General features: G+C 44.0%; 2 protein-coding genes across 3 annotated transcripts in view; one reads left to right on the top strand and one right to left on the bottom strand.

Moving 5' to 3' along the window:
* Positions 1 to 3,564: 3,564 nt before the first annotated feature.
* Positions 3,565 to 89,279, top strand: LOC120931631 (low affinity vacuolar monovalent cation/H(+) antiporter-like). The gene is made up of 20 exons (XM_040343259.1): positions 3,565 to 3,712; positions 20,332 to 20,484; positions 22,009 to 22,136; positions 24,985 to 25,093; positions 27,031 to 27,147; positions 29,912 to 29,973; positions 32,488 to 32,634; positions 45,627 to 45,812; positions 49,260 to 49,362; positions 51,390 to 51,531; positions 54,403 to 54,586; positions 57,804 to 57,903; positions 58,495 to 58,613; positions 68,641 to 68,678; positions 75,995 to 76,107; positions 76,542 to 76,690; positions 81,541 to 81,635; positions 84,228 to 84,306; positions 86,204 to 86,312; positions 88,203 to 89,279. Exons 1-20 carry the CDS (start codon positions 3,658 to 3,660, stop codon positions 88,274 to 88,276), a joined length of 2,262 nt encoding a protein of 753 aa, XP_040199193.1. The 5' UTR covers positions 3,565 to 3,657; the 3' UTR covers positions 88,277 to 89,279.
* A 16,345-nt stretch (positions 89,280 to 105,624) lies between these two features.
* Positions 105,625 to 123,185, bottom strand: part of KLHDC10 (kelch domain containing 10) — a 62,560-nt gene continuing 44,999 nt past the window's right edge. For both annotated transcript variants that reach the window (XM_040343257.1, XM_040343258.1), the window contains 8 exons: positions 121,758 to 121,979; positions 120,975 to 121,129; positions 113,398 to 113,546; positions 113,201 to 113,285; positions 111,579 to 111,645; positions 109,507 to 109,554; positions 106,690 to 106,829; positions 105,625 to 106,567 (listed from right to left, as the gene is read on the bottom strand). In XM_040343257.1, the coding sequence (XP_040199191.1) occupies positions 106,358 to 106,567; positions 106,690 to 106,829; positions 109,507 to 109,554; positions 111,579 to 111,645; positions 113,201 to 113,285; positions 113,398 to 113,546; positions 120,975 to 121,129; positions 121,758 to 121,979 (1,076 nt within the window). In that variant the 3' untranslated portion in view covers positions 105,625 to 106,357. The remainder of the gene's footprint in view (positions 106,568 to 106,689; positions 106,830 to 109,506; positions 109,555 to 111,578; positions 111,646 to 113,200; positions 113,286 to 113,397; positions 113,547 to 120,974; positions 121,130 to 121,757; positions 121,980 to 123,185) is intronic.

Here is a 123,185-nt window from a genome sequence, read left to right as displayed (position 1 = left end):
CCGAGCGGGCTGAATTCCAGCGGGCTGTTTTAAAACAAGTCCAGGAATATTTGTCTGCTGGGAAAAGGCCCGGCGGGCAAATGTTTGCTGGAATTCGGCCCGCTCGCGCCCACACACGACCAAACATGTCTGCTGAAACTGGCCTGCGGGCCAGTTTCAGCAGACATGTTTGCTCGTGAGTATGGGGCCTTAGAAGAATGTCCCTTACATTGGTGATCAGTGAGAAGAATGTCCCTTACATTGGTGATCAGTGGGAAGAATGTTCCTTACATTGGTGATCAGTGAGAAGAATGTCCCTTACATTGGTGATCAGTGGGAAGAATGTCCCTTACATTGGTGATCAGTGAGAAGAATGTTCCTTACATTGGTGATCAGTGGGAAGAATGTCCCTTACATTGGTGATCAGTGGGAAGAATGTCCCTTACATTGGTGATCAGTGAGAAGAATGTTCCTTACATTGGTGATCAGTGGGAAGAATGTTCCTTACATTGGTGGTCAGTGGGAAGAATGTCCCTTACATTGGTGATCAGTGAGAAGAATGTTCCTTACATTGGTGATCAGTGGGAAGAATGTCCCTTACATTGGTGATCAGTGGGAAGAATGTCCCTTACATTGGTGATCAGTGAGAAGAATGTCCCTTACATTGGTGATCAGTGAGAAGAATGTCCCTTACATTGGTGATCAGTGAGAAGAATGTTCCTTACATTGGTGATCAGTGGGAAGAATGTTCCTTACATTGGTGATCAGTGGGAAGAATGTCCCTTACATTGGTGATCAGTGAGAAGAATGTTCCTTACATTGGTGATCAGTGGGAAGAATGTCCCTTACATTGGTGATCAGTGGGAAGAATGCTCCTTACATTGGTGATCAGTGAGAAGAATGTCCCTTACATTGGTGATCAGTGGGAAGAATGTTCCTTACATTGGTGATCAGTGAGAAGAATGTTCCTTACATTGGTGATCAGTGGGAAGAATGTTCCTTACATTGGTGATCAGTGGGAAGAATGTTCCTTACATTGGTGATCAGTGGGAAGAATGTTCTTTACATTGGTAGTCAGTGAAAATGATTTAAAGTAAATACAATTATTTTAAAAAAATGTAAAACACACCCATAATCCCTTCACACACTCTATATAAAAAGGGTTATGTAGGATGAGCATATGTATGTAAACAATAATGGATACATGTATAGTATCCACCAGAACATCAGAGTGAGAGCAATTCTAGGGCCATAATTCATAGTTAAAGGGGTTGTATGGGTTCAGTTTTTTTTTTTTTTTTAATAACAAACATGTTATACTTACCTCCACTGTGCAGTTTGTTTTGCACAAAGTGGCCCCGATCGTCATCTTCTGGGGTCCCACGGAGGCTCTCACGGTTCCTCCCCGCAAGAGCTAACCCCCTCTGGGAAGCTCTCTCCCGAGTGGGTTACCTTGCAGGCGCACTCCTGTGTGATACACTTGGCGGCCATACCCGATAAGTGTATGACTCAGCCCCACCCCCTGGCGTGCAACAACATTAATTTGATTGACAGCAGTGAGAGCCAATGGCTGCGCTGCTATCAATCTAACCAATGAAGAGCCGATTGGAAAGCTATGCGGGAATATTGTGCTAATTTATGAAAACCTTAATTTCGAAAATGTACCATTGTTGCACTTTAATGTACATTTTATTTTTCTTTAATTCCTATAATAAACATTTATTTGGAACATAGCATCCAGAAATTCTTTGAATGCATGCAATATGGGCAGTGCAATATGTAGGTAGGATTTGTGTGGATGCAGCTTGAACGTGGGCAGGGACACATGGGCAGAGACACAGGGGGCCCCATGATCTCCTTTTGCCCGGGGGCCCCATGAGCTGTCAGTCCGCCCCTGGTGGGAATCCTTCTATATATTAGATATGTGCTAAGAGGGGTGCTACAGTGTGTAGCTAGCGGTGTTATTGCAGTCCTGACCTGTGAAATTCTCCAACTGGAATGGCAGCTGCAGTAGCCAGATACACACTGTGCATATGGATGATGTGTTTGTAAGGGATTGCGATCTCAGATATGTGCTGTGTGGGGTGTATCCAAGCTATTTTCAGTGTGGCGATGTGAGGAGGAGATCTGCTGAATGCTATCCCGGCAGTGACCCCCTGTGCTCTTCTCGACTGACCACTGACTTCTGCCATGCTGCCCATTTACACTGCCCTGCTGACCCCTATCCTCTGAACTGCTGACCCCTGTTCTCTGCTCTTCTGACCCCTGTCCTCTGCTCTGCTGACCCCCTGTACACTGCCCTATGGACTCTTGTACACTCCCCTGGTAACCTTCTGCATGTTGGCCTTTGTGGACTGCCCAAAAACTGCTCTGCCCTGCTGCCCCCCCCCCCCCCTACTGACCTCACATCCTCTGCCCCCCTGCCATTTTTTACTGCTCCCCCACATCAGACAGGCTACATACAGCCCTGGCAGAACTAAAAAAACATTTTTGGATTCGATTTGTTAAAGGGGCTGTAAGGGTACATGTCTTTTCACCTTAATGCTTTCTATGCATTAAGGTGAAAAAAACATTTGACGATTAGCGGCCCCCCTGCCCCCCCCCCCCATTTACTTACCTGAGCCCTCGAAAGTCCCGCGTCGTGAACACGCTGGCTTCTCCGCTCATTCATTGGATGATTGATTGGCAGCCATTGGCTCCCACTGCTGTCAATCAAATCAATGACGCAACGCGTCAGGGGATCACGGGAGCGCGCGCGCAAGCTAACCTCCTTAGGAGAACGCTTCCCAGAAGGGGGTTAGCTCTTGCAGGGAGGAGCCGAGCAAAACGAACTGCACAGTGGAGGTAAGTATGACATGTTTGTGATTTAAAAAAAAAAAAAATGGGAACCTTTACAACCCCTTTAAATAACAAATTTTGTTTAGATAAATTTGTTTTTGGAATTCCTTGTACACAGACTTGGTTTACACTTTCAATGACAGTCACACATTTTTAAAATACATGACACACCATCATTCTGTCACACACAGTCATAGTACTCCATGTGTGTTTTGCTTGAGCTGCCAAAATTCATTTTTTGAAAAATCATATAACATACCAGTCCAAAGTTTTACAGATAAATATTACTTCCCAAGATACATTTAATAAAATTAAAAACGTTTTTTATTATACTTTTTATATTATTATTATTATTATTTTTGTTACTATTTTATATTGTTGTATATAGGGGGGTCGGGTAATTTCCCCTTTTGCTCCCTTAAAAATCCACCCCTGGTTGGGGGGTGACCATTATGTGCAGATGAACGGGAGATTATTCTATAAGGACCATAAACTTTTTTTTTTTTTTTTTTTTCACATAAAGTGACCCTAAACTCTGGTTAAAATAGAAGAAAATGACATTGAAGTCATTTGACTAGGAGGAGAGGGCTCCATTTTGGATGTACACATTCACATAGGATTTTAGATTTCATATAGCAAGGGGATCTTCTATGGCTGGTGTAAGTAAAGACATCTATAGACATACCGATATTTTCCTCCATCCTTATCGGCTCCCCTATAACTGATCCACTTGCTGATCCCACCACCCATCGCAGCTACAAATACATGCGCATGCGCACTACAGCCAATTAGCACAGGAGAGCAGCGGCGTGTGTGTGCGGCTGGACGGTGAGCCGTGCAATGTCTACCGATGGGGATTACACCCGGCGGAGGAGGAATACTCATGACGCGTTCGGTAAGAGCACCCGGTTCATGTATGCCTGGAAAATACCGACATACTTCCATTTCTATAGAGGTAGCGGGGAGGGGGTAGAGCACACTCACCGGAGGACCTACCTACCTTCACCTTCTATGTGATCATAGCGGGTGTACTCCGCATCTCTTCTGGTGTATTTTACTATTCTAATGTCGGGTGTACTTTTAATTTATTTGTCAGGTGTACTTCTATATAATTTTATTTTTTTATTATTATAGTGTCATTTGTCTCATTTTGTTTAGTCTATACTGTATACTTCTAATCTAGAACAGTGTATCGAGTGTTATATTTATTATATTAATAAAATATATATTTGTTTTACCAATTTTTAAACAATACAAATCTTACAATAAATCCAACTGCTTTTATAATAATTCTCTCATTTGACTGGACCAGGGACATATTTACTGGACCAGGGACATATTTAAAACTTTAGGGATTAATATCCCTCCTTTTTTTATTTTTTTTATTTCTTCTTCTGTCCAGTTATAAGGATCCCTTTAAGACATTTTTTTTTACCTATTTGTCATTCATACTCCACTGCATTCATTCATAAAAAGAGACGTTTTTTCTTTCTCTCCCTTCCTTTTCGAGTGTGCTTCTAATAATAGTAATAATATTAGTAGTAGTAGTAGTAGTAAAAATAATATTATTCAGTGTACATTGGATTTATTAGTGTGTACTACTGATGTTGTGTAGCAGGTGTGAGTCTCATCTCAATGTACTTTTTATTTAATATTAATGTATTAGGTGTGCTTCTCATTTATTATAGTGTGTGTGTGTGTATGTATGTATGTATGTATGTATGTATGTATGTATAATTTTTTTTTTTTCTATGTATCTGGTGTACTATATACTGTTTTTGTAGTGATGTGCTCCTCCTGTAACTGGGGTGAACAGTACAATGCAGCCTCTTGGGGCTCATTTACACCGGCATATGCCTTTTTTTTTTTTTTTTTTCTTTGTCGGAGAAGATCCTGCTAAGGACGAGGACACCTCTAAGGCTGGCCACACATTATACCATTTTCGTCTATAGATTTCCTTTGGATTTGCCAAAACGATATAATATGAGGTCAAATCTCTAAACGCTTTCAATTTGTATGCAATCAGGCAGGCCCTTGTACTACACAGTTGAAGCTAAAGGAAATTGTATAAGAAAATTGTAGTGTGAAACGCCCCTTAAGCTGGCCATACACCATAAATTGTTCCATTATAGAGGAAGAAAAATGAATCGCTTTAATCCTATGTAACGCTTCACACTGGTTGCATTTATTATTAAAACGGGAGTTCACCCATTTGTGTTTTTTTTTCTTTTCCCCATAGCTGGATGCTCGTTTTGTCTAGGGGAATCGGCTATTTGTTTTAAAATATGATCCGTACTTACCCGTTTTCGAGATGCATCTTCTCCGTCGCTTCCGGGTATGGGTCTTCGGGAGCGGGCGTTCCTTCTTGATTGACAGTCTTCCGAGAGGCTTCCGACGGTCGCATCCATCGCGTCACTCGTAGCCGAAAGTCGGTGCGGCTCTATACTCCGCCTGCGCACCGACGTTCGGCTTCTTTCGGAAAATCGTGACGCGATGGATGCGACCGTCGGAAGCCTCTCGGAAGACTGTCAATCAAGAAGGAACGCCCAGTCCCGCAGCCCATACCCGGAAGCGACGGAGAAGATGCATCTCGTAAACGGGTAAGTACGGATCAAATTTTAAAACAAATAGCCGATTCCCCTAGAGAAAACGAGCATCCAGCGAAGGGGAAAATGTGTTCTCCATGGGTGAACCTCCGCTTTAAGTGGTCTTGCATAGCAAGATCACTTATTGTTCTCTCACATATATATTATTCTTATTATTTTATATCATTATTATTATAAAAACTGATCTGTGTGAAAGGACCCCAAAGTACTTGCATTTAGACATACAATTATTTTGTTCAATTCACTGTACTTGTATGCACGTCCTGTACATGAGCATTTAGGCACATTTTATGCACACACCTGCAAAAAAATCTGCAAATCTGTGTGCACTGCTGATGGATGCAGCTATGTCCTTTTTATTGTATTTTTTTATTTTTTTGGTGGCTGAATGCAGGACGTGTTTTTCACATGTAGACACATCTGTGTGTATTGGCTCTTTGATTACTATAGTATTTAGATACGCAGAAAACTGCATTTTTTGCCATTGTTCACAAGCTCTTAGGTTGGGTTCACACATGTGCGGCCGCGGTTTGCAGTCCGGAGTCCGGTGCAGTTTTGTTCATCGGTTCAGGTGCGAATTTTCGCTTGAATTCACACCTAGACTGGTTCTAAAATGGCACACATATACGCAGAGAGAAGGATGTGCACACCATGCTGTAGGAATTGGTCCAGATATGTATTTCTGTTTGTCACAATAAAGGGTCTGTCAATATGACAGCTGATGCCCCCTAAACACATTGGCTGGCAACTATTGATCGAACCTTTTTATTGTGTCAAATAAAAACAAAGCTCAAACAAAGGTCTTTTATTGAGCATGTATAAAAAAAATACAGTTTACATTCTCCAGAGCTTTTTAGAACATTGAACATTGCATGGGAGAGTACACATAAAAACCAAGCAGTGTATTACAGTCAAATCCCCAACACCTTGTAAGGATTCCAGGAGACAATTCCTTCCCTATCCCTTCCGAGGCCCGTAAGGGCGTCCCCTATTCAGCCGGCAGCGGCCTTAGAACAGTCTGTCATACACCAAGTCTATTGGGGCCAACCCAGGAACATCCAGCCATTTCGCCCATAATTTTTCATATTTACTGCTCGACCCTCGTTTCTGATATACCACCTTCTCTAATCTAAGAGTGACTCCCATTTGTGTAATCCATTCCTGCACTGTTGGGGGTTCAGTGTCCTTCCAGTGTCTTAGTATCATCAGGCGGGCCTGGAACAGAGCCCTGCCTATAGCCTGTCTAGGGATAGCCTCTGCCAGGATACCCTCCGTGATCCCAAGAAGACAGACCTTGGGATCCAAAGGGACTTGGGCCTGAAAGGCCTTATTAATCGAATCCACCACCCCCGACCAGTACAAGTGGAGCTTCGGGCATCGCCACAGAAGGTGAATGAGGTCACCATGGTCCCTGCAGCATCTAGTGCAGCAGGGGTCCACCTCCAGTCCCATCCGCGCCAGCCGGGCCGGCGTATAGTGTACCCGTAGAAGGATATAAAGTTGTGATAGTCTATGTGCCACGTTCAGGGAGCAGGCGGGGATCGCCTGCAAGGCCTCTTCCCACTGCTCATCCTCAAACGCACCCACATCCCGTTCCCACTGCGCCACCGCCTTATGCGGGGCACCCGGTAGGAAGAGGTTTAGCAACATAGCGTAGCAGTTGGATATAAAACCCTTATATGTGGACACGTCTAATAAGTAATTAAATACCGGGGCTACATTCAACGCCCATATGTCATCCTCCTGCTGTGCATCGAATGCATGTTTAAGTTGTAGGTAATAAAATTGCATGGACGCAGGGAGTTGAAAGTCCTCCCTGAGTTCTGCAAAAGGTCTCAGCTTGCCCGCCCTTACAATGTGTGACATTGCGGATATACCATGCCCTTTCCATCTCGATCCGTACGGTATCTTAGCTATCTCTCGGTAGTGTAGGTTGTCCCATATGGGGCTGTATTTTGTGAACCCTGTCACGCCTTGCATCATCCTGATCTTATTCCAGACCTTTTGCATGAGGACATATGTGGGAAACCGTCTGTTGGATTTCGCATACTGCAATGCTTCCAATCCCTCCGCCACCTCCGCCCCGGTCGTGAACCTGAGCAGGCGAACCGAAGAGTCCTTCAGGTTCAACTGGAGGTCCCCTTGGGGGGCAGACACTCTCGCAATATGCTGCGCCTGGGAGGCTAAATAGTAGAGCCAGGGGTTGGGCAATGCCAATCCGCCGGCCTCCTTTGGACATTGCAGTTGTTCCAATTTGACCCTGGGAGGTTTTGCTAACCAGATTAATGAGCGGAAGAGGGAATTAATAATTCTAAATTTTTTCAGAGGGATGACCATCGGGGAGTTATGTAATATGTATAGCAGTTGTGGCATAAGGATCATTTTTATTAGATTCACCCTCCCAACCAGTGACAGTTTAAGTTTGCTCCACACCTTGACCCGGTCCCTACAGCGATTAATCAGCGGGGTAAGGTTGAGTTTAATGTAGTCTAGTGGGCATGCCGTGACTTGGATACCCAGGTACCGAAAAGATTCAGATACCGGGATATCTTGTATATTATTCACGGGCGGGATAGATCGTCGATCAAGCAGTAGCAAGGAGGACTTGGTCCAGTTAATAGTCAGGCCCGAGTAAACGCCGAACCGTCGGACCACCGTCATGGCCTGCGTCAACGACCCGGCCGTGTCCCCTAGAAGCAGCATGGTATCGTCGGCATACATCATAATTTTCTCGTGCAGGTCTCCAAAATGGAATCCCTGAATCAAAGGATCTGCCCGAATCATGACCGCAAGAGGTTCAATGGCCAGGGCAAAGAGGAGAGGCGACAATGGGCACCCCTGCCTCGTGCCCCTGTGCAAGTCAAAAGTGCGCGACACCCTACCACCCTCCCTTATCGCCGCCACCGGGGAAGAGTATAGGAGTCGGACCCAGGAAATGAAGCCCTCTCCAAACCCAAATTTTCGCATCACCGCCCAAAGATACTCCCATTCAACACTATCAAACGCTTTGTGTGCGTCAAGAGATAGTAGGGCTCTGTCTCCCATGTTGTCCGCCTGAGATTGCATATTGAGAAAGAGTCTCCTCAAGTTTATCGCCGTCGATTTCTGCGGCATAAACCCCGACTGGTCAGAATGAATAATATTAGAAATGGCACCATTCAGCCTGACCGCCAGGACCTTGGCGAGAATCTTTACATCGTTCTGTAATAGGGAAATCGGTCTGTAGGATCCCGGGTCAAGCGGGTCTTTGTCGGGTTTGAGGATCAAGACAATGTTTGCCCTGGTCATCGACTTGGGGAGAGTGCCCACCTCCCTTGCGGCATTAAATACCCTCAAGAGGTGTGGGAGCATCAGTTCCCCGTATTGTTTGTATACCTCCGCAGGGAGGCCGTCATCTCCAGGGGCCTTGGAATTAGGGAAAAGGCTAGTCGCCATCTGCAGCTCACCCAAAGTCAGAGGTGCCTCCAGCATCTCCTTATCCGGGGTCGACAGTTGCGGTAACAGGACAGGTTCCAGATAATCCCCCAACGAGTCCAAGGAGTATGTACCCCTGGACTCATAGAGGGAGGAGTAAAACCCGACCAGCTCCCCCAGGACCTGGTCCGGGGAGTTCGTCACCCCCCCACCCGAGGCGCGTAGCGCTCCAATGGAGGGAGACATCTGCTGGGCGTGGGCAATGGTGGCCAGCATACGGCCTGTGTGTTCACCCTCCTCATAGTAAGCCGCCTTTTGGAAAAAGCGCTTCCTCTCTGCTCCCGAGGTCGTGACCCGGTACAGGGCATCCTGCGCCGACAACCACGCCTCCCTGTTTGAATCCGAAGGGTCTGCAATAAATTTGGCCTCAAGGTTTTCCGCCATTCGTTCTACCCCTTCCCTAAGTGCATTTGACCGCCCCTTAACGGCCTGGATCTCAGTGATAAACAAGCCCCTCAGGACAGCCTTGAAGGCCTCCCAAGTGACCACCACATCATTAGTGTCTGCATGTAAGCGCCAGTATTCCTCAATGCGGGCCTCAATGTGCTCGTGTGATGGGAAAAGGCTCAGCCAGAAGGCATTCAACTTCCACGGGGCCTTGGCCACCGTCGAAGGGGGACGCACCTCCAGGGACACTATCAACGGGGAGTGATCGGATACACTTCTCAAACCATACCTCATTTCTGAAATATATTTCTCTGCATTATGTGAGCACAGACATAAATCAATTCTAGACAGAGATGAATAAGTTTTAGAAAAGCATGAAAATTGTTTATCCGCTGGGTGTCTAGCTCTCCAGGGGTCTCCCCACCCCACCTCCTCCGCTAATTTCCTAAGAGCCGTCCGGCGGGTCCCCCTCCCGTCCCCGCCCGGTGGATGTTTATCCACCAGAGGGTCCATGTAACAGTTGAAATCCCCGAAGGCATACAGTGGCACCTCCGGGAATCCCACCTGGAACTGAACCAGAGCCCTCAGTACCTGGTTGTTATAAGGGGGGGGTACATACACAAAAGCAAGAATACATTTGAAATCAAACAACTTGCACATAATAAAGACATAGCGACCATCAGCATCAACCTCAGCCTGTAATTCCTCATAGTCCAATGAGCTGTGTATCAGCACACTCACCCCCCTAGAGTACGAGGTGTGAGTGGAGTGATACGCCCTCCCCACCCACCGGTATCCCATGCAGGACACAGAGTCAGGGGTCAGATGAGTCTCCTGAAGGGCACAAATAGCAGGCAACTGTTTTCTCATCAGGGACGAGACCATAGTTCTTTTCAACGGGTCTTGCAGTCCCCTAACATTCCATGACAATACCGTCACCTTCGCCATCAGGGGGGTCGTTGCATGTCACCGGACTGGGTAAAAACACCAACATTACCGCCTCCCACCGCCCCCCTATTAGAAAAAGATGGGTCGCCCCTCCGGGCTGGCAATTGAAACAGGCTGACATGCCAGGTGCAGAGGGAAAGGCTTGACCTCCCATGAGAAAAAAAAGAAAAGAAAGGTAAAAATAAGACAAAAAAAGCTCTGGAGTAATTTGAAGCAACGTAGAGAGCAAAGATAGACATCCGTGCATCCGAGCACATCGCTAATTTCTTCCGCTGCAGGCCAACCGCCTGGAAAGGGTGTGTGCCCCCCTGCTCCCAGGGCCTTTGCAAACTCAAACTGTGGGGTGCCAACGGGCAGCCCCTAAAACCGTGGGACAACAGGTCCCTGTAACCTTCCAGGTAAGCAGCACCAGTGGCCGCCGCCACTGCTCTCCTCAGTACTGGGTGCAACAATAACAGTGTTTCCGAACTCGCATTTCAGAGCAACAGAATAAAGGATGTTGTGTGTTTCCGGCATAACCCTCATCCAAGGGGCAACTTTGATAATTCGTGTGCTAATGTGAGCAAGTATCAGTCCTCTTCCGCATGGGGCCTCCTAACCTGTCGTAGTGCCCCTTCGTTAGCATCCAGCCAGTCCGAGGCATCAGCAGGGTGTTCAAAAAAGTGAGCCTGACCATTCAAAATGACTCTGAGTCTCGCAGGGTATAACATGGCATAAGGGGCCTGCACTTTCTGCAGGCGTTTCTTTATTTCTGTGAACCGGGCACGGCTTTTCTGTACCGCCGCAGAGAAGTCCGGATAGAATGAGACCCGGGTACCGTTAAACTGGACATTCTTCTTTTCCCTAGCCAGCCGCAGTATAATTTCTCTGTCCCTGTAATTCAGCAGGCGGGCCAGGATCGGGCGGGGGGGGTTGCCCGGCGGGAGAGGCCTAGTTGGGACCCTGTGGGCTCTCTCAACCGCATACAAGTGAGTAAAAGAGTCTTTGCCGAACACCTCGGCCATCCATTGCTCCACAAACTGCGTGGGGTCACGGCCCTCCACCTTTTCTGGCAGTCCGACTATGCGAACATTATTGCGTCTGAGACGGTTCTCAAAGTCCTCTGCGCGCATATCAACCGCTCTGGCCAGTCTCGAGGTGTTCTGGGTTTCCCTAATCAATGGGGGCATTCTGTCTTCCAGGTCACTGATCCTTCCCTCCACAGCCGTGGTCCTCTCCCTCATTTTCTGTATGTCATGTCTGATCAGGCCTACCTCCTCCTCCAAACTTCCAAATCTGAGCCGCAATCCATTTACAGAGGCTGTACATTTATTCACTGCCTTTAGTATAGCAGCAAGAGTGGGCTGGTCTCCCCCCTCCACTTCAGGCTCCTCAGTATCCCACTGCAGCCCTGCGCTGCTCTCAGTATGATTCAATATGGCCCCTGCTCCCTGTACATTCTCTTCCTCCTCCATCTCAGTGTCACTGTGTGGGGCACAATCATCCATGGGCTGCGCGCTCGTTTCCGGGGGTTTCCCTGTTAATTTCTGGGCATAGTACCTCATATCTTTGGGGGGGTCACCGGAGCCCTCCTTGTTCTTTTTTGGGGCTTTACTCACAGTTTCTTTCCCCCTGTCCCCTCCGCGCGCTCTCTGGGCTGATGGCGTGGCGGCGCCATCTTGGATTTCCAGCCTCGAACCGTCTTGCCTCTGTCCCCGGGTCATCATGCCCTCCAGGAGTGAGCCGAGCAATGCAGGGTGCTGGGGGGAGGTTCCCCTACCGTCCAGGGTGAAAAAATCCGGGTGTTTGAGGTGCCGGAAACCGGATGATTACAGGATCAGTGCGGAGCTCTGTGAACCAGCGTCTGTTCACATGCCGTGCTGGCCACGCCCCCCCAAATAAAAACAAAGCTGTTTAACATTTGACAAAAAGAGGTGTGCCATTATTTTGCTGGGCACAAGCAAATCTGAACAAATGGGTAAGGCTTCGTTCACATCTACGAGCTGCTAATTTTCAGGCGTTTTTGCAGCATTTTTTGTACAGACGTTTTGGAGTTGACAAGTCACCAATGTAAAGGCAGTAAAATGCCTGTAATCTGCCAAAATGTTACTTTTTTGAGCAACAGCGTTTTGCTTTAGGCAACAGAATGCTCAGATGTGAACAGGGGCTGTTGAAATAGAATTTGTCGTGTTGGGCATTTTTAGAGGAGCAGAAAAATGCCCAGATGTGAACCGAGCCGCATTGAAAATATTAAGCAGGTTGTTATAGAATGCTGTGTTCTTTCCCAATAACTCAAGACTTGAATTATTGGGATGGCCCCCCAACCCAAAGCACCTTGTCCCCATGTTCATGGGGACAAGGGCCTCTTCCCAACAACCCTGGCCATTGGTTGTCGGGGTCTGCGGGCGGGGGGCTTATCGGAATCTGGGAGCCCCCTTTAATAAGGGGGCCCCCAGATCCCGGCCCCCCACCCTATGTGAATGAGTATGGGGTACAACGTACCCCTACACATTCACCTGGTGGTAGGAAAAAAAAACCCACTACACAGGTTTTTAAAGTAGCTTATTAGGCAGCTCTGGGTGTCTTCTTCCGACTTCAGGGGGTCTTCTGCCGGGCAACACCGCTGTCTTCTTTCAGCTCTTTTACCAGCGGTGGCCCGGTCTTCTTCCGACTTCGGGGGGGGGGTCGTCTTCCGACTTCGGGGGGGGTCGTTTTTCCGACTTCTCCGCTCTCTTCTCCCGCTTTCCGGTTCTTTTTCTCTTCTACCGGGCACCACTGCGGTCTTCTTTCAGCTCTTTCACCAGCGGGGGGCCCGGTCTTCTGCGTCGCCTTCTTCTCTTCGATGTTGACTCAACGCTTCCTCCCGCTGTAATGGCCGGTGCGCGATGATTTATATAGGCCTCTGATGTCACAGTCCCAGCATGCTCCGGTAGTCACCACCACCCCGCCCGCAGACCCGACAACCAACGGCCAGGGTTGTCGGGAAGAGGCCCTTGTCCCCATCAACATGGGGACAAGGTGCTTTGGGGTGGGGGGCCCACAGGGCGCCCCCTGCCCCAAAGCACCCCCCCATGTTGAGGGCATGCCGCCTGGTACGGCTCATGAGGGGGGGCGCTCGCCCGTCCCCACCCCCTTTCCTGACTGGCCGTCTTGCTCGGATAACGGTCTGGTCTGGATTTGGGGGGAACCCCCACGCCGTTTTTTTGGTGTAGGGGGTTCCCCTTGAAGTCCATACCAGACCTAAGGGCCTAGGATGCCCCTAGAGGGAAACCCACGCCGGTTTTTATTTAAAATTTGGCGTGGAGTTCCCCTGTGGGAGGGAGGAGCTTGCCTTAGAACAGGTTCACACTGGGCCGACTTCCTGTAAAAGTTGCCTCACTGTGAACGGGGATCCGACTTGGAGGCGACTTCCATTGAAATCAATGGGTACAGGTCGCCTAGAAGTCGGATTGAAGTATTACAGTAACCTTTTCTGAAGTCGGAGCGACCTCAGTAGTGTACATTGACGGCTCCCATTCACTTTCTCGACCGGAGGCGTCTTGAAGTCGGATCCCAGGTCGCCCCAGTGTGAACTGGCTCTAAGGCCCCGTACACACGACCAAACATGTATGCTGAAACTGGTCCGCGGGCCAGTTTCAGCATACATGTTCGGTCGTGTGTAGGCGCGAGTGGGCCGAATTCCAGCAAACATTTGCCCGCCGGGCCTTTTTCCAGCAGACAAATATTCCTGGATGTGTTTTAAAACCGTCCGCTGGAATCCTGCCCGCTCGGACATGTACGGTCGTCAGTACAGACCTACCGTACATGTCCGAGCGCCCGCCGTCCCTCGCATGCGTCGAATGACTTTGACGCATGCGTGGAAGCCTTTAAATGGCAGGCCCGCCCACGTCGTCGCGGCGACGACGCGGACACGCCCCGCGTATTGTTTACGCGCGGACTTCTGTACGATGGTTAGTACAACCATCGTACAGAAGCCCTCTGGCAGGCATGTACGGTGAAAACGGTCCGACGGACCGGTTTCATCGTACATGTTTGCTCGTGTGTACCGGGCCTAACGGTAATCTTTTCAAAAGTCTTGTTCATTGTTGGTGTGTTCTGAAACTTGTTCTAGTAGCTAGAACTAGTTGACACTGTCAGTGCTTCAGCTGATTCTATCTCTCCCTGTTCTGCTACGTTTTGTTTACAAAACAATATTGTGTGTGTGTGTGTGTGTTGAACTTGGAAATGTAAGTGCAGGTTCACACAGGAGCAGCTTCAAAGTCGTCCGACTCTGAAGCCGCTCCATACAGCACAACTTGCAAAACTACTTTTCTATAGAAGTCAATGCAAGATGCTCTGAAGTCACCTCAAAGTAGTACAGGAACCTTTCTAAGTCGGAGTGACTTGAGTCGCTCCTATTAGAAAAGTTCCATTGCAATGCATGGAGTGTGACTTGTCAGGAGGCCCTTATGTGAACCGGCAGTAAGGCTCCATTCACATGCAGTGTTTTGGGATCTCTGGCTACTATTCTGCCCAGGATTCCAAAACGCACCACAATCGCCCTTGAGGGTTCAGGTGCTATTATTTTCAGTGACGCCTAAAATGTGGTGTGGATTTGATTTCAATCAAGTCAATTTAAATCTCTAGTAAAAAGGCTTGATTTAAATCATAATTTTTAAAGAGCAACTGTCATCTCCGTCCCGCAGTGGCTCAATCCTCAGTCCCATTCACTTTAACGGGACGGCTGGTGATGTGGCAGTGCCTCAACAAGGTGAGGGACGTGGCGGCAGCAGGTGAGTGGATGCCCGCTAACAGGCGCTGCCACGATGGATCTAAAATGACAGGTGCTCTTTATATGCAAGGACTTATTCTTGCTGGTAGCGAGAATCTCTAATATTTGCAAACAAAAAGGTTTCCTATTTAGAATAATAGGCTGTCAGTTTAGTAAAACAGCAATGTCAGAACAGATTTAATCATACAGTTTTTAGTGTACATAGATTTGCTAAATGGGATAAGGAATATTTCTGAACTTTGTTTTGTATCATGGTTACTGTGAATGCAATAATGCAGTGCATGTTATCTCAGCTTGGATTCATTGAAGTTTACAAAAAAATATTGCAGAATATACAGCCTCATGCTAAATAACTAAGCTCCATTTCATGCTGAATAAACTAAATTGTTAATGTATCTTGAATGGAAAACTATCTTTAGATGGATTTTGACTCCAAAAGCATTTTATTGAAATTTGATAAAAATCCAAAAATCTTAGCTTTTTTCTCAATCCTAGTTTTTCAGCACAATTTATCATGCCAAATTGCATTGTGTGAAGCTTGTCTTCCAAAAGAAGCTCCTGCTCCTTTTTGGGTGAAGCTTCCCGCGATGCGCTTAGCTGGGATTGCAGTGCAAATTATTGCTTGGCAAAACTGCATCGCTTTTATAGGTGCAATTAAAAGTCATGGCGCCTAAACCTGCGTTTTGCAATTGTAGTGCATTTTGAGATCCCGAATTGCTAAGTGTAAATGGAGCCTCAGGCTGGGTTCACACTGGTGTGGTTTTTCCACATCCAATTCACACAGCAGGAGCTTGTGACTGGCTCTCTATAGAACCGGTTCATATATCTCTGCAGTGGCTCTGGTTCAATTTGCATTGGAGCCCTGTGCGTCTTTTGGTTCCATTTCAGGTCCGAATTCACCAAAAAAATGCTCAGGCTGGCCCTTTCATATGCTTTTAGGGGTATCTAGCGTGGTGTGCTGCGTGTGTGTTTTTTTTCTTTCCCTATATGTTTCCCTATATGTTGGCCTATTTGTCCATGCACACAAGGCTTGGCCATACATGGATAGAAAATGGATAGAAAATCGTTCAAAAAATCATTGGCTAAACCTGATCGTTTGACTTTAGAAACGTTATTGGGTGCACTTTGATTTTTGAAATGCAAAGTTTTATGCCAAAAGATCCATCATGTTGTAATTTTGATGCAGAATCTAACAATTTTGTAAACCTAAGTAGGGAAATTGATCATAAATGGTTAAAAAAAAATGTAAAGCGCCTTTGCATTAACCATTGATCAGCAGAATGTTTTGTGTAATTTAATCGATAATATGTGGAAAACAATCGATACAATGATATAGTATTAACATAGGGCTCGACAAATCCCGGTCGCCAGGTCAACTAGAAATAGCATCCTGGCGACTTGGCTTGAGTTAAGTTAAGCATTACAAGTTTAACAGCAATTCTAATGTCATTTTTCACTAATTTCACTGCCATCTTCTTCCCTCTAATTGGAACCCCCAAACATTATATATATTTTTTTTATCCTAACACTCTAGAGAATAAAATGGCGATTGTTGCAATACTTTCTGTCACGCTGTATTTGTGCAGCGGTCTTACAATGCACTTTTTTTGGAAAAAATTGTGTTTTTTTTAATTAAAAAAGACGACAACAGTAGTGTTATCCCCATATTTTTTATTTTTTTTTTATATTATGAAAGATAATGTTATGCCGAGTAAATTCATACCCAACATGTCACGCTTCAAAATTGCGTCCGCTCGTGGAATGCCGACAAACTTTTACCCTTTAAAATCTTCATAGGCGACGTTTAAAAAATTCTACAGGTTGCATTTTTTGAGTTAGAGGAGGTCTAGGGCTAGAATTATTGCTCTCGCTGTACCAATCGCGGGGATACCTCACATGTGTGGTTTGAACACTGTTTACATATGCGAGCGCTGCTCACGTATGTGTTCGCTTCTGCGCGCAAGCTCGTCGGGACGGGGTGCGTTTTCTGGCTCTAACTTTTTTAGCTGGCTCCTACATTCCAAGCAAATTTGTCAAACCCTGCATTAACACAGTCGTTCGACAGATCTTTATCAAAAGCAACAGGTGTCTTTTTTTTATTTATTTTTTTATTTTTTTTCCTATCCATGTATGGCCAGCTTTAGAAGACAAAGTAGATGCTGGTTAATTGGGTGCGATCTGTTCTATGCTGTGTCCTTGACAGACATCGCACAGAGCAGTTCAGCTTGGAGCTGCATGCTCCTATCCCTCTACCTGTCCACTCAGCTGAGTGCTGGTAACTCTGCAGACTCTGCTCGGATGTTAGCTGTCTGCACAAAGCTCACATCCCACACATCAAGTACGACCTAGAGAGTATATGCAGCCATATTCTATACTGAATACTGCTGCATTCCCTTAGTTTAAATTATCCCACTCTGAAAAAGAAACTGAAGCAGGTAGTGCAGCTAGACTTGAAATGGGTCTTATTTGTGTCAAATTCCAAACTATTTTTTATTTGAAAATTGCATCATTCGTTTTTCAACCATTAGTGGGACTGCAGCAACGGACGATTTTTTTTGGGGAGAATTGTGCGAGAAATCGAAAAAGAAATGCGCATGACCTGGAAAGAAAAAAAGATTCCCGGACACTTATTTTCTGTTTCGTAACAAAATAAGGTGAAAGTGAAGGCTTTGCTGGTCAAATTTTGAAATCCATGGTGGCACCATCGAATTGCAAAAGGCATGCGATTTTCAATCGACATCATTTGGAGTTCAGCCCATGTATGGCCTGCATTAGTTAATGTGGCGTATGCCAGTTTAGAGCATGAATCTTGGTTACTTGCCCCCATTGGCTTTTCTTTTCATGGATAAAAGTATACATTTCTTAATTTAGAGCCCTTTCACACTGAGGGGCTGCAAAAACGCCTTTAGCGCTATAACCACTTTTTTTAGGGTGCTAGTGGTAAAATTAATGCAACGCCATGGGCGTTTTAACAGTTTTTCAAGCGTTATTGAAGCATGGGCAATTTCAGTCCTGCTGTTGTAGATGCTTTTGTTTTTTTCCTTGCATGTTTACATTTTTGGGAGATCATGTGACTTTTCTACAGCTCAGAGCGGATTATAGGTGCTATTCAGGTGTTTTTACAGTGCTTTCAATTAATTTCAATGGAAAGGGGCATTTTTGGATTTTTTTTTTTTTTGTGCCCAAAAGCTGATCCAAAGATGCTGCTTGCATGACTTTTCTCAGTGCCCTGCCAGCGCAACGCTTAAGTGTGAAAGGGTCCATTGAGATGCATGGAGAGCGTTTTAATAGCGCTATTAACGCTGAAACACTGTAAAAATGCTCCAGTGTGAAGAGGGTCCTAGAGGTACAGTTAAATTCATCTTATTGCAACCATCTTTTCAAATGATATTGTCTTTTATCTGTAATGCAAGGAAAGATTTTCATTGCATTTTCTACATCCTTCAGCTAATTAGACACATAAAGGCTGCCATGCAGGGCACAGATTTCAGCTGGTTCCCTTGCATGGGATCATTGACTCAGCTTCTTGAACCCTTTGAATTAGGACAGCTGGGAAAATTTCATTCCAAGGGCCCTTTCACACGTACGGACAAAGAGCAAAGAGGAAAGACAGGGCAGAGAGCACAGTGTGCGGGGACCGCCCTGTCCGCCGACAGCTCAGCGGGGATTTACGGATGATCCCCGCTGAGCCGACGGACACACACGGGGCGGATCAATACGGATCCCCTCCGTGTGAAAGGGCCCTTAGAAGGTGATTTCATTAAGGTCACCTTTCATCGGTACAGCTTTCTCTAATTGTATATCAGTTTAAAGTAAACTCATCTACTTCGTAAACCCGACATTCGTCTATTGGTAGTAACCTAGTTAGGTTTAAAAAAAAAAAAATACACCAATGTCCATCTAGTTCAACCAATAGAAAACCTCCTATACCCACAGTTGATCCAGAGGAAGGCAATAAACCCCAATAAAAAGTCCCATTTGCTTCAGCAGTAGGAGAGTAATGCCTTCCTGATTCCCCCCCAGAGATATTTGGGTATTCTCTGGAATAACATCCTCTGGTGGTGGTATCCATAAATGTTGTTATCCCATTATATTTTGTGCATTTCGTAATGCATCCAACTGAGCTGGGCAGATCTAGTTCCATAGGGAGGGAGACTGCATCTAATTTCCACAGCTCTTACTGTGAAGAAGCATTTCTGTATGTGTAAATCTTACAAACTGATAGCCTGGCAACTAGCTTTTTCAGAAATTGATAAACCATGGAAGCTCTCACCCCTTCATTGGATAGATTGATAGCAGCGCAGCCATTGGCTCTCGCTGCTCTCAATCAAATTCAGTGACGTGGCCACTGGGGGGCAGGGCCGAGTCATTCACTCGGCGGCTATTTACGCCGAGTGTATGACTCGGGAGCGTGCCTGCAAGGTAACCCCCTCGCGGGAGAGCTTTGCAGAGGGTGTTATCTATTGCAGGGAGGAGCTGCCAGGGGACCCCAGAAGAGGATGATTGGGGGCCACTCTGTGCAAAACTAACTGCACAGTGGAGGCAAGTATGACATGTATTTTTTTTTTTTAAATAACTGAACCTTTAGTATCACTTTAAAGTGGGGGTTCCACCCGCTTTTTTTTTTTTTTTATAAATAAGGACACTTGCCTGTCCTAGGCGCCCATGATGTCGGGGGCTGATCGCTCGATCCTGGCAGCTCCCGGCACCGCCTTGCGGCTTTAATGCCCGTTTCCTACTACGCATGCACGAGTCTTGCAGAGCTTTTGAGAATGGGCGGCTGCTTTCTGGTGTACACACAGTTCCCAGAAGGCAGCGCGCCCCATTCCCCAGAAGACAATGCGGGGAGGACGAGGAAGAAGACCTGCTGCGGTATGGGAAGAGGCAGATTAGGAACATCCACATAGCAACCGCCATTTCTGGTAAAGTAAAACGTTTTTTTTGCAGGATTTTGGTGCATTTTTTTGTTTTTAGGCTGGACCTTCACTTTTAGCATTTAAAGGCAAAGTTCACCTTTTTGAAAAAATGCATGAACATATTTATTTCAGGAAAAAATTTGCTTTTTTTTTTTTTTTTTCTCAGAGGAGCCTGCAGAGCATCGCACCCACAATGGGCTGTCCGTTTAAAAGCTGGAGGAAGTGTGAATGGACTATGGGGGGTCTCATCAGTGCGTTTGCACTTCATTGAGAACTGCAAGCAATCAGTCGCAGTGGCAGATTCCTGTGAATGAATTGCATGGCTGTGCGGGCTGTCATAATTCTAGCTAAAATATAAAAGTGTCATTTGTGCTTTATTTTTTTATTATATCAGATTGTTGGTAATGTTACTTTTACATATCTTCTTCGGCAGACTTCCCTCGTGAATTTGATCATCGTACTGAAGGGCAGCACAGACGGGGGTCCCTCTGTGACAGAAATTGCACTGTGAATATTCAGCATGATTTGGTGGAAACCCATTCTGGTTCTCATCAGCATAGTCTGCTTACACCAAGACTGTTGCCTGGTAAGCTGTTTGACATCCTTTCAACTTCTAACATTCCTATCCTACTGGTAGTTTAGGAAGAAATCTTGAATAATGTTTATACTTGGACTGACTTCACACCTATGTGATATTGCATTACACTGTGTGCAGTGTTATGAATTTAGAATGGCAATTCATTCACTGTACAGTAAATGCTGACTGACCACATTGTAGTGTGCTCTGTGTATAGGAAAAATGCAGGTCCCAGTTTTTGTTCCTTAATGGCACAGCGCAAAGGGGGTCAAAATATTTAATTTGTAGTAACGTTTTTATAAAATTTGCTTTTCTATAGTGCCTTTCCATTGATTGGGCAAATGAGACAGCGGTCTTGGGCGCACACAGTATAATATCATACAATTTTTTTTTTTTTTTCCCTCCCTTCTTCCAATGTCTTCCCTTCTCTCCTCACCCGCCAGGCTGCAGATAAAGGGACTGGGGAATCTCTGTCCTCAGTCCCTTTCTCTCTCTTTAGACCCTTGATATGTCACCAAAGCCCCACAGCTCCTACAAAAATGTATTTTTTTTTTTTTTTTTAATCAAATGGTATTGTAAAAAATATAAACTGCCACCAATCTTTGCTTTACTGACACTGTCCGCTGCTCTGCTGATTAACCACGCATGTTTTTGTGCTCTGGGGTGCACACCCTAATGCAAAGGCCCCTTTAGATGGTAGCCAATTAACCTACCAGCATTTCTTGTGGGAGGAAATCTGAGTACCTGGAGGAAACCAATGCAAGCACAGGAGAATATGCAACTCTATGCAGATGGTGTTCTGACAGGACTTGAACGGAGCACCTCAGTGTTGCAAAGCAGAAGTGCTAATCACCAGGCTGCTATGCTGCACTGATTGAATATATTAAAATATCACGGTTGATGTTTGTGAATAAATTTGTGCGCCTTGGTAACTGTCTGATACAGACTTGTTCTGCCACCTTCTGTTCTTCAACTCTTACACAGTTATTCCCTCTGTACTATACACATCTGAACCTGTTCTTTAAAACTAGAATTCTGAGATGACACTAATCTTAAATGCTCCCTCCCTTTCTGAACACCTATGCATGCTAACCTGTGTTAAGGAAGATGCATATGCTTTTAGCTAGTCATACCACACTGGTCCGGTCATTTGATCTACCCTGTTTTTAGCCAGTGGCGACTGCAGGGGAGAGGAGAGAGAGCCCTCGACAGCAGCGGCGTTCTCGGCTCTTCATTGCATATATTGATGGCAGTGCAGCCATTGGCTCCCGCTGCTAATCAAATCCAAAGACGCAGGGGCGACTCCTGGACTCGGAGTGCGCCTGCAAGGTAACCCCCTTGGGAGAGTGCTTTCCATAGGTGGTGATCTGAAGCGGGGAGGAGCCGAGGGAGCCGCTGGGGGACCTCGGAAAACTGTGTTCGGGCCACACTGTGCACAGTAAAGGCAAGTATGAAAATATTTTTTTTCATTTTTTTTTCTTTAATGAGCCTATAGTATCACTTTAATGAAATATAATCCTTGTATTTCTGTAGGATCCTCCACCCCATCCTCTTGTCCTCATCATACAGGGGAGGTTCTGCCTTGTGATGTCTGTCTTATTAAAACCACAATAACTGCTGAGAATGAGGTGGAAGCCCTTAAATTGTCTAATAACTATAAGGTGAGCCTTTCAACATACTGTTGCACTCAGTTATTTCTGCATAAGGGTCTATTCACATGGATCGCTTTACTGCGGGACCCGTGCAGGTCTGTGCCTTCCTGCCACAGGGATTCACAGTTGTTGCCTGTGACAGCGTCCCATTAAAGCGGGGGTTCACCCTAAAAAAATGTCTAACATTACAGTCAGCTCACTACCGTCATTGACAGTATGCAGATATTTTTCTTTTTTTTTTTTTGCTGTACATACCTCGTTTAGCTATTTTCTTAGCCGGCTTCCGGGTAGTGAATCCCGTGGGAGTGGGCGTTCCTATGCAGAGGCGCAGTGTCATGTGGGATTTCGCCCAGATGATTGACCTGATGACAAACTCCCCCACCCGTCGCATAAGGAGCGTCACGAGTTGCCGAAAGAAGCCAAACGTCGGTGCCGTATAGCGGCGACTCGACGTTCGGCTTCTTTCGGCAACTCGTGACTAGGGTTGCCAACTCATCCCTTTAAAACAGAACACATATTAATTACACAGGTTCTGTGGCTGATTAAGGAGGTAATTAAACTCACTTGGTGCCTTATTTGCATTAAATTAGCCTCAGAACCTGTGTAATTCATATGTGTTCTGTTTTAAAGGGATGAGTTGGCAACCCTACTCGTGACGCTCCTTATGCAACGGGGGGGATAGTTTTTGTCATCACGTCAATCACTAACTGCTGCATAGGAAGGCCCTCTCCTGCGGGATTCACTAGCCAGAAGCTGGCTAAGAAAATAGCTATATGAGGTATGTACAGCAAAAAAAAATATCTGCATACTGTCAGTCGGTAGTGAGCTGAATGTAGTGTAAACAATTTTTTTTTTTTTTTTTTTTTTTTTTTAGGGTGAACCCCCGCTTTAATTTCTATTGTGACACAAAGCTACACACAGTTATGTTCCTTAGTACGCAATGTGTGTGTGTTTTTATCTATATCTATATATCTCTTAAATGGATATACAAAGGCAAGGTAAAGAAGGGGGGGGGGGGAAAACAAAACGCACACACTTTATCACCATGGAGGGGGCTTAAGGTGGAAGGCTGAGTGTGCAGGACACAATATCCAGCAGCTTTTTTTTTTGTAGCTGCTGGATATTGTGTACTCAGCCTTCCACCTTAAGCCCACTCTGTGTGTGTGTGTGTGTGTGTGTGTGTGTGTGTGTGTGTGTGTGTGTGTGTGTTTACCACCTTTGTCTTGCCTTTGTATATCCATTTAAGTTTTTTTTTTTATTTTTTTTTTTTTTTTTATACATACATACATACATACATACATACATACAATTCCATATACCCAATTCTATACCCACAGTTGATCCAGAGGAAGGCGAAAAACCCCAGCAAAGTATGATCCGATTTTCTACAGCAGGGGAAAAAATTCCTTCCCGATTCCTCCCAGTCCTTCAGAAACCCAAAACCCTTCTTACTACACCAGCTCTTCAGCTACTTGTTTACGTCCCTAATCTCCCCTCTGCCTTTCTGGTGTGGCTCAATGTACCGGTAGTGTTCCTGAGAATACTACCTTGGAGGTCCTTTTCCTCAATTAAGCTCCCAAATTCCTAAAATCATTCTTTAGGACATTTCACCTTCTGTATCATCCTCTTTATGAGGAATTTCAGGTATAACTTTTTTTTTTTTATTGCATTGGTCCAGCTTGGACCAGTGTAACACTGCATTTACTATATCTGGTCAATGCAGGGGTGTATTTAGGTTTTGTGCCGCCCTAGGCCTGGTGAAACTCGTGCACCCCCTACTTTATATATGACACACCCCTTCCTTAAGACCCGCCCTGTCATTTTCATGGGATGGGGGACAGGGTGGGATGGGGACAGGGCATCTTTTAATTTTGGGGGGGGGGGGGGGGGTGGTATGGGGATATGTGCTGGGGAGTGATTTGAGAGGGAAGAAGATATGTGCTAGTGGGGGGGAATCAGACCCCCCAAGGCTTTTCTCCCCCCCCCCCCCCCCAAGTGCTGGTCTTGTCAGCCGAGGCCATAATACATCACTGGGCCAATGCCCCCGGAAGCTGGAAATCGCCAAGGTAGATACCACTACTCCCAGAAACATCTACTTGTTTCCAGATGGGGGGCTTAGTGGCTGGTCTGCTCCATTCTGAACAGAAGGAGGTCTGCCATTCTGCAGGTGCACCATTCAGAGAATGATTTGCATTTTCTGAATGAATGCAAAGCTTTCTTTTATTGGACGAGGTGGAGTGTGTGGCAACCCCTGACTTGCCTCTCCACCTCGCTAAGGCAAAACTATTTGCATTTATTCAGAATATATTCTCTAAAAGGCATCCATGCCAAGCAACCAACATCTGCAAGGCAGCAAATCGGCATGGGACCCAGAAGCAGGTGGAGCTAACTGAAATGGTTGTCTACTTTAGTGACTTGCAGTTTCCAGGGGCATGGTAAGTTATACATAAGCACAAGGTGGACCAATATCTGTATAAAATATAAATGCCTGGAATTCTTAAAGTCTTGGAGCAAACTTCACTACATGGCTACTGCTACCTTTTTGTAAACTGAAAAGTCTATTCTGTGGCCCTCTGCTACAGTGGCCTGACTTTATGGCTATGCCATGTCTCCTGCTATTCCGCTATGCAATGTGGCTTTTTACATTGGCCAGGTGAAGACGTTTAACAGGCATTTTGTGGTGTGATCTTCAGCAATACAGTATGTTAAAAACCAAAGCAAGGTTTCTTATATTCTGTCTTAATGGGCAGAGTAACCAGCTTTGTTTTACTGTGAGCCATTCCCACTGAATTATTTTAAAAGAAGTTTAACATAACATTTTTAATACATTTTTTTTTGTTTTTATCAAATGAATCAGTTTGGCTTTAAAAAATGGAAAAGCCACATAACGGAACGCCCTTGGGAAGATCGATCTGAAATAGTAAAAGAACTCTACTCTGACCTGAACGTGGTGAAAACTACAGTCAGTAAGTTGGTCTAGTTCTTTTTTTTTTTTCTTTAATTTTGGTTGGGTAATGTCTTGCATGTCAGGAAAGGAGGAGTGAATCAAAAGTAAGCGATTTATATTGCTGCAGTTTCCTATGGTTTAGGGCAGTGGTCTCCAAACTGTGGTCCAGGGACTGGATGCGGCCCTTTGCTTGCTTTTATCCAATTCTTGGGGCACTCTTCCTGCCACTGACACAAAGGGACATAATTTGTTTTATGACATCAACGGGGCACTATTCCTTCCACTAACGCCAATGATGGGGCGGGGATTCCTCCCCCTAATGCCAAAGATGCACTATGTGCTTAGGTCAGTCTGTCCAGTACAATTTCTACTCAGTCCACAGTCCAGCCCCCTGAAATCTGAAGGGTCCTAAACTGCCCCTTTTTCAAAAAAAAAAAAAAAAAGTGTGGAGACTACTAGTTTAGGGTAATAGTAGCTCCCAGATTCAGTGGTGTTTTACAAAGTTATGTGATAATAAGCCATTGCTAGACCTTGCAAACTTGTATGCAGTTATTGTCTTTTAATTTGGCACTGGAGTCAAAACAAAACCTATTTGCTGTTTTTCAAACCATGGAGAAGGGTTAGACCAGGGATCTCCAAACTACAGCCCTCCAGCTATTGCAGAACTACACGTCCCATGAGGCATTGTAAAACTAACACTTGCAGACATGACTGGGTTCCTGAACTGGAGGGTCATAGTTTGGAGAACCCTGTGTTAGAACCTCCTTAAAGAGGAGCTCCAGTCTGGGCAAAACAAAAATTAAGGCAACAGCTACAAATACTGTAGCTGCTGACTTTTAATATAAGGACATTTGTCTGTTCAGCGATGTCGGCACCCTAGCCGATTCTTCAATCAACTTTGGGTACAGGCGGCGGCATAGGCTTGGGTGAGGGAAACTGGCAGTGAAGCCCGACTGCTTCACAGCTAGTTTCCTACTGCACATGCGCCAGTCGCAATGCGCTTTGTGACTGGTCCTGCAGTCTTCTGGGATGTGTGTGTGTGTGTGTGTGTGTGTGTGTGTGTCCCATGCTCCTGAAGGGGAACCCATGCCAGTTTTTTATTTAAAATTTGGCGTGGAGTTCCCCCCTCATGGTTCATACCAAACACAGTGCCTGGAATTGGTGGGAATCTAAGTCTGATCCCCGTTTTTTCTCGCACTCGCTGTAATGTGTTTTTTCCATTGCAGCCAGCGCTACATGTACAGTACCCTGTCGTGGAGAACTAGCGCGATGCGATCGTGCTGGAAACACATTCTCGTGGGCAGTTACTGTAGTTTTAAAGGCCCAAGGCTTTTTCTGCTCATGCATTCTATGCATGAAGGTAACAAAAACTGTGCAGCAGCCCCCCCATCTCAATCCAGCAATGTGCATGAGAGCAGTTGTTTTCTCTGGGGGCCTCTGCCTCCTCATTGGCTGAGACTGGCATTGACTTTTTTCCAAAGAACTGTTAGGTACAAAATCCTTCTCCTATTCCTGCTTTTATAAAGCTATTCTGTGGTCTGTAACTTAACTGATGATTGGGACTGCTGAAACTCCTTATGACCAGTCGGTTAACTTTAGAAGTGTAAAATTGGTTCCTGGTTCATACCGCTTTACAGCAGAGTGAATTAAGTTTATCCCAAGCGCTATTTAAAGTAACCCTTTTTGTATGGGCATTGGTGCCATATAAAGTGTTTAGCCTATAAAATGCTCTCTGGTGTAGAATCTATGCAAAAAAAAAGCTCCAGTGTGCCTCCAAGACCCAGTTATTTTACCATAGGGCACATGCCAAAGGTTAGGTCAGGCTGTCAGTCACGGCTTGCTTTTTAAAATGTGTTTTATGTGTTCATGTTTGGGCAGTGAAAAATGTATTCAATAATAAAACAGTTCTGTTCCCTCCCCCCCCTTTTTTTTTTTTTTTTTTAAATTTCTCCACAGCCTCGCAAGTGAGCATTGGCAACATACTTTATGTGCTTCTCTTTGGATGGTGGATTGCTCTGTTTTACTTCCTGGTATCTGTCCTTATGTTTCTCTCTATACTAGGATACTCATATGGTAGGTTTCATTTAGTTACAATTGTCTGAATTTTAAATGTGGCTGCCTCCCCAATTCTAAGAGGTTTTAAAGAAAATACAGGCAGTCCCTGGGTTATAAACATCCGATTTACGAACGACTCCTACTTACAGAAGGTGACAACTGGAAGTGAGAAGAAATCTACCTCTAGGAAGGGAAATTCACTCCTGTAAGAGTTATCATGGGGGGGGGGGGGGGGGGGGGAGTGTCTCCACTGAAGCTTTATCAACAATCCTTGTTCCAACAAAAACCCCAAATTTTCACAGGGACAGAAAGTGAGGTGAAATCTTCTAAACGGAGGCGCAGACAGCAAAACAAATGTTACAGGGGTGTTAACCCTTCCCTATGATATCCAAAAAGCTTAAAACCGTTTTTGGGCTGGACTTTTTTGGCACTTAAAATGTACCTGTTTTCCGTGAGATTTGGACACCTTGGGCTGACTATGTTGGTATTCCTCTTACACCTTTACCTGATTAGGCCGGATTGTGATCTCAACTGGTTTTAGGCATTCAACTGCTCTCTTCCCCTTGACCCCCTTACCTCTATTTCCTTTTCCTCTGTCCTTTCTTCTTTACCTCTTTTGCTTTCCTTATTATACTTGGTATTATTCACTATTTGATTGCACAACTCTTTAAGGGTCATAGCCCTAGAGTTTCAATGCTCTTTTTGTTTGGTCTCTTCCGGGGGAATATTTGTTTGCTACTTTCCCTAGAGGTTTTTTTTTGTTCCTTCCCCATACTAGTGAGAGGTGTGGGTGGGGGATAAAGGCTCGGGGCCCTTCGCTTGACACAGTTGGTTCCCAGTTGGGGTGTCGAGGGTTGGGTCCCGGATCTTTCTTTATTAGGTCCGGCCCCTCGGGTGTCAAGTACTAACCATAGAGGCACTTAAGTCCTCTTCGGTACCCTAGCGAGTTAGCTAGGCAAGACTTCCCCAATTTCTGCCCGCTCCACCCGGAAGAGATGGTTATTTACTACATTTTATTGTAACCTCACTTTGGTTTCATTTGTCTCATGGGGCTTATGTTATGTTTACCGATTTGTCATGACTGTAACCCTTTTGATGAATATCAATAAAAATCTATTGAAATTAAAAAAAAAAAAAAAAAATGTACCTGTTCCGACTTGCATACAAATTCAACCATCTACACACCCTGTCTTGTATGTAACCCGGAGACTGCCTGTAATTGGTTAAAGATTAACTGTAGATTATAATGTGGGTGCTCAAATGAAGGTATATTACTCCAGTGACTAAAAATGTATGATAGGTTTATATTATCCTATAAATGCGTAGAGATTTGTGGTCATATCAGTTTTGGAGATGGCAGTTGCAGTAAAGCTTTGTGTGACAAAGGAGATTCATGCAAGGTCTGATTAACAAGAACTTAAAATTTTCTAAGGAAGATCTAAGGAATGAGAGAGAGGGGGAAGGGCAAGGAGAGGGGAGAAAAATCAATTTTTTTTTTTTTTTTTTTTAAACTATCCTAAGATTAAACCGACACTTTCGGTTTATTTCTATCTTGAGGGTAGTACGTAGCGGAAGGGCTAGAGAGATAGTAAAATCGCAAGGATAGAATTAAGTAGGGTTGTCCCGATACCACTTTTTTAGGACCGAGTACAAGTACCGATACTTTCATGTACTCGCCGATACCGAATACCGATACTTTTTTTTTAAATGCAGCCTTGTGTCCCCCAAATGCAGCCTTGTGTCCCCTAAATGCAGCGATGTCCCTAATGCAGCCTTGTGTCCCTAAATTCAGCCATGTCCCTAATGCAGCCTTGTGTCCCCTAAGACAAAGCCAAGTCAATCCCCCCCGCCGCTGCCGACATCTAGTTACTATGCGCTGGGGTTACACAACAGCTCTCATTTGCATAGCTGTGTGTTTCCCCGCCGCACTGTCATGTATAGCCCCTCCCCCTTGCCCAGAAACTTTAATGGACAGGTCACCCGTCGTATCAAAGTGCAAGGGGAAGGGGCTATACATGACGGCGCAGCGGGGAAACACACAGCTATTCAAATGCAAATGACAGCTGTTGTGTAACCCCAGCGCATAGTAACTAGATGTCGGGAGGGGGGGGGATTGACTTTGCTTTGTCTAAGGCGGCAGCAGCTCTCCTCTCCCCCATACGAGGACTGCTCTGCTCCCTTCTCCACCCCCTCTCCACCCGCACTCCACCCACACTCCACCCCTTTTCCACCCGCACTTGGGGGGGAGAGAAAGTGTTCTATCAGGCATCGGGAGTATTTGCGCGAGTACAAGTACTAGCGCAAATACTCGGTATCGATACCGATACTAGTATCGGTATCGGGACAACCCTAGAATTAAGGATAGAATTAAAATAACATAAGTTTAAAGGTAAAGTAGAAATAGGAGAAATTAAGTGTGTAAGAGCAAAATGAGTAGATTGCATGCATAAGATGGTTTATTTATAAAAATGTATTATCTTTGTGAAAAAAAAAACATTAAAATAAAGAATTGGAAAAAATTAAAAATTAACATTTCTTTCCCCTATTTAAGAAAGGGATGTGAGATAAATCCCATCTAATGGAAGGGTTTTTAAAATAAAATTCATACCCAGTATACTCTAGGGGCAGAATATGTAATTCAAGAAAGAGCATTACACCACACGGCCTACTAGATATCTTATTTCTAGCGGTACACTGTTACAGTAGAGAACATTTTCATCTGAAACCGTAAAGCATTTTATGGTTCTGCAGAGTTTGACAGTTCATTTTGCTTTGTATGCAGGTGTGCTTTGTTGGAGGCTTGCAGGATTCTTTATTTGGCCGTTTGGAAAAGTGATCCTGGCGGTAAGCCTGTACCATGGTCCCTGGGCAGTGTTGGACCTTGATGCCTATAATTGTGCCTGGCTACTTAGTGATACATTCAATCTTGATTTATTTTATGCTTTGTGATTGCCATATGCAAGTTGCATTTCCTAAATAATTGAAACAACTCATTGTAATTGAATGCTACGTACAAGGTTAAACTTGACTGCCTAATGTGAATGCACATCAGTCTTGAATCCAAATGTTTTAAATGTCCACCACTGATTTTTGATTTCCTAGATTTATACATTAAACGTATGTTTTAAATACGTATAATAGGAGTAAGACCCCCACTGTCACACTGGTCCGTTTGTGGTAAAGCGCTGCTCATTGCTAGCGGGGTGCTTTTAACCCCAAAAATTGTTAAAAACTCCTCGTTTTGCATCAATTTCAAATCGCTTTTCAGGCACTTTGAAAGTGCCGCCTATTCATTCCATTGCTGGGGCTTTTTGGGATCGCTAAATACAGCGCTCCCAACCCAGCCCAAAGATGCTGCTTACAGGACTTTTCGGAACGTCCCGCAGACTCGCTGCTTGAGTTTGAAAAGTCACACTGGAATGAATGGGAGGCGGGTGTCAGGTGCTTAGCAGAGGCTGTATCCCGCGCTAAAGCGCATGAAAACCACCCCAGTGTGAACAGGGTCCTTGGTAGTTTAACTAGACTCATCTAGTGGTGGTTTTGATTCTGGCAGAGATTCAGCTATATTGGCTTTTTCCAGAGCTTGCAGTTGGTATTAAACAGTAAATGGTTTACCCAGAACACTGGGCAGTAACTTCCTTTGTCTGTAACTGCCTCTAGGGAGGGCTTTTTACAAGACTTTGGAATGTGTCTGGGGGAATTTTATGCTCATTCAGCCCAAAGAATATATGGAAGGTCATGTACAGTAATGTTTAAACAAGACCTAGCTTGCCATCGGTGTGTCAAATCTGAAAAATATTCATTAGGCTTGAGGTCAGGTCTGTGCAGAAAGCTTGAATAGAAATGGGCCTTCCCCAGACTATTGGCAATAGGTTGAACCTACACGATTGTCTAAATAGTCAATGCGTTGGCAGTAAAGCCCCCTTTCACGTGTACGGATCTCGTGAGGATCCGTACATGTCTCATCTGCTTGCTCAGCAGGGAATGCTCCGTTGATCCCAGCTGAGCCAGCAGATGACAGGGTGGTCCCTGTGCAGGGACCGCCCTGTCAGATCTCTGCTCTCCCCTATGGGGGGGGATCGGATGAACACGAACGGTCTGTCCGTGTTCACCCAATCCGCTCTGCAGACGGATGGAAAAATAGGATTTTTCCTCTGTCTGCAGAATTGGACCATAGTGGGGACCGATGAGATCAAGTGTCAGCGGATTTTAATCCGCTGACACCCGCTATCCCTCAGGGATGCATGTATGTCCGTATTCATCTGTAAACGGATGGGGGAAATATGGACATATTGTCTGCTAATGTAAAAGGGGCCCCTACTGTGCCTTTCACTGGCAACGCCTCAACATAATTTTGAAGACAATATACATATTTATTAACACACCTTTTTGGTGTGCTGGCAGATATGTACATTGATATGTGAAGTGTTGCTGCACTATACCCACTATTCCTTGGCTTACACGCATGTAGTGGTAGGAATATTGATTCAATAATTTTGATGGGTTTCTGTATAACTTTTGTCTATATCAGGCATGTCCAAAGTCCGGCCCGGGGGCCAATTGCGGCCCCCCTGCTGATTTAATATGGCCCCCCTGGGGATTGGATATATAGCCATTGCAGCCTCACATGTGCCCTGGGGGCCACAAAAGATATATACCGTATTAATCGGAGCGGCCTCAGAGGGGACAGGACGTGCGCCGTCGGATTACATGAAGAGAATCTCCCATTTACTCTGCAGCGTCTGTAATAGGAAGTCCCATTTACTTGGATGCCATTGGATTACTGTTCTGTTTATCATAGGAGGCGGGACTTTGTATTAAAGAGGCCACGAGTAAACAAGAAATTCTCTTGTTTGTAATCTTACGGGCACTTGTCCCTCCCCCTTCCTGTCCCCTCCGAGGCTGCAGATGGGCATCGATCAGGCTGCATTCATGGCAATGGTGAGGCTGCATTCATGGTAATGGTAAGCCTGTGCGTGTTATACGCTGATAAATACGGTATATCCAAATAACACGCCCAAGCTCACCCTTAGTCCTGAGCAGCGCTCGGGATTTGTTGGGGCCACAAAAGAGAAATATACAGTATATCCAAATAAAACGCCCAAGCTCATCTCTTCACCACAAAGGCAAGATAATTCTTGTTGGGCAGTGTATTGGTGCGCGCACAAACACACTTGGATCAAATTTTAATGGTTCAAAGAATGTCAGAACAAATAGTCGGCCCTCAAGCATGTTCACTTCATCAAATGTGGCCCTCTTTGAAAAAAAATTGGACACCCCTGGTCTATATACTGTAATAAACTGCTCTTAAAAGTGTAGTTTGTGTATATAATTTTTTTTTTTCTTGAATCTTCCTAGAGTGGCATATCATCTAACAGAAAATGCTGTGTGAGATTCGAAAAGTGTGAAGCTATACCAGAGGTGGATGAGTTGGAGAAAACTCCCCTCTTAGAGAAATGTAAAAGGATCAATTCAGATGTACCGAGTCTTGAGGTCCGCTACTGGGTAAGTAAGCCTTTTAATTTGCCCCATTTCTACAAAGATCACCTTGAGCAAAGCATTGTCCTTCACCTCTGTACTTATATTTTAAATGCTTCCAGTTATATATTATACATACAATGTGGTTAGAATAAGGCCTCATTCATAGGGGGGCTTGTACCTGTACTGCATGAATAAGACATCTGTTTTTGTGCCTGCACTCTCCAATCAGGCTGCCTATGTAAGTGGATGCAGCAGCAGAATGGAGATTTTGACATGCAACACGTCCAGAAGATGCCTGCATGCAGCTCTGAGTGGATGCAGGTGCAAAAACAAATTCCTTACGTTAAGCAGTATGGATGCCAGTGCCTGTCTAAATGAGGCCTTATGGCAAAACAATTGAAGAAAAAGGCTTTTACCCACTGCATGAGCCCATTATAAAGTCAGCAACAGAAGATAAACAAAAGTAATCATAGTAGTAGAAATTGTTTGATTATTTTCCCACAGGCACATGAAGTAAAACTTCACTTTTGTTGAGAAAATATCCTTTTTAATCCTATTGTCCTTTCACAGAATTTATTACAGATCCTTAACTTGTTCAGGCAGAATACTAATATGGAGATTTTGTTTGAGATCATTGTACAGCCATTGCAGATGATATAATACAAAAAGGGAAGTCGCGCTAGTTAAAAAATAAAAAATAAAATATAAATGGTGAAAAACCAGTGACTAATTAAACCAAATAATTAAATATATGGTGATAAGCACCATTAATGAAGAAGTGCAATTTATATATAGCCACTAATTGACACAAATGTATCTAAATTAATAACACACGTTAACAGTCCAAGTGAGCCAAAAGGTTAAAGTAGTCCACAGGTGTGTGATGAAAAGGAATCTTCCGACTAACAGTGATATCAACCACGCTGTGTTTAGACCAACAGGAGACCTCCACCACAGATAATACTGACTCTTACCAGAATTCAGTAAAAATTAGGCATGAAATCAAATCCAGCAGCAACATACAGGATAATCTTCAACCAGCAGTATCCATGAATTGATTTTCACCAATAAAATCCAGGCTCCATAGATGTAAAGGAGACACCAAGAGAGGAATATAGTGTAATACTGCGCTGGTTTATTGTAGCATAAAAAAAGCCAAATGCTTACTTACATTTCCAAAGAAAGAATAGGCATCAAGCGGACATAAAATTGGATACAAGATAAAAAACAACACAGCCGGCCGGACTGTGTGTAGGCGTGCGTCCGGATATCCGGATCCTTACACCTGGTAAACGCAGCAACGTCAGAGCGTCTCCTCCCGACGTTTCGTCACAATGGGGACGTGTTCACGGGGTAAGGAGACGCCCCAACTTGCCGCACATATATCAGATACAGGGGAGGAGCCAACCAGGGAGCAGGTCTAATCACGATCGCTGATCCTCCATTTTGACTCCTGGAAACCCGCAGCTCCTGCTATTGCAGACCGCTGCCGAAGTAAGGGAAAAAATATATATACACAATAATACCTCCCTCCCAAAGGCAAAAAGGAAAAAGAATTACTTTTAAAACCTTCCATTAGGACTCACAGTCTTAGACACCGGAGGTCCAAGGGAAGTGAACCAATGTGAAAAAGGAAATGTGTAGTCCTCATATGACTGTAGTCAACGGACAATGCTGCTAGCATATTGATCCCTGTCATACCGGACTCCTATAACCAAATCAAAATTATGGAGATACGATCACCAGAGTCTGCCCCTGGTCGTCTATATCCCCTATACACATAAAACAACCTATAAAATTACATGTAAAATTACTGCAGTAAGTAATCCAGCTAAATAAAATCAGCAAAAATGTGTAACAAGAACAGAATTAGCTGTCTATGTTTAACTATATAAATGCCTTAAAAGTTTATAAATGACATAAAAATGTATCACATAAATTAATGGGACATACATAATTTACGATACCACATTGACACGGATATTTAAGAGTCTCTCGTTTACAGAAAAAAGAGGATTCATTATGCTATATCAATATTAAAGGACTAGTGAATATATCCGTAGAAAAAACACGACTTTCATATTTAGAAATCTCACCATAACGGAAATATACATGGACAAATCTCAATCTCATAAACTTGAAGACTATGAGTTATCCAAAAAACAATTCAAGTCTACCTCGATATTTAAGCCGTGAGGCGAATAACATTTGATCTTATGTATCCAGGACATCTCGGTCCTAGATATAGATCTAACCAAGTCACTCCCCCTCCAATGGGCGGTGAACTTGTCAATCCCCAAGAATATAGTGTCCTTGGGATTACGTGCATGGGCAGTGAGGTAATGCTTTGATACGGAATGTTCCGTGAACCCGCTCCTAATGTTCGCGATGTGCTCATTAAGTCGCACATGTAGCGGGCGTTTAGTCCTTCCCACATATTGTAAACCGCACGGACATATTAATAAGTAAATAACTCCAAAAGTAGAGCACGTGATGAAGGGCTTAATCGAAAATCTTCTGCCATTGCTACTGGAGCTAAATTCCACTGTCCTTTTCTTAGTGCGGTTATTTAAGCTACAGCTCTGACAACGGCCACATTTATAGAAACCTGTTAAACCTGCCAAGAACATCGAGGGTACTTTCGGGGGATTCATTATGTTGCCAGCCACCTTGTCTCTTAAGGAAGGCAGACCCCTAAAGACCATCTGCGGCCTATCTGGTAGTAGACCTCCTAAAATGTTATCACTTTTGAGGATGTGCCAATGTTTAGACATTATATGCTTAATCCCCCCGTGTTGACAGGAAAAATCTGTGATAAAAGGGCATTTAAATTTATCAGACTTGTTACGAGGCTTATCCTCGAGTAAAAGGCCCCTGTCTAATTGTGTCACATGTTCCAGAGCACTGGACAAATCGTCCGACTTGTACCCCTTTGCTAAAAAGCGATGTGTTAACACATCTGCCTGTTGGGCAAACGATGTCTGTTTGGTGCAGTTCCTCTTAATGCGTAAATATTGGCTCTTTGGAATGGAGTCAAGCCAGGGAGCATAATGGCAGCTATCCCTAGAAATATACGCATTTCTGTCTGTTGACTTGAAATGGGTTATTGTCTGAAAGTTCTCACCCTCCACCGAGATCACCAAATCCAGAAAGTTGACTTGCACCTGGCTAGCCTCATAGCTCAGCGAGATGCCCCGATCATTTGCATTTAGAGCAGTCATGAAATGGGTCAAGTCATCCTCAGTGCCATTCCACAGGAGGAGGATGTCGTCAATATACCTGGCCCACAATGATATCTGTGGCCTGGATGGGACACAGACGACATCCTCCTCCCATAGTGCCATGAAGAGATTGGCAAGACTCGGAGCGTATTTAGCCCCCATCGCTACACCGCGATTTTGTTTATAGAATTTGCCATCATGCCAGAAAAAATTATGCGTTGCCGCAAATTCCAGGAGTTCCATGATAAATGATATCTGTGTTTTCTCCAACTTACTATCCTTATTTAAATAGTGTGAAACTGCGTGTAAACCTAGGTCGTGTGGTATTATCGTATACAATGAAGCAACATCACATGTTACTAGCCACACGCCTGGAGGTGGTTTGATCCCCGATAAAATATTAATCACCTCTTTGGTGTCTTTGATAAATGATGGTATCATTTTCACCAAAGGTTGGAGAAAGAAGTCTATGTATTTGCCCACCCGGGACGTGACCGAATCTATCCCACTTATAATGGGACGTCCCGGGGGGCAAGTAAGACTCTTATGTACCTTCGGCAAGTAATATATGATCGGCGTTCTCGGAGCTTTAGGGACCAAAAAGTCTCTTTCTTTTTCATTAAGAATCTTGCTCCGGAAGCCTCTATTCACTAATCTTGTCAGAATTTTCTTATATTTGTTGCCCGGATCGAGGAGAAGTGGAACGTAAGTTTCCTCATCTCCTAGAATCCGCTGCATTTCCTGCATGTAGTCGGTTTTGTTAAGGACCACAATTCCACCACCCTTATCCGCCGGGCGAATAACCACATTTTTATTGTGGCACAGGGATTCTATCCCCTTTTGGATGTCCTGTTTGCATCGAACCTGCTTCACTTTCATATCATCAAGGTCTCTCAAGGTAAGATCTCTAAATACCTTGAGAGCAGCTGGAAGATGACCCGGAGGGTTCCAAACAGAAGCATTAGACAGTCCTGAATGTATTATATTCGAGGTGGACAATGCTGATTGATTAAAAGGATTAGAAGCACAATATCTTTGGATATTGAGCTTTCTAATGTATTTGTGTATATCCATATATACCTTAAATTTGTTAATATTGGCGGGGGGGACATATTTAAGTCCTTTGTCCAGAACTGTTATCTCTGAGGGACTTAGGGTATGGGAGCTCAGATTGAAGATGCCTTCCCCCTTCACAGTCTCGACCTCTTTGGGCTTCCTGTTCCTCCCCCCTCTGGTTCCTCTTTTCTTTCTGCAGTTCTTTTGGTACCTTGATTTGCCCGGGGAAAACCCCATTGTGGGCGATTAAGGCCATTGTTCACATTAGGAACATTAGACCCTCCATATCCGAGTTCATAAGTCCCAGATTGGATGGATCCATTCTGTCCCTGGGGAGGGCCATACGCACCTTCCCCCAAGTCCAGTGTATCTTCCAGGGGAAGAAAAGGGTTATGGGTTAGTATGTTAAACTCTGGTTGTAAGCTTTCAGCATAGTGAACTATCTCCTGAATTCCTGAAGTTGGAGGAGGGCCCAAATATTGTCCTCCATAGGCTTGACTACCTCTATGGCCTCCAAATTGATGCTGGTAGCCAGTATTATACTGGGGGGCAAAAGAGGGTGGTGGTCCCTGAGTGCCTCTTTCCCTTAATGTAGGGGTACCAGATGGATAGACAGAGCCCCACTGGTAAGTGGGTGGGCAAGTCGTGGGAATCGGGCGTGCTCTTTGAGAAAAAGCACCTCTACCCCTATTAGCAGCTAATGCAGCAGAGAACTTCTTAGGTTTCTTATGGCCCTTTGGGGTACCTCCCTTTACGGAATAATTTTGAGGTCCCTTGAGGGCATGGGATGGTGGAGGAAGAGAGTACATAACCTCAGTTTGACTTGAGGTAGGTTGTGATGATACCTCCATCTGGGGATTATTCAGGGCATTGGCTTCCGCTAGCAGTTTTTTTTGCCAGTCGAAAACCACATTGCCCTGATAGTCAACCAGATCTCTATTGAATTTTTTCTTTTTTTTAATTTTTTGTTCCCTCTCTTCTTTTTCCAGAATTTTTAGAAGGGTTTGAGACCTTTCACCATACTCTGAACTGGCCATAAAGGGAACCAATTTATCCTTTATAAGAATAATTTCTGCATCTAATCTCTTCAGTTTAGTAGCTTTACGTTCGCCTAAAAACTGCAAAAGACTAAGACCTGCTTCATTAAAATATTTGAACCACCCCACAAGGTCTGTATCACCTTTCTGGGGCTGTATCTCCCATCTGAGGCTCCTGGGAACCATCTGTTGTTTGATGTAAGTCTCCAAAAAGGCGATATCCCATTGGGTATGCAGTTCTGACACTGTGAGATTTTTGAGCCTCATAAAGAGGCCACCTAAATCCCCATCCCCCTCTTTGAAGACTTCAAATACACCATCAGTATTGACTACTCTTTTGGCACGAAGGTCAAAAAAGTCCATAACAAAAACTATTTAAAGTGTGAACACCAAAAAGGAAAGAAAAAATTCTAAAATAATTAGTGCTCACAGAATACCAAATATTCTAGGGTCGCTGCAACAAATGTATAAACAGCAAATGGAAAAAAGAAAAGATTGTTGCGCAGACCCAGCATATAGTGCAAAAGAAAAAAATAAATAAATACAAGCCGCGTCTTAAGTGTGCCATACAGCACAAACAAGCATAATACAAAAAGGGAAGTCGCGCTAGTTAAAAAATAAAAAATAAAATATAAATGGTGAAAAACCAGTGACTAATTAAACCAAATAATTAAATATATGGTGATAAGCACCATTAATGAAGAAGTGCAATTTATATATAGCCACTAATTGACACAAATGTATCTAAATTAATAACACACGTTAACAGTCCAAGTGAGCCAAAAGGTTAAAGTAGTCCACAGGTGTGTGATGAAAAGGAATCTTCCGACTAACAGTGATATCAACCACGCTGTGTTTAGACCAACAGGAGACCTCCACCACAGATAATACTGACTCTTACCAGAATTCAGTAAAAATTAGGCATGAAATCAAATCCAGCAGCAACATACAGGATAATCTTCAACCAGCAGTATCCATGAATTGATTTTCACCAATAAAATCCAGGCTCCATAGATGTAAAGGAGACACCAAGAGAGGAATATAGTGTAATACTGCGCTGGTTTATTGTAGCATAAAAAAAGCCAAATGCTTACTTACATTTCCAAAGAAAGAATAGGCATCAAGCGGACATAAAATTGGATACAAGATAAAAAACTGCTCTAAATGCAAATGATCGGGGCATCTCGCTGAGCTATGAGGCTAGCCAGGTGCAAGTCAACTTTCTGGATTTGGTGATCTCGGTGGAGGGTGAGAACTTTCAGACAATAACCCATTTCAAGTCAACAGACAGAAATGCGTATATTTCTAGGGATAGCTGCCATTATGCTCCCTGGCTTGACTCCATTCCAAAGAGCCAATATTTACGCATTAAGAGGAACTGCACCAAACAGACATCGTTTGCCCAACAGGCAGATGTGTTAACACATCGCTTTTTAGCAAAGGGGTACAAGTCGGACGATTTGTCCAGTGCTCTGGAACATGTGACACAATTAGACAGGGGCCTTTTACTCGAGGATAAGCCTCGTAACAAGTCTGATAAATTTAAATGCCCTTTTATCACAGATTTTTCCTGTCAACACGGGGGGATTAAGCATATAATGTCTAAACATTGGCACATCCTCAAAAGTGATAACATTTTAGGAGGTCTACTACCAGATAGGCCGCAGATGGTCTTTAGGGGTCTGCCTTCCTTAAGAGACAAGGTGGCTGGCAACATAATGAATCCCCCGAAAGTACCCTCGATGTTCTTGGCAGGTTTAACAGGTTTCTATAAATGTGGCCGTTGTCAGAGCTGTAGCTTAAATAACCGCACTAAGAAAAGGACAGTGGAATTTAGCTCCAGTAGCAATGGCAGAAGATTTTCGATTAAGCCCTTCATCACGTGCTCTACTTTTGGAGTTATTTACTTATTAATATGTCCGTGCGGTTTACAATATGTGGGAAGGACTAAACGCCCGCTACATGTGCGACTTAATGAGCACATCGCGAACATTAGGAGCGGGTTCACGGAACATTCCGTATCAAAGCATTACCTCCCTGCCCATGCACGTAATCCCAAGGACACTATATTCTTGGGGATTGACAAGTTCACCGCCCATTGGAGGGGGAGTGACTTGGTTAGATCTATATCTAGGACCGAGATGTCCTGGACACATAAGATCAAATGTTATTCGCCTCACGGCTTAAATATCGAGGTAGACTTGAATTGTTTTTTGGATAACTCATAGTCTTCAAGTTTATGAGATTGAGATTTGTCCATGTATATTTCCGTTATGGTGAGATTTCTAAATATGAAAGTCGTGTTTTTTCTACGGATATATTCACTAGTCCTTTAATATTGATATAGCATAATGAATCCTCTTTTTTCTGTAAACGAGAGACTCTTAAATATCCGTGTCAATGTGGTATCGTAAATTATGTATGTCCCATTAATTTATGTGATACATTTTTATGTCATTTATAAACTTTTAAGGCATTTATATAGTTAAACATAGACAGCTAATTCTGTTCTTGTTACACATTTTTGCTGATTTTATTTAGCTGGATTACTTACTGCAGTAATTTTACATGTAATTTTATAGGTTGTTTTATGTGTATAGGGGATATAGACGACCAGGGGCAGACTCTGGTGATCGTATCTCCATAATTTTGATTTGGTTATAGGAGTCCGGTATGACGGGGATCAATATGCTAGCAGCATTGTCCGTTGACTACAGTCATATGAGGACTACACATTTCCTTTTTCACATTGGTTCACTTCCCTTGGACCTCCGGTGTCTAAGACTGTGAGTCCTAATGGAAGGTTTTAAAAGTAATTCTTTTTCCTTTTTGCCTTTGGGAGGGAGGTATTATTGTGTATATATATTTTTTCCCTTACTTCGGCAGCGGTCTGCAATAGCAGGAGCTGCGGGTTTCCAGGAGTCAAAATGGAGGATCAGCGATCGTGATTAGACCTGCTCCCTGGTTGGCTTCTCCCCTGTATCTGATATATGTGCGGCAAGTTGGGGCGTCTCCTTACCCCGTGAACACGTCCCCATTGTGACGAAACGTCGGGAGGAGACGCTCTGACGTTGCCGCGTTTACCAGGTGTAAGGATCCGGATATCCGGACGCACGCCTACACACAGTCCGGCCGGCTGTGTTGTTTTTTATCTTGTATCCAATTTTATGTCCGCTTGATGCCTATTCTTTCTTTGGAAATGTAAGTAAGCATTTGGCTTTTTTTATGCTACAATAAACCAGCGCAGTATTACACTATATTCCTCTCTTGGTGTCTCCTTTACATCTATGGAGCCTGGATTTTATTGGTGAAAATCAATTCATGGATACTGCTGGTTGAAGATTATCCTGTATGTTGCTGCTGGATTTGATTTCATGCCTAATTTTTACTGAATTCTGGTAAGAGTCAGTATTATCTGTGGTGGAGGTCTCCTGTTGGTCTAAACACAGCGTGGTTGATATCACTGTTAGTCGGAAGATTCCTTTTCATCACACACCTGTGGACTACTTTAACCTTTTGGCTCACTTGGACTGTTAACGTGTGTTATTAATTTAGATACATTTGTGTCAATTAGTGGCTATATATAAATTGCACTTCTTCATTAATGGTGCTTATCACCATATATTTAATTATTTGGTTTAATTAGTCACTGGTTTTTCACCATTTATATTTTATTTTTTATTTTTTAACTAGCGCGACTTCCCTTTTTGTATTATGCTTGTTTGTGCTGTATGGCACACTTAAGACGCGGCTTGTATTTATTTATTTTTTTCTTTTGCACTATATGCTGGGTCTGCGCAACAATCTTTTCTTTTTTTCCATTGCAGATGATATGTTTAGCGCTACCCCCACAGGAGCCGCTGGTTAGATTGGGACAGCGTGTTAGGTTACCTCTGTGATGTGTCTAGGGGTGATGATAAGATGATGACAAGAGCAATGACGGAATGTCCAAACAGCAGGGTGTCTTTTATTCTTGCCCAACACGGCAAACAATCAACTGGAGGTAGATAGATAGGTTGGTGAAAGGATAACTTGCAGATTCAGGCCTATGGATGGTGGAAACAATCCTGCTTCCAATGGGACTCTAACCCTTCGTCGCCATTCCAGCCGGAAGTGGGTATAGTGTACCTGGACTGGCCTCTCACACCGACCTGGCAGCCAGAGTATCACTCGAACCTTGAGAAGGAACAAGTCTCTGCCACAGACTTGGCTCAAATAGAAATAGGAGTGGAACCTCTGCCACAGGCCCGTGCTCTGGAACGTAGATGATAGAGCGAATCCTTCTCAATAAATGCAAATTTGCCTGAATCTCCCTCAGGTAGCTTTTCTTAGTTTTGGGTCACTGACTGACAAGTTGCAACGTACAACTTCCCAGTGTCCAGTGACCCCGATGGATTGTCTAGGCCCTGTTGGATCGCCTGCCTCCGGGCTCACCTCAGACTGAGCACAACTCGCTTAAGATCTTCCTCTCAGAATGTGGGGACCCAGTCGATCACTGGGTCCCCTCCATAGCTTCAGTTGCTCCGGGCTATGAGGGCCGAGAACTCCGTGTAGCACGTGCACCCGGCCTGGTAGGCCATATCGCCGGGGCCCATGATGTGCGCACACCCTGAAGGTGGGTGCTGCACCCGGAACCAGGAACAGAACTCTCTACAAGAGGGCGTCTGCCCTAGAAGTACCCTCCCCCAGCATGCCCTGCGAGGGAGAAACTCCTCTGATTGGCTGCTGGCAAGAGGCGCTTCAGACTGAACTCCACTCAACTCCACTGCTGCCACCTGTCGCCCAGAGATGGAAAAGTATCTCTGGAACACAAAATGAACTGGCAGTATAGCCCAGCTAGAGTAGAGGCCTAATTTACATAAATTAGCTGGATGAGAGTAAACTAACTCTCTCAACCCCCTCTAATTTAAGATGGTACCTGGACTGAAAGTACACAGGCGCTACATAAGAGAACCTGCATCTTGACATTCCAGCAGCCTCGCATGGATGAGTACATATTAGGCATTGTGGGCAAAAAGCTGCCTCATGTACATTGCTGCTGGTAAACGGACGTGTAGGAGCAGTTGTGAGGTTTTTTTTTCAACTGCTTCTGAACTCTCCTCTGTTATCTTATCAGTACATGTACATGGGGTCGTTTACAGTAGTTTCTAGGCAGTTACATAGTTGGGTTGAGAAAAGTCCATTCAGTTCAACCATAAAATAAAAAAATCATACAATCCCATATACCCAATTCTATACCCACAGTTGAGTTTAGAGGCATTTTTTGGAATGCAAAAAAAGGGGTTCAGAAGCTGAGTTTACAGGCATTTCAAGCGCCAAACTCTTCTAACTCTCATTTAGCCTTGTTTCGTATACACGCGTTTTTCATTTTTGGCTATTAAAATGTTTGTTTGTTTTTTTTACGTGGCAAAATGGACATTTTAAACGTCAGTTGCCATCTGTCAAGTTACATTGTTCAGGAGAGGTTGTAAAAGCGTCCCGTTTACAGGAAGCCTTACGCAGTTGTATAAGGCTACATTTGCACCGCCACTTTGCCATCGTGCATAGGCAGGAATCTAGTGATTCCTGCCCCTGTTTTTGATGGGTGTAAGAGGATAGCTGCAGCTGCTTTTACAGCCGCAGACACTCATTTGTTCTCGCAGCTAGTGAATACCTGTGGTGATCACTGCTGGAAGCACTTTGTGTGGATCTACAGTGAAAAGGCAACATTTTCTCCCCTGCTGATTTTGTACATTTGCCCACTGACAAATGATCAGTCTATAATTTTAATGGTAGGTTTATTTTAACAGTAAGAGAATAACAAAAATATCCTGAAAAACACATTTAAAAAAAAAATGTATTTTAATGAGTGAAATAAGTATTTGATACCCTATTAATCGGCTAGATTTCTGGCTCCCAGGTCTCTTCTCTACATGTAACGAGCTGAGATTAGGAGCACGCAGTTAAAGCGTATGTTCCTAATCTCTGCTTGTTACCTGTATAGAAAACACCTGTCCACAAAAGAAATCCATCAGATTCCAATCTCTCCTCCATGGCAAAGAGCTGTCCAAGGATGTCAGGGACGAGATTGTAGACCTACACAAGGCTCAAATGGGCTTCAAGAATCTTGGTGAATTGGATAGAAGAAGATCCTGGACTGCCGCACTCCTTAAAACAATGTCTTTATTGTACAAATTAAATCCATTATTTGCAAATGGAACAAACACAAAATAACTGCCAATCTCCCTTGTCTGGGGCTCCATGCAAGATCTCACCTCGTGGAGTTTCGATGATCATGAGAACGGTGAGGAATCGGCCCAGAACTACATGGAAGAATCTTGTCCGTGATCTCCGGGCAGTTGGGACCATAGTCGCCAAGTAAACAATTGGTAACAATACAACTACGCTGTGGAGGACTGAAATCCTGCCGCACCCGCAAAGTTCCCCTGCTCAAGAAAGCACATGTGTGCGTTTGCTAATGAACATCTGAATGATTCAGAGGAGAACTGTGTGAAAGTGTTGTGGTCAGATGAGACAAATCAAGCTCTTTTGCCTCAACTCGCCATGTTTGGAAGAGGAGGAATGCTGCCTATGACCCCAAGAACACCATCATGGCCAACAAACATGGAGGTGGAAACGTTGTGCTTTGAAGGGTGGGGGTTCTGCTAAGGGGACAGGACAACTTCAATGCATCAAATGGATGGACAGGGCCATGTACCGTCAAATCTTGCGTAAGTATGTGTGCAAACCTGGTGGCCAACTACAAGAAACATCTGACCTCTGTGCTTGCTTTGCTACCAATACGAAGTCCTGTTTTGCGAAGGGGTCAAATACTAATTTCACTCATTAAAATGCAAATCGCTTTAACTGTGTGTGTGTGTGTGTGTGTGTGTGTGTGTGTGTGTGTTGGATATTTTTGTTCTGTCTGTTAAAATAAACCTACCATTAACATTAGACTTATTTCTTTGTCCGTGGGCAAACATGCAAAATCAGCAGGAGATCAAATACTTATTTTCCCTCCTCTGCAGCTACGATCACTGCAGGTAAATGCTAGCTGTGAGAATGGCCACCAACCTGTTATTGAAGCATACTGGCTTGGCTGTTGCAGGTAGCCGCTCGCACCTGTCAATTATGGTGGCAGGACTCTGTAGAAGACAAAAGCCCTGTGTGAATTTAGCCTAAAGCCTCGTACACACGTTCAGATTTTCCAGTGGGAATTGTGTGATGACAGGCTGTTGGCGGAAAATCCTACAGTTTTTGTATGCTCCATCTGAAAATTGTCGGATTTTCCACAGACAAATTTTGGATGGCAGGCTTCAAAATTTTCCGCAAACAACGGTCTGTTGGATTTTCCGATCGTGCGTACACAAGTCAGTCTAAAAAAAACGAACACATTAGCAGAAGGTGCCCAAAGAGTGGCGCTAAAAAGCTGAAAAACGCGTCGTTTCATGTTTGTTGGCCAAAAATTGCGTGCGGTTTGTAACACAAATTCCTGGCCAACGCCCTTCAGGCAAAAGTCCTATGCTTTGTCTGCGGAAAATCCGATCGTGTGTGTACGAGGCTTAAGAGTCTCGCAGGTATGAGTATCACCCATACAATCTAGAAATCGGTGGAAGCGGTCTAGGTCAAATATTCACGTAGGTAATAAGGGGCTTGTGATCAAATGTACATTGTTACGACTGTTTTAAAATTGAGTGTGTGAAATGTGTTTTGTTTTTTGTAGTGGCGAATCAGCACTTATGTGTGGCTCTTGGTAGGATTTCCATTGCTTGCAGTAGTCCATGGGTTGGCATGCTTAATCTCTTGGCTTCTAGTCATCTTCATCCCAATCTCCAAGATGAATGCCCGGATTCTATCTAAGGTTTTGTTAATGCCTCCAGAACACGTACACATCCGATGGACAAGAAAGGTACGAAGCCTAGTGGTGTGCTTGGCATATCTGGCACCTGGGGTCAGTTGTGTGTGTGTTTTTTTTTTTTTTTTCTTTTTCAAAACCCACATACACAAATAACTAAAATACAGTGGTTTTTCGCCGATTGAACCAACAGTGGAAGGGGCTTAAAGGGCCTTGGTTAAATGAAAAAAAACTGAGCCTATACATGGCACACACATACCAAAGTATCTGAACCTAATACACAAGGTGCAGGGCTCAGGAGTACGCAAAGTATAGGTCACTGCACAGAATACAATCAAAAATCATCATTGCTGCAAGATGAGAGGAAATAATGGAGCCTCGATATGCAGTAAAAACTTGGCAAGAATGCTAATCCTTCCCTACGCTATCTTAACCAGGAATGTTTTGGTGGCCATACAAAGGAATCCACCCCCCCCAGCTGTTCTTGGTGCTCTCTAAAGCCTCATACACACGATCCAATTATCCAACAGAATTTTGTGATGACAGGCGGTTGGTGGAAAATCCTACAGTTTTTGTATGCTCCTTAGGACAATTGTCGGATTTTCTGCAGACAAATGTTGGATGGCAGGCTTTAAAATTTTCCATGAACAGTCTGTTGTCGGATTTTCCGATCATGTGTGAACAAGTCCGTCCGGACAAAACTCCAAAGTACAAGCACGCATGCTCGGAAGCAATGCTCACCATAACGCAACATTAGCAGAAGTTGCCCAAAGGGTGTCGGCCTACAGTTTAGTCCACAGAAAATCCGATTTTGTGTGTCACTTAAGAGCCATTATATGGCACTATTGGAAATCTAATTGGGGTATAATTTTAGGAAATCTTTTGAACTTTCTCACTTATGATTTAGGAGTAATTCCTTGCAGAACTGGAAAACTAGACCTAAAATGATGCATACAAAAATGGATTGAATATTACATTTCCTGTTATAGTATTGGCAAGTACCACCCTTTCTGATGCACAGTATGTGTATATTCAAAGATCCATGCAAGACCTGTTTTGTAGTCTCCTGATCTCCTCAGGTTTCTATTAGAGCTGCACGATTAATCGCGATTTCGATTCGCCCCGCGGGATGACGCGCGATTCTTCTGTTTTTCACCGCTGGTTCCACATAAACCAGCGTGGAATGCAAATGCCGCCGATATCAAAACTGACGTCAGCAGCCTGCGCCGCTGGATAGATTCCTGAGCTTCAAGTCTCGGTTCTGTACAACAGTAGTTTGTATCCAATGCGCCACCCAATGGTTGCCGGCGGTACTGCTTCTGATGTATTAATCCTTCTCGCAGTTCTGTACAACTGTGTGTATCCATGTGCCACCAGGGCTGTCTTTTCCATTGGGCACGCTGGGAAGTTGCCCGGGGGCCCCACTTGCCTGGGGGGCCCCATTGGCTGCCCAGGGACCCCAGTAAAAAATGGTGGAGAGCGGCGGGTCAGAACTGTAGAACTGTATCGTGTCTACAGTCTCTGAGGAAGAGTCTGGAGAGGAGTCGAGTGGGAGCGCCGCCAGGATGGGGGTCATGGGAGAAGTCACACATGAGGAGACTGTAGGATAAAACCAGAGCAGCCAAGATGGAGCCATCTGACTGAGCCTTGCATGGTGCACCTGAGAGGAGGTCAGTGATAGCGCCACCAAGCCAGTCTAAGGGGCGGGTGGTTGCTGATGTAAGGGGGGAATGAATACAAAAATATTAGTGACACCCCCCCCCCCCCTTCACCTTAGTGTATTTACTCTACGGAAGGTGGTCTCTGGTCACCAGAGTGCCCCACACATCAGAGTTCCTGGTGTTCCCCTTTACATCAGAGTCTGCAGGATTCCCCCTTACAGTGCAAGGAGGAACCCAGTCTGAGGACCCTGATGTAAGTGGGAACTCTGATGTAAAGAGAAAGCAGTGGACTCTGATATAAGGTGGTCTCTGGTCACCAGAGCCCCCCTCCACATCAGAGTTCCCCCTTACATCATGATCTGCAGCGTTCCCCTTTACATAAGAGTTCCCTTTCACTGTAAGGGGGAATCTTGCAGACTCTGATGTAAGAGGAAACTCTGAGCAGGCTGGGTTATAGTAACCTAACCTTCATGTCAATGAGGAAATTTGTAAAACTGTAATTTTAGGTACCTTTTTGCAGTGCCGGTAAAAAAATGTGGTTCTGCCAGTAAATTTCATGATTTTTGTCAGTAAATTCTCGTGCGTGATTGTGTAGACAGGGCCCCAGTGCACTGTATTGCCCGGGGGCCTATAATGCTCTTAAGATGGCACTGTGTGCCACCCAATGGTTGCTGGCAGTACTGCTTCTGATGTATATAAAAAAGAGACCAGTGATATGTCTATAATATTAAAGACCATATAACTCCTATGAAAAAAGCAGAATTCTGCTTTTTTCATAGTTATATGATCTTTAACATTATAGACATATCACTGGTCTGTTTTTTTTTTTTTAATATTCATATTTTTCTTTGGGGGGGGGGGGGGGGGGGGGGGGTTCTGGCATAATTTTTTTGAGAATCTTGATCTTTAGTCTAAGCAAAAGAATCCTGATTCTCATTTTGACCAGAATCGTGCAGCCCTAGTTTCTATGCTATTCTAGAGCTTGTGGGTGGGTGCAGCGGTGATAACACACAGTCCAGGTGCAATTCATAGAACTTGGTTCACAACAAACCCAATGGGAAGAGGCTACAACCAGGAGCACTCGTACATTCCAACAGCATGTAGCAGAGCAGGTATCAGCCAAATTGACAGCATCGGTCTAGGGGGGGCAGAATGCGGTCTGACCATGCCGTACGCAAACGTGAAGATGTCTGTAGGATTGTGAGCCCTAAGCTTTTTCTCATCTGGAACCTTTCCCCGCTAATGCTGTCCCTGACTGATGGGTAACTTCTCCATACACTACCCACACGCAAATGCATGCCAAACCCATTGACCAGGGTCTTAAATAGATTCTGCCACACCCAAGATGACCACCACTCACATGGGCGGCCAAAATCAAATCACTTCTTCAGTGACTCTGGAAATGTTCCTCATTACTTTCTTTCCCTCTGCCTTTCCGTTTGAAGTTGCATGCCACCTGCAGTGCAAACAGCAGACTGCATCTGCCTACAAGCTGGAGTTCAAATTACAGCTGGCATGGTGTATAGCTGGGATATGCAATTAGCGGACCTCCAGCTGTTGCAGAACTACAAATCCCATGAGGCATAGCAAGGCTCTGACAGCCACTAGCATGACACCCAGAGGCATGATGGGATTTGTAGTTTTGCAACATCTGGAGGTCCGCTAATTGCATATCCCTGGTGTATAGCATGCCCAGGACAGTCTTGAGGTTAATGTCACTAGGACACCTCATTTGCACTTTTAGGTACCCATACACTTTTTTTTTTTTTTTTTTTTAACCATTGACTAGATTGTCACGGCTGCAACTGCTTTTGTGATGCATATCTTTTCTAATTTCTAGGTAGAAGATAGCCATCATGCCGAAGTCATTCTCTGTTGCTATCATGCCATTAATGTATATTACTACAAGTATACTGTGGATGGACTCAATGTATTTTCAGTTAGTATCCTTTTTTTCCTTGAAGAATCAACAAGGAGACCTGTGCTTGGAGAAATATTGGTGCTAATGTTGTGCCCATTTTTACAAATGCCATTTGCTTGGCTGTCCTGCAAATTATTTTGTTTCAGTACTGTAATTCTCTAATGCAGAACTGCAAGACTGCAATTGTTTTAGTCACAAACTTTATGGGGCTATAATTTAAATGTTTTGTGACGGCAAATGTTGGGCTTCTTTTTAATCAAAAGGCATCTTTTGAAGCCTTAATTAACATATTTGAACCCGTTGACCCCTAGGCTTTTTGTGGCACTTTGTTGCATGAGAAAAAAAATTAAATTTCTTTGCTACAAAATTTCTTGGAACTAAACAATGCCTTAATTTTTATATTGACCAACTTCTGGCAATACTATTTATGCTACAACATGAGGGTGTGTGTCCCACCTAAGCCAACTGGTGTTTAAAACCTAACTTTTAATAGATCACAAATTACAGTTTTGAAAGTGTGTGGAATGTATCATGTTCTAAAGGGGTCACCTCAAAAAAATGAAAGATGAGATTACCACGGTGGTCACTATCTAACCTGGGTCTTTAATAGTGCAAATATCTTCCCTGGCCTTATTATGAAGTGGACATATTTGCTAGCACCTGTTAAATTGAAAATAGTTTGCCGCAAAGCCAGCAGATCAGGTAGTTCTACTTTACAGCCGGAGATGTCCTGTTCAGATTAGAAGCAGGGAAGATATTTGCAGTATTAAAGCGGAGGTTCCACGGGTTCTGCATTTTTTTTTTTTTTTTTTTTTAAATCTGCAATGCTTTGTAATATAGCTAGCACGGTACTACTCACTTGATAGCCGCTCGTACGTTCGTCGGTTCCGTTTTCGTCCAAAAGGATAACTTATAAAAAATAGTCCTGGGCTTTTCCATCTTGCTTGTGGGCATTGTGAAGCCCACAAGCAAACACTTTCTGGATTCCGTGATGCGATGACCCCATCATGCACCGCAGGATCTCGCGCATGCACTGTGTTGACGGTGAGCAGCGTGAGCCTCGCTGTCAACACTTCCTGATTACAATCCTTACCATGACAACGGGTGACGTCAGTTAGAATACACGCCCCGTTGTACTCTACATGACACTCCCAGGAGACCTTGCGCACAGCTCCCATTACGCCTCGAGTCGTCGGGGGGGGGGGGGGGGAGGAGCGACACGCCCACTCACCGCAGGGAGGAAGTGAGGCTGAATACAGGTAAGGGTACAGATCTAGAAAAAAAAGGCATTTATTAAGGCTGCAGAATTGATAGATGGAAAGTTCAGTTTGAGGGTGAACCTCTGCTTTAAAGACCCAGGTTAGATAGTGACCACTGTGGTAATCCTCTTTTGAGGTGCCCCTTTAAGCAAAAACATGATACGTTCTTTCACACACTTCAATATTTTATCTTGAGACAGTTTTTCAGTTGCTTGTTTTTTAAATGAGTGTATGTATATATAAAATGTTTATTAGTACAGTCTTTAATAAAAGTACCCCTATCATTGTAATGAAAATGGCAGTTGTCTTTGACTGGTTTCAGTATGCTTTGAATCACTGACCAGAAGCAGGTATAGAGATTAATAATGGCAACAATTTGTATTTTAGTCACAATGTTTAGGAGGACCTGCTTGTGAGTTTATAATCCTAAAAGCAAGGGGGCAAATGATACAAAAGGGGTAATAAGTGTATGAGGATGGGTTGAGGGAGAAGGTAAAATTGGGTTGAAGATTCGTTTTATGGAGGTAGGTTTCTAGGGGTTAGCAAGGCAACTAGCTTTTTTTTTTTTTTTTAGGTGATTGTCGGTGGCATCCTACATATTTCTAACAGGTGCCTATATTAAAGATTTGGAATATTAAAATTTAGAGCTACCTTCCCTGTTAAAAATAAATAAATAGAGCTATGCGATACTTTATCAACGGGCAGATACCTGGAGATAAATGAATTGTGTGAATTCTAGTGCTTTGGTTTCCTGGATATAGAAAAACGTATTTCCTTAACTAGCTTACAGACTTGATTGTGTTGGTGATTGTGTCACTGGTTCTTGGATATGTTGACATCCACAATTATTACTCCAGTTCGCCTGTGAAATTTACTCTCTCGCTGCTATCCATAATGCCGCTTTCCTACTATATTGGAATGGCAATTGCAAGGTAATACATGAAACTGTTATGTATGCATCATGAAGCAACAATTGAGGCATTTGAGAAATTCCCGAAAAAAAAGTGAACAGACGTCACTGTCATGTTCATGTAACTGTATTCACATTTACGTGTGGGTTTGTTTTTTCTTTTAGCGGGGTTGTAGGCACAATTCAATCTACATGTTTTCATGTGAATATCTCAAATGTGTGGTGCTTAATGGTGAGGTTGTATATGACCAACGCTTATAAAATGTAATTGCATATTTGTTTTACATCTTAGGCTGGATTCACACTTGTGCGATGCGAATTTCAGCTCTCTTATCTCTGCAGAGAGATGAGAAGTGTTCAGCAGATCATCTCCATTTTTAGCTGCGAATTTGGAGACATGGGAGAGGGGAGGGGGCGGGGGCAAGTGTATTGAGGTGAATGAGAGAAATCCTGAAGAGAAATGAACACATCTGCGAATCTGATGAGTGCCCATAGAAGATAATGGCCTGAATTTGCACCTGAGCCGCACCGCAATGCCTAAAAAACGCACACGTTTTTTCGGCAATGCGCGGTACGAATCCATCGCACATATGTGAACCAACCTCATTGAAATCAATGTGTTTTATAATGTTATGCGAATTGGATGCGGTTTAAGCCGAAACCAATTCGCATAGGTGTGAACCCGGCCTTAGAGTGGGCTCTGGACCAAATGTAGATACTGTATTGCACTTTTTGTATTTTATTACCCATTTTAGTTCTGTTTTTTTAGAAAACATTTGAAACTAAAAAAAAATATTTTGATATTTTTAATAGCTCTGATAGACTGACGTATATACATTTTTCACAAATTCTGCTGCTTCAGTGTTTTAGATCTTTACGTCCGATGTTACTATGGTATACTGAAGTATAATTACAAGCATTTCATAAGTGTCAAAGGCTTTTATTGACAATTACATTAAGCTTTTGCAAAGAGTCAATATTTGCAGTGTTGATCCTTTTTCAAGAAACCTGCATCTTGCCCTGGCATGCTGTAAATCAATTTCTGGGCCACATCCTGACTGACAGCCCATTCTTGCATAATCAATTCTTGGCATTTGTCAGCTATTGTGTGTGTGTGTGTGTGTGTGTGTGTGTGTGTGTGTGTGTGGTTTTTTTTTTTCACACCTGTCTCTTGAGGATTGACCACAAGTTCTCAATGATATTAAGGTCTGGGGCGTTTCCTGGCCATGGGCCCAAACTTTCAAAGTGTTCCCCAATTTTTCCCTATGGCAAGGTGATCCATCATGCTGGAAAAGGCCTTGTTCATCACACAACTGTTCTTGGATGGTTGGGAGAAGTTGCTCTCGGAGGATGTTTTTGTAACATTCAAGGACTGATGGTAGCACTCGCCTTTTCTCCAAAAGTTTTTTTTCCGGATGCCCCAAAACATCAGAAAGGGGATTCATCGGAGAAAATGACTTTACCCCCAGTCCTCAGCAGTCCAATCCCTGTACCTTTTTCAGAATGTCTGTTCCCTGATGTTTTTCCTGAAGAGAAGTGGCTTCTTTGCTGCCCTTCTTGACACCAAGCCATCCTCCAATAGTCTTGGCCTACCTGTGCGTGCAGATGCACTCACACCTGTCTGCTTTTCCTGAGTAAGCTCTACACTGGTGGTGCCCTGATCCCGCAGCTGAATCAACTGTAGTAGACGGTCCTGGTGCTTGCTGGACTTTCTTGGGCACCCTAAAGCCTTCACAAATGCAGTGGAATTGTTTTTATGGGATTAAGTTCATATTCATGGCAAAGAGGGCCATTGCAATTCATCCGATCACTTCATAACATTCTGGAGTATATACTTACAAATTGCCATCATAAATACTGAGGCAGCAGACTTTGTGAAAATGAAATTTGTGTAATATTTAAATTTCTTTTACCACGGCTGTATTTTACCTGAACAGTGGGTACACATTTTTGCATCTGCCTGCATCTAGACATGCATGAAGCTTCTGATCAGGTCCTCTTGAAAAGCTAATGGACAGATTTAATCAGAAAGTGTGTGTGTGTGTCCCGTTAAGGATATCCCCCCCCCCCCTCTCATTTTTTTTGTTGTTATGATTGAAAGTAAAAATAAAAGCAAATCCCAAATTTTGTGTTGTCCCCAGGAAAGTGGGAAAATCTTCCAACGGGAACACTAGTTCTGGTGACCTGGCAGTCCCCAATTATCTCACTTTGCAGGGATTTCCTCTCACTTCCTGTTTGACTATGGAACAGGAAGTGAAGGAAAATCTGAGGCCCAGATTGTGAGGAAAAAAATCGAAGGTTATAAGCCTCCCTTTATCCAAAATGGGGAGGGAAAAAAAGTTTTGCATATAGTTCTACTTTAAGTTTTAGGGCTCAAGGAAGGTCACGTGTTGGTCAACTGAAATGTTTCTTATGCCCCAACTGTGAAAATTATTTTATTTTTGTTCTCCCCAACCTTCACATGTTTTACAGACCCCTGGTGTACAGTAGGTTTGATAATATATTTGCTTCAATGTAACTTGTATTGAGGGAAATGATCTCACTGCTGTCCTTCTAAAAATGCTAGCTGCTTGGCTGACTTTGGCCACAGCCAGAACAGAAATGCAGAGCAGATATTTTAACTTTGCTTGCTCCAGGTCAGTGTCTCCGGGTTTTGACAACAGCTACCAACATTTCAGGAGATCAATGGTGGCATCCTACATATTTGCCCTCAGTGTAGGTTCACTTATAAGTGTGTGTGTGTGTGTGTGTGTGTGTGTGTGTGTGTGTGTGTGTTTGTTTTTTTTTTTGTTTTTTTTATAATCGGAAATTAGAGGGTGACTTCTGCCAAATGTTATGCTTCATATATTCTCACGTTAAACCTGTATAACTTGTGTTTTATTTTATCATATAGTATATCTGCTCAGAGCAACTTTGCACTGGGAGCTGTGGTGAATGCTACATTTGGCTCAATCATTGAACTGACTTTCTACATTACTGCACTGATTAAGGGTACACGAGAAGATAACAAGTGCTATGAAGAGGTGGTAAAGTCTGCTCTGACTGGCACATTGCTGGGGTGTGTCCTCTTTGTTCCTGTGAGTCTGGCACGTATTGAATACAGTTTTTTTTAATATTGCAGAATTTGTCATCCTGCCCTTGGTGCATTGCTTTAATATTAGGGCTGTTACTGATTAAAATTTTCGTGTTCGATTAATCGATTTTTTTTTTAAATCGATTAATCGACTAATTTCGATGAATTATATTGCACATACAGATCTGACTACTTTTAGCTGATCTCCTTGCATTGCAACTCTGCATTAGTCAGTGGTAAATGTGGTATACACTATATACAATCACCCGACACTAGTTTCCATAATCCATGACTTAACTTCACAGTTCACACAAATACATTTTAAATTCAAACTGTAGCACTGACGTAAGTAATTTTTTCTTATTAAACTTTTAGAAAAACGTAGAAAGTTAGTTTAACTTTAATTATAAAACGTATCTAGTATATTGACTGTCAGTCACTTTTATAGTAGGCAAGTAGGCATCACTTTAGCCAGTCACACAGACATACCAGGGTGTTTAAATTTTCTGGACATGATCGCATTTTATTGACAATATACCCTGAAGAACTGAAGTCTTTCACATGGAACAGATGTTGCAGATACACAAAGAATTGTCTGCACAAAACTGCTTAGGACAAGAAAACGATGGTTATTTTTGCCCCCTTCCCCTGATGCATCCTCCTGCTCCACAGATGCAAAGGTACCTCAATCCAATGGGAGCAGTTTGTTCGCATCCAGCAGGGTAAGTCTCACTGTCCAGGCTGTCCGGTGACGTCAAGAATTTTGATAGATCAGAAGAATTTTGATAGATCAGAAGAATTTTGATAGATCAGAAGAATTTTGATAGATCAGAAGAATTTTGATAGATCAGAAGAATTTTGATAGATCAGAAGAATTTTGATAGATCAGAAGAATTTTGATAGATCAAAAAAAATAAAGATTAATCGAGGAATTATTCTTTAATTTCCCCAGCATTATTTAATATAAATTTTAAATGGCAGTGTTCAACCCAAATTTTTTTTTTTTTGCAGCCTACCAACCATTAGATGTGGTGGGCGAAATCCTTTTTTTTTCCTCCTATATTTTCCCCCTGTGATCTGGCCAGCAACACGCCTCCTGTATTATCACTTTCATGCATGCCTAAGCCCATTTCTGACATTTGGTGTTTACAAGTTAAAATTCCTATCTTATTTTTAAGAAAAATAAAATAAAAATTAAAACCCCCAAAAAGCCATTTCTGGCTCCTGTCAAGTCTGTTTCTAGGCGACGGAAGTGGGCTTAACAATGGTAAAAACTGATCATAACTACCCCTACCAGCATAGGCGTGCGCAAGGGGTGTGCCTGGGCACACACTAATCCTGGGGTTGGCAACCTGGCAATTCTTCCTTGCCGACCCTCAGAACACGGACAGGAAAGGTAGCGGGGGTGGAATTTAGTGGAACTGATCTGTATTTTCCTCCTGCAGCAGCTGAAAGTAGGCATCTCCTCCTCTCCCTTTTGTCAACATTCAGCTGCCACAGAAGGAAAATATAGGGGATCGGTACTAATATATGCCACCCTTTCTTTCCCTGTTCCTCTTCCTTTTGTTGCCCAGGTCCATCATGTGCTCCCTTGCTCCCCCTTCCTCCCATTGTTTCAGGATGGACAGCGGGGAAGAGGCCAGTAAATGTGTCAAACGCATATCTATTGGAGCTTTGCGGTGCACACCCTAATGCAATCGGCTGCGCACACCTATGCCTACCAGTGTTAAATGATTTGTCATCCCTGTAACTGCAAGAGCTTTTTTTTTTTTTTTTGAAAAACAGACTTGCTGACTGAATCACTAGATGAGAAATATAAGAGGGCGTAAAAAAAATGCAGACCGCCTGGCACTCTGCCTGTGTGCCTCCGCCTGGTCCGCCAAACCAACAGACCAATTTAATAATGCCAACCCTTTAGCCCAAGCATCGTACACAGACAAGATGTTGAAACCAAGGGAATCACTTTATTGAACAGAAATACAGATTTTTATACAATTCAAAACAGATGAACAAATATTACTCTGAGGTAAACATCCCATCGTGGTTGGCCAACAAGGCAAAGTTGACACCAGACTAATCGATTGAGGATTAGCAAACGGACAAACAATAAGTTACTCAGCTATTGGAGAAAGATACTTGACAGTAAACAAACCCCTTAAGCCTAGGTTCACACTGCTGCGAATTCAAAATCGCGGTAAAATGCGCGATTTTACCGCGATTTCGCGGCCGCGATTTCGGCTGCAATTTAATGTAAATCGCGGCCCAAAATCGCAAAAAGTAGTACAGGAACTACTTTTTGAAATCGCAGATGCGGCGTCGCACTGATTAGGACAGTGCCATTACCGACAATTGCCGCCGATTTGAGATGCGATTTGACATGTCAAATCGCATCTCAAATCGTTCCAAATCGTACCCAGTGTGAACCAGGGCTAAAGCAGAGTTCTGACAATTACTGCAGCTGCTGACTTTTTAATAAGACACTCAACTGTCCCAGGGTCCTTGGATGCCCGGGAATGAAGCCCTGCTCCTCTCCCCCTCTCCGCCGGCATTGTCACTGTGGGCGCCCGGCTGTGGCTTCACAGCTGGGCACTCACTGCGCATGAACGAGCCGCGCTGCGCACTGTGACTGGCAATCATCTGGGACCTGTGCCGTGTCCCAGATGATTGCCAAGAGGGAGGGGGGAAAGTTGAACTTCCTTCTGGTGCCGTGGGAGCTGGAACCTTCTAAAAAGAGGGTCTTCCGCTCCCCTCCAAAAAGCACATGCAAATGTGGCATGTTGGGGGTCAACTTCCCTTTAAAGCAGAAGTTCCATTTTTGGATGGAACTCCACTTAAACAATTACACCATAAACGCAGGAGACCTCAGCATCCGGTTATTTTGAGCTTATAAGTCTGTGTCTAGGAGGGGGTTAAAGCAGGCAATGCTGGTTTGGGCACAGAGGGCCCCAAATCTGTATCCGGGTCCTCTAATTCCCAGAGTCTGAGTGGATTTTGGGGAGACGGAAGAGGGTTTCACTGTGGTAGTTTTATTTTTTTTCGTTCTCACTGGAGCAGTTCATCCTCTATTTTACTATCCATTTGATCAGAATTTCTTAACATATGTTATGTTGTTTTAGTTACAATGGTGAAAAATCAAATACTTTGGAAAACTGCTCCCAAAAGTGTGTGCTATTGTGCGTTTCCTCTGTGCTTGGTCCATTCACTGTCTTCCATTTTTGCAGGGCTTGTGCATGATCATTGGGGGAATAAAGCACCAGGAACAGAGATTTAATAGTAGGTCAGCTGGAGTAGGCTCTGCATTGCTGTTCATTTCAGTAGGAGGTGAGCACTTTTTCCAATTGTTTAGTATCTCTTTAGCTACAGTATTGTTTTTATGTAAGACTGCTGTTGCAAATGTGTAAATATAGTTTTAATCTCCTACCAAATTGATGTCAGGTTTTTTAGAGGTGTGGCTGAATGGCCATGTGTTCCAACCAAGTTGGAAATTAAGATAATATTGGTGTATCCTCCATGGGTGCAGTATGTGTCACTACTGACCACTGAATTCTGCATCATTAATTCTGACCCCTGAACTGGTGCCCCAATATTTGGGCATTGGCCCCTCCAGTGTTCAGATACTGCGCTGCTCCCCTTTAAGCCATGCCCCTGAGTGTATCTGCCTTGCTTGATCGCTCTTGCACTATTTGAGCAATGGTAGTCTGAGGCCAAATAAAGATATATCTTGATCTCGTGTATGGGGAAAGATCGGTTTCATGTACTGTCACACTTTTTTTTTTTTAAGTGTGTGTGTTTTTTTTTTTTTTTTTTTATTATTATTTTTTTTTTTTTTTCAGTCCTTCTGTGCCCTGGATGATATGTTGGTGCTGCTGTATGTATAGTATTTTAAAATACGATTTTGTTGCTGATCTTCAGGTGTATTTGCTCCTACACTGTTCTCCAAAGTATATGGAAAGATGCTCTGTGGAGACTGTATAAACTTTGGACTAAATGCCACAAACAAGTTTATCTGTCAGAACTGCCACACGGAGTTGGTAAGTAGTAATAAAAAATAAAATAAAAAAATGAAAAAATTCTATATCCATTTCCCATGATGTGGCTAACATTAAAATAAATATACAGTTGTCTTTGTACAAAGATCTATTTTTAGGGCTTAATTGCTTATAAAAATTTACTTTATCGTGCAGGTCAGGAAATCTGAGTGTGGGTAGTTTGTGTGCCACTATGTTCAGGTATTAGAAATTGGCAAAGTTTGCTGGTAACACCCCCAGTACACACTTGTGTAACCCCCAACCTTTTTTTGCTAGTGTCACTAGATAATGGACCTCTTCTTTTTTTGGAAACGTTTTACAAACCATTTATTTTTTCTTTACTGCTTTAAATTACACTTGTCAAGATTATACTGCTTATTGCCTTAGAGTTCACTAGCAGTTTCCGGATCAGTTATCCTCAATGTACATCTTGAACTGTACTCGGGCCCTGTAGCAGCAGGGCTGGCCTGTAATATTTGTTTCAGCAGTGCATTCTGTGTTCAGTGCTCATCAGTGCAGTGAGTGTCGTTGGCCGCAGGGAACTATACAGGTCCAGGGCCATTGACCATTCCTACAGGATCCAGTACCATGAGCCCCCCCTCTGGAGTATGCTTTCGGTGACCGATGGATGTGTGGTCTGCTCAGGGAACCTGCAGAATTTTGTGGTGCCTCTGGCTTCTGCCCTGTCATCTTCGCTTTGTGGCTGGTAGGTTCCTGGAGGGGCAGGGTGCAGTGCCGGCGGCCTAGATGTGAGCTCCAAGCCTCCATCTGGAGCATGGTGCTTCCAACGAGGGAGCTTTGCAGTTTTCAGGGAATGGCGGTGTGTTGAAGACCCTGGCCAGGGCAATTGTATTCCTTTCCAAGAGGCAAGCAAGAGCAAAGCCTCGCTCTGGCATGTGAGGTCACTTCCCATGGCAGGTGGTGAAAGGTGTGTGCACTTTTGACCTTGTTCTGATGTCGGAAGTCACTTTTGGCAGGATGTGGTAAGGTATTTCTGGTCGTGCCTTTTGCCTACCCTCCTTCAGGAGGGACAGTGTGGGGATGAATGCCATTACCCTTCCAAGCATGGTGGATTTGGAGGAAGGGAAAATTGTCACCTGTGGCTAGAGGTAAGACTGCAAGCAGTGAGTGCTTACCAATGCTGGCTTTCACTTCAGCACGGTTGTGTGGGTGAAGTTGACCCCTTCTCAGGGCTGGGGTGTGCACTAATCCAGGCAGTATTCTTCTTTTGGAACCTTTTGCCTACAAACTAGTAGCAAAATCAGGGGCCGAACAACTTTCATCCATAGGATTTACTTGCCCTAGTAAGCATTTTTGATTATTGCGATGCAATATTGTAATTTTCTCGCTAGAAGACCCCTTTCACACGATCTGTCCGCTTTTCAAGCGGATCCGATCGGCCACCCATTGACTTCTATGGGGAGGCGGGTGTCGGCGCATGTGTGTGACACACGCCTGCTATCCGATCCCACAAGATCTGCTCAAAACAGACGTATGATGATGGTTTTCATACAATCTGTTGGACAAATGACAGGCGGTCTGTTTTCATCCGATATCGCCATAGAAGAGAGCGGGGCTCTGACAGGTTTGTCTCGGCACAGTGAGCAGAGCTGGACCTGTCGTCCACCTGCTCAGCAGGGATCTACGGAGCAATCCCCACTAAGCTAGCAGAGTCCATCAAAACGGATCTGCCCCGTGTGAAAGGGGCCTTGACCTTTCTGTTGTAAAACCCATCCAAGCTTTCAGGGAATGAGACTTATGAAATATATATCTATTCTTTCAGGGATGCTTTTAGTTTCATGCCTTCTACCCCTCAAGCAGGACCATCCTCGTTTGTCTGGGTGATCCTCCATTACAGGGTCTCAGTGTGGAGGGTTTTAACAAGAATTCTGAGGCTTTATATTTTAAGGAGGGCGTAGGGGAGGATGCAAAGTCTGCTAAACCTATTTCTCTAGTTTGCAAGGCTGAATGTTCTCGGGTTCCATCTTCAATTGCCCATTCCACTAGATCCTTAGCAGAAAGAGTGAGCGTATTGGTGGAACAGATCTACAGAACAGCCACATGCTCCAAGCAATATCACCTTGTCAGACATTAGAGTGGAGATGCTCTCACAGCAGGACTTTTGGCAGAAAGTTTTGCAAGCTGTGGCAGGCTTGGATTGCTTGTTTTCCTCTCAGGTTGCTGCCCTGAAAGATGATTGATGGGAAAATCTCAGACTTACCAGTAACAGTGTTTCTCTCAAGCATCTTCCAGGACAGCCCATGAGACCTAGGGCTCCTCCCACCAGGACAGGAAACACGTTAACCCCCACCAGATAAAAGGGCGGTCCTCCAGGCCCCATGTCAGTATTAGTTTTTCCTCCGGACGGGGGTCACATGTTTCCTGGAACCTGGTCCCCTAGGTCTCACGAGCAGGGGCTCTAATGGCTGTTTGAGGGGTATTTTTACTTTTTTTTACTAACCTCCTTGCCTGTAGCAGTTCTCCGTTGGGTAGGTTGGATGAAACTGCTGTCCCTCGTTCTCTGTGCCTGGGGAGGGCCAGGACCGGGATGGCATCGGGCCCATAGCGTTGGTCGCAGTGCGGCAGGTGGCATTCTTTTCCCGCACACAGCGTGGCTGGTTTGTGCAGGGAAGCTAGCAGGTCACAGGTGCTTGTAGGGGCGGAGCTTCTGCGCTCCAGGCTGGCCCACAGGAAGATCCGGCGGCGGTCACTTCTGGGTCGCGTGACGTCATCATCGGGCGCCGGAGACGCTGGTTCCTGTCTCCATAAACGGCGCGAACGGGGGGCTGGATGGCTTGCTGGTGATTTCTGGTGGTAACAGCACAGGCTGTAAACGACCAGACGGACAGCATGGATCCTCCTGCAGTACCTACTCAGGCAGCAGATGCAGTCTCGGGTAAGCCTGAAGTGTTTTTATGGTCACTTTCCTGCTATCCTCGTGAAGGTACCCCCCCTCCCAATCATAGGATTTGGTGTTAGGGGACACATTTTCTTTCCTCCTGCACGTGGTGTGATGGGAGTGTTTTGTGGTTGGAGTTTTTTTTTTTTTGGGTCATTTGTTTTGTCTTGCAGGCCAAGACCCAGGACAAATCCCAAGCGCAGCCACATAAAAGAAAATGTGCGGTTTGCGGAAACTAACTATACACCACTTGGTGCAAAACAGTTTGCCGCACATGTATAGATGGTTTAGTGAAGGATGACCCAGTAGCCTCCTGTCAAAAAATGCTGACTTCGTTCCGAGATGAGCTTACTTCTACTTTTAGCTCTTTTAAGGATCTAATTGTCAAAATTCAGGCTCCCCAGGGTACACCTTCAAAAAGAAAACCTTCAGTTGTTAGCGCTCCGCAGCTGAGTGTAGAGTGAAGACTCTGAGGCTGAAGCTAGATCTACCCGTTCTTCTCCAGAAGAATCGGGGTCAGATACAGGGCCCAGGGATGGAGAGTCCTCTAGGGGCTCAAGGTTTAAGTTGTCTTTGGAAGACGTAGATAACTTATTAAAGGCCATCTATACACCTCTTGAAATGGAGGAGGAGGTACAATTGTCTAAACATGAATGCACAAAAATAAATCTAAAGTCTTTCCAGTGCACAGTTCCCTCCTTGATACTATCAAGCTGGAGTGGGAGAATCCAGAGAAAAAAACTTTCCTTTCTGGTAACCTAAAAAGGTTTCCATTTGATGAGGATACAGCACTGCCATGGAATAAAAATCCCAAATTAGACGCACCTCTTTCAAAGGTTTCAAAAAATTCGGACCTGGCGTTTGATGATATGGGCACACTTAAAGATCCGATGGACAAGAAAGGAGATATCCTTCACAGAGCTTGGGATTCAGCTATAGGGAATCTTAAACCGGCTCTGGCCTCCACTTGTGTAGTCAGAAATTTGGAAGAATGGCTAACACAAATCCAAACTCATCTTTTGACAGGAATCTCTAGGGAGGAGATTTTAAAATCTTTCCCTCTCCTTTTTAGTGCTGTTTCTTGGCTGATTCTTCCGCAGAGTTGGTAAGAATGACAGCCAGGACTTCAGCTTTAGTGAACTCAGCCAGAAAAGCATTTGGCTTAAAACATGGTCAGGTGATGCAACCTCTAAATTGTGCCTATGTGGGCTTCCCCTAACAGGGATCATCTTTTTGGCCCAGGTCTGCAGGAGGCACTGGAACGTACGGCCGATAGAAAAAAAGCCTTTCCAGCAAACAAGAGGAAGCAGACTACCAGAAAAAAATTTTGTGGCTAAAGCAGGCAGCAAAGTCCTAGAGAAAAGGACAACAGGCCCAAGAAGCAGTGGGCCGGGCACAAGGGCAGAGCTAGAGGGGGTGTTTTGTTTAACACACCTCAACAGCCCGCCAAGCCACAGTGACAAGCATCTTTCAGTGGGAGGAAGATTGAGGGCCTTTTCTCCCACAGTGGGCAGCAGTCACCTCAAGTCCTTTCATACTGGATCTAGTGGCAAATGGGTACAGGCTGGAATTCTCCTGCCAACCTCCAGAGCAACTATTGATCACCTCTCCTCCCAAAGATCGGGAGAAAGCGAGGGCTCTGGGTCTCCAAATAGGGGACTTGTTCGACCAGAAAGTCCTGATTTCTGTTCCTCGTTCAGATCAGAACAAAGGGTTTTGTTATCAGAAAGCCGTCAGGAAAGTATCGGCTCATTCTGAATCTTCGGTCTCTAAACTGATCGATCAGGTACAAGCACTTCCGTATGGAGACAGTTTTCTCTATCAAAAACCTGCTTTACCCAAACTGCTTCATGGCCACTTTGGACTTAAGGGATGCTTACCTGTATGTCCCGATCTACCCAGCATTCCAGAGATTCCTGAGAATAGCGGTCAAGATGGGAGCAGGAATCCGGCACTTTCAGTTTCAAACCCTCCCCTTCGGTCTGTCCTCAGCCCCACGCCTCTTCACAAAAGTGTTGGGGGAGGTGTTGGCTCCACTAAGGTTAAAGGTGAGAACTATCATCCCTTACCTGGATGACCTATTGATAGTGGCAGAGTCTTATCAAAAATTACTAACTGATCCCCAGACTGTACAGGACTTCCTTCAATCCCTAGGCTGGCTGATAAACGGGGAGAAGTCTTCCCTAAATCCAGCCCAGAAGGTGAAGTACCTGGGCTACGACTTTTGCTCAATAGACCAAAAAGTTTTTCTCCCAGAGGAGAAGGTCTCAAAGATGGTGCAAGCAGTTTCAGCCTTACAGACCAATCAGTGGGTAGGGAAATTTCAAGGACAATAGGTCTTATGACCACGTGTTTCCCTGCAGTACCATGGGCAAGATTCCATCAAAGACCATTGCAGATGTTCCTTCTGAAACTGGGATGGAGACGCGAGGTCCCTGGAGGCGAGTTTTGTTACCTACCAAGGTAAAAAGAAGCTTGTGGTGGAGGATAAATCTTCACTTAACAAGAGGCCTGCCATGGTCCATTCGGTATCCAAGAGGATCACGACGGACGCAAGCTCCTGGGGATGGGGAGCCCACCTCAGCGACCAGGTCGCACAGGGAAAATGGTCCTTGAAAGAGACAAAATCTTCATCGAACCAGAGGGAGCTACTGGCGGTTCAGAGAGCCCTGCAAGCCTTTCAGTCGGAGATCAGGGGTCACAATCTCCAGATCCTATCCGACAACATTGCGACAGTGGCGTACCTCAACAAGCAGGGAGGCACGAGGAGTCGGATTCTTCATTGGATTGCCGTGGAGATTTTGTCATGGGCAGAAGTAAATCTAGTCCCAATTTCAGCAGTGCACCTGAAGGGGACGCAAAACTGTCTGGCAGACTATCTGTCGCCACAAGGTGGAGCGAGACAATTGGTCGCTTCATCCAGAGGTATTTGCAGAGATCGCCAACAAATGGGGGTCGTCCCGAAGCGGATCTGTTCGCAAATCAGGACAACCGCAAGACAGAGGACTTCTTTTCTCTAAACCCAGAAGATCAATCACTGGGGATCGATGCTCTGTTAAATTCGTGGCCATTCGACCTCTGCTACGCCTTTCCGCCGATCAGACTTATTCCGGAGGTGCTCCGGAAGTTTCTCCTAGAAGAAACAGACCTTATTCTGATTGCCCCCTTTTGGCCCAGGAGGCCATGGTTTTCCCTGCTACAGACTCTAGTCTCTGAGCCTCCACTAAGGCTTCAGAAGAGGGAGGACTTGCTACCGCAGGGTCCAGTCACACACCCACAGGTGGTTTCCTTAAACTTGATGGCCTGGTATCTGTGAGAAAATCCCTGAGCCTTCGGTATCTTTTCTTCAAAGTAATCAAGACTCTGGTGAATTGCAGAAAACCAGTCACTAGAGCCATATATTCCAAGGTTTGGAAAAAGTTTAATTCATGGTTGTCTGTCTGAAAATCAAAGATCAACGCATGATGTGCCTTCTATTTTGGAATTTTTTCAAGAGGGTGTCGACAAGGGTCATTCAGTTAGTACCTTGAAGGTAGCTATCCGGCAGCTATCCGTGTTTTCCTCCAGTTTTCTCTTTTGGAAAATCCCACGATAGCCAGATTCTTCAAATACATTTCTAGGGCCAGGCCAGTAGTGGTAAGAAGTTGTCCAACTTGGGACCTGTCCCTGGTACTTCAAACTCTGGTAGAGTTTCCCTTTGCGCCCTTAGAGGATATTTCTATTAAGTTACTTACTTTAAAAAATATTTTTTTAGTAGCAATTACCTCAGCTCGTAGAGTAAGCGCGTTACAGGCCTTATCAGTGAGGGAGCCATTCCTCACGATTTTTGTGGATCGAGTTGTTTTAAAAACTGATCCAGGTTTTTTGCCTAAGGCAGCCAGTACATTCCACAGATCGCAGGACATTGTACTGCCATCCTTTTGTAGTTCGCCACAGGGCGACCAAGAAAAGAAATGTAGTTTTTTTTAGATGTGAGAAGAATCCTTCTTGTCTGTCTGGAGGTCACCAAGACCTTTAGGAAGACACGCTTTATTTGTCCTTTTTTCAGGTACGCACAAGGGTAAAAGTGCATCTAAAGCCACATTGGCTAGATGGATAAAGCAAGCCATCTCGGAAGCTTACAAAATTAGAGAAGTTCCTACACCTTTTGTTACTGCGCATTCAACGAGAGCTTTGTCTGCGTCTTGGGCTGAGAGGGCTGGTGCTTCACCGGAACAAATTTGCAAGGCTGCCACATGGTCCAGTTATTCGACCTTCATTAAACATTATCGCCTGGATCTGCTATCCGCTCAAGAACAGGCGTTTGGTCGAAAGGTCCTTCAGGCAGTTGTCCCACCCTAGACTGGTAAGTTCTGGCTCATCGTCTCATGGGCTGTCCTGGAAGACAGGCTTACCGGTAACTCCTTTTCTGAGAGTCTTCAGGACAGCCGGATTCCCACCCGGTTTTGTATGGAATTTATGTGTTTTATGCATATGTGTTTCAGGGAAGTCCTACGGTTCTTGAGAAGACTGAAATGGGGCCTGGAGCACCGCCCTTTTTATCTGGTGGGGGTTAACGTGTTTCCTGTCCTGGTGGGAGGAGCCCTAGGTTTCATGTGCTGTCCTGGAAGACTTTTAGAAAAGGAGTTACCGGTAAGCCTAACTCAGCTTTTTTAGTAATCTTCCTGGACAACAAGCCTGCTCCCGACCCTGTATTGGTTGATTGGTGGTGTTTTGGAGAATTTATCCCTCGTGCACTGTGGTGAAGGAAGTTTATTTTATCTGAACTGAGTAGTGAGGGGATAGAAAATGTGTTTTCATGGTTTCTTGTTGGCTGTTAAGGTGCAGCCAGTTATCCCTCAGGTTGTTGTCTTTGGAAGATTTCTAGATGGTTAGAAGTAAGTCTTGGTTGAATTTATTTATTTTTTATCCCTGCCCCCCATTTATTTTTTTAGTTTCCAAACTGACAGCTTCACATCAGAGATGGGCAGAAGTAGTAATTCCAGTTTAGAAGAGTTTCAAAGGGTCTTGGTCAAACCTGTTCAGTCCCTAAACCAAATGGAGGCATTTGCCCCACTTTGGAACTAAAATCTCTAAACTGATGTGCATCCCTAAATTCTGCATTAAATCTGCTAGATCTGTCATCTCTTCTCTCAGATCAGGGAAATTTCTGGCATCATTGGACATCCAAGATGCCTACCTTCACATTTCATCTTTCCCACACACCAACTCCTTTTTACTTTGCTGGGAGAGACCAACATTTTTTGATTCCCCCCCCCCCCCCCCCGCCATTTGGGCTCTCCAAGTGTTTCAGAAAAAGTGCCTACTCCGATCTCGGCGCATCAATGTCATGAGGTACCTGGACAGCCTTCTGCTGAAAGATCCCTTAGCCAATGTCCGCCAACATTCTAAAGATTAAGTTCCTTCAAGATTTCGGATGGCTGATCAATAGAATTCTGCTTTTACAGCCTTCTCGTCGCCTGGGGCATTTGGGGCTGATGCTGGACACTGTCCAGTTCAAAATGTTCCCTTCTCCAGGAAAAGCTTGGTTCTCTAAAGTCAAACTGTCACTCATGTCAACCGAAATCCCTTGACTCGCTTCTGCATAAGTGTTCTGGGCAACCTTCAAGATGGTTTCCTTTGCTTAGTTCCACTTAAGACCTTTTCAGCTCAATGTTCTCATGATGTGGGACAAGCAGAGCCTTTCCTTCAATCATCCACTACTGCTGTCCAGCCAGGCAAAAATCTTTCTGGCATTGTGGCATTCTAACTCAACTGTAGAATCTGGGAAATTGTTCCTTCCCTCTCCCTGGAAGTTAACAAACAAGTCTGGTGGGCTCGATCTGCAAATCTTTGCTTGTCCAGGGAACCTAGTTGCCTCAGAAGTCGATATTCCTCATGAGCATTCTGTAATGAAGAGCTTGCTCAGGTTGGTGGCCAGGTGGTGGATGCCCTGGTGATTTTTGGTCTCCATGACTGGTCTGTGCATTCCTACCAGGAAAGATTTCTTGACTGCTCTGCAAGATGGAGGAAGAACAGAGTCCGGTGATTTTCATCACTTCATATTTGCCCAGGTGAACTTGACATCGTCATAACCTCCAGGCATACAAGCCTTGGGCTTTTCCAAACAGGCCAGACCTCTGGTCACAGGGCCCTCTGTTCTATCCGGTTTCTCAGTCACTAGGTTTAACGGCATGACGGAATCTCGTTTACTAAAGGATAGGAGTTTTGCTTATATATGTTCTTACCTTGAGCAAGGTGGGAATGACCTCTCTCTCTCATATGATCTAATATTGTACATGGAACCCCTACTTTGGCTGTTTCAAGAGCAGGCACCTCAACTCCTTGGAATATTTTATTGCATCATCCCCCATGCCTTTGTCTCCATGAAATCTGAATCTATTACTTTATCTATTGCCTATCCGAAAGGACATTGGGGGTCATGCAAATTCATATATGGAGGAATTCCATGGCTGCTGTGAAAACTTAGTTGATTGGTGAAGGTGTGCTAATGAGGACAGATGGTAAACCCTTTCCTGGGTCATAATGGCTGATCCACCCTGTCTACCAGGACATTTCTGAAGTGATCTACAAACTGCAGCCATGGATGGAGGTGAGGCCTGGTCTTCAAAACCAAAGAACTTGTATTTTTGTCTAACAGAGGTACATTACTGGTATATTGGTACACAGGGGAGCTGGATTGTAGAAAAAAAATAACTCTGCCTTTAATTGAACAAGCTGGAGTTAGAAGCTGATGGGTTCACTGGCCATAGAGGTATGGGCAGGCTGAATGTACCCAAGTTGATCATTCAATCAACTTGTACACAACCAGCCTGCTGGATTTTACATGCGATTATTGCAAGCAGTTTTTTATAGCCGCTAGCAATAATCGCTGTCTTCTCCCGGCGGGGATGGCTTCCTCTTCCGGGAGAAGACAATGGCTTGGCAGGAGGGATTCCCCTGTCAATTCTGTGATTGGGGGGGGGGGGGGGGGGGGTTGAGTGTATTTTAAAGCAGGAAAAAAAATTGTCTGTCTCTGGCCGGCCTTACTATGCACAGCGGCATCAGTGCACCAGTTTTGGTAAATCTCCCTAATGCTTTATTTGATCATTTTATATTCCATATATTTTAACAATACATTTTGCTTTACAGACAGGACAGAATGACACATTATTATATAGTGATGTAAGGTAAGTGTGTATCTTATTTTGCATATACATTTTTTTTTTTCTGCACTTATTTTGTGTATTTCTAATATACAGTTGTGTATTGAAGTTATATACAACTGTGTAAAAAGGTAGGTACAGCCTATTGCAATAATAATAATTTAACGGGCATACACTAGATCTTTAAACAGTGACCACAAATATGGGTGTTTGAACCAATAAAACAAAACATAAATTGTTGCAACACACTGTGCCTTGAGGCAGTGGGATAGGGTTAATGATGTGTTTTTTTTTTTGTTTTTTTTTAATTGGGCAGAAGTGCATAGAAATTTCTGGGCATTTAAAAAAAAAAAAGAGAGGGTCTTTAACATTGTGCTGCTGCGAGGCCCTACCATGGGTGCTCAACCTGTGGCTCTCCAGCTGTTGCAAAACTACAATTCCCATAATGCCTCAGCCTTTGGGAGACATGCTTGTACCTGTCAGCGGCTTGCAATGCCTCATGGGAATTGTAGTTCCGCAACAGCTGGAGAGCCACAGGTTGAGCACCCATGCCCTAGACAATATCGGAGATTGGATGGTGGGAAGTGCCTGTTGGATCGGGTGTCCCAGGGAGGACAGGACAACCCGCAGAAGGCGTCCCGGGGGCCAGACAAAAAGGCAACTGCATGTCCCAGGTGTCAGTTTGCACATCCTGGCATCCGATACTGGCCACAATTTGTTTTCCTGAAGGCGTACATATCTTTGTGGTTTCGGTTGGGTGTAGCAAGTGGGCACCTTTTTTTGGATGCTTTAGTATAAGGTATTCCTTTTGTGTCCTGATCAATCACTGCTGCTGTATAGGCCTTGGTGTCCTGATCAGTCACTGCAGGTGTATAAGTCATATGAACTATTTTCTATAAATTTTGTGCTTGAACACAGCTGATCGTGGCAAGGAGCCCATCATGGTGGCCCTTTTATCATGTGATCAGCTGTGTCCAGTCACAGCTAATTACATGTAAACAAACTTTCCGGTTATTGTCATTCCTTTTTTCACGCACTGTCAGTGAGAAATGGAGAGCTGATAACTGGCAATTCTGACAGGGCATATTTACACTGATAATCGGTGCTGCCGCCTCAGTGCTCATCCGTTAAGGAAATTATTTTGCTAATTTTTTTTTTTTTTTTATTACTGAAACAACTTTTTTTTTTCTTCACTTTTTTAGCAAAAAATAACCCCAGTGGTGAGTTAAATACCACCAAAAGAAAGCTTCTCTGTCTCAAAATTATGTCATATGGGTACAGTGTTGCATGACCGCACAATTATCATTCAAAGTGTGATGGTGCTGAAAGCTTACAATTGGCCTGGGCAGAAAGGGGATGAAAGTGCCCAGTATTAAAAATATTAGGTACCGTCATCTTTTGCTATTTTGTGGGCATGCAATTTTGAGTACCACGTTTTTGTATTGATTTGCTCAAAGAAAACGGAAAATTGTATACTCACCTTTCCGTAATTTTCCTTTCCTGACGCATCTTCACGGCAGCACACAATGGGTTGTGACTCCGCCCCCACAACCTGACAGGATTGGTTACCTATAAATTTGAAGAGGGAACACCCCGCACCATTCTCTGTATATATCATCATTAAACAGCAAGGTGGGATCTGTGTGCTGCCATGAAGATGCGTCAGAAAAGGAAAATTACGGAAAGGTGAGTATACAATTTTCCGTTTTCCTGACGCATTCATGGCAGCACACAATGGGAAATAACTTGCCAGTCGGGAGGGTTTAATGCAATAGTATTTATTTCCTAGTGAGCGGAAGAATTGGCCCTGATGATGGATCTACCAAAGTCGGCTGTAGACAAAAGAGCAGCGTCCACTCTATAGTGGGATATAAACGTATGCCTGGAAGACCAGGTTGCTGCCCTGCAGACGGATTCTGATGAGACACCACAATATGCTGCCCAGGATGTTGCCACTGCCCTGGTCGAGTGCGCTCTGATGCCTTCCGGAACTGCAAGTTATTGAACAGAGTAGGCCTTCTCAATAGTTTTGACTAGCCAGGAGGCGATGGTAAGAGAAGTAGCTGCTTGGCCGCGTCTGGCTCCGTGTGGAATGATCAGGAGAGCCTCTGTCTTTCGAAGGTGAGTGGTAGCCGAAAGGTAGCTGGATATGGTAGTTTTAATGTCCAAGGCGTGAGGTTCGCCGTTCTCGTCCGTCAGATGTGGAAGGACGATATCCTGGTTGTAGTGGAAGGCCGAAGCAACCTTTGGTAGGAAACGGTCTAAAGGCCTTAGTACCACTCTGTCGGATAGGAAGACTAAATAGGGCTCCTTGGCCATCGGAGCCTGGATCTCTGACACCCTTCTGGCTGAAGAAATAGCGATGAGGAAGGATAATTTCAGAGTCAAGTCCCACAGGGAAATGGAGTCAAACGGAAAAAAGGGTGGTAAGGAGAGGGCCTCTAGAACCACCGAAAGGTCCCATGTAGGAAAGGATGGTCTTCTGGGGGGTCTGATCTTCAGACAAGCTCTCATGAATTGAATAACCAGAGGGTGAATAGCCCATCTAGTGCCTGTTTTGGCAGACAGGGCGGATATCTGTACCTTGAGGGTACTTGAATTCAGTCCCTTATCAATGCCCGACTGCAGGAACTCCAGAATTTGGGATGGAGCTGGAGAGACAGGATCCCAGCCTTTTAATTGTGCCATCAGAATAAATCTTTCCCAAACCTTAGTGTAGGTGGTATTTGTGGAATTTTTCCTGGCTTGCATCAGTGTCGCTATCACCTCTTGGGAGCAACCTTGTTCTCTCAGCCTAATCCTCTCAACCTCCATGCTGTGTAGTCTGTCCGGGGCCGGATGGAGGAACTGGCCTTGATATAGGAGATCTGCTGAGAACGGCAGGTGGATTGGAGGCCGGGTGTTGAGCTGCAAGAGGGTCGTGAACCACGGCCTCCTCGGCCAGAATGGCACCACCATGATTACTGTGACTGAGGACCTCCGGAGCCTGGCTAGGAACCTCGCTATTAGAGGAGTTGGGGGAAAGATGTACCCCAGGTTGAAGTCCCACGGGTGTACTAGGCAGTCCGTCCCCTCGGCTGACCGAAAGGGAGCTCTGGAGAGGAACCTCGGGCATTTGGCATTCGCTGGTGTTGCTGCCAAGTCGACCTCTGGGATGCCCCATGCCTTCGTTAGGAGGGAGAATGCCCGGTGGTTCAGAGACCACTCGTTGTTCGAGAGCGATTCCCGGCTCAGATAGTCGGCTAGCACATTCTGCGCCGCCGGGACATAAACTGCATTCAGGTCCAGAAGGTGTACCTGAGCCCACTCCACTATGGGACGAACTTCTTCCAACAGTGTGCGACTCCGGGTACCACCCTGTCTTCGAATGTAGGCCACCGCGACCTTGTTGTCTATCCGGAGAAGGACACTCTCTTCCCTCGTAGTAGAGGTGCGAAGGCTAAAAGGGCTTGGAAGGCTGCTCGTAGCTCCAATACGTTGGAGACTACACCCTGAGCTGGAAAGTGCCACTGACCCTGGACCGCATGGTCCTGATAATGAGCCCCCCAACCTCTCTGACTGGCGTCTGTTGTCACTATCTCCGGACTTGGAGGGGCTATAGGCCTGAATCTTCTGAGGTTGGGGTGGTGAGTCCACCACCAAAGCGAGTGCTTCACCCAGTCGGGAATACGGATGGACTGGGACATTGAGGTCCCGTTCCACTGTCTGAGGAATGCGTTCTGCAACGTTCTCATGTGCCACTGGGACCACTGCACCATGGGTATGGTTGACGCCATGGAGCCCAGCATGCTCAGGTTCAGGTTCTGGCTGACGGACGTCTGGAGGACATTAGATTTTGTACTTTCTGAACCAAAGGTACTACCTTCTCTAACGGGAGCTGTACCCTGTTCCGTTTTGTATCCAGCTCTGCCCCCAGGAATATCACGACCTGTGAAGGTTGCAGGCTGCTCTTCCGCCAGTTGATCAACCAGCCAAAGTTCTGGAGGGTCGATATTGGGGTTTCCCGCTGGAGGAGCAGAGTCTCCCGATCTTCTGCCAAAAGGAGAATGTCGTCTAGGTGCACCCGTAGCCCCTTTTCCATGAGGAGTGCAATGAGGGGAAGGAGAACCTTCGTGAACGTTCTGGGTGCCGAGGAGATGCCGAATGGTAGACATCGGAACTGGAAGTGGCACTTGTTGATGGAAAATCTGAGACATTTCTGGAAGGCTGGATGGATGGGCACATGGAGATAGGCGTCCGACAAATCTACGGACAGCATCCAGTCTCCCAGATTCACTGCCAGAAGGATGGACTGGAGGCTCTCCATCTTGAAGGCCTCTATTCTGATTCTTGCGTTGAGCCGCTTGAGGTCCAGAACGGGGCGAAGATCCCCCGACTTCTTTCGCACCAAGAATAAAGGGGAATAAAATCCCCTGCCCCTTAGGTGCGGAGGAACCTCTATAACTGCCTCTTTCTGAATTAACTCCGACGTACTGCAGGAGCAGTTTCCTCTTGTTCGGGGAAGAAGGTACTTTGGTAGGACGAAAGAAACTTCCTGCAAATGCCCCCATAAAATTCCATTTGTGGCCATATCTGACCGTGGAGAGTGTCCACGGGTCCCTTTATGTGCTCCGCCCAAATTCGTGCAAAACTCCTGAGCCTGGCGCCCACCTGAGCTGGGTGGGCAGGCGAGCCTTCAAAAGGACTTCTGCTGGTCTCCGGCGGTGAAGGCCTTGGATTTCTGGACGAGTCGACCTCCAATCCCTTCTGAAATCCTTGCCCGGGCGATAGGATCTAGTATCCCTGTACCTGTCCGGCAGATTGCGCCTGAAGGCAGGGCCCTTCTGAGGCTTGGGTTTTCTGTCGGAGGGAATAAGTCCAGACTTTCCCCCAGTGACCTTAGAAATTGCTGAGTCCAGCTTCGCACCGAACAGGTTCGTGCCGTCATAGGGTATTTTACACCAATTAGATTTGGAAGCAGAGTCAGCGACCCAGGGTTTCAGCCATAAGGCCCTGCGGGCCATTACTGAGGCCAACATAGATCTAGCGGCGGAGCAAATAATGTCCACTGAGGCCCCTGCCATGAAGTCGCCTGCTAGCCTGATTTCTTGTAGGGAGGAGATCACTTCATTCTGGTCAGTCCCTTCTAGGAGGGCTTTCTCCGCATTGGCCGCCCATGCAGAAATGGCCTTAGCCACGGCCGCTGTGGTGATAGCTGGCCTGCAGGCCCCCCCTGCCGAGGAGTAGGCTTTTTTCAATTCTAAGTCGATTTTACGATCGAGGACATCACGGAAGGTGACCGCATCCTCTATCGGCAAGGTGACATGCCTAGCGAGTCGCATAAGGGATGAATCCACAATAGGAGCATTAATGAAGGAGGTGACCTTGGACTCCTTTAGAGGGTACAGCTTTGCCAGCTTGTTGGACAGGCTGGGCCGCTTGTCCGGTTTTTCCCATTCGTCCTTAATGAGATCCTCCAGTTCCTCAATGAATGGAAATAGCACAGGATCTTTTCTCAATTCAGGGAAGTATTTCCCAAGTTTTTGGGGTTCTTCTATGGTTTCTTCCCAGCCAATAGCCTCTTTAACGGAGCGGGCAAAGGGCTCCACTAAGCTGAAATCAAATCCTGATGTTGGCTCGCGTTCTCCGAAGTCAGAGTGGGTCTCTGCTAGTTGGGCATACGAGCCGTGTGCAGATGAAGGACCCGGAATAGGGTTACTAGGCATGGCCGAGGTCTCCATGATCGATTCCCGTACCGACTCTCTTAAGATTTCCGTGGCCATTCTGGCGTCCGCTTCCTTTTCTCTGGTTGCCTCGGCAAAACAGGAGCGACAGGCTAATTTTCCTGGCAATGCAGCAGCACCGCACACCCAGCAAGCATTTGCTGCAGGACGGGTATGAAAATGCTCGCGGTGAACTGAAGGTGACCGTCTGCGGTGAGACCGGCTTCGACGGGAGCGGCTGCGATGTGATCGGCTATGCCTAGATCGATAATGACGAGAGGGTGATCTTGACCGACTTCTGTGTGAGCGTTTGCTAGATGCATGGCTGGATCTCCTTCTTTGCCGTGGACTTGCATCTCTAGGCCTGATGGGACTGCAAAAACAATGCAGTGTTAGTGGCCGGCACTCTTTTGTCTCTTCACTACTTACCAACTTGGACGGCCTCCTTACCTTGTTTGCTGGTGGTGGTCTGCTAGGGCAGTGGGCTCCATGAAAAGGATGCAGGGACAGCAGGTGTCTGAAAGGAGAAAGGAAGGTGTTAGGCTTAGGAGAGGAGAAAGGAGCAGAAGGGCCTGAAAGGAGAGAAGCCCCAAGTACCTGGAGAGCTTTCCTGAAATTTTTTAGGCAGAGCAGCAGCCTAGAGGGAGGAAAAACAGATTTCCCTATTTTTAAAATTGGCGCCGTAGTCGCGGCGCTGATGACGCGGCCGCGCATGCGCAGTAGCGTCCCGCGCCGACCGCCGCCATCTTGGGTGAGGGCGAAGGGAACCGCCGACGCCATCAGCCTGCTGCGCGCATGCGCAGAGCGACCAGGAGGAGCGGCGGCGGTGGCGAGAGGGACAGCAGAGCCCAGCAAAGCCCAGGTAAACTATTGGGCAAACTGGGGACTAGAATAAAAATAAGACCACTAATAATGAGCCAGAGCAGCACAGCAGCCTCTAGGAAGCATAGAGATAGCAAAAAAGGAAAGGGGAGCCATGCCATATTAAGCTTATTTAAAGCTTGTAAAACAGCCAGGATAAATTGCCAGGATGAGACCTTGGACAGACCCCTGAGACCACCAGAGCGGGGTTCCCACCATATAGCTCTATTAGAGACTGTACAGGAGGGACTTCCAAACAGGAGAGGCCTGAACCTGCTGGGGCGATTGCGGTAAGAGGCAAATCTTCTTGTAACGTCCAGTCTTGTCAGGTGAGGATAAAAAAGAGAATGGTGCGGGGTGTTCCCTCTTCAAATTTATAGGTAACCAATCCTGTCAGGTTGTGGGGGCGGAGTCACAACCCATTGTGTGCTGCCATGAATGCGTCAGGAAACCCCATTTTTATTGTGTGCACTAAAATAGATTTTTTATTTTATTTATTTTTTGTTCTTTTTCTAAAAATATGTTGCACAATTTTTTTTTGCAGTTGTCTATCCAACGCATAAGTTGCAACTGCCACCATTTAATTTTATAGGGCCTGTGCTTTCAGAAAATATATAATATTTTGGAGTTCTAAATTTTTCCAGCAAAAATGCTGGTTTTAACATGTGAACATTTTTTTTAAAATATGACTCTAGCCTGAGCTGGTTAAACATGTCAAAGATAAATGGATGTGAATCTGCAGCGGTTTACCTAATTTATGGTTTCACTCTTATTCAGACCCTTGGTGTACACAGTGTGCATTTTGCTGCCTGCTGCTTATGTCATAGGACTTATCTTCACACTAAAGACCCATTCTCATATTTATGATATTCACATCAGTGACTGCCATGGTAAGAGGATATGCAGTATATATTTGTGTTTTATTATAACTGTTTACAATTTGCAAAGAATCGGGTTTATGTTACTAAGCTGTATAGAACATTTTTCTTTGCTTGGTCAGAATCGCACAGATCTGTATCTTGTGTTCTGTTTTCTTTTGTAAGTTGAAGGAAGGGTAGAGTGTGAATTTTTGCATTTATAATTCCAATGACCAGACAAGTGCCTAAACTGAAATTCCACTTTAAACATTGCTAGAAATATTTGTCATCCTGGATAATGAACAACCCCCCCCCCCCCCTTTTTTTATATTGGGTTGAGGTTGTTTCAGTAGCAAAAAGTAGTCCAATTTTGAGTTGGGTAAATGTTTATACTGGTTTTTAGACCGATGTGAACAAGTAATTGTGGGTAGCTTTCATGTTTACTTAAATTTGCTTTTCTTTTTTAGTGCCTGGCCACCATCATAGCCCTGTTGTTCACTGGTCCCGTTGCCGGGCAGTGGTCATTCTCATTGGCTCTACTTTATTAATGGCGGCGTGTGCAGATCTAGCCACTGAGCATATCAGTCCTATTCTTAAAGAAACCACAGTGTCACAGGTAAGTGTAAAACCTAGTTACAGGGTTCACCTTTTACTAAAACAAAACTACCTGTACCGGTAGTTTGCATTCAATCTCTTCCCTGTTGCAGTAGCTCTGCCGTACCTCAGCGATGGAGGAGATGGTGGACCACATGCGTTTGTAAAGCGCCTGTGATGGTGGGGGTGAGCAGTAATGGCTGGGAATGTTCTAGCAACAAGGCAAGATGGAATGATGCCAACTGTGGAGTTTTTCAGGCAGACTTTGGGAAGTACATAAATGGCCTACTCTATGGCAAAGGAGGAGGAGAGGGCTCAGCAAACAGCTGGTCTATTCAGAACACAGTTCTGATGCATGTGGAGGGCGCGCCTTCAATTGGCTCACACACTCACTGCAGCCTACACTTGGCGCCTTCAATCGGCTCACACACTTACTACAGCCTACACTTGGCGCCTTAAATCGGCTCACACACTTACTACAGCCTACACTTGGCACCTTCAGTCGGCTCACACACTTACTACAGCCTACACTTGGCGCCTTCAATCGGCTCACACACTTACTACAGCCTACACTTGGCGCCTTCAATCGGCTCACACACTTACTACAGCCTACACTTGGCGCCTTCAATCGGCTCACACACTTACTGCAGCTCACACACTTACCCCTCCATCCCACCCCCCGTGCTGACAGATGAAGAATGATTTTAACTTTTTTTTTACCCTTTTTGAAGGGATGTAGATAAGACTGGAAATAAACAAGTAAAACCTATGCAGGAGGATTTGTTTTATCTGTAATAAATATGTTTGCAGCCCAAAGCTCTGGAATATCCACAATGATATTAACAATTTGTACCAAATATGCATTTAAAATAAGATGGACTTTATATGATTCAAAAGTCAGCCCTTTACTGAAACGATCTTGATGTGGATTTTTTTTTTTTTATATTCATCACATGTGAAATCGAGTGACACAAAATATTCTCTAATACTCTAAAAGTGCAAGTGCTTATTCACTGAATAAATGTCCGTAATAATGCAACATTCAATGTACTACTCTAAAATCCATAGACAATTGTGTGTGTTGGGGTGTGGGTTTGTGTGTTTGTGTGTGTGTGTGTTTGGTGTTTTATTTTTTGGGCCTTTCTAAAAATGCAAAAAGCTATTAAATTACCATGTGATAAACCAAAAAATACATAATAAAAGTGTATGAAACTAAAAAAATAAAGACTCAATTTATATATACCTAATCTTTAAACTGCAAAACCATGTCATAATTATGTGTTGAGAAAAAGTTAATTATATATGGTTAATTATTGAAATAGTTTCTTAAAACAATATTTTATATCACCCAGAGTGCATCTGTGCAAAAAAAGTCCAACAAATTCCTGAAATCCAAATCCCAGTTCTCAATCAAAAAGGCTGAAACGGCGTGATCCAACACTTCTTAGATTCAGATGGCTAATGTGCGCTTTTCATCAGAAAAGTTCAAAAGTGATTCCAACAGTTGTCTGGTAAAATTATCAAACCAGCAATTGCACAGAGTTAAATATTTGGATTATTCCTACTTCGTGGGCTCCAACTTCTCAGCCTGTTAGTATCTTCGCCAACCCATGTGGATGATCAGTTTCCAAGTCTGCATTAGCGTGATGTAACTTTCTCCTCTGCTGATTTCAGTCTCTCCACCTGTCAGTATTTCTCCCACAATGAACTACCAACAATTAAGGGGACGAAGAAAGGAAAACTTCCATAGGGTAATCCGGCTCCCCCCGGAGCCAATGCAAGTGCCCAGTGGTCACGATCCCCACCAGGCACCCGCAATTGCTCGTTCGAGAACAGGTGTGTGTGTGTGCGTGTGTGTGTGTGTGTGTGTGTGTGTGTGTGTGTGTGTGTGTGTGTGTGTGTGTGTGTGTGTGTGTGTGTGTGTGTGTGTGTAAACGCGCACACATCCTGGTTTTCTCAGGGGCAAAGAGACTGATCGTGTGTTCATACAATGTATGGACACCGATCTCTTCCTCTAGTCAATCCCATACCCTCTTCAGTTGGAAAACATATTAGGGAACACCATTTAACCCTTTGATCGCCCCTAGTTTTAACCCCTTCCCTGCTAGTGTCATACAGTAATCTGTGCATTTTTATAGCACGGATCGCTGTATAAATGACAATGATCCCCAAAATGCCAAGTGTCTGCCATAATGTCGCAGTCCCGATATAAATCGCAGATCGCGGCCATTACTAGTAAAAATTTATTTTTAAATGCTATAAATATAACCCCAATTTTGTAGACGCTATAACGTTTGCGCAAACCAATCACTAAACGCTTATTGCGATTATTTACCAAAAATATGCAGCGCAAAAAAAAAAAAAATTGCGATGATCAAATGCCACCAAAACAAAGCTCTGTGGGGGGGTGGGAACATCAATTTTGTTTGGGTACAATATCCCACGACCGTGCAATTGTCAGTTAAAGCGACAGTGCCGAATCATCAAAAATAGCCCAGTCATTGGACAGCCAATTCTTCTGGGGCTGAAGTGGTTAGAAGTATGGCAATCTGTTATTTTCCTATAATCCTACTTCCCCTGTTGGATGCAGCATCATAATTTATACAACCCAAAGCACCTTACCCCATGTTGCTGGGGACAAGGGCCTCTTCCCTACAACCCTTGTCTGGTGGTTGTTGGGGTCTGGGGGGGGGCTTATTGGAATCTGGGTACCCCTACCCATTCACCAAAATGTAGTGTGACAATAGACAGTTTTTGACAAGTCCTTTAGTAAAAATGGCTTCTTCCTCCGTCGCCGACGTCCCTCTTCCGATGGTGCATTCTGCTGATCTGTCGGCGCCGATGTCAAGCATTTCTTAGATAACTAGGGGGTGTCGCTATTGGATGGTGTCAGCCGGAGGCCCCGCTGCCTTCTGACTTTATCATCCAAGGCATGATGGGTCTAGGATGTCATCCAGAGGCCCAGCCCCTTTGTGACATCTGATGGCCAGGCACCATAGTGATCTAAGACGTGCTTGACATTGGCACGAACAGATCAGCGGGATGCAGCATTGAAGGAGGGTCGGCAGGAGTGGCAGCAAAGGAAAAACTCCAGACAAAAGACAAGACCGGGGGAAGAAGCAATTTTTAATAAAGCACCGCCCCCCCCCCCCCCCCCCATGTTGAGGGCATGTGGTATTGTTCCAGGAGGGGGGTGCTCACGCGTCAGTTGTTAGTGGGGAAAAGGACATGGCGGCTGGCTTCACGGCATTGGCAACTAGCTAAATGAAAAATGCAAATTGTGGTAAAAATGCTTTTATGTGCATTTTGGATGCAGGTCCATTTGAAGTCTATTGCATGCAAAACACTGCATTTTGTGGTGAAAAGTCCCCCCTCCCTTTCCAAAAACACTGAGGCACAAAAAATGCATTGATGTGGAAAAGTGTTCCTATTGCAAAATACATTGGTGTGAATGAAGCCTAAATGAGTTGCAGTAATTTCTTGCAAGTACTGCTTGTGACAACAATCTCCTGTAATTTTCCAAGCCTGATTCATTTTGAAAAACCTACATCAAGTCTACCAAAAGCATGTGGGAAAATGTATTATGGTCTGAGACCAAGGTTTAACTATTTGGCTGTAATTCCAAAAAGTATGTTTGGTGGAAAACCCTGCACATCACCGAAAAAGCATACCTACAGTGAAGCATGGTGGTGACGACATTCTGCTTTGGGGCCATTTTCTTCTGTTGGATCTGTAGTCAGTGGAGGGACAATTTTGGTACAAAACCTTCAGGCCTCTGCTAAAAAGCTGAAGATGGAAGAGGAATTTCGCCCTTCAGCGTGACAGCAACCCAAAGCGTAACTACCAAGTCAACAAAAAATGATCAGTTTTGAAATGGCTCAGTCAGAGCCCAGACCTGAATCCAATTAAAAATCTGGTGGGTAACTTGGGAGAGGGCTGCACACAGGAGATGCTCTCACAATCTGACAGATTTGGAGCACTTTTGCAAGGATTCCCAAGGGAAGGTGTACCATGCTGATAATTGCTACCACGAAAGACTGAATGCTGTAAACCATGGGTGCTCAACCTGTGGCCCTCTAGCTGTTGCGGAACTACAATTCCCATCATGCCTCTGCCTTTGGGAGTCATGCTTGTAACTGTCAGCGGCTTGCAATGCCCCATGGGACTTGTAGTTCTGCAACAGCTGGAGGGCCACAGGTTGAGCACCCATGCTGTAAACAAAGTATTTTAAGGATATGCACATTTGTACAACCTAATGTCCCCTTTTTTTTTTTTTTTTTTTTCCTTTTTAAAGCGATTTATCGGTCTGATATTTTTATTTAAGCACTTGCCAACTATGCCATAGCCAAAAGACATCTACAGCGTGGCCATACAGTTCTGGGAAGGAATCAGTAGAAAGCTCTTATTTGTGTGGGGGAAAGAAAAAAAAAATCATATGGGTACAGTTGCATGACCACGCAATTTTTTTATTTTTATTTTTATTTTTAAATGGTATCTGTGTCGGTGTTTTAGGTAGGATAAAGGCAAAATGCGCACGATTGTTTCTGAGCTGTATGACTGTTTTCAAACCACAAATAACATACACATGTGGCATTACTGCTGTCATTTATTTTAGGTTGTTTGGTGGTAGGTTATGATGGTAACAAGAAATGCAGTGTATGTGTAACCTGGTCCAAAGGTAAACTTGGCCTTTATATTGGATTAGACTTGTCGCTGTGTAAAAGTACTATTGTTGAACCTTTGGGTCAGGTGCAGAGCTGGGAATTCCAATAGGGAGAGCTCTCACATTTGAGTCCTGGGGTCCAAACAAACTTTTTTTTTTTTTTTATGGATTTTTGTGTAATTTTATGCATGTGGTGTTTCTCATTTCAGTATTTTATTGGAGTGACTGTTTTAGCAATGATCCCTGAGCTCCCTGAACTTATTAATGGGATTCAGTTTGCACTACTAAACAACCTGAGTCTAAGGTAAGTACAAATGAAGCTGCAAATGTGTTTGTTTTTTTCCCACTTCTAAATCTTTTTGAGAGAACCGAAAAACTGCAACCTATTCTACACTTTTTTCTGGACTGTTTATATTTTCTGTAGATTTTTCTCTGCAAAAATGTTGAAATTAAAAACAAAGTTCACCAGTTAAGCGTACCTATTCGAAATGATATATTTCATTTATATTTCAATAAATTCTGGCCTACTCCCACTAATATGACCAATCTTGAGGTTGTAAACCTATTTTGACTATGACTATAGAGTCTCGCGTGTGCACACAGTGATAAATGGCCCACTCCCTCCTTCCCTGTCCATACCTGCTAAACACAATGGAGGCGAGATAATATTGATTAATGGAGGCTTTACCTCCATCCCTCTAATTCTAAGCACATACAAACAATGGAGATGGGCTGGAGGTGCGTGAAACGGGCTGTGATTTGTGACCTGCCCTCTAAATCGCCCCCCTATTCAAAGGTTGTGTGTGTTTTTGAACATGGGACTGGCAGCAGAGGACTAGAAGCTCCTTCCACTGATGTTTCCCTGCAGACAGGCTGAGAGCTGGGTCATTTTACAGCCGTATATCTGTTATGAAAAGTACTTGGACGATGGTTTTTAAATAGTGCCATAATCATTTACATAAAAAAACAGCATAATGTAAATTCAACGGTGTATGTGGTATCCCTTTTAACTACATAAGGAGTTCTTTACTGTTGGAGCAGTCAGGATCTGGGACCCCCTTTCCACAGTTGGTGGTGTCAGCAGGGCGTGTAGATAAATTCAGAAAACGTAGATGTGTTTCTTGGTGAACACATGTACAGGAATATGGGAAATGGTGGTGACCCACACTCGGGTTGAACTGGATGGACTGGTGTGTTTATGCAACTTTGTGTGTGTGTGTGTGTGTGTTTGTTTTTTTTTTTTTTTTTTTCCCCCTCCCCAGAGGTCAGAGGCCCCAGCAGCAATGAAGCTGTATGTAAAATGGTGTGATTGCTACCCAAAAAGCTTTGTATTTCCGTCAAACACTATGATTGTGACAGAGGAAAGGCTTGATTTGTGAAAGTGTTTCTTGAATTTCTCCCTTATCGTTCTTTAATGTGGGAGGTGGTGTGTGTTGTTTTTTTTTTTTATAGTGATATTAAAGTTTTTTTATTTATTTTTGGTAAAAACAAACCTGTTCTACTTGCCTGCTCTGTGTAGTGTTTTTTGCTCAGAGCAGCCCAGATCCTCCTTTTTCTCGGGTCCCTCTTCGGTGCTCCTGGCCCCTCCCTCCTGTTGCGTGCCCCCACAGCAAGCAGCTTGCTATAGGGGTGCCAAAGCTCCTATTGTCCACTCAGACACAGAACCACAGCCCAGCCTTGCCCCCTCTTCATTGGCTCCTCCTCCTGCTGCAGTCAGTCAGTAAGCCAATGTGGAAGAGTCCCGGACATCTGAATCTCTTGTGCAACATCGCTGGATCGAGATGGGTCTCGGGTAAGTGTTAGGGGGGCTGAGTGGGGCTGCTACACACAGAATAAATTTTTATGTTAATGCCTTCACAACCCCCTTTACATAGTTCTTTGAAATTAACGTCCTTCAGTTGTTGGTAATATTGGCGAAAAAGGGGGGGGGGGGGAGTGCAGGATTCTTGCACAAAACACTTTTATTAAAGATGTTTGACTAATAGTGGCTGACAGAATGACAGTGCACTCGCTCTCATCACCATGGTGAGCTAGGAAATATAGTGACAGACTTCCACAGTAGCCAACCTCTCATTGTTTTTTGCATCCTTTTAGTAGAGTCTGCAAACAAATCATTGGCTGCCTGTGTTCAGCTGTGATTAGGGTTGCCAACTCATCCCTTTAAAACAGAACACATATTAATTACACGGGTTCTGTGGCTGGTTAAGGAGGTAATTAAACTCACTTGGTGCCTTATTTGCATTAAATTAGCCTCAGAACCTGTGTAATTAATATGTGTTCTGTTTTAAAGGGATGAGTTGGCAACCCTAGTTGTGATCTCCCCAGATTAAGCCTGTGAGCTGGCCACCTTCTGCAGGAGTCTCCCTATATTCCTTGGCTCATTGTTGGTGAGAATGAGTGCACTGAACCTGTCATTTTATCAACTATTTCCAGTGGCCTATCGCTTGCCCTAAGCTTACCGCTTTCTTGGCATGAGCAGCTGAGCCTGTCGGCCACTGCAGGAGCTTGGTATCAAGTGTTTACACTTTACAGGCGTTCAGTGCCAATTCTTTCCTGATGAGCAGGAAGTTCCTAAAGGCATTCTCTTTTGGAGGCATGCAGTGCAGTTTATTTTTTTTCACTTTTTAATTTTATAAATATCTCCTATCTATCTCTATCACAAAATTGTCACGCTTCCCTTTTTTTTATTTTTAATATTGCATGCATTACCTTTGTGCATGGGATTTGGAATAGCTGCATCAAGATCATATAGAAAGCTGGTCTTTTTAGGTTTTTATCTATGGTTGAGGGTCCGTGTGTCGTATCAGTGTTCGGTAGTGTTAATATATACAGATTAGTTCGGTGTCCTTTTTTTTTTTTTTTTTTTTTTTCTAATGGAAGAAACCTGTTTTCTCAGCATCGAGATTGGAACTTGCATTGCGGTTCAGGTGTGCATGTTGCAGATACCCATACTGGTACTATTCTCTGTGTTTTATGTAAGTACCTTTTTTTTAATCACTGTAATCACTGCCATAGTGGTCACCCTTTGTACACATATAATAGTTTACATTTGTGGCTTTGGCAAAGCCTGTGCTTGGTCTTTGCTTTAGACCTCTTTCACATTGAGGCGTGCTATTTGTAGCGCGGCTATACCGTCGTATTTACCGCAATATTCGGGCGATAGCGGTGAGGTTTTAACCCCTGCTAGTGTTGCGGGCGGTATTACCACGCTTTCCCATTGATTTCAATGGGACACACCGCTCCTATACCGCGGTAAAGATGCGGCTAGCAGGACTTTTGGAGCGCTCCTGCTAGCGCACCGCTTCAGTGTGAAAGCCTTCGGGCTTTCACATTGAACACTAAAGGGCAGGTTTTTTAATGCGGTATAGCAGCGCTATTTTTAGCGCTGTACCACATGAAAAATGCCTCAATGTGAAAGGGGCTTTACAAATGATTGGTCCTCAATTTGGCATTTCTTTTACTCTGACTCAGAAAAGGTGGCCTTGAACATGTTCCAAAGCCCTTCAATAGTGTATTTGTACTCTTTGGAACCTTGGAATATCTTTCAAATACCAGTATGTAAATACAATGACAATTTGACTATACTTGTCGTGTGTGGTTTTTTTTTTGTTGTTTTTTTACATTTAGTCCATATCCTGCTTCATTCACATAGTTGCACACGATTGGGTAGTCTTTGAATAGTACCGAGTGCTGTCCTTTATTGTTCCGAGTGCTGTCCTGCAAATATTGTGCTCTCACTCGCTCAACAGCAAGTATGGACTCTGCAATTCATGCAAGAGTCTTATGCGCTCGACGATAATCCTGGTTATACTTTGTTTTTGTTTTTTTAATTTAAGTAGTTGCTTTAATTTCTCACTGTTCGGATTTACATACTGGTATTTGCTATTCAGAAGACCAAGCAGCGCCTAAACCAGTATGTTTAAGTTACAGTATCTTATTAGAGCTGCAGCCGGTCACATGGTGATTTCACATTGGTACAGGTATATATTGATGTATATATATTGATTTAATATTCTCTTGTACATTAAAATGAGGTCACATAATGTGTAGTGTACATATACATTTCACTTATTTTAGAATTGGGAATAATTTAGGGCTAGTTCTAGAGATTAGCAAAGCTGATGAATGTTACACAATCTTAGTTTATTGGGTCAAACTTTCTCTAAGTAGGTGGGGAGGATTTTCATGTTCTTTGACTTTGGTGCTCAGTAGGGATGAGCCCGATGTTCGCCAAATTTAGAACATTATGGAGCCTTCGTGGGACATTCGAGTGCCCACAGAACGCCCCATTTTTTTTACAATGTATTTATCTATATTGCTGGGATTCGACACTACATTGCAGTTTGAAATGAAATTTTTCCTTTTAGAAATGTCATTTTGCTGTGGTACTGTTATAAACATGGGAAAGGTGCACTACTTTACAGGCAGACCAAGGAGACCCCCCCCCCCCCCCCCGTCACGATATTTAAAGGAAGATTTAATTTTTTATTTCGCTGTAAGCATCTGCTCCTGAAGAAAACTGACATTTTAAACTTTTTTTGCATTGATGCATGTCCCCTGGGGCAGGACCCATGTCCCCAAACACTTTTTATGACAATAACTTGCATCCAAGCCTTTAAAATTGGCACTTTTGATTTTTCAGGTTTGTGTCCCATAGACTTTAACGGTGTTTGCACAAATATTTGCCCGTTCACAAGTTCTGGTGCGAACCGGGGGGGGGGGGGGGTGTTCGGCATATCCCGCATATCCCTAGTGCTCAACTGTTGCATGGTTTATCTGATTGGATCAAAGGCTGTAGACTACACTTATGTGAACCTTTCCTGGCCTGTGTCATACAGAGACTCAATAACTCTAACATTTTTACTTTTGCAGCCAACAGGCTTCACTCTGATATTCAGTGACCTTCACCTTTGGGCCAGCATGTTCAGTGTGATTCTGATGAACTACATCTTCATGGATGGGAAGTGTGATTACTTTCAGGGTAAGACGAGGGCTGCTGTTTAGTTGATGTATACTACAATATACGGTTTCTATACCTTGTATCTAGTTTGGCTGTTCTGTTTTTTCTCTGAAACTTTTATTAATTGGCACATGTCTACATCCATCCTTCCCCTTGAATTTTCTGCCCTTTTTAACTTTGGATGGTAAAACTTTTTTTTTTTTTTCTGACACTAAATACTTTTTATACAGCCACTCTTTATTGTCATTAGCCTAGGCTTATGATGATCTGTCTTTCTGTCAGCACTTTCTTTGCTAGAATTACAAAATATACAGTGGGTATTAAAGAATCGCCCTTTTTAAAAATCACATTTTCCTACTTCGCAGCCTAAAATGAAGACAGATGCAGTTTTTTTTTATCCAGCTTGTAACATTCAAGTGAAAGATATAATGGTTTCAGAGAAAAAAAATGGAAAATTCAAAAACCGAATCAGTTGGAAAAAGGATCACCCCTTTTTATGATGGTATTTTGTTGAACCACCTTTTTACTTTAATTACAGGGATATGTCTCTCCTAACTTTGCATATTTAAACTTTGCAGTATTTGCTCATTCAACTTTGCACTGCAAAGAGGACATTCACCTTTTTCTCCAACTACTGTGTGGTAATTTTTGCTCTGTGCTTTGGGTTATTTTCATATTGGAAGATAAACCTTCTTCCCATTGACAACTTTCTGGCAGAGGCAGCAGATTTTTTAGGGTATTTTTCCCCATTAATTTTTTTTTTTTCATCTATCCTGAAAAGCGCTCCAGTCTCTGATGCAGAGGAACAACCCCAAAACAGGATATTACTACCCCCATGCTTTACTGTAGAAATGGTGTTTGGATGGTGAGCTGTATTGGATTTTTGCCAGCCATCATTTGGTGTGGAGGCCAAATAGTTCAATTTGTCTCACCTGACATACCTCCTTTTTTTTTTTTTTTTTTTTTTTTTCCATGTGGCTTCAGAATCTTCAAGGTGTGTGTGTTTGTTGTTGTTGTTGTAGTATTTTATTTTGGCAAAGCTCAGTTGTGACTGCACCTATGGCCTTTCTTGAGGAGTTTTTTTTTTTTTTTTTCGTGCAACCCTCCTATACCACATTTTGTGGAGAAGTTTAGGCCTCTTGGTAGCATCTCTAACCAGTTTCCTCCTGCCTCTTTCATCCAGTTTGGAGTGATAGCCTAATCCAGGGAGGGTCTATTTGTTTTACCAAATATCATCTACTTGATGATAAACTTCACTGTGCTTTTAGGCATTTATAAATCCTTTGAATTTTTGTACTCGTCTCCTGGCTTGTGCCCATCCCTAACTTTATCCCAGATCTTTGGACAGTGCCTTGCCACCAGTAGTTGATTGCTTTAGTTGCACTATCAGGGACTGAAATACTCCAGGAAAGCTATTTTCATGCTGATCTGATCAAAATGACCTCAGTTGATCACAGTTGAAAGTCAAATGGCTTTGTGTGCCATTTGAGAAGGTGATTCGCTAAACCTAATTTTGAGTTTACAAGTCGTTTTAGGAGGGGAGTGATCCTTTTTCTAACTCGTGATTCTTATTTTTTCCTGACATGTTGGTGTTGTATCTTTCACTTGGATGTTATAAGGTGCAATGAGTTAATACAGCTGGATAAAACAAAAACTGTCTTCATTTAAGGCTTCAAAATGTGATTATTTTAAGGGGGGTTGATTGTTTTCTCTAAAAACTGTAGTGGTTTTTATCTATTGGCCTAGAGTTCAGCTATTTTTACTTTTGGTTCTAGAGCTTCCTTGATGCGGGCACCATACTGCTACCACACATAAATGACTTCATATTGGATTTTAAAAATGGGTTTAAAAGCTTTTAAACAAACCCATCATGTGCATACCTAATGTTTTAAATTGGTTTTCTCTTTGTAGGCACTGCCCTGGTCATGGTTTACTTCATACTGCTGGCCATGTATTTCTTTGCTCCATCTCCTAGTGGCTGCTGATGATGTTTTGACCACATGAGAACTTGAGAAAAGTGCCTGGACATTTTCATGACTAATGACTGGACCAATTTCAATATATTTAAGCTGCAGCCATGTCTGAAGAAACCATGTATTTTCTGGTGGAGTTTTTCTAGCCACAGTGTTAAAAAAAAAAAAAAATCCACACTACTTTCTCCACGCTTTCTTGGTGATGTCCATACATCAATGTATCTGTATTAAGCAAGACTTCAGAATGGCAGTTCTACCACTCATCACTTCATGCATTACGGTCTTCTCTGAGACCAACTTATCTTATTTATAGAAATCTATATACAGACGCAGAATAAAGATTCAGTCATTTTGTGTATATCTGTTGCAGAATACGAAAATTGCGGTTGACTAGCCTGTCATAGGAATTTAAACAAACCTTATCTTTAGAAGCAGGCAGGCACTTGTTAAATCGGCACACGCTGACTGACATTTAAACTGAGAACTACAGGATACCTGCATTAGAAAAATCACGTGGTACTAGGTGACCATTTGTCTGTGCCATTGTCCTTTTTTGGGCCTGAGGGGAGAGGCAGTTTCACCAGCCCTCTGCAGTAAAAAAGGGTCTAATTTATTTTTATAGATCAAAAGAAATTGTGATTGTTTCCATAGCAACCACACATATATGCCGTCTGAGAAAGCGGCTTCAGTAGTACAGAGATGTTTCACAGATGGAAAGTGAAGTCAAAAGTTGTGGAGGAATAATTTAGAAATAATTTAATGACGCAGTTAACCTTAGGTTTCCATACTGGACATGTCATTGGGGGCTTTGCCTGGTTCTAAATTATAATTCCACTGTTAGTGAACAGAAAACACTTTTTAGGTCTTGTGTCCTTTTTAATAACTATACTATTGCTTGATGTAGAAGATGCAGTCTATATAATTGTGTTTTTGTACTCTAATAATAAAGTAAACTGAATAATCATTGGTGGCACTGTAAATACAGTATTTGATATTAAAGGGCCATTTCTGGAAAGCTGTTGACTGTGTTTTTGTGATGGTGGAAATATAGATTTGACTTGGTGAAGTATTGCTATCCCATAATACATGAGCAAGGCCACATACATTCAATTATCGTTGTTATCGACCGAGGAAAAGTATTTGCCCTGCTGATTTTGTATGTTTGCCCACTGACAAAGAAATTGTCTATAGTTTTAATGGTAGGTTTATTTTAACAGTGAGACAGAATAACAAAAATATCCAGAAAAACGCATTAATAAAAGTTACTATGTTCCCTCACTGTATTGCAAAGCACTTCGCACTGCTTGGTATTTTATACCAGAGAAATTAAAGCGGAGGTTCACCCTAAAATTCAAGTTTTGTTTTATCCATACCATTACCCATCGTTGATGTACAATCGTCTTCTTTTTTTTTTTTTTTTTTTATATTCTGTTTCCTTACCTTGATTCGGCAGCATTTTGTCTTCCTCCTGGATCCTTTCTTCGCGGGAGTGGGCGTGCCTTTAGTTTTCCCCGATCAGCGCGATGTCTCCTGGGAGTGATGTGTCGACACTCCCAGGAGGAGTAGCGTAATCTCGCAGGTCACGTGACGCGGCAAGCGGGTCATGTGACCAGGGCGTATCCTAATTCGCCATTTTAGCTGAGGGAATACAGGTGCCCACACTGAAGATGGAAACGTCCATCTGCTAATTTTATAAAGTATCGTTTGCGGGCCAAACACAATGCGGCGGCTATAACAGTGGGACACACGAGTGGCTGTTTTCACAAGGTAAAAGCGCCCGAGGGATTTAAAAAAAATAAAAATAAAACGCGGAACCCCCGCTTTAAGGTAATCTTTACATGTACAGTAAAACCTTGGAATGCGTGCAACTTTTTTATTTTGACTTGATAAACAAGCGATGTCCATTTACAAGTAGCGTCATGTCACAACCGAGTATAAAATAAAGTTTCCTCTAAGAGTAGCAATATGGTTACATTTAATGCAGTTGCAACATTTAGCAACTCTCATGGTTGATTAAAATAAGCACATCTAATTATGCAGTCATCTGGGGTAAAGCTGTCCACATAGACCATCCTCCACACCGCCATCGTTGTCCCTTCCATTCTGCGCTTCAAGCCTCGCTTTCAGATCGCTCTACTGCAGGGTAGTCTTCCCAGTCAGGATTGCAGATGGACAGCAGTGAGTGCCGCCTGTGCTGAGGATGATTTGTGGTCAGCTTTTAATCATCAACCATGTGAGTTGCTAAATGTTGTACCTTCCTTAACCACTTCAGCCCCAGGCCATTTGGCTGCCAAATGACCGGGCCACTTTTTGCGATTGGGCACTGCGTCGCTTTAACTGACAATTGCGCGGTCGTATTTTGTGTGCTATAAACAGAAATAGAAAATAAAAAAGCAATATTTTGTACTTTTTGCTATAATGAATATCCCCAGTTATTTAAAAAAAGCAAATTATTTTTTTCTCACTTTAGGCCAATGCGTATTCTACATATTTTTGGTAAAATCGCAATACGCATATATTGATTTGTGCAAAAATGTATAGGGTCTACAAAATAGGGGGTAGTTTTTATGGCCTTTTTTAACGCATTATGGTGGCGATCTGCGTGTTTTTTTTATAAATGTGACATTATGGAGGACACTTCACACTATTTTGGGACCATTTATACAGCGATCAATGCTATAAAAATGCACTGACTACTGTATAAATGTGACTGACAGTTAAGGGGTTAAGTGTGTCATTGGAAGTGATTCGAACTGTTGGAGGCGTGGCTTACTGTGACACTTCACTGATCGCTGCTCCCGATGAGAGGAAGCAGATGATCAGTGCTGTCACCAGGCAGATGCCTTGTTTACAAAAGGCATCCCCCGTTCTGCCATTTCGTGACTCGATCACGGGACACTGGCGGACATAGTCCGTGGGTCCTACGGTCGCGGAGACATGTTCAAAGCTACGTTTTTATATCTGCCAAAGTAAATGTGTGTGAGGCAGTCGGCAAGCAGTGAAATGTAACCATATTGCTACACTTGGCTTCTCTCCTACGCGATTTGTGGATGGACATTTTATGGTTGCACAACCTGGTCACATTGCTATAATCTCTTCTTTTTTTTTTTTTTTTTTATATGGACTTTAAACTGAAGGACTCATGAATAAATGGTTAGAACAAATCATTTGAGTTTCCATTATTTTTTTATGGGGAAAATTTGCTTTGCTATACAAGTGCTTTGAATTAGAAGCATGTTTCCTGAATGAATTATGCTTGCAATCCAAGGTTTTACTGTACTAGTTTCCAGTATCGAATCGGATGGCTTAAATGTTGCATCTACAGTTGTGTTCAAAATAATGGCAGTCCAACGTCACTAACCAGATCAATCGCTCTCCTTGGCATAAATGATATTTCTACATGGAAAATTTACTAGTAGGTATAGTAGAGTGATGGAAAACTAACAGTCATGACATGCATGCAAAATGGGTCTTTCCAGACATTGTTTAAAGGAACAGCATACAGTGGAGCCTTGGATTGTGGTTAACAAGCGTTTTGCAATACGCGCACTGTAGTTCTAAAAATCCTAAGTTTGTGAGTGTCTCACAAAACTAGCAGGATTCAGGCCAAAGCGGTGTGCAGTACTGCTTTTGGCCTGAGGTGGGGGCGGTGCTGATCTGCACCGTTCAGAAATGCACAGAAAGGCTCGGGGGCAGTTCGGCTGACCTCCGGCAAACCTCAAAGGCTTGTGAACGGAGTCTTGCAGAGGTCACCTGAATTGTCCTCGGGCCTTTTCGGGCATTTCTGAGGTTCTCTGGTGCACCACCCCTGCCTCTACCCGCATGCCATTGAAGTCAATGCGGAACGAATTTTAATTTCCATTGATTTCAATGGGGAAACTTACTTTGGATTACGAGCATTCTCCTGGAACGGATTATGCTCGTAATCCAAGGTTCCACTGTACTTTCATTGGAGAGGGGGAAAAAAAAAACCTATAAAAGTGCAGAAACTGATAGGCGGCTCTGCTAAAATTCTCAAATTCCTTAAAAATGGTAACTAGAAAGAAAAAAAGGAAAACTACCATTCTAATGGATGGAATAGACTCAGTAGGTGATCAAAGAAGGTCTAAAGTTACCTGGTGAGTACTGTAACAATTGCGCTCCTATGTGAAGCCAAGATATTGGCAAGAAGCCTCCGCAAAGTCCCATTTTTGCTTAAAAAAAAAAAATATGCTTGTGCTGACTGCTGAAAAGGTTACAATTTGCCAAAGATCACATTGACTGGCCTAAAGAGACATTGCGTAACATTTTTGTTGAAAGCAATTGTCTTCTTTTTGGGTCTAGGGGCCACAGACAGTTTGTCAGAAGACCACCTACTATGGTGTTGGGCCAATTTATCGCATATCATGGATCAGTTTGAATACCTCAAAACACTTGCAGAGGTCAAGCTGTCTTATGCCGAAGAGGAAACACACCAGTAAGCGAGCGGCATCTTGGTTCCAGACCAACAAGATTAACCTTATGGAGTGGCCAGCCCAAGCCCTGGGCCTTAGTCCAATAGAAAACTTGTGAAAAACTTTGAGATAAAACCAAGAAATGCAGAGGGAATGTAGTGCAACTGTCTTGGAATGCTAGAAATATTTTAACTCATGCAACGCAGATGTGAAGTGGTTCTCAAACCATGGTTGTAAAACTAAATATTAGTTCAGGGATTCACAGTTAAGCTAAATCTTCAAGCATTTTTTTCAGTTTATACATGAAATGTCAAAGGGTAAGTTCACCTTTACAGAAAAATCTGTAAGGTAAACTTGCATTGGACCTCCTCAGCAACCCACCCTGCCCCCATACTGTGGACCTGCAGCATGGTGATCTCCCATTCTGAGGCCTGCCACCTAACCAAACCGGGGCCGGTATATGCCGCACCTCCAGTGTGCATGTGTCGGTGATCTTTCTTTTTTACCTACAGGTTACACTTTATTCTGGGGGGGGGGGGGAGGAAATAATAAATAAATCATAAAGTGGACTTTACTACTGTATTAAACACATTGGGGTTTGAAGACACACACATTTTACCTAGGAGAAGGAAGTTTTACGGCAGTGTGTACCGGTTATCGGTGGAATGACCTATAATACTGAGGGAGATGTCTGCACTCCTTCCACCAGCAGTCTGTCTCCCAGAGTAGCGGAAGTGGATTTGCTCCAGTTTCCCTTCCTGTACAGAAGTTTAACCAATTTTGTAGGGGGGCAATATGGCAAATGAAGGAAAAAAAAAAAAAAAAAAAACACTATATAGTGTACCAGTCCACTGTGGGGATTGAATAATTCACTAGGCCTATGACTCATACAGTGCCTTGCGGAAAGTGTAAAGCACAGACTGTTGATAGATTTTCTTACAAAGAGGAAGAGTAATTTCACTAGAAAGTTTGGGCTTGTATATAAGCTCACAGTTTGGGTGGCTTACTACTATCTCCCGTGCCTCCCATTTAGTCTAAGTTATCGGTGGAATGTTGCATGGATAAGGCTGTGAAGGTACGCTTTGGCAAGATTGACGTATACCATCTAATCCAAAGCTTGCGCAACTAAAATGATGGTCAACCGAGATTCGATGTGAAAGCTTGCAGGCTTGATGAAGGCATTCATATTCAATACAGGCCTCACTTATACCTAATACTTATTAACTAGAAACCCAGTTTAAAGGAATCTCATTATGATTCCATTCTTTTAAAGGAGAAGAGAAACCTTCCTTGGCTACCTCTCATGTTTTGTGTTTGCCTCAAGCGCAAAGTAAATTGAAATCCAGAAAAAGGAGGAAGCTTGTGCTGCCAATGGCCAGTAGTGTGGATGGTTTAACCCCCCCCCCCCCCTCCCAGTCTGACCTCCTGGCTTGGTCTTTACAAACAGACATTACTAAGGTCCTGTGGAGATTAGTTTACTACCACCCCTGTAGAATCTAAGCTAGTGAGGCCATCTGGGGGTGAAGGGAAGCACTTCTGTGCCAGGCACTGCACAACGCAGTGATCTAATTCACCTGAGTTTTCAAATGTGCAAGGACTGGAAGCTGCTGGGGGTAAGGAGTTTCCTAAAGAAGAACAAGCGGCATTAGCAAGCTCAAAGAGACCAAGAGCAAGGAAACTGACCCTACAGCAGTAGCCATGAGGAATGCCACACAGGTGCAGTAGTGCATCACAACTCTTAAGTAAAAATGATGCAAAGTTTAAAACTGCTCCCAGTCCCAAGCCATGACTGCAAGCTTGAAAAGGTTTAGCTTGTCCCTAGAAGGGCTGGTATCCTGGGCAGAGATGTTTAAGGGGCTCCCACCCCTGCACTTTACACAGCAGATGTAGGCAGGAGGAAGGGGACTAGACCCTAACCTGGCTTCACCAACCACAATGGGCATACCTGTGAAGGGGTACTTTGGGAGAGAGCTTACTGGCAGACCACAGTTCTAGACCTATATAACACCCTGCAGCTAACTAACCTTGATGCACTACATTCTAAGCTGAGCACTCCAGTCCAGTGTCTAAAGCAACGTTAGAGACTAGACCAGATCTTTCCATTCAAAGAGATACAATCATCCAAGGACTAGTCGAAGGGTCAACCATTTCAGAAGCTGCAGAAAGGACCCGCAGTGGCTATGGTGCAACCAGGAATCTTGATGGAATACTTCAGAGAGAATACCTCCATAGGAAAGAGGTAAGCTTCTCTCAGTAGGGAAGAGGTCTATCACCTAGGAACAACAGCAAAAAAGAAAATGGGGCTACCTGGCAGTGGGGGAGGTTGGATGAGGAAGGGGGTGTCCTTGCATTATTTTCTATTGTGTGGGCAACACTTCTGACTGGTAGCACTAGAGTCGTTGGTTTGAATGCCAACGGTGGCAGTACTGGCATAGAGTTTGCATGTTTTCCCTGTGCCTGCCTAGGTTTTTTTTTTCTCACATCCAAAGACATGCTGGCAGTTTAACTGGTTCCTGTCTAAATTGACCCTGGTATTTGTATGTATGAATGAATGAGTTTGTGGACTAGGGTTGCACCGATACTAGTATCGCTGCTGATGCCAAGCATTTGCACAAGTACTTGTACTCGTGCAAATGCTCCAATGCTTGACCCAATACATGCTATGGGGTAATCGGGTGGGGGGGTTTTTACAAGCACTGATTTCCTGTATAGCTTTTCTGACAGCGGCTTCTCCTCCTCTCCCTTCAGCGGCTGTTTACGATGCTTTTGTTTATAAATGGAGAAGAGCCACTCCTCCTGTTCATTCATTTTCTATGAGGCTGCAGAGAAAGGCACTGTGGAATCTGTGTTCTTTGTCCCTTTCCCTGTCTCAAAGGGGAGATATCAATATGCATTGTAACAAAAAATAAATAAATAAATAAGTCTAACAGAAAAATATTCGTTGTAAAAAATAATAAATGGTAACAAATGAAATTAAAGTATTGGGTATCGTTGAGTCCTTGGGGGGGGGGGGGGGGGGGATCAGTGCAACCCTATTAGGTTAGGGACCTTAGACTGTTAGCTCTTTGAGGTCAGGTGTGTGTGTGTGTGTGTGTGTGTGTGTGTAGCGCTTCATAAATTGTTGGTGCTAAATAAGTACTTGTAAAAAAATAAACCTGAAAGTGGCTGCATGTATCCCATGGTTTAAGACGAAGATCCTGTACGACTAGGAAAATCTCACTCTTCACACTGGAACATTTTTGCTACTGTTGAATGTGTGACGATATCTGTTCAATTATAGTCATATGGTATTGGATATGAAGATTGAGAACAGTGCTACAACCTGTTAATCGATCTCATTGTTTCAGTTTACATGTATTCAGCAGGATCACATACCATACATGACAGAATTGAAAGATTTTATTTATTGCTTTACAGTTTTATGATGGATCAATCCCAAATACCTGCAAATAAAAAAAGATTTCCTTGGGGACACCCAGCTCGCAAGAACTAGCATCCCCATTGGAAGATTCCCTATCTTTTACTGTTCAGGGGACAAACCAAACTGTGAGATTTTCTTTCACTTTTGATCATGCTTAAAAAAAAAAAAAAAAGAAGGAGAGTGCATCCTACTAAACCCATCCTACTAAACGCTGCCTTTCCAAGTTACCCCTCGTCTCTGCCTCTACCCACCTAAATAGCACGATTTCTTGGTTCTGTATTCTCTAAAAGGGCAGTACTGGGAGGTGGGTAGTGGGTGGAACTAAGTATCATTTTGCAGTGCTAAGCAATTTGTATGGAATTTAGTAATAATGACAAGAAAAGCAGTAAAAAAGATCCCCCACCAGCAACAATATAACCCCCCAAATTCCCCCCAGCAACAACAGATTTCCCTCCACAGACAGAATCAACAGACTTATTTCCTCAACAGTAGATCTCTCCCAGAAACTGACCCCCTCCCTGCAATAGACTCCCCTGCAAAAATAGATCCCCCAGCAGTCGGCATCAACAGACCCTGCAGATTACCCCAGCACCCCTTGCCTTTACATACAGTCAGTGCTGAAGGTGCCAGAAATGCATTCCATAATAAATTTATGTGTGTGTATATATATATATATATATATATATATATATATATTTTTTTTAATGCCCTGTCTAAACCTAAAATGTGACACTAAAAACCTAATTCATCTCCACTCTGTTCAAGGATTATATATAAAAACAAAACAAAAAAAAAAACACCATTTAACCACTTCCCATCCAGGCCAATTCTGGCACTTCATTCTTACATGTAAAAATCTTTTTTTTTCGTACATCACAGGACACGGAAGCTTAATCATTACATAATGGGTTATATCTCACCTTCAGGTGCTGGAGACTGGTGTAATAATTTAGACAGTAAGTTTCCTCCCTATATAACCCCTATACTGGGAGCGCCTCAATTTTTTGTCAGTGTCTATGGTGTTGGTCACAGTTAAAGATGTGCTAAGAAGAAAGCTCTACTGAAAGATCCCTCCGGGGGTCAATGAGCAATACATCCGGATCCATCCAAAAAGCCAGAAAAAAACAAAACACTAAAATGGATGGTACCTGGGCCTCGCGGAAGAGCGAGGTTTTGTCTGTAATGTCTCTCTTTGAGGACTGGGCTCTGGGATCCAGTACTTTCGCAATGTATCAAAGATGCGCAAAAGTTTCTGGCGGTGTCTTTTACATGGTCCAGGGAAGAGGCCTCCTTTAAGTAGGAACCCAGATCCCTGAAGGTTGGCACAACACTACCCACTGGGATGGGTGAAGGCTGGATCTGGCTGGCTCAGCAGTATCCTGCAGCAGGGATAAGTTAAGTGAAGACAATCCTAGGTAAATCTTATCTTCCATGAGTAGCTGCATGTCTTACCTGTTTTCTGCCACTAGAGGGAGTAAAAAGTCATACCTGGTTACTTACCATGCTCTCCAGGAACGAAAGCTTAGTGTTAGCCGGTCTGTTGAGCGGCTCACTTCCTCTGCTTCAGGCTCCGCCACAGTTGTGTGGGGGGTCCCTCGTAGTCCGGGTCCATGGCGCTCCTTGGGGGATCTCTTTATCTCCCCCTCACGCCTTCACTATTACTCTACGCGCACGCAAGGGGGGTGCGCTTTCGAAGCCAGAACTGCAGATAAGCTGGGGGGGGGGGGGTACGTGGTTACTGCTGGCGTGCACGTGCACTCCGGCCTACAGTGCAGGCACAGGGTGGGCCCTTAAAAGAAACCCCAGAGCTATGTAGAGCCAGAGGGACTCCGCAGCCTACTCAGCATCAGGCTGTGCAGATTAGCAGACATTGTGAATTGCTAGACTCAGTTAAGCTGTTGATGCACCTGTGTTAAGTTTGTCTGTTTTTTTAGCTTAGGACTATGTCTCCCTGTAAAAAAGGTTCAGGGGCAGGATCGTGCCTGCATGATACCATCCTCCTCTAAGAGGCTTGAGGCAGCCGCACAGGTTAAGCCATCGGCCCTATCAAGCATTGCAGCCACTCTACATATCTCATTTTGGATTTTTTTTTTGCATTTGTTGGTCTATAGAGAGGTTAACTGCCATCATCGCAGCCTCCTCACAAAGAGCAGAAAGAGGGGTTCGCCCCTTCCCCTGCTCAAAGTCATCAAACAAGAGGATTAAAGTCCTGAGGATGAAAGTTCACAGTCAGAGGACAGAGAACAGGTGCAGCCGACGAGGCGGAGGTATCACAAGCCTCAAGTTCTGAAGTTCCAGCTGCAGTCTTTCAGAAATTCATGCTGCATATAACTTACCCTCAGCCTAAATGGCCAAAGCCTCTGTCTCCTCCTTGGGGTTTAAAAAAACAAAAACAAAACCCCACCCATAGGTTGCTTGTACCTTCCCACTGCTTCCATTACTGCAACAGTTTATTTCTGCTGGTTGGGCACCCGCATAAGCTTTTTTTCTCTCCTCCTAAAAACTTTAGTCGAGGAGTATAGGTTGCTAGAAAACCTCCATAGCAAACTGCTGGGGTGCACAATTGCTGGTGCACATTGTTAAGCTAAATCGCATGTTTGCGGAAACACACGTTGGCAAAGGATAAGTTCCTCTTTTACCAGCCCTAGTATTGGCATAAGATACACCAGGGATATGCAATTAGTGGACCTCCAGCTGTTGCGGAACTACAAGTCCCATCATGCCTCTGGGTGTCATGCTTCTGGCTGTCAGAGTCTTGCTATGCCTCATGGGACTGAAACAGCTGGAGGTCCGCTAATTGCATATCCCTGAGATACACGTTTGCGGTTGATGGATTGACATGTCTTTATATAAATCGCTTTAGGATGCTTGGTCACATTAAAGTGCTTAAGTCTCTCGTAGAGGCCTGTTTCCACAAATGCACAAGCTGCTTGGATGCACAGTTGACCAGTCCACACGTTTGCATAAAATACATGAGTTTGGAATGTGCAAGATGCATGTGGGGTGAAAACAAGTAACATAATGTGTTTAGTGTTGATCACATAAAGATACATGTTTCTGTTTGTATGATTTTACATGTTTTTTTACATAGTCGCAAAAAGATGCTTGATTGCATAGCGATGCAGGGTCACACAAAAGGTGCTTGATCTCACAAAGCCCTTGGTTACCCAAGAGTACTTAATCGCACGAACAGGCTTGTTTTACAGACATGCCTAAAATCACATAAAAATGCTTGATTGCATAAAAGATGCTGAATCGCACAAGGGTGCCTGATCACTCAAGAATCTTTAATCAAGGGTGCTCGTCTGCACAGTAGTGCTTAAGATGCATTAAATGTTTGATCGCATCAAGATGCTGAATTACATATAAGTTGCATGATCGCCTTGATTGTGCATGGTTGCATAAGAAGGCATGATAATTTAAGTATTCCTTAATTTATACAGGATTCCTTATGTTTGCATAAGAATACGTGTCTACATGGATACGTGATGCGTGATGTTGCATAAACACGTTTATAAACGCATGCTTGTTCGCAAGATACCCGTTCCATAGCACGTACACGTGCTATATATATATATATATATATATATATATATATATATATATATATATGCGCGCGTGTATACAGTACACACTTTATGTTTTGGCCTAAAACATATCTGTACAAGTTCATGCTTCCATGGAAGCATTTAGCTTCAAAACACTTGCCACTTACACATATGGGGAGCCATTTGTGTTTATTTACATGGGACTGCAAGAGGTTGTCTGTGTTCGTGGGGGAACAGCACCTCTTCCAGTTGGTGGTCTTGCCCCTTGGGTTACCCACCGTGCTTATAAGGTGCTAGAGCCCGCCTCTAGCAGGACTAAAGGCCCAGGGTATAGCAGCTATGGCATACCGAGTCAATCTGCTGTTGATAAATCAGTCAGTAGCATGGCTAGACCCAAGTGTGTCCAGCATGGTATCTGGAACTCCTAGGGTACGATCCTAGTCCAAGGGTACATTAGTACGTTCGAAAAGGAGCTTGGGGCGTTTGGGACACAGACCAAAAAGGAGTTTTCTTGCTATAAAAAAGCTGGTCTATGTGGTCAAGGCAAGGAAGGAGTTCCTTATATTTACCTTTTGCTTAAAGTGCTAGTGATGGTGGCTTCATTCAAGTAGTTCCCTATGCTTAGTTTCATTCTAGGCGACTTGATCCTAACCTGGCATTATCCAAAGGGTCTGGTTCCACGGATACGCTGAAGTCTCAGTTGGTAGTTCTTAACCAAAAGTTTGGCAGAAAGGAAGATCCTTCAGGCCAGTTATCGGAGAGGTAGTGGCTACGAAGACTGGCCTCTAGGGATTGAGACCAGTCCTGGAAGAGACCACTGCCCAGGGGAGGTGGTCTAGCTCCAAGAGAGCCTTGTTCGTCAACTTCCTAGCCATTAATGGTCGAAAGCTTTGGATGGGACATCTGGCTTAATTGCCTGGGCGTTTAGGTTGCAGGTTTGTTCTCTCAGAGTACAATCTGACAATGCCACATCAGTGGTTGACTTTGTTTACCAAGGAGGTACTAGAAGTCACGCAGCCAGAGACATTCTGGCTTGGGCAGAGGAACTGTCAACAATTAGTCCTGGGTGTATGGCCTCTACTCCCTGATCTTTCCTGGTCAGAAGCCAGAGAATGGGTGCCCCAGGCAAAAGATTTTTTTGGGCATCCAGTTTCAACAAGAAGTTGGACAGCTTTATGTCTAGGACAAAGGATCTACTCGCATTCGAAACAAGATGCTGGTTTGTGCGTTCTCTTCCCCAGTGCTGCAACTACTGCGGCCTCTATGCTACGGCGGGGAATGGAAGCCGGCCTAATAATTCCAGCATGACCCAGACAACCTTAATGTGCAGGGATCGCAAGGGTGGTAGTGGAGGACCCAGGGTCCTCTACATTTTGTCCAGACCTACTTTTGCGAGGGCCGGTATTCCATCCTATCTTGCAAACATGGGAATTAATAGTTTACTTGGTTTAGTCCGCATTCTTGAGGATCGCAGCTTTCAGAATCAGGGAGGATTACCCTGATTCATACAGGAGAGCGGGCCATGTGTTATAGGATCTGGAAGGCCCATATTCCTGGTGTGAAGTATGTCATAGGTAGAATTCTTACACTAAAGAAGGGATGGAGCTAGCCTTAAGTTCCATCAAGAGTCGATTCTCGGCCTTGTCAGTGTTTTCAGGATCACTCACTTCACATTCTTGTTCTGGGCCTTTCTACAAGGGGTAACGTGTATAAGTCCGCAAGTTAGTTTGCCCTTGTGCCCGGGGGGGGGGAGAACGAGTGGAGTCTGGTTTTATCGACTTGCAGGGACAGCTCCTTGAGCCGATGCACCATATTTTCCTTCATCCTCATTCAGGGGAGTTGGTGTTTTTGGTTGCCGTAGCCTCCGCTAGAGTATTTTATTATTGGCAACTTTCTTTGTTAAGAGCCATACTTATTTATTAGGGTGTTGTTGAAACCTTTTTTTCTCAAAAGGATCTAGTTTCTCTTTTGATCAAAACACTTCTTACCTTCCCCTTTTTTCCAGAAACTTGGTGATGGAAGGAAAATTATTACTTCTCTCTAAATATAGATGAGAACAGTTGAGGTCTGAAGGTTCAGATACAAGAAACTGACATTTTGTTATGCTGCCAGAAGACCCTAGAAAGGGGTAGGCAGCGTTCTAATCGGCTATTAAAATGGTTACTCTGTCGTTATACTGAGAGCAGTCAATGCCTATCTGAAGAGGTTGCTCAGATACGGAAAACTGATGTTTTTGCGCTACCATGAGGCTCCGGAAGCAGCAGGCAGCATCTAAATCAATTGTTTCAATGTTGATTCATCAGGCTATTATTCAGGCTTATGGTTAAGAGGGTTCCCCGTTTTTTAGTATGCACTCTACCAGACCAGTAAGCGCTTATTGCGCAGTGCATTACCAAGCCTTTATGACGCAGATTTGCTAGGCCGCAACTTGGTAGTCAATGCTTGCGTTCACCAATTTTTATCAGGTGAATGCAAGACAGTTAGAGGATGTTGCCTTTTAGCGCAGTGTGCTGCAGGCAGCAGTATAGGTCCTCACACCTGATAACAGTCCACGTTTTGTGTCTCCCTCAAGTTGAGCATTGCTCTGGGACATCCCATTATGTAACGATTAAGCCTCTGTGTCCCTTGATGTACAAAAAAATAAAATATAATTTTTAATAGAGGCTTACCTGTAAAATCCTTTTCTTGGAGTACATCATGGGACACAGAGTTCCCGCCCCTTTTATTTGGGGATATCAGGACACTTATTGCTTGCTACAAAAACGGAGGAGCTCCCAGTATGGGAGGGGTGATATAGGGAGGAAATTTCCTGTCTAATTGATTATACCGGTGTCCAGCACCTGAAGGCGAGATATAACCCATTATGTAATGATTAAGCCTCTGTGTCCTGTGATGTACTCCAAGAAATGGATTTTACAGGTAAGCTGTTATTAAAATTGTATTTATTTTTTGCTAGAAAATTACATAAAACCCCCAAACATATTTTTTTTTTAGCAGAGATCCTAGAGGACAGTCGTTGCAACTTTTTATCTCACACGGTATCTGCGCAGCAATTTTTCAAACACTTTATTTGGAAAAAATAAACAAACAAATACACATTAAGGTTAGCCAATTTTTTTTGCATAATGTGAAAGCTGATGTTACGCCAAGTAAATAGATACTTAACATGTCACGCTTCAAAAATTACACATAATATTATATTATATAATATTATCACTTTTATTCCTATTACATAAAATGTAAAATTCCTTGAAATAGAAATATGCCATGATCGGACCTCTTTACAGTGAGCTATGGGGTCAATAAGACACCACGTCTCACCTCTAGGCTGGGAATCCTGGAAAAAAAAAAAAAAAAAAAAAATCTAGTCTTCCCAGCCGAGGTGGCACCGGTTTATGAATGCAGAGGCCGGGCCTGACGTCATAACATTGCGCCTGGCCTCCAAACGATCATAGAGACGCCGGCGACCATCTGGTCCGCTGGAAATCTTTATGGCAAGCATCTGGGGCCGGCGGATCCGTTTTCCGACTCAGTGATCGCAGCGGTGAGTTGGTAGAAGCACAGTAGGGCGGTGGGAGGTCCCCTCTCGCCACCCGTAAGAACAATCAAGCGGCGGAACAGCCGATATGATCATTCTTATGGTGCAGAGAATGGCCAGCTGAAAAAGACAATATGTGAATGATGCCTGTAGCTGCAGGCATCATTCAGATATCCCTGCTCAGAGTCAAGGACGTCCTTTTACGTACCTTGGGCGGGAAGTGGTTAAAAATGGTTTTGCCCTTTCTACTTTAAGCAAAATACATATGAGAGGTTTTTTTTCTTTTCGTTAGAACTCAAGATGGTTTATTAAAACAAAAAAAAAAAACAAATAATAATTTTAATTTTTTTTTAATTCAATTCAGACCAAAAAAATAAAAAAAAGAAGCAAAATGACATGTAAAAATCATAAAAAGGCATTTATCATGCATGGACAAAATGCGAAATATTGCACTTTAATTTTTACAGTAAGAAGTAGACGTTTTAAAAGCTAAAAACACACTTAAGCTTTTCACATACAGATCATGCCGAAGTTAACACAATATTTAGCTTCTGTGAAAGGGCGATTTTGATTGAAACCCTTTCCTTGCCAAGGTATTCATACCAACCATTTGCCCATGGGTATGAGGTTTTTATTTTCTTCCTCATTATAATGTGGCTCAATTGATACTGGACATAGGTATGCATTGGGTTAAGGCAGCATAGTCAATCAAGTTACAAAAAAAAAAAAAATATTATACAATAGACACAAAGTTTCAAAAAAAATGTTCATCTAAAAGGGAAGTTTCATTTGTTACAAAAAGAACCTGACTGTAACATGGTAGAAGGCAGTGAGCTACAGTACTCAACGTCAGCATCTCCAGGTTAGGCAGCAATGACAAAAAGGGAGCCAAAACATTGGGGGGGAAACCAAAAATTAAATAAAAAATGTCAGCAAACAGCATGTATGAATGATCCCAAACTCAGTTGCCAGCACTGGGGGATTGCCAACACCACTAAGGAAAACAAATGCTAGGATTTTGGTGCCTATTTATTTTAAACCCCACAATGGAAAAATGTATGGTTTTAAATTGTACATTTTTAAAGAGTCTTTCTATATAGTGCATTAAAAAAAAACATACAATATAGCCAGATTATATTTCATGTTCTCTAACTGATCACTGGAAACAGCAATAAGAGACCAAATATAAATTTGCCTCTGCTTCCAAAGGCTTGAATTCCTTGAGAGTTGCTGCAGTAATGGATTGCACCTCTGTAAAGCTAATTAAAAAAAGGCACTACTAACATATGAAAAACATTTCAAAAAGGTTTAACAAACTACAGAAAAATGCAAAAAACAAAAAAAGACAAATGTAGGTAGGTAGTACAATGTAAAAAAATGCTTAAACCCGACAGTGAGTGGTCAGGCTGTGAATTTGTTTTGTGCATTTTTAAAATAAGTTTCAATGGTAATAAATTAGTTCGGACCCTGGCACCATCCTGAATACAACCCATAAGTTGCTTTAAATATCTTCGTAGATGTTAGGACAATGGCATGTTTTTTACTAAGTACACTGCAGTGTCGTTTTCATAATACAATCATAAAAAAAAAAAAAAGTACTCCAAGATGCAAAATTATGAAAATGGTACAACAGTAGTTAATTTATCGATTGTGAAGCTTTTACATTCGATCAAAAAAAATAAAAATGGAAGATAGCATTTTGCTGGTGGTAGTAATAAAAAGCCATGTCATGGGTACAGTCAGTCACCTATTTTTAAAGCAGTTCTAATTGGGTTTCCAAGTCGTGTGGGGGGGAAAAAAAAGCGACATTGCAGAAAAAACAACAAACCAAGAAGGCATTCAGGTTGATAAATTGGTAGCGGATGAGGACATGCTACCGTTTGTAGAATTATTCAACCTTCCTTGCATTTGCTAAAGTCATGGAACAGAGACAGTAGCAAATGTTCTAAAACCATCTACCTGCAATAGGATCACAAACACCATGCCCACAAAGATACAAGAGAAGGACAATACTGTAGAATGCTAGACATACCTGTCCTAACCCATGTTTACATTTGTCCAGCAGCTCCAAGACAAGTGGACTGGCATTACAGCGTTATGTCCTAAGCTGCCTTTTCTCTTTTCTCCAAGTTTCATACAAAAACACAAAATAGGAGAAATGGAACAAAGATGTCCATGACCCACGTTCACACAGTTTTAATACACGACATGGATGACTTGGGAAATCGCACTGATCTTCTGAATGGTCTAGTACATGGGTGCTCAACCTGTGGCTCTCCAGCTGTTGCGGAACTACAAGTCCCATCATGCCTCTGCCTTCGAGAGTCATGCTTGTAACTGTCAGCGGCTTCCAATGCCTCATGGGAATTGTAGTTCTGCAACAGCTGGAGAGCCACAGGTTGAGCACCCATGGTCTAGTAGAAGCAGCACTTGTCAAGTCAGTTGCAGGCCTTCCTTATTTTCTGGAGCAGCTTTAGCCAGTGGTGTAGAGCTGACAATCTGTAGTGTCATTTATAAAATGAGCATGGCATTCCTGCAGAACCAGGCGACCAGAAAATCAGTTTCCATTCTCCAAGTATCACTCTTCTGATGTAGCCAAAATACAATCTCTACCACAATCTGACAGGCTTTGTTTACAGAAAGAATACATTTTTTTTTTAAGACCTCCATGATTAATGAATCCCAGGGAGGGGGTTGACTGTCTGAATGAACACTATAGTTATGATTTGGCATGAATTGCACACCCACAGCATGAAGCACTTTGTCAATGTGCTGGAGCAGCCATGACCAACGGTCCCTTTGCTATGCAGCCACAGTGAGACTGATAAGAACATGTATACAGGGATCAAGGCTAAAGCAGGATGTTTTCCATGTAAAACAAAAGAAAAATAAGTTAAATATTTAAAAAGTACAAGTTGAAGTTTCAACAGTCCAAGTTCTCTTTGAATAAAAAGTCACAATAACCAGTAAAGGCGAGCAACTTAAAAATGACTGGTTTATGCGCTGGTCTAGTTAAAACATGAAAAGGATCGAAGGCCACAGATATCGAGTAAGGTCCAGGCATCCAGATCTTGTTAGCAGCGGCTTCTGGGGAGAGCCCCTAATTCATCACAGAACTCCATTAAACAAAAAACAGAGGAGCATGCGGCTTCTTTATTTTAACCTCTCAATTAGCCCCTGTGACAGTCCAAGCTGTAGAAGCTGATTGGTGGGAAGGTGAGCAAGCTGGGGGAAATGTTTCAGCAAGTTTTCCCAACACAGTTCTAAGAGGCTGGGGACTACCAGCCAGATTTTAAACAAGGATCCAGTCCGCTTGTTTTGTTGGATATTAACTACACCTCCATGGATATACATACAGCCAGCCTAGAAAAAAAAAAAAAAAAAAAAAAAAGTCTTACACAAATGCAGGTTACTACAAAATGACTCTCGCTGCATATGGTTATACGACACATTATGTAATCAGTAAAAAATAAAAACAGACATACCGGGGTAACTGCTGCACAGTGGAAGTAGGCTGGCTCGGGCATTATAGCAAGGAGCTTTGTCCACTGAAATGACAGCAAGTTCAGCTTCCACAGATCTCCCAAGATCACCTCTCCATTGTAACCACCACAAATAAACACTTCTAAAAAGAAAAAAAAGATAGTTTACCAAAATGTCAGCTAGATTTCACAGTAAACTGGCTGTGTGAACCCCACCCAAAAAATAAATATATTCCAACTACCACCAATGTGGTTAAAAAAAAAAAAAAATCTTTACGAGACAAAAAAGGCCAGGATGCAGCAGCCTGAATTGCATGGCTTGTGTTTGCAATGTGACTCGATCTAACACTATAAAGCAGGGGAGCAAGAAAAACATCAAAATCGCTTATGTTTGTATAGTTATCCATTGTGGCCAAGAGGACGGACATATTCAAATTTTGATTACCTCATCGGATCAGTTTACAGCGATATGCATACAAACATCCTTAACCCTAGTTTATTAACTAGGCCGATGTTTATTGCTGTTAGTGTCCCGTTTGGGTGATAAGCCCGCACTTCCAGTCCCACTAGTGAAATTTCCCCAATAGGGACACAAACAAAACTCTCACAGAAGTCCCAAACCTTCCACACTCCATACAAATCAAAAATCGTCTCATCTGTTCGACAAAGCAGACAACTATCAGTGGTAACCTTAAAAGAGACCATCGCCAACTTAAAATTGAAGGCAAAAGCACAGAAAAACCAGCATGAAAAAGTCAATTTTAATTATCTTCTTTTCTCAAATGCAATGTGCTTCTGATCTTGCAAAAAAAAAAGTGACTTCTTCAGAAGAGTCAATTCCCACAGCACAGCCTCCTCCTTCCTAGTGTGTCAGACAACTCCTCCTCTCAGTGTCCAATTATGGTCTGTGTTGGACCAGCTCCCCTGCCTCTCCCTACAATGTGTTATTTAGCTGCCAAGAAAGCAATGAAGAGGAATACTAAACGGCTCCAAAAAATGAAAGGAACACTTAAAAAACATATCAGATCTCAACGGCAAAAATCTCATGCTGGATATCTATACTGATATGGACTGGGTAATGTATTGGGAATAAAAGGGTGGTACATCATTTGATGGAAATGAAAATTATCCACCTACAGAGGGCTGAATTCAAAGACACCCTGAAAAACAAAGTGAAAAAATTATGCAGCAAGCTAGTCCATTTTGCTGAAATTTCATTGCAACAACTCAAAATTATCCTCAGTAGTTTGTATGGCCCCAAAGTGCTTGAATGCATACCTGACAACATTAGGGCATGCTCCTAATAAGACGACGGATGGTGCCCTGGGGTATTTTCTCCCGGATCTGGACCAGAGCATGACGGAGCTCCTGAACAGACTGAGGTGCAACCTGGTGGCACCGGATAGACCGAAACAACGTCCCAGACGTGTTCTTTTGGATTTAGGTCAGGTGAGCGTGTGGGCCATTCAATGGTATCAATTTCTTCATCCTCCAGGAACTGGCTGCATGCTCTCGCTACATGAGGCCGGGCATTGTCGTGCACCAGGAGGAACTCAGGACCCACTGCACCAGCGTAGGGTCTGACAATGGATCCAAGGATTTCATCCCGATACCTAATGCCAGTTAGGGTGCCATTGTGTAGCCTCTAGAGGTCTGTGAGTCCCTCCATGGATATGCCTCCCCAGACCATCACTGACCCACCACCAAACCGGTCATGCTGAACGATGTTACAGGCAGCATAAAGTTCTCTGTGGCTTCTCCAGACCCTTTCACGTCTTTCACATATGCTTAGGGTGAACCTGCTCTCATCTGTGAAAAGCATGGGACACCAGTGGCGGACCTGCCAATTCTGGTGTTCAATGAAAAATGCTAATCGAGCTCTACAGTGTCTGGCAGTGAGCACAGAGCTCACTAGAGGACGTCGGGCCCTCAGGCCACCCCATGAAGTCTGTTTCTGATTGTTTGGTCAGAGACATTCACACCAGTGGCCTGCTGGAGGTCATTTTGTAGGGCCTCTGGCAGCGCTCATCCTGTTCCTCCTTGCACAAAGGAGCAAATACTGGTCCTGCTGATGAGTGAAGGACCTTCTACAGCTCTGTCCAGCTCTCCTAGAGTAACTGCCCGTCTCCTGGAATCTCCTCCATGCTCTTCAGACTGTGCTGAGAGACACAGCAAACCTTCCGGCAATGACACATATTGATGTGCCATCCTGGAGGAGTTGGACTGCCTGTGCAACCTTTATAGGGTCCAAGTATCGCTTCTTTCTACCAGTAGTGACACTGACCCTAGCCAAATGCAAAAACCAGTTTAAAACAGTCAGAAAAGATGAGTAGGAAAACAAAATGTCAGACACCTCCACCTGAAAAAACATTCCTGTTTGGTCGTCTCATTGTTGCCCATCTAGTGCACCTGTTAATGCCAATTAACAGCAAAGCAGCTGAAACTGATTAACAACCCCCTCTGTATACACCCCTCGCCCTCTGCTACTTAACTGTCCAGATCAATATCCCAGAAGTTCTGATTTAAAAGTGTTCCTTTAATTTTTTTGAGCAGTGTATATGTACTAGTGTCACCTGAGTGAGAGTTAGGAGTCTGCTAGCACTACAGACTCAAATCCAAGGTTTCAACAGTTTCAGGGGGTATGGGGGGTCTACAAAATGTAGGTTTTTACGGGTAAACAGCATGCAAAAAAAATATGTTACTAGCAAATATTATATGCCATTTTTTTTTTTTTAATGGTCTGACAATAGGTTATATTTAAAGCGGAGTACCGATTGCCTCCACGGAATTACTGACCTGTGTGTAAAATCAAAAACTCACCATGTTTTATTTGGACACAACTATGACATCTTCTGGCAGCTGGAAAACCTGAAATACAGAAGTCAAACAGTATTTACAACTCCTTCACAACATTTAAGCTGACTTATTACGAAATAAAAAGGATACCCGTCATGAGCAGGCTGCTACTAATTCCAGTGCATTTATAAAGTATTCAGACATCCTCCACTTCTTTCAATTTTGTTATGAACCACTCATCACCTGCCCAATACCATCCCAACAGTGAAGCGTGGTGGCAGAATCATGCAGTGGGGGTGTTTTTTCAGCAGCAGGGACTGGAAGTATGATCAGGGTCGAGAGAAAACTGAATGGAGCAAAGTACAGAGATATCCTCAATGAAAACCTGCTCCAGAGCGCTCAAACTGGGCCAAAGTTTCACCTTCCAACAGGACAACGATCCTGGAGAGGATTTGCAAAGAATGGCAAAAAATCCCCCAATCCAGGTGTGCAAAGTTTGTTGCGTCATACCCAAACACTTGAGGCTGCAATTGCTCCCGAAGGTGCTTCAACAAAAGTACCGAGTAAAGGGTCTGAGTTTTTTTCCTTCTACTTAATTCACAGACATTTCTTAAATTCTGTTATCACTCTGTCAGATTGTAGAATAATGAGATAAAAAAATCTATTCAAAACTGTAGTATAAAGGCTGCAACAACAAAATTGAAAAAAAGTGAAGAGGGTCTGAATACTTTAGGAATGCACTTTACATCTTTAATAAGGGGGGGGGTTGTTACCATAAAATGCCTCAGAGTTCATTGAAGGACACAGCTCATGTTTAGTCTTGACCATAGGGTTATAACACTACCTTCCAGAGTAGGCAAAAAAAAAAAAAAGGGATGGAAGGACGAACACAGCAGCGCATATGGCCAGTTGCCCATATGTTTTCTCTTCCTGAGCATTTTGAACACTACAAATGCTCAGGTATGAATGAATGGGGCTTTAAAAAGGTGCCTTGATGGGCAGTGTGGCAACAAAAACCTCTGCTTTGGAGCAGAGTTGTTGAAAAGTTTAGACAGTTTTTTGTGCTGACTCGCTGGAAAATGTGCTGGTAAACTTTTGCACCGAGTAGTAATGCAAGTGAAAACTACAGGAGTTAGCAACCAAAAACAAAAAGAAACTGACCATTATAGAAATGGAAAGAAATGCAAAGTTAGTATTATTATTCAGGATTTATATAGCGCCAACAGTTTGCACAGCACTTTACAACATGAGGGCAGACAGTACAGTTACAATACAGGAGGATCAGAGGGCCCTGCTCTTTAGACTTCTCAATCTAGAAGGGAGGGTCAAGTGATACAAAAAAAAGGTAATAACTGTGAGGGGTTAACTGATGGAGAAAATTAAAAACGTAGGTGTGGGTTAGATAGGCTTCTCTGAAGAGGAGGGTTTTCAGGGATCGTCTAAAAGCTAATAGAGTAGGAGATAAATCGGACAGGTTGGGGTAAGGAGTTCCATAGGATTAGAGAGGCTCTGGAAAAGTCCTGGAGGCAAGCAAAGGAGGACACTAGGGAGCAGGAGGTCTTGAGAGGAACAAAGAGAAAGACGAAGTTGGTATTTTGAGACTAGGCTAGTAATGTAACTGGGGACTAAATTGTGGATGGTTTTGGAAGTTGTTAGTATTTTGGGAGCCAGTGGAGGGATTGACAGAGGAGTAGCAGACACACAACGATTGGTAAAATTAATGAGTCTGGCAACAGCATTCATGATGGATTAAAGGGGGCATAGCCTATGTAGAAGTAAGCCAATGAGTAGGGAGTTGCAGTAGTCGAGAGATGACCAGGTTGTGTGATTGGTTAGAAAGGGGCATATTTTGGAGATGTTGCAGAGGCAAGATTTGGACAGCGATTGGACGTGGGGTTTAAAGGAGAATTCAGAGTCCAGGACTACATCTAGGACCTTGGCATGTGGGAATGGGCTTATAGTTGTGCCAAATGATACTGAACGCTGTTCTGTGAGGAGGTACACCAAGCTCGAATTTGTTTCATCCAAGATTTGTTTACATTTACAGCACACATTTGTAGAAGGGTGACACAAAAAATAAAAATAAATAAACCTACCTAGATTTTCATGTGGTTTGGTAGGAATTTCCTCCCAGGTATTCGTTTCAAAATTATAAGCGTGGATCTTTTTTGAAAGGAGCAGTTATAGAACCAAAGAAAAAAGGAAAGAAAACACAAAGGTTAGGTCAGTATACCACAATAGGATAAAACAAACAAACATACTAATAGTAAAGCCAATACCATGAAAAAAGAAATACTAGGCCGCAAGTTTTTTTTTTTTTTTCCCCCGCAGGAGCTTTTCTCTCCAAGCAGATATATTCATTTTTTGGATTACACTTCCTGCATATGCAGGGTACACTGCCAGCATTTAATAGATACCACCTATGAAGCCAGGATGATGCAATTTCAGAACATACGCACTAGAGTTATATCATCACAAGCTGCCCAATGGCCGAAAAAGGAAAGCACCAGGAGATGGCAACAGCAGCAGTAGGCATGTTAACAAGGATCAAGGAGTTGTCCACTCTGGGAGGAGGGCAGACCAAGATTCTAAATCTACCATAAGGTGCAAGTATGTAATATATGCTTTTGGCAAAAGCTGCCAACCAAACTACATTTCCACTTTAACCAAAGCACATAGCATTTGTGTGTAGGGAAGATTTAGTTACTTGCCAACTTGTTTTAGGAAAAACCAGCAGCAATCGATTCAAAAGTTCCAACCCCACCGATAGATTTGTCTCCTGGACAAGGCTGTCCAGGAGACATCAGTCAGGGCTGGGGAGTACCTACATACAGAAATGATTGATTGTTTCTGTAGGTAATTTCAGTACCATCATGCTGCCCTACAGGGAATTCAATGCTGGGGACACTTAAAGGGATTGTAAAGTCTTAAGGTTTTTCACCTTAAATGTATTCTATACATTAAAATGGTTGTAAACCCATTACAACCACTTTAACCTACAGGAAAGCCTAGATTAAGGCTTACCTGTAGGTGCAACAAATATCTCCCTAACCCAAGAGGTTTAAGAGATATTTGCAGAAATAGCTGTTAGTGGCGGCACCCGCAGGAGTGACATCATAGCTGCTCCGGTCAGTCGCAGCGATACCCGTTAGTCACTCTGGGTATCATGGCGGCGACGGAGGAGGTGACCAAGAACTGCTGCGGGGGCTTCGATCTCAGGTAAGTAATTCATAATGAGCTAGTATGCTATGCATACTAGCTCATTATGCCTTTGTCTTGCAGGGTGTTTTATTTCTTTTTTTAGAGAGGGTTTACTTCCTCTTTCAGGTGAAAGACCTTCTGTGCTGCCGCTAACCCCCCCCCACCCACAGATCCCCCCCCCCTTTTTCTTCCCTGAACCGGACCATTCCAGCGCAGAGCACAAGCCCAGCGGAGCCCGGGAGAAGGCACTTTGAGTTTGTCTGCACCACTGAAGGGGAAATTATTAACAAGCCCTGTAAGACTTACGAAACCCTATGCAGCAGTGGAGCACCCCCTCAACATTTGAAAAGGAGGCTGGAATTAGTGAACAGGACAGGTCACTTTCCCCAGTCTGGGTTTTCAATAGACTGTGCAACAACAACAAAAAAAAATGTGCAGCTATATCATCTGAGGCGAAAACATGAAGTTAGTACATCATTTAGAGATTGAAGTTACATTTAATAGAAACAAAAGTTACCTTATCCAATGAATATGCAGTCCAAGATGTGCCACCACCCAGAACATAGATCCTCTGACTATCATGTGCAATTTCATGTCTATACCTAAGGAAATTATGTAAGACATGGTCAGCTGCTCCTCACATTGCAGATAAAACAGCTTCATTACCAAAAATATTTGATTTTATTTAACACCATTTAATATGCAGCTTAATACCTTTCCTCTGGCAGGTCGCCTGGTGGGTTGTTTGGTTTCAGCTGAACCCATTCTCTGGTTGAGAGATCTAGCCTGTGTAGATCAGTACTGTAGATATAACCAGTTGTCCCTCCAAATACATATAGAAAACCATTAATAATTGCCATTGCCTGAAATGGATAAATACAAAACGACTAAATCAAAAAACATTTCTCAAAAACACACGTAAAGGCTCAAATAAGTACCTGTAATAAATAAATGCAAACGATTTATCGCCATCATATTTTTGAAGAGGCAGGGAAGACAACCAGCTTCAGACAGACAACTCGCATTCTTTATCCAACAGGTACACTACCTTATCTCTATAGCGGTTTTTAAAGCCATTTCAGGGAGGAGACAAAAAAAAAAGGAAAGCAATGCGGTTGGGCTATGTCATTTAGCCCCCTTTATCACCTGTAATACCTGTCTGATCCTGCCTGGCTATGCCCTTCCCCTGTACGCTGACCACGATATAGCAGGGCTGTGGAGCCCTGACACTGTTGTCAGTGTATGTGCCTCGGTCAGCCCTGCGCTGTCTCCTGTGTAACCTTCTATATTTATTTAGACTGATGACACACAAGTGATTTTTCTCGCATCGATTAGAAATCATAACAAATTTCTATGGGATTAGCCAACAGTGACATTTTTAAGCAATCATTTGCTGACACTCAGCAAATCGAGAATAATCAGCATTTCAGAACTAGCGGCTTGAAGCTCTGAAAAAACACTGAAAAAAAAAAAAAAAAAAAAAGCTTAATGCTTTTTTTTTTTTTTACCAATAAAATGTTTCAGCAAATTGCTATGCTTAGCCACAAAATAACAGAAAGGATAATTTGTAGCAAGGCGTGACCCAATACAGTAAAACCTTGGATTGTGAGCATTATTCATACCAGAAACATGCTTGTAATCCAAAGCCCTTGTATATCAAAGCACATTTCCCCATAAGAAATAATGGAAACGCAAATGATTTGTTCCACAACCATTTATTGATAATTCCTTCAGTTTATAGTCCACATAAAAAGATTATAGCAATGTGACCAGGTTGTGTAACCATAAAATGTCTATATACAAAAGGAAGCCTCCACAAGTTGATTAGAAGCAAAATCCAGCAGGAGCTACGAGTATAAAAGAGAAGAGAGGCGCCTCCAATTGTAGCAATATGTTGCTAAATGTTGTACCTTTATTAAATGTAACCCTATTGCTACACTTGGAGGCTCTTCTCTTCCCTTTTATACTCCATTGTGACATGAAGAACCTAGTATATCAAAACATTGCTTGTATATCGAGGCAAAAATTTGTTAAAAATTTTGTTTGTCTTGCAAAATGCTCTCAAACCAAGGTTTTACTGTACTGAAGCAAACTGCCAGCAACTCTAGTGATTAAATTGCACGTTACAAATTCCTGGCATTACAGCAAGTCTTGATGATCTTCAACTGGAGAGTGCCATCTCTCAGTACTTTTTTCCTGCAGTGCCTGCATTTCCCAAAATTATCTCTCGTTGATCTTCTAGAAATCAAGCGAGCTCCTGACTTCCTATAGTAAACTGACAATATTTCATCTGCTGCACCAAAAGTCAGTGTTGCCAACTTAAAGCGGAGCTCCACCCTAAAGTGGAACTCATGCTGATCGGCACCCGCCCCCCCTCCGGTGTCACATTTGACACCTTTCAGGGGGGAGGGGGGTGCAGATACCTGTCTAAAGACAGGTATTTGCACCCACTTCCGGCCACACGCTACGGGCAAGAGACGGGTTTTTCTGACTTCCCGTCTGTCGCCCGTTGTGTGCTGGGAACACTCGGCTCCCAGCACACAGAGTGTGAGCCAATCGGCGGGCGCAGCGTGACTCACGCATGCGCCGTAGGGAACCGGGTAGTGAAGCCGGAGCGCTTCACTTCCTGGTTCCCTCACTGAGGATGGCGGTGGGAGCAGCAGAGTGATGAGTGATGAGCGATCGCTCATCCTCTGCTGCGGACGGTGCTGGACTCCAGGACAGGTAAGTGTCCTAATATTAAAAGTCAGCAGCTGCAGTATTTGTACCTGCTGGCTTTTAATATTTTTTTTATACTGGCACATGCGCTTTAATACCGGTGTTAGAAGCTCACTGCATGTATATATAAAAAAGGGATTTTTAATACAGCTTACCTGTCAAATCCTTTTCTTGGAGTACATCACGGGACACAGAGCAGCATATTCATTACTATGTGGGTTATATGGAGTACCTTCAGGTGATGGACACTGGCAATCTCAAACAGGAAGTGCCCCTCCCTATATAACCCCCTCCCATAGGAGGAGTACCTCAGTTTTGTAGCAAGCAGTATGCCTCCCAAAATGGTCCCCAAAAGAGGGGTGGGAGCTCTGTGTCCCGTGATGTACTCCAAGAAAAGGATTTTACAGGCAAGCTGTATTAAAAATCCCTTTTTCTTTCTCGTACATCACGGGACACAGAGCAGCATATTCATTACTATGTGGGATGTCCCAAAGCAATGCTTACAATGAGGGGAGGGAGAACATCTTCCCAAGACAAAAGGATTTAATTTAGAGATATACTCAAATCATAATAAATCCAACTTAGTTGAGAAAAAATAATTTTAAATTTAAAATTTTACTCAAAAGGGAGCCCCCGGAAATCGAGGGTCTCAAACTGCAGCCTGCAGCACTACCTGCCCAAAGGCTGTATCAGTATTCCTTCTTACGTCCAACTGGTAGAATTTTGTAAACGTGTGGACAGAAGACCAGGTTGCCGCCTTGCAAACTTGAGCCATAGAGATCTGGTGGTGTGCTGCCCAGGAGGCGCCCATGGCCCTAGTAGAATGAGCCTTTAATGATAACGGAGGAGGCAACCCCTTCAAGCCGTAGGCTTGAGTGATTAACTGTTTAATCCACCTTGAGATGGTGGATTTTGCAGCTGCCTGCCCCCTCTTGGGCCCATCCGGTAAAATGAACAACACCTCTGTTTTCCGGATCTTCTCTGTAGCCTTAAGATAGGCCTTCATGGCCCTGACAATATCCAAGGTATGCAGCAACCCTTCCTTTCTGGAAGTAGGTTTAGGGAAGAAGGATGGTAATACCAAATCCTGGTTTAGATGAAAACTGGATATAACCTTCGGTAGGAAGGAAGGATGAGGGCGGAGAACGACCTTGTCCTTATGTAAAATAAGATATGGTTCCTTACAGGATAAGGCTGCCAGTTCCGATACTCTTCTGGCGGAAACCATGGCGACCAAAAATACTAACTTCCTTGTCAGTAAAACCAAAGGAATTTCAGCCAACGGCTCAAAAGGTTGTTTCTGTAAACTTGACAGAACAAGATTTAAATCCCACGGACAAAGCGGGGATTTAACTGGAGGATTAATACGCAAGACCCCCTGCATGAAGGTCTTAACCAGCGAGTGGGTGGCCAGCGGCCGCTGAAACCATACTGACAAAGCTGAAATCTGTCTTTTGATTGTGCTTAATGCCAGTCCTCTATCCACTCCTAGCTGGAGAAAACTTAATACTCTATCGATGGTAAACTTCTGAGAAAGCCATCGCTTGGACTCACACCAGCCTACATAGGCCTTCCAGACCCTGTAATAAATCACCCTAGAGACCGGTTTCCTGGCTCTGATTAGGGTAGAGATTACTCTCCGAGACAGACCTCTACCCCTGAGAATCAGGGATTCAGCTTCCAGGCCGTCAAATTTAGATGCCGTAAGGCAGGGTGGAGGATCGGACCTTGCGATAGCAGGTCTGGCCGTAGAGGAAGAGTCCAAGGGTCTCCCACTACCATTTTTAGGATTAGTAAATACCATGCCCTTCTGGGCCATGCTGGAGCTACCAGGATAACTGGTATGTGCTCCACCCTGATCCTGCGCAGCAGGCGGGGTAGTAACTGGAGCGGGGGAAATGCATAAAGAAGTTTGAACTGATGCCAAGGGCAAACTAACGCATCGGTTCCGCAGGCCCTGGGATCCCTTGTGCGGGACATGAACCTGTCTAGCTTCTTGTTCAGTCTCGATGCCATGATATCCACGTCCGGCACTCCCCAATTCTGGCAGAGTGTCTGAAAGACCTGTGGATGCAGAGACCACTCCCCCGGCAACAGAGTCTGGCGACTTAAGAAGTCCGCCTGTAGGTTGTCCACTCCGGGAATGAATATAGCCGATATGCAGGGCACATGGGCTTCTGCCCACAAGAAAATCAAGCTCACTTCTCTCTGAGCGGCTTGACTCTTGGTTCCCCCTTGGTGATTTATGTATGCCACCGCCGTGGCATTGTCCGATTGTATTCTCACCGGGAACCCCTGCAGTTTGGACGTCCAAGCCCTGAGGGCTAGTCGAGCAGCTCTGAGCTCCAAGATATTGATGGGCAACTGCTTCTCTGCCGCTGCCCAAGTGCCCTGGCGAGTGCAACCATCCAACATTGCTCCCCAGCCAATCAGGCTGGCGTCTGTGGTTACTATTTTCCGGGTCACAGGACTGAAAGTCTTTCCCTTCAGGAGATTCTGAGGGTTTAACCACCAAGATAGACTTTGCCGCACTCTTGGTGAGAGTGGCAAAGGAATTTCTAAGGCCTGAGGCCTCTTGCTCCATGCTGACAGGATGGCTGCCTGCAGGATGCGAGTGTGGCTCTGAGCGTACGGAACCGCCTCGAATGTGGCCACCATCTTGCCTAGTAGTCGCATACATAGGCGAACAGTTGGCCTTTTCTTTCTTAGAACTATTTGTATTAGCTCTTTGATGGCCTTGACCTTTAATAGGGGTAGGAACACCTTTTGTTGTTCTGTATCCAATCTCATGCCGAGATATTCCAGCTGCCTTGTGGGCAGGAATGCTGACTTATCTCGATTTAGGACCCAGCCGAACCTCTCGAGGTACTGAACCGTGAGGGCCACTGCTCGTTCCAGGCCAGGAGACGAGTGGTCTACGACCAAAAGGTCGTCCAGGTAAGCCAGGTAAACACCTGTACGTTTTCCACCAGACAAGTTAAAGATTTGTTCACATAGGAGATGGCTGCGTCCACCGCCGGGGGCGCCCACCTTTTGGAGAATTTCTCCTCCATAGGATATAAAACAGAGAATTTTTTAGGTGGTAAAAAGACTATCTGGCTTAATCCAATCCTGAAACATGACCTCCTCGAGTAGAGGATGGATCGGGAAAACTGCGTTGCTTTGAGGCGTTCTTAATGAGCCTAAAGCTGAAACCGCCGATACTTGAGGTTCTGGTATGGGTAACTTAAATGCCTCATGGACCATGTCCGTTAAGGCCTGAACCCACAAACTTTCCCCTTGGGAGGCTGAACCAGACCCCTCAGTATCCAGATCCTCGATCTCTGAACCACCCTGGTCCAAAGCGTCAAGTCTATCCAATTCCCCTAGGGAAAGGATCTCTGTGTCTGAGGCTTCTTGCTCGGGTGACGGAGACCTAGTCCGCTTTCTACCCGATATAGCCTTAGCTATCCTTTTTGCCATTCTTTTCTCTAGTTCACCTAAAGAAACAGCAAGAACCCTCTCAGTGACAAAGCCGGGGTTGGACTGACCTGGATCAGCCCCAGCACCAGATCCCCCAGGTCCCATCAAGGCGTGCCCTGATATGTCCTGTGGGGAGAGCAGCGGCATAGCCGTGTCTGAGCCCTCGGATTTTGCGGGGGAATCCCCACCCTTTGTACCCTCTGACCCAGAAGCCATGGTACAATACCGAGGTACACCTGCTATCACCCAGCCACAGACGTAGCTAAGGGGATCTGTCGGTTTGGGAGCGATAGAGACTAACGCCCAAACTGAGAAGGGAGATCAGCAGTTCTTTCCCTTCTTCTCTTTTTCTTTTTTGAAGAGGAAAAGAAAACCACTCTGTCTCCCACTAAGTATTGCCAATAGCCATCTGCTGAGAAAAAGGAAAAGAAAACCTATCTGTAGGTTTGACAGTCCTTAGAAAAGACTGCAATCCTTCCTTTCGCCACCGGGTGTCCTCGGCGTGCTCCGCTCTGTGTCCTCCTCTGCTCTAGCTCAGGATGATACTGAGGTATTGGCAGCTAATGGAAGGGCCTCCCCTTCCTTTATTTGTGATTCGCCGCCCACAGGGACGCGCCCCCACCACGAAAACGGCGCGAAAATCGTTTATATCTCGGGCACGCGCGCGCCCGTCGGCGGGGGCCATCACACATGGAGGAGGACGGAGCAGCGCAGGCACCCAGGCAGGTAAGCCCTTTAGGTAGGTCACAGACCTCCTTTTTAGCATGGGAAAAAGGCTCCCCGCTCACAGAGATCCCACACCTAGCGCCAGCAGCCCAGCTAAGCAACACTTACCAGGGAGGTCACATCTTACTGGGGAAAAAGTTTGAATCATCCTGTCTCTGTCATAGACATAGTGATTCCTTGCCAATGCAGAGCATACCCAGGCATGTCCCCCCTGTGCACCCCCTGTAGGGAACCCGCTAAGAACCAAGTTCCGCAAGCTCCCCCAATACTTACCTGCTCCATGCCGCAGGACTTTTGCACAGCAAGAGGTCCAATCTTCCCCCATCTCCGTGGGTGGCGTCTAGACCTTCAGGCCCTGGGTTCCTATGAAGGATCCACTGTCCTGGGCCCATATAGCACTCTGGCAACAGAAACATTAGGCCCCCAAAGGTTTCTAAGTTCTGGGCCCAGGGTCCAGCTCTCTAAACAGAAAGCATTATGGGCTACACCCCAATGGTTTGGGGTCCGGTTGCTGACCACTTTAGCACTGAGGCCTTTGGACAGAACCGGTTAGCCCACCTTAATCCCAAGGATATGGAGGTAAGCTAAACCATGACCAACACCTAAGACACTGGCGAAAAAACTGAGGTACTCCTCCTATGGGAGGGGGTTATATAGGGAGGGGCACTTCCTGTTTGAGATTGCCAGTGTCCATCACCTGAAGGTACTCCATATAACCCACATAGTAATGAATATGCTGCTCTGTGTCCCGTGATGTACGAGAAAGAAATGTTCATTTCAAACGATTTCAGATAAAACAAACAAACACCGGTATATTGCTAGCTATTACCTTTTTTTACATCAGTTTTGGAAAGCATTACTATAAAGCAGTAAAAAAAAAAAAAAAAAAAAAAAAAAAATTCACTGACTCCCATTCTACAAAGTTGCTCCAGGGATTGACTCAAAGACAGGTTCACACCACAACACATAGGCTGTGCAGGAAAAAGCACAGAAAGTAAGATTTTTTCCTAATTATGCCACCCCAAACCACATGGTGCTGCAGTACCATGCGTTCTGGTGGCCATAAAATGCGTACGTGTGCGCTTGATGCTTGGGGTGCAAATTAACGGCAAATGGTTGCATCTGCAGATCACTTTGTATTCCCATGCGGGGAAACGCACATGGAAACGTGAGCTGTCCCACATTGCAAGTGATATGAACGATCTGTCAGAGAATAGAAGTAGCTTTATTTCCCAAAACTGGTATGTGGTACACAACTCATGGAGTAGCTGCTCATATATGAGCTGGGTCATAGGCGTTTTGTTTCATGACGGATTCCTTTAAATAAAAAAAAAAAAAACACAAAAACATAACACACCATGTATTAAGATGCATTCAACACAAACCTGCCCATATATACGGTTGGGTTTCTTTCCTTCGCAGTTGAGCTTTTCCCATCTCTTATACTTCACATTACAGACATGAACATCATTACCATTGCTCTCACCGAATGGGATGCCTGTGCCTCCAAACACCAGGAGGTTGTAGCCATGTAAAACCACTGGAACGTTAAAACAAAGCAGTAAAATTTAACATGACAGTTTCTTCTTCATTTTTTATTATAAAATTATCTAGCATTTCAAATAACCCCGTTTTTTCTTTAACATGACATGCTGCATTAATACAACAGACTTGTCCATGGCAGTGGCATGATTAAACCAGATAGCCAGAATAAGAGCAAAAACCTCCAACAAGAAAACCTGTGAAGATCTGCCTACAGTTGACTGAAATTTTTTTTGGTTGCTATAAATTGTTGCATTTTTCATGTCATACTTTTCTACATTGCCTAGCTGAATGAATTCACAGGCCTATAAAAAGTAGCACCTACAATGATGGGCTAAGAATGCGGGGAAAAAAAATAAACATTTTGGTATAGTTTTCTATTGGTATAATGTTTCCAGTTGCAGACTCTGGGAGGGCTGGTAGAAAACTTTATCAGGGTTTTCCCTTCACTGAGACTCAGTGGGAAGCAATCTGTGCCTGCCCCCTGAGGGGTAGTAATCATACATCATTCTTCATGTGCATGACTGGCATGCACCACTCAAGAGAAAAAAATCATTTACAGTACAATTTATGCTGTATTCATGGAAACATGTACTGAGCATTCTCTCTGCCCCCGCAATACTCACATGACATGGATGCAAGTTCTCTTGGCATATAGCCATCTGTACCCATTTGATGCCATGTTCCTGTTGCAAAATGGTATCGCCAAAGTTCTCTAAAGAGAGGGTAGTCTTCATTTTCTGGGCCGCCTGATTCGTCATAGTCTGGATTATACCCACCAAACACATATAAATTTGTATTATCTGCCACACACCGGTGCCCACTTCTTGCAGGGGGTGACCTCCGACCTAGAAGACATAAGCACAAGAAAAATCAGTGAGAAAAATATTTGTCTATGAATATTCTATATATTCAATAACCAATTTTCAAAATAGTCTTCATTATTGAGATTGTCTTAACGAGACAGAAGCTAATTTGTACTGGAATTCAAATGGTTTTCACTCTCAACTGTAAAAAATAATATTATATTATATAATAATGGTAAATAAAATATATATTTATTATAATTATTAATAAAATAAAAACAGAAGTTGACTTAAAAAGCAGACTAGTGTGTATTATATTTCTGTATGGCAGAAACAAGTCAGCGCAGTAAAACTGGGAAAAGAGCAAGGGAAATCCCATCTTACAACTTGAGTAATGAGTGCTTAAATCCTCATTAGGGGGAGCAAGCTTATGACTATATAAGAAACAAACACCTTTAAAAAGGGAACGAATGGCTTTCATGCCTACTATATATTTATACAGGGGTAAGCAATCTTTTCCACATTAGGTGCCATTTTTACAAGCATTAGACTACCAGCATACCAAGTGAACAACAGCGTGCGGTAATGATATAGTTGGGTTTCAATGCTTTGCACTCATAATTGTTCTTCTAACGGCAAGCTAAACTCCATTATTATACTAACTGGTGCACATACAAAACAGGTTTACATTACTACCGCAGATCAGACCCAATGTATGCAGTTCAGACGACCACAGATCAGCCCCAAATCCCCCGCCTCCACACCAGAAATCAGCCCCAAACCCCCCCGTACCTCCACACCAGAGATCAGCCCCAAACCCCCCCGTACCTCCACACCAGAGATCAGCCCCAAACCCCCAGTACCCTCACACCAGAGATCAGCCCCAACCCCCCCCCCCGTACCTTCACACCACAGATCAGCCCCAAACCCCCGCCCCCTGTACCTTCACACCACAAATCGGCCCCAAACCCCCCCCCCCCCCCCGTACCTTCACACCACAGATCAGCCCCAAATCCCCCATACCTTCACACCACAAATCAGCCCCCATACCTTCACACCAGAGATCAGCCCCAAACCCCCAGTACCTTCACACCAGAGATCAGCCCCAAACCCCCCGTACCTTCACACCAGAGATCAGCCCCAAACCCCCAGTACCTTCACACCAGAGATCAGCCCCAAACCCCCCGTACCTTCACACCAGAGATCAGCCCCAAACCCCCCGTACCTTCACACCAGAGATCAGCCCCA

This window comes from Rana temporaria, chromosome 3 (assembly GCF_905171775.1).
Source record: "Rana temporaria chromosome 3, aRanTem1.1, whole genome shotgun sequence".
NCBI classification, from domain to species: Eukaryota; Metazoa; Chordata; class Amphibia; order Anura; family Ranidae; genus Rana; species Rana temporaria.
This window is presented reverse-complemented; position numbering and strand designations above follow the sequence as displayed.

What these genes read in the sequence shown, in the direction of transcription:
- LOC120931631 (XM_040343259.1), top strand. Translation starts at nt 3,658, where the DNA reads ATGTCTACCGATGGGGATTACACCCGGCGGAGGAGGAATACTCATGAC. An exon ending in GAATACTCATGACGCGTTCG is followed by an intron (nt 3,713 to 20,331) that starts GTAAGAGCACCC and finishes CTTCTTCGGCAG; the next exon opens with ACTTCCCTCGTGAATTTGAT. An exon ending in CTAAACAACCTGAGTCTAAG is followed by an intron (nt 81,636 to 84,227) that starts GTAAGTACAAAT and finishes CTGTTTTCTCAG; the next exon opens with CATCGAGATTGGAACTTGCA.